General features: G+C 49.8%; 1 protein-coding gene across 1 annotated transcript; it reads right to left on the bottom strand.

Moving 5' to 3' along the window:
• Positions 1-41,656: 41,656 nt before the first annotated feature.
• On the bottom strand, positions 41,657-116,557 carry LOC134048151 (hydrocephalus-inducing protein homolog). The gene is made up of 71 exons (XM_062499750.1): positions 116,260-116,557; positions 113,096-113,194; positions 112,467-112,603; positions 110,944-111,063; positions 109,058-109,192; positions 107,453-107,655; positions 104,253-104,383; positions 102,745-102,940; positions 99,950-100,142; positions 98,763-98,862; positions 97,457-97,575; positions 96,054-96,277; positions 93,548-93,615; positions 90,553-90,785; positions 89,587-89,687; positions 88,211-88,346; positions 87,598-87,762; positions 86,571-86,723; positions 83,809-84,047; positions 82,443-82,701; positions 81,676-81,798; positions 80,182-80,325; positions 79,376-79,692; positions 77,627-77,822; positions 77,477-77,584; positions 76,123-76,332; positions 75,127-75,255; positions 71,355-71,532; positions 70,652-70,827; positions 69,972-70,163; positions 69,766-69,899; positions 68,672-68,808; positions 67,914-68,035; positions 67,599-67,826; positions 67,085-67,237; positions 65,799-66,038; positions 65,354-65,546; positions 64,710-64,877; positions 64,239-64,412; positions 62,982-63,130; positions 61,808-61,906; positions 61,330-61,513; positions 60,729-60,867; positions 59,436-59,472; positions 58,716-59,168; positions 58,060-58,218; positions 57,437-57,624; positions 57,080-57,262; positions 56,721-56,840; positions 55,280-55,439; positions 55,002-55,174; positions 54,648-54,846; positions 53,884-53,983; positions 53,194-53,293; positions 52,543-52,711; positions 52,020-52,258; positions 51,635-51,695; positions 50,805-51,009; positions 50,201-50,433; positions 49,484-49,635; positions 48,358-48,550; positions 47,698-47,806; positions 46,866-47,120; positions 46,378-46,520; positions 45,807-46,028; positions 44,348-44,517; positions 43,727-43,827; positions 43,424-43,525; positions 42,744-42,876; positions 41,801-41,936; positions 41,657-41,752 (listed from the first exon to the last, which is right to left on the bottom strand). The coding sequence occupies exons 1-71, from the start codon at positions 116,555-116,557 to the stop codon at positions 41,657-41,659; spliced, it is 11,793 nt and encodes a 3,930-aa protein (XP_062355734.1).
• Positions 116,558-141,817: the final 25,260 nt, after the last annotated feature.

Below are 141,817 nucleotides of genomic sequence, written 5' to 3'. Positions count from 1 at the left end.
TCCCCTAAGCTTTGAAGCCCCATGGGTTTGTTTGAATTGCTCCCTCTCCCTGTGTTTCCTCATTGGTTAAAGCATTGTAAACCCTGCCTTGTGCTCCTCCCCAATCTTCCCCCTATTGCTTGAGGATTTGTACCCTCCCCTAGAACCTCCCCTGTATAAAAGTTCCTGCACACTCAGTGTCTGTGTCTATTGTGCCTGGGCCTTCCTTGGAATAGGCTGACTTGGGTTCCACAGGGAAGATCCCTGTCTTCTCTTTGCCTCTGTCCTCCACGTTTCCACGTATCTGTGTGCTGTAGAGAGCAAGCCCTGCCCTCCTGCTACCCAGCCCAGCGTTGGTCGGGGAGCAGCCACTCTGGGCATGGGGTCGGGAGCTGGCTGAGCAGCTCTGGCACCGTGTCAGGCACAGAGACCATAGGATGTGGGGGTGCACAACCCCCAGACATGTCTTTGTGTGGACAGCCCAACTGGCTCGACCCACAGGAGCTGTGAAAATTGCCTCCCCGCAAGCAGTCTGAGGACAGACCTTGTAGCCTGCCCTCCTCTATTAACAGCAGTTTGGCACAAAGCAAATGGATAGATGGAACCCCTAGGGAAATGTAGGGAAACCATTACGGCGATCCATGCGCTCCGGGGAGCAAAGGACCACAGGTTTCTCTTGATCTCAGAGCTCCAAAACTGTGACACACCCAGCTAAATGCCTTCCGTAAAATTAAGGGAGAACTTGTCAACACAACCCAGACTAATTTGTGCTCCAGCATCTCTGCCCCTGATTTCACTGAGGGGTGCCCCAGCTAAAACCTCCAGAACCAGGTTTCTCTTGCCTCGCTCAGATGGAATATTGGAGTATCTTGCCTCCTCTCACACAGGGCGATCTAGCTTGCATCTACAAACCAAGTAATGGTTGCTACTGACCAGTCAATTTCCCTGGAAAACAGCCCCACAGATACTTACTATCTCTGCCCTGAAGTCTGTAGGGACAAGACGTTTGTTGAAGAGGGTAAAAGTTTGTGAATTAGGCTGTAGTGCTGGGATCATGCCAAACTCTATCAGCCTTGGACTCGGGTAGATGTCTGCCAGCTGTCCAGTGCTCTGTAATTCTTGTCTCTGTTCCAGGAAGCAAGCAAGAAAGATTTTTTGAAAAACCAAAACAAACCTCAACAGGGAAACCTAGAAAAGCTTAAGCAGCTCAACACTGCCTAAGTTACTTTCTTTAGGGACAGCTACCACTCTCCTGCTGAAATGCTGGGCTTTTGGAAAAGAAAACAAAGTTACACATTCACCTCCAAATTCAAAAGGATCAAGGTAAAGACAAACTTTCGAAGTACAAATTATTGGCCCCAAGGGAAAAGCTTTGGAAGAAATGTCAGGTTAAGACCAGGCAGACAGTTGAACAACTAGTTATTGTGGTGGGGAGAGACTCAGCTTAAAAGGTAAGCAGCCTGAGAGTTGAAACAACTGTTTTGTCCAACTTCAGGTTCACTGGCACAGCCTGCACTGCCAGTCCTTCCTGGTGACTGATTTCTGTGCAGGGCCACAGTGGCCCAGGTTCAGATGATTGGTGCCATCCAGGGAATTTGGCATCCTCATTTGCATAGGTTTTAATGGAAGTTGAAATCCTTGCAACAACTCTTCAAATGTCACATTTCCTTTCTTTCAGAGAAAGCTCAAGGTTCCCAGAAGTCTTCTGACATCTTCTTTTGTGCTCAGAGAGATGACAAGACATTTTATAACAGATGTTTCCAAAGTTACTAGCATTTTAAAGGTTAATTAACTAGAATTATCCTCGATTCCAGCTTAGATGAGCTACTTTCTGTGTCAGACACTGAGATTACCACCTATAAGGCATGAGCTGTTTATGCCACCAATCCCTCCTGTCCTCCAAAGCAGCCTGTGCCTGGTTTCCCCAGAACAATCCCCATACCCTTTGCAGCCTGCCAGGACGAGTTGCACAAAGGCACACATCTCCCCTTGCACTCACCCGTGGGTTTCTCTCATCCCCAAACACGCTGATAAGAACACTGGTGCGATGCTCGCCCAATGTTTGGACTTCGATTGTAACTGGAATCTCTGCGATGCTGTGAGGCTGGACAATCCCACAGGGTTTGGGGCTGGAGTAGAACACAGGAGTGTCCTCCTTGCGTTTCTAGAAGGGACAGAATCAAATGCAATTTAGGAGGGACCTCTGAAGAAATTTCAAACTCCTTAACATCCACCACAACGGCAACTTACACACATTTTTAAAAATCCCCAGGGCAAAGATAAAAGGCAGAAACAAGATGCAAGAATTGTAGGCTTAGCATCCTCAGGGGGACCTGCAAGGAGGCTGCCAACACAGGCATGGGTGTCTGTGTGTGCAGCAGCTTTTCACAGCCCTCTAAGGTGTCCCACAAGAAAAGACCCTGAAGACTAAAACATAAACTGTTTCCTCAGGAGATTACACTGCATCCTAAAGTTTACATTCAGGTAGGATCCTGCTCTCAGCAGATCTTTAAGACTGAATAGAAACCAGCAAGGACTTATCCAAACCCTTTTCCCCTGCAATAATCTCCTCAGTAATATTTGCAAGAAGGAGGCGCATGTGATGCCAAACCTGGGGAATAAGCCCGTAGCAGCCAGGAAGGTCGGTGTTATTCACAACGAGGAACTTCCTCTCGTAGGGCACCTTGAGGCGGCACTCATCGTACAGCAGGACGTGAGGGTACACTCGCAGCTCAGGAACGAGACATCTGGGCAATGAGATGACCCCAGGGGAATCAGAGATACTGAGAGGATGGGGAACGTTTACCCTCGAAGATTGTGAAATGGAGCATAACACGTTTGTCACTGTCAAATAGACGTTTAACAGCCCGACACTGATAAATTGCCTTCAAAGTCTTCCCACTCAAGCAGTCCTGTCAAGGAGGGGCAAATCCTGAGAGGCAGCACCCAGAGACTGCCAAGTGCCCCAAGCAGAGCACAGCTGTCCCACAGCTGCCTCAGCCCCTCCTTTACTCAAGAAGGCTTACAAGGACTCCTGTAACAGTTCCAGTGATCCATGAGCTCTGGGGGAACCTTCCCAACAAGGAGCACTGCTCACCAAGGCTCAAGGAACACACGACTCTAGTGTCTCAATAAAAATGACTCCCTTCTCTCCCTTGGCACTGTTGCCCTGCCTGAGAACTCAACAATTTGCCCTAACCTTGGAGGGCATGAGACACCACCTGTCCTGCAGAGTGGGTGATCACCCCTTCCCAGTTCCTACATCTCCCTCAGTCCTTCAGTCCACAGGTCTATGCCTGTTTCCAGTTGCACGTGCTTAAAAAAACTGCAGCCCAGGCACTGACTGGATGGCTCTGCCTGGGAGAGGGAACAGCACCAGGGAACTGCATCTCTCTTGTCATTAAACTGACGCCTGCGGCAGCATAGCAGAATGGAATGCAGCTGCAGCAAGAACAACTTTTGGTTTTAGTCTGAGAACATTAACGCTCAAAATGGGAAGCAGAGGCAAGGAGAAAAACAAGAGCTGGCCTGTCACTTCAAGGGCTGTTTCCCCCTTGTAAGATCCTGCCCTCACCACTCTTGCTGTGAGCCACTTCCCCACGGTCACGTGCCCTCATTAACAGAAGCAGGCCCTGACTCTCAGCAAGCTGCTTGGTGTGTCCCAAACCAGTGCAGGTTGGTTACAACCCAGCACAACTCCACCTCTTGCAGGAAGGACGAGAGGAGTCCCCCGGGAAATTTCTTCCACTTCAAGCACCAAAAACCAGGCCAATAAATCACATCATTCCTGGTCCCTTTAGAAAAAGGCCCAGGACCATGCTGGGCTGTGAGCAGGGGTGCTTTTCAGCACAGGCTGCTTTCCAAGCACTGCTGTTCTCTCATCCGGCTGGGCAGAACATGAGGTCATTAAACAACACGTCTCCTTGGCAGCTCCAGCCAGAAAATCCAGGTCAAGGCAGCGTGCTGGGGGAGGCCAGGGAAGTGCTGGTACCTGGCCATGATGGTCACTGATGCCACTCCATTGCCAATACCCTCCAGGTCCACCAGCATTCTCCGGCAGAAATCCATCACGGTGTTGGAACACAGGGTCACCTGGTGGGAGAGGAGAGGAGAGGAGAGGAGAGGAGAGGAGAGGAGAGGAGAGGAGAGGAGAGGAGAGGAGAGGAGAGGAGAGGAGAGGAGAGGAGAGGAGAGGAGAGGAGAGGAGAGGAGAGGAGAGGAGAGGAGAGGAGAGGAGAGGAGTAAATTCCTCCATACAAAAGCTCGTTACCCACGTGTGATATCCTCCAGTTCTTTTTTCATGCTAAAGGAGAGGGAGGATTTTGCCTTAATTCTTCTGCTGGTCCATGTGTAGAGCACAGTCTCTGAGAGTAACAAAAGACTCCTGGCGATACCAGATTTGTTAAACACACCTTGCTATCAGGGTATAGGTCAAATAAATTAAAACATTAGACGAAAGCTCTACACACCACTGTATTCAAATTAAGGGGCCAATTTTTCATCTCACTACAATGACATAAATGCAGAGGAAATCTGCTGACTTGCACAGAATCAGCTTTACAGCAGGAAGTTGAGGGCAAAGTGTGGCCCAGCAGGTGCTGGGCAGTTCATAGCTGCAGAGTTTTTTGTTTGTATGTGATCTCGGCGTACGATTTTGGAAACAAAACAGTGCTTCTTCAGGAGCGTCCCGATTAACCCAGCTAACAGAGGCCTCACGCCAGTGCAGATCTCACTCACACGATGCTCAAAGCTGGCAGCAGAGCTAAAGCCCTCCCACACTGCAGTGAAGCTTCAGCTGGATTCTTCCCATACCTTGATATCCTGGTGTCCCTGGGGAGCGATGGTCCCTTGGCTGGGATTCATTGTAAACTCCCTTGGCTCCACATAAAAATGAATTCCCTGCCTCCAGGATGGGTCACTCTGCTTTTGTATTTGATCAAAGCTACTAACAGCAGGCTGAGTGCCATCGTCAGACATGCGGAGCTTGAACCTCAGGGATGCTGGGGAGGGGTTAGTGAGGCGACAGGTCATGGTGTAGGGAAAGCCTAGGAAAAGGACATAAAATTCCATTTAGGCACCAGTTATGTCATGACTCCTGGTGTGCATATCCTGGTAGGATTAAAGTGTCATTGGAGTTCAGCTCTTTATTGTCTGAACTACAGCTCACCGAGAAGCTGCATGAGAAATTAATTGTCATTTAGTTCTCTTTGACGCTGATTCCAGACTGCAGCCTTGAAAATGCCCACTCTTAGCCCTGCTGAGTATTGCAAGCTTCTCTCTGATGGGGAGGAGCTCCCTCACCTGCCCCAAACCGGCACCAGTTATTTCCCACTGATGAGTGTGCACCCACACCAAGCATTTACTCTGAAAATCCAAGCTGTAAAATTCCCTGTTAAGTCTGCCAACACTCTCACAATTTTTAAGATACATAAACAGTGAGTCGTCATTGAGAGAAGCTACATCAAAGAAAGTGAGGATGGAATCAGGAACTAGAATATGATGCAAAGCACCCTAATGCAGTTTCTCTCTGCAGGATCCTTAAGGCATCTCTTGGTTTGGGCCAAACACACTGAGCACGTGACAGCTCAGAGCCCACTCAGCTGGAGGCAAACCCGAGTCTTGCTTTGAGATTAGCAATTAATAACATGTCCCACCTCACCCAAAAAACCCGGACATCACACCCGTGCTGCTCCCTGTGATTGCTGCCTGCAAGTGTTTACCCCGCTTTAGCTCTGAGATTTGCTTTCCCTGCTGGAAAGCCAGAGATACAGCCACACATGGTGAAGCGTGGAGACCCAGGGGCCTGCCAGGGAGATACCAATCTCCATGCCCTGGAAGGAAAGACAAGGAGACGTCTAAAGGGCATTTAACCCAGGGTGACAAAAAGGGATTCTCCCCACAATTCTTTGCTCCTCTATGTTAATGTACCCCAGTTATGTCATCCCTAATGTCCTCCCCAGTTCTGCAAAGTTCTCCTTTCCCTCTTTACCCATTGGCCCAAATTTTCCACAGTGTTCCACCCCCATTTCGTTGTTGGTTGTTGCCCTTTGCCCCACCTTTGTACCGCCCCTGTGCTCTCAGCCCCTTGGACCCTCGTGTTCTACTCTGCCCCCTCTTGCCTTGTACTTAAGCCTCGACCCTCCTTTTTTCTGGCTCTTCTGCTCCTGGACCCCTTTGGTGTGTGGCTACAATAAACCTCCATCAGAACTCCATACAGAGGATCCCTCTCGTCTTTTCTCCGTGGGCTCCTTTCTGCTCCTTGCGGCCGTGTGGACTTAGTGTGTGTTTGTGTGCCTGCCTGACCGCCTTCTACTAAAGGCACTTTTCAGGAAGGTAGCGGCACTTCACCCTCTAGTGCACGCTGCTACGGTGAGGATGTCCTGCAGAGCCCGGACACCAGCCACAACCTGCTCTGCAGTGGACATCTGGCTTGGCTGGCCAGCTCGGTGGGGAGGAGACTTCTCTCCAGGCCTGCTCACCAAGAGTCATTTGAACACAGATGGGGGGAAAAAACAACTGCGGGCACAGCCCAGGGCTTCTTTGTGCACATCAACAGTGATCAGTGCCAGCTCCAGCAGTGACTCCAGCAGGGAGGCAAGAGAGGCCACAAGAAGGACAAACACAGATTTCAAAACCTCCAATGAGACTGAGGTCACCACATGCAGACAGCAATCAACAGTTAAAAAGAAGCAAAACTACAACAGCTGCCTTCAGCTGAAGAGACCTCAGGAATGAAATCGGATTAAGCAGCAAGAATCTGCTATTACAGAACCTGTTGCCTTTCTTGCTTCATTGATTCAAAAAGCAACTTAACAAGTGCCTCAGGGGTGATGTAGAGTCGGGAATAAGCAGCTCAAGAAAGGCAATTAGTTTTCTTGAAAAGTTCATGAACTTCATTGTTATGGGTTTAGCCTTTGTAGTGAATTTCCCTCTCGGTCTGGGATGGGGATAGGGGTTTGGGGGGTTTTGGCTGTGGGGGGGTGGGTTTTTCTGTTCATGGTTTTTTGGGAGTTATGGCATGATGCCATGGGCAGTTTTGAAGTGGGACCTGAGGTTTTGCAGGGAGCGGACCTTTCCTTCCTTCCACTCGGGGATGGGGAAGCTCAGCCGTGTGGTGCTGTGGGAGGTTGAGTGCTTGTCCCCAGCACTTCACTAGGCTGCAGCTCAGCACCATCATCAAACTCGCCTGCCCTCCCTGCTTCTGCCTGCTGCTGTTTGGCACTGCCGAGATCCCCTGCTGCCCGTGAGTTTGCACAGTTCCTTCCTTCTTCCCTTCCTTCTTCCCTTCCCTTCCCTTCCCTTCCCTTCCCTTCCCTTCCCTTCCCTTCCCTTCCCTTCCCTTCCCTTCCCTTCCCTTCCCTTCCCTTCCCTTCCCTTCCCTTCCCTTCCTTCTTCCCTTCCCTTCCCTTCCCTTCCCTTCCCTTCCCTTCCCTTCCCTTCCCTTCCCTTCCCTTCCCTTCCCTTCCCTTCCCTTCCCTTCCCTTCCCTTCCCTTCCCTTCCCTTCCCTTCCCTTCCCTTCCCTTCCCTTCCCTTCCCTTCCCTTCCCTTCCCTTCCCTTCCCTTCCCTTCCCTTCCCTTCCCTTCCCTTCCCTTCCCTTCCCTTCCCTTCCCTTCCCTTCCCTTCCCTTCCCTTCCCTTCCCACACCTTCCCACACCTTCCCACACCTTCCCACACCTTCCCACACCTTCCCACACCTTCCCACACCTTCCCTTCCCTTCCCTTCCCTTCCCTTCCCTCTTCCCTTCCCTTCCCTTCCCTTCCCTTCCCTTCCCTTCCCTTCCCTTCCCTTCCCTTCCCTTCCCTTCCCTTCCCTTCCCTTCCCTTCCCTTCCCTTCCCTTCCCTTCCCTTCCCACACCTTCCCACACCTTCCCTTCCCTTCCCACACCTTCCCACACCTTCCCTTCCCTTCCCTTCCCTTCCCTTCCCTTCCCTTCCCTTCCCTTCCCTTCCCTTCCCTTCCCTTCCCTTCCCTTCCCTTCCCTTCCCTTCCCTTCCCTTCCCTTCCCTTCCCTTCCCTTCCCTTCCCTTCCCTTCCCTTCCCTTCCCTTCCCTTCCCTTCCCTTCCCTTCCCTTCCCTTCCCTTCCCTTCCCTTCCCTTCCCTTCCCTTCCCTTCCCTTCCCACACCTTCCCACACCTTCCCACACCTTCCCACACCTTCCCACACCTTCCCACACCTTCCCTTCCCACACCTTCCCTGCCAGCTGGGAGGGGATCACTGCCCTGCCAGATCCCACAGCTCCTCCTGCCTGTGATCATAACTATACCAAAGTGGAAAAACAGTACTTGGCAGGTTAGAAACTTCTGTTACTGCCTTGTTGTTTGTGCTGTTCTGCTATATTCTAGTAAAGAACTGTCATTCCTTTTCCCATAGTTTTGCCTGGAAGCCCTGGAATTCCACAGGTACAATAATTTGGAGGGAGGGAGTCATCTTCCCATTCAGCAAGATTCCCTCCTTTCTTGGCAGACATCTTGTCTTTTACACCAGGATGGAGACACCAGAAAATACTGCCTTTCTATTCCCTGGTACTATTTGATCTCACAATGGCAAAATGCTACCTGAGGCACAAGCAGCCCTGGAGTTCACACCCTGAAGAGGCTGCTGCAGTGGTAGAACATGAGTGACGGATGCCTTCACGTTCAAGTGGTCCACTTTGGAATGCACAGATCCCTCATGCTGTGTCTAAGCCCAGGGAACACTCACCAAAGGAAATGTCACCGAAGTTGAGCTCATCGACGTTCAAGTGTACAGTCGGTTCACAGACATGTCCCCTGCGATGAGGAGGAAATGGCTTGGTTAAAGGCAATTGCAAAGTGTCTGGCTGTAGTGGCTTGGGGGCAGAAAACCTAGTCGGGGGCACTGTGGGTTTCAGATCAACACACCACCATGTGCTCAGCACAGTGTCATGTGGACAGGAGGCAGCTAAAGCCCAAGTGGCTAGCAGCCACAGCCACGGATGGGGTTCGGGCACAGGGCAGGCAGGAAAAGCCCCCAAGTTGCTGGTGGTCCCATGAAGGACCCTGAACACACACCCAGACATGGCTCTGTGCCTCAGTTTCCCCATCTGTAAGATGACAGACATAAAGGTGTCCCCACAAACTTCTGTAACCAGCCTTTCCAGCCACAGGTTCCCTGCTTTGCTGCTTCTTAACTGTAACTGGTGTTCCCATGGAGGAACTTTCTCAGCAGATTTTAACCTACACAATCATTACAGAGTTTTGAGACATGGAGTCAAGGGAGCCTCAAGAATTCTCTGGAAACAGCAGCAACAATTCTACCCAGTCAACAGATGAATCCTAGAGGAAAGCACGGAGGCTCAGGAGCCAGCCACTGGGGCTGTGCCGCTTCAGCTCTGGAGGGGCAGGAGCAGGCAGGGAGAAACACCCCTCCAGGCTGGGGTGAGAAGTACCTCCCTCCCATTGGCCTTTGCAGGCACATGCTGATGTCTGAAGTTCTCTTGGCTTGTAGAGTTGTTCCACCCCTGTCCAGCCCCTGTTCACCTCATTGCTATTCCTCCTAGAATGTTCTCCCTTCTCCTGATCGCTATTGCTCCTGATATGCCCATATTGCTCCAGCCCTGTTACCCTGTTGGTTCCCCTGGTTGGCTGCCCCTCCTCTGCACTGCTTTTCCCTGTCCCTATAGGACCTTGATCCTCAGGACGTGCCTCTTTCATCCCATAGTTAACCCTTTGCCTTCAACCCAGTTTTGTCTTTGTCCCTGGACTGCCTTCAAGACCCAATAAAACTTTCCTCGGATTTCCATACAAAGACCTGCCCTTCGCCTGTTTTGTCAGCAACTTTTTGTTTTTAGCAAGTGTGCTCGGGGCTCCAAAAGCACAGCTCGTTCTCAGAGGAGCCCAGTGAAGTGCATCGCTTCAGGAAAGGATCAGCTTGTCACAAGTGCACCAGCTGGCACAGCCAACAGCTACTGCACTTCATCCGTTCAGGACGTGGATGTCCTGAATCTACCACACCACCTCAGCTGTGCTTGAACTCAGCAGACAGGCCCCAACATCCACTGAAATCAGCACTTGAAGCTGCACAACACTCACGAGTTTATTTCATGGCTGATGCCAATCAATGCCCACTTGGCCTTTGGTTAAAAATCCAGGACCAGTGAACTGTGCCTTCTGTTGTGTTCACGGGACTGCCACTGGCTCTGCTCTACACACCTCAACAGGGCACACCTGCCCTTGCTCAAGGAGAAAGCTGCTTATGCAATAACATCCTGTGACCAGTTTGGGGCAGGGACAGAGGAGAATCAGTCATTTGATGGTGGAAGGCTCTCTCTTAATTTCCAAAATAAAAAAGCAGTACTTTTCATCCAAAGACAAAGCCAGCATAATTGTTTCTCTACTATGAGAAGATCTACTCACTACTTTTCTCTTGCTAAGTGATCACTTGCTTGTCCTTTCCTATCCATCTCCCTTATCTCATTGGTATAATGGACTGCAGATTGTTTTTGTTTCTTTGCTGCCTTGATCCAGGGCCTCCCAACAGCAACAGCCCAGCTCCAAAGCTCCAGTGCAGCCAGCATCAGCTTTCCTGCTTACACTACATCATCCTTCCAGCACATGGCTCGGGCTAGCAGGGACAAGCCCTCATGCTGCTGTGGTCCTGAGGACTGAGCTCGGCCTCCCCTGTTATCACCCCTTCTCCCTTCTACTGGACCAGGATTATCTCTTGCAATGGCACCAGCCCACGGGATCAGCCCTTTCCTGGCTGTGGAAAGGAGGTACCAGAGCACTCTCTGCACAGGAGTTGGGAGCACAGATTGTCCCCCACAGCATGGCCATGAGAGGTGAGGTGAGGCTGCTGCTGCCCATTTGGGATGGATTATTCACAGAAGTTTTTAAAATCACTGCTGCTGGTGCAGAATCACCCAGGCTGGCCCATCTCCAAAGCCCTGGGAGCCTTGCTGGGAGTTCAGGTGGGACATCCCAGAGCAGCTACTGCCCAAAGCTGATCCCTCCCACTGCCTGCTATGGCCCAAGGCAGAGGGAGATCCCTGCAGGGAGGTGTCATTCCAGCTCTCAGGTAGCACACAGGGCAGCAGGCACCTCCCCCCTAAGGCAATGCCACAATCAGAGGAGAGATGAGGACCTCAGGCAGCACCTTTCTTCTCTTCTTAACCCCAAAATGAGGTCGGTGGGGGATGTCCCAGAGACAGCTACAGATGTGCCCAGCAAGCTCCCAGAGTCCTTACTTGATTGTCAGGATTGCAGGCGTAGGAGATCCAGCCACACTGAACTGGAATTCTTCCTCAAACCTCCCCAGTACGGTGGCATTGAAGGAGATCTGGATGGTCTGGATCCCACCTGGTGCAATGATGCCCTCCTCAGGTGCAAACTTGAAGCAGTAGCCCACGTTTGCAGTTGTACAGATATAGGTGAAGGGAGCATCAATAGGTGCTTGGTTAATCAGTTTCACCTGCAGCAACAAGAAAGCAAAACAGAAATGCACGTGCAGTCTTCCCTTTGTGTGAATTGTTGTCTAATGACACAATTAACACCCAGAAAAAGCAGCAGAAGATGCTTTGTGCTGCTGAATGGCAGAAGTCACAAAAATACAACAGGACAAGTTCTGCCTTTGGGTTTTCATGCAAAGCAGTGTTAACTCCACATAACCAGAGTCACTCTGGGGCTATCCCATGGACACAGAGCAGTCCACCTCTGGTCAGCATCAGCAAGCTCATTCAGATCTGGCCCTGAGAGCAACGTGGGGTGATTGCAGCTGCACAGTGAATCACCACAGAGCTGCTGCTGCTGCCCCAGTTAGCACAGCTCCAGCAGTGCCATCTACTCATTCACCTTGTCCCATATCATGAAAACAATACATTGAAAATGAGGCATCAAAATGTATAGACAGCACCATCTTTTGGTAAGAAAACTCAGCATGTCTTTCCCTTCCACAGCCAAGCTCTTGAAAGTGTCTGGCATGATGTAGTGCCTCATTTTTTACCTCTTTCAGTTGCTCTCCGTTTTCTTTTGCAAACTTGACACTACTGTGGCAGGGAAGGGGTAGGCAAATAGGTAGAAAAATCCTTTGCTTTATTCCTAGGAACACTCTTCTCTTTCTAGAGTCAGAGATGCACCAAGGCTGAAGTGTGGTGCGGGACTGGTCAGCAAGGGAAGAACTGCCAAGCCCTTTGAAAGGGCCAGCACTGAACCAGAGGGCTGGATGGCTTTCCTGTGACTTCCAGGAATAAGCAGGAGACACCTGACTGAAAATCGTTTGCAATGGACCGAAGCACAAACGTAGCCAGTTTGTTCCAGCTGCTTCTGAACAGCTCAGTACAAAGGTGCCTTGTGTCTGGAGCTGCCACAAAAGCCTCTGAACATGCAGCTTTTTGAACCCAGTGCTGGTTTCATATGCCAGGGGGCTGTTTTGCAGGAAGCCTCCCAGCTGATCCCCAAGGAAGGCCACACAAAAGCAGGGATTGGGGTTTCATGAACAACAGACACACCTTCCTGACCTCCCAGATTTGACCAGTACATCAAATATTCCCTGCTCACAACTAGCCAGGTTGGCAGGAATTCCACAGATCCACCAGGCTTGCTGCTGCCTCAGGAGCCATCAGGATCCATCCCTAGGCCTGCTGCTCACCTCATAGACGTAGGGGGTGTTGACAAAAATGTTCCCAAGGTTCAGTGTATGAGAGCTGAGTTCAACGAAGGGTCCTTGGCCTTCCCCTATGAGGTGCAGGGGCAGCCTGCTCTCTCGGCCTGGGGAGAGATGTCCATTTCAGTACAATAATTCTCTCTGTTATACTGCGTTTTCCAGGCTGCCTCAATGCTAGTCCCTGACTCTGAGCTGGATGCAACCAGCTCCTGTTGCTACAGGAGAAGATCTGGACTCTTCTCTTCCCTTGGGAGATATCCCTTGGGGCTGACTTCCAATTTCTAAGCCATTCCTTGGGCTGCTTTCCAATTTTAGCCACCAATCTGCCGAGTTTAAAACATCTCTGAGGTCTTGTAGTGACAGGCCAAGAAGTAATGAGGAAAATTGAAAGAAAGGAAGTTTAGGTTAGATAGTAGGAAGAAATTTTGTACTGTGAGGGTGGGGAGACACTGGAGCAGGTTCCCCAGGGGAGTTGTGGAGGTTCCAGCCCCAAAGTGTTCAAAGCCAGGCTGGATGGGGCTTGGAGCTACTTGGTCTTGCCACTAAGGTCCATTCCATCCTTAATATCATTAACATACTATGATTCTATGGCTTCCTTCCCATGCGCTTAGAGAAGCTTTGAAATCCATTCAATGAAGGCACAAAGCTCATGGTTTGGCAACTGCCAAACTGTCTAGCCCAGTAGCACACAACTTTGTTGCCAAAGCCCTCAACTTCTGACACTCGGCACTCTGTTCTATTTCCACAGACAGAGCTGCAAGGCGACAATTCCCACACAGGGAGAGAAGAAGCTGCTGGCTGAGGGTGGTCCTTCTACAAACACCCTGGGCTCAGCAGGGCTCAGCCACCTCTGGTCTGCTGGTGTCTGGGCAGTGGGATGTGATCCAGGGGCAGGGAGCACATTTCTAACTCAGCTCCTACTGCCTGATGATGGATCCATGTCAAATGGACCCATCCTGGAGGTCAGTGGTCTAGAGGGGCTTAGTGCTGGTTCACTAAAGCTGTTCTGCTCTGTAGCTCTTTGGCCTTTGTGGAAATGCTGGCAAAGTCATGGCATGAAAACGTCTCCCTGCACTGCCTGGCTTGTTCTGGGATCAGTAATCCAGACACAGGTGTTCTGAGCCCTGGCCTTGCACGAGAGACTCCCTGGAAGCTGCAGGGCCAGTGGGAATGTGCCAGCTCTGCCTTGCTGAGCAGGGACTCTTCCCAGCAGTTACAGGGGAGCCCAGCAGGCTCAGGCTTGCACCATGGCTTCACTGTGGGTGAGACAAGCAGGGGAAAGGAGCTGTACCTGAGATGTTGCAGTAAGCCACACTTCGATACTCCAGTGCTTCTACAGGTTTAAAGGTCACCTTGATTTTGGCGCAACAGTTCGGCCCAATTTCTCCCTCCTAAGGCACAAAGATACAGCAAAACGTTAATCTTCAAACGTCACATTTCTTGTTTTCAACCTCAGTCCGCTAAGCCTTTATTTAGAGCGTCAATGATGAATGAACAACACAAGGAGCCCAAGGAAACACTCCAAACCCAGCTCAACACAGTGCTGGAAGTGTGTATTAATGCTCAGCTGATCAGCTCCCACTCTCCACAACAATCCTACTGCTCTGACACAAGCTCTTGGTCACATCATGCTGCTGTCAGCTACAGCAGTGTGGAACTGCCATTGTGCACTGGTGGCTCTTCTCAAGAAGAGAACATGATCCCCTTCCTTGGAAATAACTAGAATAGTTTCACGTGTTCTGAAAGAAAGTGGATGTTGGCATTATTCTAGGGTTTACTCCAGGATGAGAAGGGATTTTGCACTGTGCAGGCACCAGGCATTCATCATCTCTCACCATACCAATACTCAGAATCAGGGCTCTGGTTGATGGCAGGACATGGGGGTTTGCTTGCACAAACAGGAAAGGCTTTCTGTCCCTGTGTGCAAGAGAACTCAAAAGGCCCATTTAGACCTTCCAGCCTTGAATCCAGGCTCACAGATGACACAGGAAGGGAGACTCAGAAATAGTGCAAGTCATGGATGCAGGAAGGGATTGTCATTTCTAGGATTAACTTTGGGCTGAATTTGGCCTCCTTTTCCCAGCAAACCATTGCATGCTTCAGGTCAAGATGGGAACTGGCAGAGCTCCAACACCCTCTGCTAAACCCTGCACACCACGTACCTACAAGAACTGGTCCCTGTGGACAGTGCAAGGACACGCAACGAGTGCCCTTGAGCTGGAGCCCTGGCAGCAGAGCTCAGCCTTGTCAGGCTCCCTGCCTTGAGCCTGCAGGGCAGAACTGCTTTTAGCAGCGAGCTCTGCAGCCCCACCAGAGACATGATGTCTTTCCTCCCAGCACATGGATCCACCTGAGGATCTGCTGAGTGAGTGCATCGGCATCCAGGAGGATTGGGAGGGAGGGTGGGAGGAGGAAGAGAGGGAGGAGGAAGAGGAGGAAAATGCTATCACTTACCACTGGTTCAATGGAAAAAATGTCATTGGAGAACAGCATGGGGTCTTCTTGCACCTTTGCCATCTCCTCCTGGACTGTGTGGCTCACAAGGGCAGTGTTATCTTCACAATAGCCCTTCTCCTGCTCTATATTCTTCTCCTCAATGAAGTTTTCCAGCGATACCTCTGTCAGTGGCTGCAGAAAATAGCACTGCCTGCATCCACAGGGAGAGACAAAGCCAGCAGATCATTTAATAAACCACGCATTTGCAGAGAGAAGTCTGAGTGCAGGAGAGCAAAGCACTTGGGGAGGAGCAGCAGCAGCTCCCCAGCAAGCGCTGACCCCAAGCCACGGGGGTCCCAAATCAATGAGAGGATAACTTGTTCACTGGCACAGCAGGTAGTTTTACTTCACACTTGCAAGCTCAGGAGAGTTTTGGAAAGCCAGCACCCCTCAGAAGAACCCCCTGGCTCAAAGCCTCTGCCAAAACTGAGGGAGAATCCACCAGGCACCTCAACTGTCTTTTCCTACCCCTGAGCTGCTCGGGGGAGGCAGATAAAGATCACGGAGTGTCCACTGCAGGACTTCCCTGGGAAGGGGAGACAATTCTGGGTTGCAGCTACATGTTACCAGCATCACTCTTTGTTTCTTCCATTTTGGACCTGGCCTGTTCCCTACTCTGTCTTTCACAAGAGCATCCCAGAGCACTTCCAAAGGAAATCAATTAATTGAGACACCGCACCCCTTCAGTGACATTCAAGGTTTTATATGGATGAAAAGAGAGGCTCTGAGAGAGCGAGGGACTTTGTTGTGCAGGAGGGAGACAGCAAACTCCTGGAGAGACCTTTTCATGATCCAGAGCTTTTTGGGTCCCATGCCAGTACATGGTAGTAGAATGTCCTGAGAGGGAAAGGATCTTGCACTACCTCCTCTCATAAACAAGTCCTCTCTGCTCTGAGATCTCAGAAGCTTCTGTGACAGCAGGACAGTGGTCTTGGAGATAAAACCATCCCTAAGATGGAAGGAAGGAAGGAAGGAAAGAAGGAAGGAAGGAAGGAAGGAAGGAAGGAAGGAAGGAAGGAAGGAAGGAAGGAAGGAAGGAAGGAAGGAAGGAAGGAAGGAAGGAAGGAAGGAAGGAAGGAAGGAAGGAAGGAAGGAAGGAAGGAAGGAAGAAAGGAAGGAAGGAAGGAAGGAAGGAAGGAAGGAAGGAAGGAAGGAAGGAAGGAAGGAAGGAAGGAAGGAAGGAGAAAATGTCCTGGTGACAGTTTAACTAGCATGTGGACGGATGTAACTGGGAAAAAAACCCACAAAACCAAAACCAGTTGGAAATTTACCCTGGGGAAACCTAGTTGCTTCAGAGGGAAAAGTGGATCAACTGGCATTCAGGCTGAGGCAGCCAAATGAGAAAAAATGGAAATCAACAGCCCAGGAAAGTAGCCAGAGAAGGTAAGAGGATTTTCTTTTAGCACAGGGAGCTTGTATGGAAGTGAGATGCTGTCTAAGTAGATAGAGAACAGTGGAAAACCAAGAAGTCCAGGGCACTAAAGGATCCTCTTGCCAGCCATTCAAGTGGGTGAGGGTCCATCTCCTGGTGCTTTGGAGGCAATTTTAAATTACTCTGGGGAGTGTGAGCGACCTGACCCAAAGGAAACTGGAGCTTGGCAATTTGGACATGGCAGTTCTGGCACAACAGTTCTGCCAAGGCAGTTTTGGGCATGGCAGTTTTTTGGCATGGCAGTTTTGGCACAGCAGTTTTTACATGGCAGTTTTGGCACAGCAGTTTGTGTGGTGTTTTTTCAATTTTGCACTTCAGTTCATGCAAGCAGCTGAGCAGAAAGGGTGCAGCCATCCACCCTCGTTGTGTAGTGGATTGTGTCTTTTGGCAGGTTGAGAGGTGATTGCCTCTTTCTTTCTTTCTTTCTTTCTTTCTTTCTTTCTTTCTTTCTTTCTTTCTTTCTTTCTTTCTTTCTTTCTTTCTTTCTTTCTTTCTTTCTTTCTTTCTTTCTTTCTTTCTTTCTTTCTTTCTTTCTTTCTTTCTTTCTTTCTTTCTTTCTTTCTTTCTTCCCCCCCCAGCAATGGTTTACAAATGATCAAAAGCCATTGCTGCTTCTGCCAGCAAGAGTGTACTAACTCAAACAGAACCCCCCAGGAAGGACTCAGCTGTCCAGCCCCTGGCTGCAAGGAGGGTCTGAGCCTGGTGTTAATATCAGAGGATAGTGCAAAAGACACCTGCGTGCAGTGTCAGCAGGTGAATGACCTGCTCTGTCTGGTGGCAAAGCTTTAGGAGGAAGTGCAAAGGCTGAGGAGCATCAGGGAGAGTGAAACAGAAATTAACTGGTGGAGTTACACCCTTCCAACCCTGAGAGAAGCTCAGCAGGAGTCAGAGGAGCCTTGCCCTTGTTGCAATCAGGCAGAAGGAGGAGACCTAGGAGACAGTGGGGAATGGAAAGGGCTCTATATTGGAGAGGTAACAAAATTCTATCCGACCCCTATCACCTACCCAGTGCCCTGACAGAATAGGTATGAGGCCCTGCATCCAGAGGGTCAGGCAGATGACACTAAAGAAAAAAAATTCTGTCTGGAGAATGTCCCAGTTGCACTTTGTCTGTCAGCCAGATCACAGCCTCAAGTATTAAGAAGAAAAGAAGGGTAGTGGGTGACTCCCCTGTAAGGGGAACTGAGGGCCCTGTGTATTGACCAGATCCATTCCACAGGGAAGTCTGCTGCCTCCCTGGGACCCAGGTACTGGATATCAGCAGGAGATTCCCTAAGAACTAATGAACTTCATCTGTTCACCACTGTCTGGTGTACAGTGACTGTGAAAGAGTTCTCAATATTCAGTGAAACAAGGAGAGGCATCAACAAAACTTCCACTCTGGACTTCTGGAGGGCAGACTTCAGCCTGTTCAAGAGACGGGTTTGGAGAGTACCTTGGGAAACAGCCCTTAAAAGCAAAGGGGTCCAGGAAGGATAGACATACTTCAAGAAAGAAGTCTTGGAGGCACAGGAACAGACTGTCCCTGCGTGCTGAAAGATGAGCTGACAGGGAACACAACCAGCCTGGATGGGCAAGGAACTTTTGAAGGAACTAAGGGGGAAAAAAAAAAAAATTGAAATTTTGCCCCCCTTTGGAAAGAGGGGCTGGCAACTCAGGAAATGTTTAAGGATGTTGCCAAATCATGTGGGAAGAAGATTAGAGTCAAAATCCCAATCAGAACTTCAGGAAATCCAGTCACTGCAATCAACCTTTCCTTCCCAAAATGCTATCCTTAGCTGGAGTACAAATGGAAATGGAATGCTGAGTGCTGAGCTCCTGAAGCCCAAGAAACACATCCTAATACCAAAGATGCTTTACTTGGCCTAAACCATTCAAAAGCACCCACACCCCCCTGAGGCCATACGTTAGATTTAGTCTTGGCCCATGTATCTCTCTGAAACGCATCTTTCAAACCAACCTTCTCTTCAGTTTATTCTCATCTTCCTCAGTAGGAAAAGTCTTCCACTGGAAGCGGGCTGTGATGTTACTCCTGTTTTTGATGAACACGGTTGTGTAGTTTGATGTGGTGATGAAAGTGTTCTCAACCTTCACGGAATTGGCGCTCAACCCAACGTTGACATCTACAGCTTCTCCGTGAAGGTTTGTGCGGATACCTTTTTCACCTGGAACAAAGCAAAGAGGAGTCTTTGCTCAGCTCAGTTGCTGATGGAAGCACAAGGAGCAGAACAAACCACAGGTTGCACAAGGAAGTGTCACAGTTTTTAGCTGAATGACCATTCTATGGATCAGTACATTTATCACATCCTGACAGCTCTGTGTGTACAGCGTGAGGATGTCCTGGGCACCTCCTCAAACACCTTATTTCTCACTGTGTTGGTAGAGGTTTGGCCCCAAGGTGACAGTATGTACAGTGAGATTGGGCAGATGTGCTCAGGTGACCCACTCAGATCACCAGGATTTCTGCATCAAAGCCCTCCAGGTGACGCTGAGGAGCCCTGTTCAGTCTGGCCATGCCCAGGGTCTCCCCTGGGCATCCCACGAGACTCCTGTCTCTCCTGATCCCTTGGACCCCTTGTTGCTGACAAGCAAATATGCCTGGGGGCATGTGGGCAGAAAAAGGAGGCCCAGAGGAACCAGTGAAGTGACAGCCCACAGCAGGAGGGGACACAGGTGAGGAAACACAACCAGCCCGGCTCTGCAAGACGACAAACCTCTACAAAATGAACACCATGAAAATCATCATCATCATTATCTCCCTGTCCAAACCCACAGCCACATCAGTCTTGAAATATTTTGTATTGTTCTGATCTCAAGACCCATTTAAAATTAAATTTAAAAGGGACAAAAGAAATATTAATAAGTACAGAGCAGCGTCTATATGAAGAATGAATGGGATTCCTCAGTCTACAAATCAAATGGGAGATAGATGTGAGAAATTTGCAACATCCATGAGCGGCCTAGGAAATGGGGACGTGGAAAAATTTGTCTTGATTTGTCACCAAACAGGAACTCGAGGGCCTGAAAATGTTATTGGACAGAGACTAGATATGTGTGTAGAAGCCAACACAGAAAAAGGGTCCGTGCCAATGGAGAAGCAGCAGATGGGGACAGAGGTGTGCAAGGAATACATTGCATTGGAGAGACTGTGCTGGAGACCTCACGCCTCACATACAGCACTGCCCAACAATAAAATAATTTAACTGCACCCAGGCATAGCCACACAATAGTGGAGAATCAGGATTCCTCCTTCCTCTACTCAGCAACTCCCAGCAAAACAGGATTCCAAAAATCCCAGCCCTGTTAGAGGGGATCCACTTTATCAACCCCCTAAACACCAATGAGTTCTCAAGATTTCTTTGGGGTAAAGCTGTAACAGGGGTGGTGGTACACCTAGAGGGAATCGAGGGGGATGGGACAACAGGGAGTGATGGTGGAGAACTGTCCTGTGCCCCATGCAGTGCCCAGCACTCACCTGTGTTGCAGCACACTACCAGGGACCCGGAATGGTCACCGACCGTCAGCGGGTGAAATCCCACTGTCACCTGCATGGTGTCACCAGCGGCCAGAGTTCCCCTGTCTGGAACCACGCAGAAAGGACTGCAACACAAAGACAGGGATCAGGACTCAGGGCCACATCTGGGGATGATACTCCTTCTGCAGTGCAGGTCACTTCAGCTCACTTGGGCAAGCAGGGAGCAAACAGATCACAGTCAACAGAAGACAGACAGAACAGACAGGATCAGGAACAGCTACTGACCCACTTCTGAGAAGATCCAGCCCTCAGAAGATCCTGTGGGATAAAATTACCTCATGTTCCCCATACTCTGCATCCAGCCCCCTGCAAGGAGACTCAAGGGTCTGACTGCCAGCAATCCCATCAGAGAATGGTTTGTGAAAAGCACAGAGAAGTTTAAGAGCTATTTGCATGCACAACTTGACACCGACTGCCTCAGGAATTTCCCTTTTCCTGCTGCCTATAAACCTCATTTCAAGAGATGCAAATGTTAGGGCATTACCTGTCCTGTGAGATTACAGCCTAGGAATCAGACAGGGAGAAGAAACTTTTCCTTGGAGAGCAAGGAATAATTACTGTGAATTTATAGTGTGGTTCTTTGGTTTATTTTACCTTGATAACATCCCGATTTAGCCTAGAAAGGGCAAATTTTATCAGCATTTCAATGGAAGCTGCTCTAAGAAAAGGAGCAGTCCACACTCTGAAACAGAGGGCAAATGCAGAGAATACAGTGACTTTGGAAACAAGACCCAAAAGGAGGATGCCATGTACAGTGTGAAGGATCCAATCACAGCTAAATGTAGCATCCTTATCAGGAGCACATCAAGGAAGCAGAACAGGAGGTTTCTGTGTATTTACCAGCAATGCAGTTTGGGACTCTGGGTTGTCATCCAGGCTGGTAACTGTTTGCCTGGCCCACGAGACAAACTCTGTGCAATGTGTTGGAAATAATTATGCAGATGTGTTGGTGCACTTTGGATTTAACAGGAGCAATTAGGATTGGTCACCAGGTCAACAGCTCTTGCCTGACAAACACAAGGCTCCGTACTTTGATGCTCAGGGACAGCTCAGGTGAAATGTGCTTCTGCCCAGCAGCTGCTGGGCTTTGTGCTCTTCTGCAGCACCACTGAGGAAAGAAAAGTTCCTGGCCTCGGTGATTTGTTGGTGGTCAATCTGTCACTTAAGAGTGTGTTCTGGGGAGTTTGGTGATGCATGCATCGCATGCAAAAATAAGGAGAACACCTGACAAGCTGAACTTTATTCATGTGAGCAGTGACAGCTGATGAACTTGCTTGAGGTTGTGCTCATTAAGGACCTCTTGCTGCAGTTATGGGCCTGAGCTGTTCCCATTACCACCAGTGAGAACATCACTACTGGCTGAGGGAGAAGCCTTGGGCCAGCACTGTTCATGTGCTGGATGAGAGACTTTGGAGAGAGGGGAGGGAAGACAAGACCCCACCAGCCCCAGAGCTGGATTACTGTACGTGCTCCTGCATCTGCCCCAGGAGTGATGCCAGGACTGCTGCAGGTCTCTGCTGGGGCGTGGTGTGGGCAAGGCACAGGACTTTTTCCTTATTCTTTCGCCAAAAATTTCACCAGAACAGAGATTCTACCAGTTAAGGGAATTTCTGGCCACACTTCAGCACTACTTTCTATTCCATGCCATGCCATGCCATGCCATGCCATGCCATGCCATGCCATGCCATGCCATGCCATGCCATGCCATGCCATGCCATGCCCTCTCATCCCATCTCAATCCATCCCATTCCCACTTTTGCCCCATGTTACATACTCCTGCCCTCAGATGACAGGATGGGAATAACAGTCCTGGGGGTGACTTCAGAAGTCACCTGAGAAAGAGGGGATCTTCTTATTTTCAAATGATCAAGAGAAGAGGATACAGCCAAGTTCAGGACTCAATTGTCAGGACTAAAAACTGAGCGCAAATCAGCCCCTGCATCTCCTACATCCCACCCCAGGCTGTACCCAGCAGACTCCCCTGTTAGGGCTGTAGCAGTCATCTCTCACATAGACCTGGCTCCCCAAGACCCAAGGACACAAGCTCTGCAGTTAATTCCTCTGAATTTCAGCCAACATCACGAAGCTGTTCCCTGAGCCCACAGATAGAAGAGCTGTGAAGGAGACATCGCTGACACTGCTAGAACCAAAAGAAACCACTACCAAGAGATGGGGCTGGCAGGCTAAATTTTGGCCTTTTGTCTGTTAATTGTGAGCTGTTCCTTATGATAGGTCTCATCCTGATCTAGATCTAGATCTACCCTTTCAATGAATCACTACTGCACCCAACAGGCAGAAAAGAGAAGGTAGGGAGGGAGTTTTTAATGGGTTGTTTTCTTCTGCTTTTTAACTAGGTCCATTTGTATGTTTGTTTTCTTGTATGGCATCTGAAGACAGGTCCAGATCTCCCAATGGAACCTTGCAATCCCCAGACACCGGTGTTGCTTTGAGCAGTGGGTCTGCTCAGATGATTTCCAGAGGTCCCATCCAGCAGAAGTTATTCTGTACTTCTATACTTCTATCTTCTAAATCAGCCCAATTGCTTTTCACATATTCACTTAATATCTTGTATTTCCTACACACCTGTGCATGTTCCTAAGGGCATGTGGTATGTTGACAGGCATTAGAGGAGCTCACCCTTTATGAAGGTTCCCAAGGAAGAATTCATGATCTTTTGGCAAACATTGTACACAAACTAAAATGAAAACCCAGCAGAAATACAGGAACTTCAGAATATTTAAAAAGAAATCTCAAAGAATCGGGGCAAGACCTTATTGAGAGATTTAAATCATCTGTTTGAAAATTTAAACTGGCTTGCAAAGGCTTGTCATAGAACAGAAGAGGTGACTGATGCCCTCAGCTGACAAGGGAAATCAGATCAGCTTTAAGTGACAGGAACGGCACCAGCTCCCTGTAACACAGCTCATGTTGGGCATTTGATGCAGGGACCACAGGAAAGCCACATGCCTCTGGCCTCCCAGAGAACGGGTCTGTTTGGCTGACAGTGCTGAGTAACCATTTCAGAAGCTGCTTGTGCCCAGGAGGGTTCCAGCAGCCTCCAGAAAATCTGGAACAGAGAAAACTCAAAGGCTGCATCCTGCTTAAAACATGAGAAGCACCAGCAAACCCCACACATCCTGCCCATTTCCAGCCAGGCCTGCAGGGCAGCAGCTCCCATGCTCTGGTTCTTTTGTTGCTCTTTACCAGCTCTGTTATCACCCACAGGTGTTTTTTCACAAGGACACGTGAGCTGCCTCACCTCTGGGTGCTCAGCTGGTAATGAGCTTCCACGTTACCAACATTGCGAACCAGCAGAGTCTTCTGGCTGCTGTACTTGACTGGGCACTCTGAGAAGTCCAGCTGGTCAGGGAAGTCCAGGATAGCTTGGGCAGCAATGGCCTGAATAGGCACAACTATCCTGTCCCTTGCAGTGAGACAGATGAGTTCGTGGGAATAATCCTGCAGGAAAAGAAACTGTCTCAGCACAGGGCATTTAGTGCCATCCCCATGGCAGAAGAAAAGCCATTTCCTATAACCCTTCGAGGGCATCAATTTACCTCTTCCACCCCAAAATGAATGCTTAAGTTGTACTAAACTGTCACATTTTAAAGGCAGCAGTGCACTTTGCAAAACCTGTCTCAGTGGCACTAAAATCTTGTGTCACTTGGATCATACAGAGAACTGCTCTAGGCCACCACAATTTTTACTCTAAATTTTCATGATGTTAAGTAATTCCTAAGTTCCTTCTAAGGAACATGGGGCTAGGGAACACAGGACATTCCTCTTTAGGTTTCTATCCCCGCTACTTGAGAATAGGACAAAGTGTTAAAGTGACTCTAAGCAGCAAAAGGAAGATGAGAAAATAGTTGTACCCAAAGAGCTCCTGCACCTCTGGCCTGGTGTAGAAACATCACTTGGCTCAGAACTCCACTCTAACTTTGCCTCTCCAACCAAGACGGGAAGAACAGTGCTAAGAGGTAGCAGGATGCTGTTGGAAAGAGCCTGTCTTTGTTTTCTTGCAAGGCTTCCTCCCTTCCATGCCATGTCCTAAACCCTTCTGCATGAACAAGCCTCCAGATCACAGCGCTGAGATCAGACTTGCCAGGGCCTCAGCACTGGTATTCAAATCTCCACACAAAAGCATGCTTGGCATGGAATGGGTTCCAGTTAACAGAGCAACCACAGTGACAGGCATGAAGACAGAGCCACAGCAGTGTCACCGCCACAGGCTCTGGGGTCACAGGTCTGCCCGCAGGTTGTACCTGTGCTACACGAGCTCTTTCAGGCAGGTGTCCAAGTCCCCTGCAGCTCAGCAACCTGCTGCTGACTAAGGGCCCCTAGAGCTCAGTGTGCCTGTGCCAGGCTGGGCTCACAGGAATAGCACGTGCTCTGCCCTGGCCTTGCAGCTGTGTCATGGTCATTTGTGCTCTGGGACAGCACAGCTGCAAGGCTGGAGAACAGAGGGTGTGAAAAAGCACCATCTTTGCTGCAGCCCAGGGTGAGGCAGGGAAGCTGTTGCCAGCCAGGAAGGAGGAAAGCTCTTTGTTCCGCTACTGTTTTCCATCTAATTAAACCCTTTCCAGTGTACCTAGAGATGGCTGAATATCCATCAACACCCCTCTGTTATTTTCAGACTGCTCCCTGTGCATCTTCCCTCGGGAATGCTCAGCAATGTGCAAGGAGGGCAGGCAGAGCCCGTCAGGCCTGGCTGCAGTGCCTGACAGCACATGCCAAGGTGTGACTGGCTGCAGGCTGCCTGTTCCCAGCCTGGAGCCAAGCTCACAGCATGGAGTGGGCCGTACCCAGAGTGCAAGGAAAACAATGGCATTGGAGATAATTCTGTGTTTTGGCTCCTCCAGTCTCACCTTGGTCTCGTCGGGGGTGAAGCGGATGCGCACATGGGAAGATGTGCCTGGTGGGATGATGTGGTATGCATCATTGGGGCACAACAGCTCAAAATAAGGTGATCTCTCCATGTAGACCTTCACCAGCCGAGTAAACTGCAGGAAAGACATGAAACAATGATTTTGCAACTTGTGGAAGCAGGACAAGAGGAGACCTGTCCATGCCCTGGTGACATCCTTCCCTGACCCCTTTTCCAAAGCACTTGCAGCTGTGGAGGTACAGGCACATAATTCACAAGGGTGAACTTGAACCCCTTCTGTCTGGGTGCAGCATTTTGGCCAGGGGCAGTAGGGCAATGTCTGGTGGGAAGGAAGGGCTGAGCAGGTCAGCACCAGAAGGATGGGGACAGAGCCCCTGAACCAAGTCATCTGCATCTTCAACAAGGCCAAAACACCTGCTGGCTTCTGCCTGCACACAGCCATGCTGTTGTGTTCCAGAGGGGGGATGTGCTACTGGAAAGCAAAACAGCACATTGTCCTGAGGGAAGGAAGAAATTCCCTTCTAGCAGATCAGGTTTGGGTAAGGCAGTTCTGGGGATACGGTCATGCAGGCAGAGCAGCAAGAGAGGAGACCAAACACTGTGGCCTTATTGGGAATGGAAGCAAACTGAAAAGCAAAAGAAGGAACACAGCAAGACAATCCCTAAAACAAGGAGATGGCAAAGAGCATTTAAATGGGCAGTAAAGTAGCAAGGAAGAATCACAAAATGATGAGAGCAATCAGCTTGTTAAAGGTGACAGAAACACAGCCAGGCTGTGCCCATCGACTATGGGCTACAAAGGCATTTTCTTCCTGGAGAAACATGACCGGCACTGACTCACACTCTGGTTCCAGTATTAAAAGCCAGTCTTGGCTCTCCAGGGGTTCCTGCTGCCTGTGCAGGCAAGATGGGCTCCTGGGCATTCCTGACAGGTCCTGCCCTCTGGGAACCACAGACACAGCAAACGTGCATTTTGCAGCACTTAGATAATCAACCCTGAGCACCTGTAACATGCTCTCAAAAAGTCAAAACCAGCTGATTCTGAGACCCTCCTGTCTCTTCCCACCAGCCCACCCTTGGCACAAGCTTCATTTGAGAAAATGTTTCCCTGACTGAAATTCAAATGGTCTCAGTTTTCCTCTTTACAGTAGAACACAACTGCTGACATTTTCACCTTTTTCCCATTCAGCTCTCTTGGGAAACTGCAAAACAATCTCAACTTCTTCAAGCGAAGATGAAAACCTCTAGGACCATGTGGCTTTGGATGTGCTGTGGTTTCTCCAAAGGGAAAGCAGAGCGCCATGTTGCTTTTGGAAAACCTGAGTGGAGCTGGATGAAGCTTAGCAGGAGCCTGAAGTGGCACCTAAAGGCCTCCTCCTGCTTCTGCTACATCAGTCTGATTGCAGGGATGTCTCAGAACACATTTCCTGCAGTGCCAATGCCATAGAGAAGTGATTCCAGCATAAATTGGAGAAGACTCAGCCTCTGGGCTTTGACTGTGAGCTGCACAAAGGGAGCCAAACAGGCTGAGAGAGGCAGAGAGTCCTCCCAGGAACCCAGATTAGCCAAGGAGACACAGGATGTGGCATACACTCAAGACAAAGCATGAGAGCAGGTAAGAGCTGTACTGCCCCCAGCATTCCTATCAATCCAGAGCTTTCAAGAGAAGGAAACTCCTTTGAAGTGGATACCATCAATGCATGGCCAAAGTCAGTGGAGAATTCCCAGCACACAAAGATTTCCACCTGCGACATTTTCTTCTGCATGTGCTGCAGCAGATAACTCGCTTTGCTGTACACTGTGGGAATTACACCACTCTCCTCATTCAGCACAGTCTTGAAGCTCCACGTGCCAGCACTTACCTTGTCCTTGTTTGTGAGAGACAGTACCATTTCCGAGACCTCATGAGCGACGAATTTCTGAAATACCATCTCTGGTGGGGAAACTTGGAGCAAGCTCTCTATCGGGGGAACTGGCAACAACTGGAGAGGCAAGAGAGAGCAGGGAGAGGTTCAGCTGCTGGGAGGAAGGTTCATGAAGGAGAATTTTACACTGATCCCCACTGAAGTACACACTCTGGGTGAGCACATGTGCCCCGGACACATTGGGGAAACAGTAGCTCACCCACCTCCGCTCTGAGCTGATCAAGAGCTGCTGGGCCACACAGAGCAGGTTCAAGCCAAGCTGCTCTTTTGGCATGTATTTCTCCAGGTTTCCTCTCCAGAATGCCAGGCAGCACTTACCTTACGCACAGCTCTGTGCCCATGTGATCACACAGGTCTGGGGCACTGACTGAGCACTCATGGAGTCAGTAAAACCCGCAAATTTACATCAGACCCTTGGGAAACAATTTTGGGATGTCCTTTACTCTGAGAAACCGAGGCCAACACAGCTGCAAATATCTTTTTTGATCTAGAACTTAGACATCAGTAAGAAGAGAACAGTACCAGAGGAGGTGTGAGAGATGAGGTGATATTTTGCTGAAGCCAAAAGGTTATTAAGTGAAAGAATGAAAGTTGTTGGTTCTGTGTGTTGTTTGTGGTTTGGATTGTTCTGGTTGGTTGGTTGGTTATTGCTGTGAGCTGGGAGAGGGATGGGCTTGAAGACCTGACCAAAAGGAAGTAGGATGAGAGGGGAGGGCACAGAAAAGTTGGCGGTCTGGAGAGTACGTGAGTTCCCCAGTACCCATCCACTGGCAAAGAGGACAGGGAGTGCCCTGGACAGGTATAAAGGGTATAGAAAGATTGCCATTTTACTTGAGGGTGTGTTTGTCTCAGCGGTGAGGGAGACACGCCTGCCTCAGCTGAAACATTACTAATAAACAGTTTTCTTTTGCTTCAATGATTTTGTCCCCTTGTATTTAAGCGTCAGTGCGTTCCTAACATAGGTAAAGGCAAAAGTAAAGTAATAGAGAAGTTGGGAAAAAGACAAATGAAGTGAATGCTGAATGATGATAAGGTTCAGTTCTTTCCTCAGCAACTTGGGTAAGAGTAGAGTTGGTATCCCCTTTTTCCATGAGCTTTAAATGGGTGCTTTCTTGTAAATCTATTATTGCTGTCTTATTTGATATCATTGCAGAGGCACGTCTGGAATGACACAACAGCAGCAAATGCTTCTGGAGCAGACATTGCTTTGAGAAAACTCTCCCCTGCTATGTCTGCCTTCTCCAGCTGCACTGCTGTCAGTGCAGAGACACAAGCAGGTCTCCTGTGTTCCTTCACAGGAGACACAATCTGCTGAAGGGAATGGCTGCAGCACACTTGTCCCTTAGTTGTGCCCCTCTCTGAGGTGTCCCTAAGGCCCCTCTCCAGGGCAATCCTTAACCCATGTATTACATGTCTCTTGCTGCCAATTTCCTGCTCAACAGCCCACCTCGGCCACCTACCTGTTTGGACAGTGCTTTATACTGAGCCAGTCCTGCTAGAAAGGCAGCTTTAAACACACCTCTCTGTGTAGGCACTGATCCAGATAAAGCACATCCATTGTCTCTGCCCAGGGGGAGTCCCCTGTACATCTGGCAGCCTGCAAAATCGAACACCCCATCAGGGCCCCAACACATTGTTCCAACCCAAAACATTAACACATTAAGTTTTGTTAAATCTGAAGGAATTACTGCAGGTCCTTGGCCTTCAAAGGCCAACACTGCCACTCTGGAGGGAATCCTATGACCCCAAGCATTTGATGGTGACCACACCTAAGCAAGAGGTGGCTATTTCAGCAGGAGAATGGCAAATGGCAATTTTGTGTCTTTGTGTCCCCAGCCTTTCCCCCCTTGTTTTAGCAATGGCAGCTACATTCAGTAAACACCAGCAGCTTCAGCAGAGGTTATTTGTGTTGGCTTGGTGCAGATCAGGACTCCAAGTCCACCACTACCAGCAGTTGGCAATGACAACAGGACCTGGACACTGAAGTATTTTGCTGGAGACAAGCCTGTCACAAGCACACGCCCTCTTCCAACTTTGCATCAAACAGAATAGAAAAGAGCAGGAAAAGGCTACCTTTTGACAAGTCTCACTCACGTGTCGAAATGGGCCAATTCTGGGCAGAAAACTCGCCCCAGTGCTGGCCACCTCCTTCACATTGAGAAACTTCTCCTTCAGGAACTTAGAAGGAAGCAGCTGAAAGGCAAAAAAAAAAAAAAAAAAAAAAAAAAAAAAGAAGAAAAAAAGAAAAAAAAGAAAAAAGTTAGCTAGAACCTCAGAGATGCACTTGTTCAGAAAGGCTTTCCTTGAACAAGTGGCACCGGTGAATAATTTGTGACCCCATCATCTAGGACAGTTCTGGAAGCCCTGGAAGTTACCTGCTGAAATACTTAGCACCAGTAAATTCATAATGCACATGCTCCAAACACATGGCTCTGTGCCATTAGCTTCTCCGTGATTAGATGTGACATGTTTGGGGATTTCTGCTCTTTGGGCATCTGTTTCCTCTTTTGTGTCATTGGACTGAGGCAGTGACCTTTTCAGAGAGTGGGGAGGAGCTCTCAGAACTCCCCTAACTCCATCCCTGCACAACAGTCAAAACTCACAGCGTGGAGAGAACACCGCCGGGTGCGTCCAAGAGACACAGAAAGCCAAGTTGTACCAAGAGTGAGGTGCACAGGAGTGTGTCCAAGTTTAATCCTCTCTGTTAATTAGCATTTGTGTTCTCTGTCTGGGCTCGCAGATCCCTCCACAGAAGAAACCAAAGGGATCTCCTTGACAGAACCTCAGCAGTGGGGCATCTTCAGTCAAGTGAGCTCCAGCCAGCCAGGGGACCTCTGTGGCCCTGACTCCTCCTCTGCTGTCTGCAGGGCTGGATCTGTGCCCCACACAGGAGATGAGACAGAGCAGCTGGTGTGGAAGCTCCCCCAGCTGGGACCAGCCGTGTCTCTCAAGGCTTTGGGCAGAGTTTGAGCTTCCCCCCCCTCATCCTCACATGCCCAGGAGCAGGTTGGTCAGAGCAGCACAGGTGAGTGTCCAGCCTGACAGAAGGAATCACCGTGGGAAATGGAAAGGGAAAGAAGCACATGCTCAGGGCTTCAGCTTTACATTGGCTGAACCTGGCTTAACTTGGCTGTGGTGGCACAGCCAGGCAAGACACTGGGCTGTCCCTGAAGAAACACACGATGTTCCCTACTGCACCAGGACAGCCCCCAGCCACAGGAACACGGCACAGAGAGGTGGGGAGGGGTTCTGCAGCTTCACAGTGCTGCTGCACAACAGGCAGGGCAGGGAGAGGAGGGACACGAGGGGGGTTTCCAGCCTCAACACAGCCCCAGTGGGTACTTACAGTAATAGACTTCAGTCTTTCCCTGGACAAAAGACGAGGTGTCGACGTCTTTTTCGGGGATGCAGAAGCCATTGTGGAGGCAGGATGTCACAGATGAACGACAATGCCTCAACAAAACTGGAAGGAGCAACAATGGAACTCTGAAAACCCAGAACCCAATTCATGGCAGACTCAAAGGATACTGGTGCTAAAAATTTTATATTATTTGAAAGTAGCTAAGTGCTTGTCTGAGGTAAGTAGCTAGTATTGTTAGGCCTCTAGTTGGACTTTAAATATATGGCTATGTTCTGCAATGCAAAGATGGATCATACTGAAAAGCAGAGCTAAAAATCTGAAAATTAATAATAGTTAAAAGAGACAAAGCTGTAGCTAAAATACTACTTTAAAATAGGTAGAGTGGACCTCCTCTTCTTTAGGCTAAACAACCCCTGCTCTCTCAGCTGCTCCTCACAGGACTTGTGAGAGACTGGAATGCTATGCCGAATGGCTTAAATATTGTTTTAAAGGACTTTTTGCCCATTGTGACAAAACTGTATGAAGAAGCTGTGACCACTGAGGCTCACCCCTCGCTGAAAATGCCTCCTGGCTGGAACTTTGGACTGTGAGCTAAGCTGCCTAAAGGAACTTGAGACAAGGTACAGGCAACACTATTGTCCTATTATCTCATGTCTGGGGAGATGTAAACAAGGCTGAGGGAGAAAAATGTATCTACAACAAAGCCAAACGCAGCAGCTGTCCAGAAAATCAGCTCTGTCTGGGTTCAGGGTGGGGAAGTCATAGCCACAGGCTCCTCTGCTGAGGCCAGGTTTGCACACAAACCTCCCGTCAAGAGAGGGAGAAGGAGGAAATTTTGGGTGTGGTGTAACCTCTGGCAATAGGCAGTGGACACCCATCCTCCCTCACACAAACTGGCTTAGCTCTAAAACTCCCCACTCCCACGAGACCACATCCAGAGGACGTTCCCACGGGGGCAGCTGAGGGGGTGTCATAGCCCACCAAAGTGCCCCCAGACCCACGCCTGAGGCCTTTCACCAGATGACTGCATGGGATGCAAAGTAACACAACAGATCTGAAAATCCAGAGCCCAGTTCATGGCAGACTCGAAGGATGCACTGGTGCTAAAGATTTTATATTCTTCGAAAGTACCAAGAGACAAAGAGTCAAACTTGCCCCACCCCAGGGAGGTATGGTGATATTTTCTACTTAATCGTCTCTGACACTCTTTGTCCCCCCCCTTCCCAAACCCCTTTCACCCTCCCTCCCTTTTTCTACTTGTTTTTCTCTCTCTCTTCCTCCCATTTCCATGAAATGCAGATTCTTTACTTTGGCATATGGTCTCATTTACTCCTTAATTCAGGGGCGTCTCCCTAATAATTTTAGTAACCAGATGGTAACAACTCACTGAAACTTGAACAGAACTCGTTCACCTTTAGGCAGTGTAAGTAGTCACTATAGGGAAACCAATGTATGGACTAGTATACTTCGGAAAAGTTGCATGTCTTCAGTGAAAAAAAGGCCAATCAGTAGACCATATGTTGTTCATCCACTCAGCCCCTGTTCAGTACATGCCACTGAACTGCTGCACCCGAAGACTGGCATTACCACACCCTGTATTTCTCTTTGTCATTGTCTTTCAGAATAAAGATGTGCTAAAAGAAAAACCAAAAAGTACAATATTTATCAACCTCTATCTTCGAATGAAATGCAAGACTGATTTTCAGTTTGTATTACCAGCATTGCAGTTAAAACGCGCTGGAACCATAATGGTTCCAAGTTTCCTACTTGCAGTAAACTTGGGGTTTTAATATTCTTACCAAGTTTATCTGTAATACATAGGTTTATATATTTTAAAGAACTTAGGTTTGTTAAATTACTGCACACTCCATCATGCTGCTGAGCAATAGCACAGATCATTTGTGTCTTCAGCAGAAGTGGTTTGTCTTAGTAAAAAGACCTTGAAGTGAAACACTTTCCAAGTTCCCCAGAATTTTAGAAGTACTTTTGAAAACAAAGGAGGGGGAAGAAAACCCATCAAGCCTATTAATTTAGGATGTTTCCGGGTCTACTACTCTGTGCAGCCTAAGGAAGCTGTAATGGAACAAGGGAAGAAGGATCTTACAGCCGTGTTATCCCTCAGTGTACAGAAAACCTTCACACGGAGCTCCTGCGTGGCTGCTTTAAAGACTGGTGACAGAAGAGCAACATGGGATTGAACTAAGACAGACAAACATCCAGTTAAAGTCACATTACAAGTTATTTTCTTTTCAGATGGGGCTGCAGACTGTATGCTGCTCAACAGCCTGGGCGCTCCGAATGTCCTGCAGCATAGCTGAGCCATGAGACTTGTGCAGTAGAATTAGAAAAAGGTGAAGCACAAACATTTCTTATGCACCTACATTGCATTACCAACTCGTCACTTTAAAAGTGGTTTTGCTCTTTCAGTGGAAGTTTCTAGCTGGGATTGAAGGGTTTTTAATTGTTGAAAAGCTCTGAGTAGAAGCAAATATTCTCCCTGGGTACCTGTGGTAGGTAGGTACCTGGCACCTGGCAGTGGAGGAATGTGCATGTACTTCCATCTAGATCTCTGAAGTATTCATTATAGTCAAGAGCATACCCAACCACAAATTTATCTGGAATTTCAAAGCCTGTATCTGTAAGAAAATACAGTTCTTTTTATACTTCAGTGGTGTAAGTAGCTTTTAAGTGCACAGTTTCTATTCAACACATACTCGAGCTAAGAGTAATAGGCATCATCTCTTTCAGGATGCTTCCTTAAGAATCTGAGCTGTGAACTGATGGCAGAGGTTAGAATTTGAACTATTCCCTTTACTCAGTGAGATAATTAAGGTGCTAAATGAATGATTTTTATTAACAAAGTAGTTGTTTAAAACCTAGTTATGAGTTAGAACTAGGAGAGGAGACAAGGAGCGAGATTTTACTTGAGTGACGGTAGATGAACTGTGATTGAGTAGGACTTTTCAGTTTGGGAATAAGGCAGGTTTAATAATGCAGAATCAAAACATATGCCCTCGAGGGTCAAAGCAAAGCAAAAGAGATAAGGTTTGATTCTGTTTCTGCTATCTAAATAGTTAAATTTGTATATCAAATAGCTACAGCTGCACTCAGGCCAAGCAGAGGAAAAAAAGAAGGTGGTCATGAGGTGTCTCAGGATGGCATAGCTGGTCATTAGTTCACAGGTTTTTATGTCCTTTCTCCCCATTTCTCTTGGCCTTCATTAAACTTATGTGCCAGTTGTCAGATGTGCTGCCTGAAATGAAATTGTAAGACTGTGTTTGGGAAAATACAGAAAAAAAATACCAGAAAAACACAATACTTACAGTCTTGGGTGTAACCTGGACCCTGACATATCCTTTAAACAAGCTGGCTGTAAGGCAGAGCAGAGAAGGTTGGTTATTAAAATACCTCTTGCTCTAAGCTGTAGACTTCCCTTCTGCCACGCCTCCCCATAGGCTTCTAGAATCATGCTTTTAAGTCAAAACAGGGAGATTATTGCAGAGAAGGAAGTAGTGTTCAGCCTTGGAGTGGAGGGAGAAGCAAAGGCTCTAAGTCCATTCTCTATATCCAAGTGGCTCTACGTTGTTCCCTCCAGTTCCCTCCAGTCCTGTGTCTCAGATCACTTCCATGCAGCAATGCCCCAGGACACTAGAATAGCACAGAGGGGGAAGCATGTCCAAATGGCTGGTAATGATTTCAGTGGGTAGGGAGGAAGAGAGGGAGAAAAGGACAATTTCTTCTGCAAAATAATTTCTGTTCTTGGCTTGCCTGTGCACTTCAGAAGAAACTGAGAACCTCCTGGACAGTCTCTAGAAGTACTGTCTGAATAACTGCTGCATAAAGCAATGTTTTTTTCTAAAGCATTGTAGTTACTTGACAGACTCAGGGATATTCCACAAAATTTTGTTTTAGTGATCTACTAAAAGTAGATCTAGAATGCTACTTGACGTCAACTTCCAAGTGCTGACAGACACTTAAATTCTGGAAACTTCTACAGTTAAGGATATTAGAAAATATCTGGGGTCTTGTCATTAGAAAATCTATGGAAAGGGATGAATTTCCTTGAAACATGAAGTAAGAAACAGGGAATCCATCAGACATCATGGACTACACAGAAGAGCCATAAAACCTTTTTTTATTAATTTGAGCAGTGGAGATGGTGGTGCATGGGTGAATTTCCCAGTTTAAGCAACTTAATTTTTAAGCAGCTGCATAAGGATCACATCCTGCATTTGCTTCCTCCCTCCCAAACTTGAAGTTAAACAAGCACCTGTCAGCATACACTTAGTATTCACCCAGATGATTTGAATATGTTAGTGAGTGGCTATATCCATGCACCTTACAACTTTTACCATCCTTGGTTCCTTGTGTTTTATTTTTGAAAGCAATGCTTTCATTGTTCCACTGTTGTAGCCTGGCTAGCTGTTAATATGGTGGAAGGTAAAGAGGTGGCAAGGGCCTTTGAATGGGTTCCACAGAGATGTTTATTTCAGCCACACACGTGGATACTCCAGGGTCAAAGGCAAGGCAAAAGCCTCATGGTGAGGGTCTAGGTTCAAGCATATGGGTGGTCGGGGCAGGGAGAGCATCAGAGATCAATTATCAGGGGACATAGGGGTGGCACAAAGGTGGAGTTTGGGTATGGGAGCCGATGGGGAAACAGTGTGGGAGTGACTGAAAGACTGAGGGACAGGGAGGGGGCACAGGGCTGACTGAGGGAACAAAACAGGGCTACATTGGCATAACAGAGCAGCGTCTAGAGAAGCCTCTTGGGTCTCCCTAACTAGGGAACGCCTCTCAGGGTGTCCACATTCTACCAGTCTCAATAATGTCCTGAAAGGTTAAAAAAAATAAGTTATCCTTCACATTTGAAAAGAAAACCAGATTGTCAGTGGATTAAATTAGAGGACACTAACCTGGCAGCCCAGTAACACAATTAACTATTGTTATATGTAAGATGTATTAATTTGAAATGAAGGGAGAAAAATATCTGTGGCATTTCACCCCTCCTTCAGTCATTACTTTCCTCTACTACTAACACATGCTGGAATAGGGAAGGGAAGGGAAGGGAAGGGAAGGGAAGGGAAGGGAAGGGAAGGGAAGGGAAGGGAAGGGAAGGGAAGGGAAGGGAAGGGAAGGGAAGGGAAGGGAAGGGAAGGGAAGGGAAGGGAAGGGAAGGGAAGGGAAGGGAAGGGAAGGGAAGGGAAGGGAAGGGAAGGGAAGGGAAGGGAAGGGAAGGGAAGGGAAGGGAAGGGAAGGGAAGGGAAGGGAAGGGAAGGGAAGGGAAGGGAAGGTGTGGGAAGGGAAGGGAAGGGAAGGGAAGGGAAGGGAAGGGAAGGGAAGGGAAGGGAAGGGAAGGGAAGGGAAGGGAAGGGAAGGGAAGGGAAGGGAAGGGAAGGGAAGGGAAGGGAAGGGAAGGGAAGGGAAGGGAAGGGAAGGGAAGGGAAGGGAAGGGAAGGGAAGGGAAGGGAAGGGAAGGGAAGGTGTGTGGAGGCCCAGGGGCCTGCTACTAGGGCCATATGCTGCAGTCCTGCAGAAGCAGAAGCAGGCAAGGAGAAGCACCCCTCTAAGGTTATGGTGACAGGTGCCTCCCTCCCATAGGCCTTTGCAGGCACAGCTACCAAAACCCAGTGCTGATCCCAAAGTAGGGGCGGATGGAAATGTTGCTCTTTTGAGGCAAACCGTGTTTCATGCTTAGTCAGCAAAGAAGGGCAGAGAGATAATTTAGACTAGAAGCCCAGAAAGGAAGTGAATTAAAAAAGTGCCAAGCGGTTTATCTGGGGTAAGAACAGAATAAAACATAAGCTGTGTGAAGGGAGGGAGTTTCTCCCAGGTGCCTTTTGTGGTTTTTGGGTGCACTGTTACGGACAACTGAGTGGAGAATAAAGAAGCTGCCTCACAGGAAGAAAAAGGCACAGTGGCCATAACTCTAAGGCAACAATAGGGCCTGTGGTGGGTGGTGGGTGCTGAGCCAGGGCAGGGCATTGTCTGGATGCTCTGCCACCACCCAGCAGTGACAAGAGACCCTTGCATGCAGGAGGTGCAGGATTATGTGATGTGTGAAGCTGTCACTGGGACAGCCAGCAGGACAGAGAAGATAATAGAAACAACCATTACCTGCAAGTTTATTGATCCCTCCATCGAAATATCAGCCAGACAATTCTCTTTCTGGGTGGAGAAGGTAAGTTTCTGGATTGCATCCTGACATTTAACAGCATGGCTGAGGGGGGCTGTTTGCATGTGTTAAAGCCCCTCTTTACCTTTCCTGAGGCACTTTGTGAAGTGAGTGAAGATGCTTTTAGGGATGAGAGTGGTATTTAACTTCCCCAATGTAAAATTGCAGTTACAGCTTCACTGCCAAGGGGGATTGTGGCCACTTCCAGAGAAATGCCAGTCTCTCTGCTCAGTGTAAAGGGAGGTTTTTCAGGATCCTCCAAGGCACAGGGATGTCTGTACCCCGATGCTGTAGGGAGGCTGGGAAAAATGGAGATTCCTGTGAATTCCTCAGGCTGACAAGGAAAAACCCATCATCTCCTGTGTCTCTTTGCCTTCTCTGCTGTTGGCATGGATGCTTTATGATATAGCTATATGGTATAGCTCTGTGCATTTCCCTGAGCCTCACCTGCTTCAAAGGACCCCCAGACATCCTGCAGCTGCAGCGATGATAACACTGAGGCAGAGCAGGTGTCCTTTAGTCTCTGGATCACAACTCCAGCATCATCTTCTCCTCTCCTGCCAGTTGTCTGAAAAAGAGAGGATGTTTCCTTATTTGGTGTCTGTAGTTTCAGGCCTCTCGTCTGATTCCCAGGCTTCCACTGAAGTACAGAATCCCTGGAACAGGCAGTTCAGGTGTAACTAGAAGCTTTTCAGCTCTCCCTGATTCTGCCTGGCTTCTGCTTGATGCCACACACACAAACTGATTCATTGCATGCCATGGCACAGCACCTGCCTGATATCAGTACATGCAGAACTAGTTTCCCAAACCCTCTGGTTTCTGTAAACCGTGCAGGAAGCCCATCACTATGGATAGAGAGGAAGGAGGAGCCTAGGCTGCTCATAGCTTTGAGACCAGACACTGTGTCCCTGTAGCAGGGGCTGCAGGACACATGTTGCAGATGAACTGCTTTGATGAGGCTGCTAGAGCCATTAAGGTTGTAAGAAATGTCTGTATGTGAGTGATGACCATCTACTGCTGTTCTGCCCAACAGAGAGACAAAACTGGAGACAAATGGTCTGGATTGACTTTTGTGATTTAGATCTTGCTTAAGCAGTTGCCTCCTCTCAGGGGGCTATTCCATCATCCATGTGTGGGAGTGTTTCCCTGTCCCCCAGGGAATGCTGTGGTTCTAAACATGAAAAGCATCTGCTTTAAAGACAAATCTCCTGGAAGGGTAGAAACAAATAGAAGGGGGAAATAGAGATGTATGCACTTCTAGGGCTGAAAATTGTGAGATGCAGCAGAAGCAGAAGGAGGTCTGTGGCTAGCTGAGGCTTCTTTTTCCTTGTCTCCCGTTTCCATAGAAACCCAGTGATGATGTCCTGACTCTGCAGTACAAGCCTTTGGCTTTAAAGAACACCTGCTTGCTGCCACTCGACCTTATGCTGGACTTGGAGCAGCCGTTTCTGCTCTGCGATGCGGACCAGCAGCCCCTCCCGGATGGCCAGGTGAGCAGCCCTGGACTCCTCCAGTGGGGTCTGAAGAGGAGGGATGTGGTGGTGCCTTTCTGTTGGGAGAGCCTTGAGTCAAGAAGTTTATTCTGTAGTGTCAGCAGTGGATTGGCCTGAGCTGCATCAGCAGAGCTGCTGAAGGAATCAAAATCTTATCTGAATTGAGAAGGTCCATCCTGGCTTTAAGGCACAAGGAGAAGGAGCAGGCAACTAGGTCTGGGCCAGCCATGCAGTAAAGGGGTCTCCTGGAAAGCATCCCAGCTTTCCAGCAGCCACCCCCTTGTCTTGCTGCTGAGCACAGAAACATGGGCTTGAGGGAATTCTGGACTAGACTGCTGTGGCTGCAGTCACACCCTTTCTGTAAAGAAATGCATGATGAACCAAAAAGCCCATGCTGGGATCACACTTTAAGCATTTACTATTTCAAGCTGTCAGACCTTGGGACGTCATCACACGGGTGATTAATTACTGTTCATCTCCTTGCAGCCTGTGACAGTGGATGTAGGACAGACCTGTCATCTCTACATTGCATTTGACCCATCATATAAACTGGATTTTCATAGCTGGAAGGAAGAGAAGGTTCTGAAGATAAACATGGTCAACGGCCATCCTTATGTGGAGTGTACCACCCTTCAAGGAGAAGTCCACTTCCCCAGTCTCCAAATCCAGCGCAGCATCCTGGAGTTTGGCTGCATCCCAGCTGGCACTGAAGAAGTGCGTTCTCTGGAGATAACCAACTGCAGCCCACGGCCTGTCCAGTACCACTGGTCATTCCATTCAGACGGCCAGGTGAACAGGCTGAGGTATGTGCACCTTTGCCCTCTCCTTGAAGCTCTTCTTCCTGGCGTCCCGTTTGTACTTTGCAAAGAACAAAGCTGTTTGTGCACTGTACTGTAACAGTGGATAACAACTGGACATAGCCAGTAGGACAGCTGGATATACTTTTCAAACTTATTCTTAGTATTCATTGAAGTCTCATCCTTCTGTACACTTCAGCTCTGCTGTAAATTTCAGAGACTTTTTTTTTCACAAACTTCTAACAACTTACTCTGGATCTATAATCACTGAGACCAAAGTGAGCCAAAATGCCAAGTGGGATTACTCTTTCTCAAAGCCTGCAGTCACACAGAATGAAGCAGTAGATAAATCCTCGTGTGCATCCCCATACACATAACAGTCCGGTTACTGACAATACTACTTACAAAGGGAGATTCAACATGTGCAATAACTTTTTTACTTTTGCTACAAATTGCCTGAAAGAATAAGCTGCAAATAATAACTTGAACCTGTTTAAATTCAGGGATGGCATTGCAATACCCTAAAAAATTCTAAGGGTACCTGGTGCTGGTGCAGTATTACAAGAGAACTGTAAGTGTGTATTACTAGTTGTTATTCGTCTTAGGTAAAAATGGCTCAACTCAGCTTTACAAAGCAGGAAACAAGTCATGGAGAGTTGAAATGAAGGAGTTGGGACAGTGTCACCTGTCTGTTTTCTGTGAGAGATGCTCTTAAGCAGTAGCAGTAGTAATGTACTCATCTCCTATAAGTTTGCTCCTTGTCAACTACTATCCACCTCTGCAATTTTTTCGGACCTTTTTGTTTTCTCATTTCTGCAGTTGAGTGTCAAAAGGAAACAGAGAACTTAAATGTTACTTCCAAAATATTATGAATTGTTTTCAAAGTAAAAAATACTCAGAGCGTTTAGAAAACGCAACGGAAGGGTTGGAATGCATAAACAGTAGAAGATCTTGAACAGTATTTTTACATTATACTACGTCAGCCAAACAAATGGACAGTAGGGCTTGAGCAACAAGGATATAAATGAAGTTTTGTTAAAAGGGCTTGTTTTGGTCTCTATGTGATAACTGTCATCCCCATGATGGAAATACTTCACAATCCATTTAAATTTTCCTAGGCTGTATTATTTAGCGATCAGCCGTGATTTTTTTAATTTCTGTTGTACCCATCACTGAATCATCTGAGCACAATGTCCGAACAAGACAAACGGCAAAGTAGAAAAGGGCTGCAATAACTGAGCAGCCAACAGGATAAGTCATATTGGCATATATTGGCTTTGCAAAATCCTGTGTGAGTGCTTTTGTTTCTTCTCCTCTTTGGTTTAAAATGCAACATATTCTCATTACTTCTGATGACTCACCTCTGAAAGAAAAGGGCAGTAGATGCTTTTGGCAGGGTAAGTTGCATTTACAAATTGGTTCACCTTGTTGGCAGCAGGACTGCATTTTTTCTTATAAAAGCTGCTCATCAGCTTGAGTGGGGAGAAGGTGCAAAAGGGTGAGAGGGGCTGATGGATCTCTGATGGTCTGAGGATCCAATGGAGCCAAGAGCTGGAAGGTGAAATACCATTTATTGAGTTCAGGGGTCTTTAGGGGAAAGGAGTGTGTGCCTGAAAGCTCTGTTCTGTCAGCCACATTCACCTAGTCAAAGGGTTTTTTCCTGCACCCGTGTGTGTGGCCAGTGCCACGGGATGGCAGCTCTTTCTGCTGTGGGGGCACTGCAGCCTCCAGCTGCAGAGTATGCAAACTGAGCTGCATTGAAATGTGTTCCCCAGGGCTCAGTGTTGGGGCTGGTCCTGGTTAACACTTTAATCGACGATCTGGATGTGGGGATTGAGAGCAGCCTCAGTAGATCTGCAGGCTCCCGGTTGGGTGGCAGTGTGGATCTGCTGGAGGCCAGGAAGGCTCTGCAGGGAGACTGGGACAGACTCGATCCATGGGCCAAGCACAGAGGCGTGAGGTTCCACGAGGCCAAGTGCCACATCCTGCAGGTCAGCAGTCGCCTCAGCGTGAGCCAAAGCGTGCGCAAGGGGGCAAGAGGCCAATGGCCCCTGGCCTGTATCAGCACCGGTGTGGGCAGCAGGAGCAGGGCAGCGCCTGCCCCTCTGTGCTGGGCACTGGTGAGGCCACACGTCAAGTGCTGTGTCCAGCTCTGGGCCCCTCACTTGGAAAAGGACATGGAGGGGCTGGAGTGTGTCCAGAGAAGGGCAGCAAGGCTCATGAAGGGTTGAGAAAATGTGCTGCGAGGAACAGCTGAGGGAGTTGGGTTTGTTCAGTCTGGAGCAGAGGCTCAGGAGGGGCTCCAGGGCTCTCTCCAACTCCCTGACAGGAGCGTGCAGTGAGGCGGGGCCGGTCTCTTCTGCTGGGCCTGCAGTGAGATCCAGAGGAACTGGCCTCACGCTGAGAGAGGAAATTTAGCTGTTAGGAAAAAAATATTTCAGTGTTTGTTGTAGTTTATAATCATTGTTTTATATTGCATGGAAAATGGTCTGTTCTGTTTCCCCTTGTTCTGTTTGTAGCATGGTTTATCCCTCTTACCAATCTCTCCCCTTCAGCGCCGTCCCCTTGGCTGTGATGTTATTCTTCCCTCCCCTATCCCTGGGTTCAAAAAGGCCTGCTATTTTCTATACATCTCTCTCTCTCTTCCCATAGTAACAGTGTGCTGGACAAGAGCCACTGAGTGAGAGCCTTTTCTGGGTTTTTTCTGGCTTATTTGCCTGGCTAGACATCCTAGAAAAGCACTGTTACTCCTTTTCCCGTAAATTTGCTGTAAAGCACCTTAATTTCAAAGTTAGAATGATTTGGAGGGAAGGGGGTCACATTCTCCATTCTAGAGAGATCCTGCAGACACCTGTCTTTCCAACCAAGACAAGCTGACAATTAACAATTTATTGCCAACTGTTTAATTAAAAATTAGTTAATTAATTTAGGTAATTAAAGATAGGATAAAGGTGTTCACTGGAGCTTGCAAGGGTAGCTGCAGAGGTCTCTGGTGAAGGGTGGGAGACCATCAGCAGCAGAAGACACGATGTTGCTGGCTCCTGCTGGATGCTGCAGCTAACACAAACGCTGTCACTCAGGTGTTAGTTTCCAGTGCACCTGCTTCTTGGGTCCTTGGCCTTTGTCTGTCTGCCGTAACGCAGAGCGTTTTGGTTTATCAAGACTCTCCTGCTCCTGGGCTCTGCCTTTCACAATCACCTCTACCTTCTTCAGAGCCGGCTTCAGCTTATGAGTCCTAGGAAGAAAGGGACTGGTATTAGTCAGATGAACATTTCCAGCCAGCCACTTTTCTGTCTCCTTGCACTGCACACCGTGTTGCATCCTCTGTCTGTGCAAGCAGTGAGCAGCAAATTAAACAACTGCACTCGCTGCAGGGAGGCTGCAGAGGTGCAAGGGCAGCAACATGACCAGCTAAGTGCCTGGGGACCAACCACAGCACATGGGGTTCCATGTGGAGAAGCAGGCCTTGCTTGTTCCAAAAGGAAGCAGAGCTAGGGACTGGCTGGTCCCCGTATCTCTCGTTACAGATTTTGCAACCCTCCAGGAGCTTAATGTTTCATAGAGTGTCTTTTTGCAGTGTCTCCCTAGCAAGGCCAGATGATGATCTTTCTGTGCTCCTCTGGGTGTTTTGCTGCCTCTCTGGGGCTGCCTGTCTCCAAGCCCACCTCCCCATCCCAGTCAGAGGGACTGAAGGGAGGGTCTTAAGGGATGAACCAGGCTGTGCTTGGTGATGGCCAGCAATAGGACAGGAGGCAATGGGCAGAATCTGAACAGGAAATTCCACTTGAACCTGAGGAAGAACTCCTCTCCTGTGCAGGTGACAGGTTGCCCAGAGAGGCAACAGTGAGGGAGTGTCCCTCACTGGAATTATTCCAGAGCCCTCTGGACACAACCCCATGTCATGTGCTCTGGATTGGCCCTGCTTGAGCAGGGAAGTGGGACCAGATGACCTACTGTGGTCCTTTCCATCCCATGCCACCCTGTGACTCAGTGATACCCATCCGAAGCGGGAGTTCTGGGCAAGTGCGTAGACGTTGCTCACCTGAAGAGTATGCTGGTCCTAAACTTCCCCACATGCTTTGGGGAGAACAGCACGTGAAAGATCTGCTTTTGGCCAGGAGGGATGATGCCGTGGCAGGGGTGGATGGAGAACAGTGGCAGGTCTTTTTTGTCATCTGGGCAGATTTCCAGGGAGGGACTAAAACGCTGCACAGAGAGGTGTTTTTGTTTGAAGCGCTGTAGCTTCTTGGAGCGGTCCTGCTGTTTGGGCTGCTGCTGCTGAGAATCCTGCTGCTGCTGCTCAGAATCCTGCTGCTGCTGCTTGGACTGCTGCTGCTTCTTGGCAAGCTGCCGCACTCCAGAAGGATGCATCTCAAAAGGATGCTCCTGCTGCCATCTGAAAGGATGCGGCAGCTTTCTGTGATGCCTCAGAGGAGTGGAGGAGAGGAACTGACCTGCAGAGAAGAAGAGAACACCTTTCAAAGACAAAATCCTATGTTCCCAGCAACTCTGCCTCCTGCTGCAGGTAGGTGGAGGAGATCTGGAATGCACTTGGAACATCTCTAGCCGAGTACGTTCAGCGGGAAATAGAGCATCTGGGAGCAGGGTCTGCCTGCAGAACACACTCCTGTGCCAAATGAGAAGAGTTGGTTTTAGACAGTGACTTTACATTTGCCCTGGAGTGGGGAACTGCATACAGACAAAGGCTGCAGGGCAGCTCACTCATTACACCATTGTTTTTCCCAGTCTCAGACTTGTCAAAGAGATGACCCCCTTCCAGGTCCTGACCCAGCGTGTGGCTCTTCCCAGTGGCTGGCTCAGCTCCTTTGCAGAGCAGAATGGGCAGAGCAAGAACAGAAGGGGTGGAAAGGCAGAGGGGGACAAGGAGAAAACTCTCCAGCTGCACTGGGGAAGATGCTGATCAAAGCGGACGTGTGGACAAGGATGCAAAAGCAATTCATGTTTCGGGGTCAAGTGGCAGGGTCTTCTCCCCAGGCCCTCAGCCACCAAGTGAAATGCCCTTACCCGTCCGAGTGGTTGAGTATGGCTTCTTCACTGCTTTACTATCTGCAGCTTCCATCCAGCTGTATTCCAGGGTTATATTTCCTGTGTTGTGTATCCTGAAACTAAAAAGCAAGAAGGAGGAATAAAAATAAAAAAAATAAAACAAGTCCAATAAATATAAAGCAAATAGTGCAATAACATTGTCTGATGGACTCCTGGTACCACTTTCTGCTGAGGACCATCTTCTTCTCCAGGCAACTCTACTATGCTCAGACTGCTGTCCTGGGTGGCCCAAAAAGTATTTCCAAGTCTGGAAGTTTAAGAGGAAAGGGCCAACACGGTGCCCAGGACATTGAAGCTAAGAGGCTTACTCTGCACTTTAGGTCTTGGCTTGACTGCAAACTTATTCTTGAGCAGATGAGGACAAGTGACATGCAGTAAAAACAAACCCATGGCTGGTCTCAGCAGAAAGATATGGCAGCACTGAACCTCTGTTGACCACCGTCTCCTGCTTGGCTTTGTGTGCACATAAATGGGCTTGTGCTGGTTTTGGCTGGGGTAGAGTTCGGGGAAGCGGGCACTGGCTCAGCCCTGGCAAAGGCAGCTCCCGCTCACAGGGCCTTGCTGGCCTCCAGCACTCACATGTCTTTCCTTGTCTGGTTGGGCAAGGTGTCCTTGAGCTGAACCACTATCAGGTTCCGTTTGAACTCGGTGTAGCCAACAACAGCACTGAGGTACACCTTGGCCTCCTGGATGCTCTCATCCACAGTGTAAGCCGGTGCCGGTTCTGGTTCTGGGGCTGTCTGGACGATCTGCAAACAGAGGAGGGAAGAATCACTGAGCAGAGCCCACAGAGTCAGGCTGACAAGGGAATCTCTTGGCCTCCAAGATCAGCCTCACAGAGGGACTAGAAAGGACCATTCACTTTTACTTTCCTGGAAAGATGACAAGACTGGGACTGATCCGCTACAGTAGTTGTTCCTACCTGTTGATCAAAGCAGTCACTACCACAGCTGTTAATATATCCATGGAGACTATAGCTGCATTCCAGTCCCTGTACTTCAGCCTTGTAGAGGGACTGTTTTTTTTCCTGGTCCCCTACAAATCCAGCAGGTCTCACAATTAGGATTGAGTTTGCCTGCTGGAGTTCTGTGGATAGAGAACCCCAAGACTGAAGACCTCTAGAAAGCACCTTTTTCTTCTTATCTTAGGAGCAAGTGCTCTCCAGATGTCATGTGTGGAGCAACAGCCACACTGCTGGGAGCTGGGAGTGGGCACTTTGGGAAGTGAAAGATCTCACTAGGAAAGTCTCCAACTGCAGATGTGCTGACAGAAAAGAGGATGGTTTAGAGGCCTTAAAATGGTCCAGATACTCGGACAGGACTTTCACCCAAGATGAGTATGTTTGGCAATAATGACAATAAAAGCAGGAGTCTCTGGAGATGATCCTTCTCCAGACTCCTCCATTCTGTCATACTGAGCCTGGGCTACTCCATGATGAGATATCCCACACAATACAGAGACCACAACCATACTCTGGTATCCATGCAGACAAAACTCGGAGTTCACCAGTATGTGCAGCAGAAGTGTATTTCTCTCCACTTCAAAAGAAGAGACATAGTACAAGAGACTTAACTGCTCATTGGTGAAAAGGCACCAAATGAGATGAAGAGATTTCTAACACCATTAAATGGGATAAAATCATATAACGTTGTCTCCCATTCAACATGGGCTGCAACACTTGTGCTTGTGGCACAGACTTCTAGTTTGTGTGTGGCTAAAGGTCCCTTGTCAAAAGGCTTTCCCCTCTTGTGTGTTTCTATCTGGTCACTGTGCATCCACCTCTCGCCTAGAATGCACTGCTGCTGAACCCCACAGACTGAAAGTTTGTGTGTGGCTAAAGGTCTCTTGTCAGAAGGCTTCCCCCTCTTGTGTGATTGTATGAGGTCACTGCATCTCCCCTAGAATGCACTGCTGGTGAACCCCACTGCTGCCCAATGTCCAGAGGAAGCAGGAGCTGCTCAGCCAACCAACAGTGATGGTGTTATGGTGGTTCTTTTTGTAAAAGCTGGGTTGGCTTTTTTGCCGTTGTGCTCCTTACCTTCTTTTTCACAGGCCGGTTGGCTGCCATGTCTTTCCTGGTGGTATCCTCCCTTGTGACAATGCACATTCGGTCCTCCCAGTCCTCAACCTTCCTTTGTGGTAGCTCAGAGTTGGTCTTGATCACCTTACATTTCACAGGGTGCCTCCTGAAGGTGGCTGGGACATCTGATTTCAAGGTGACTGTGATGTCCTTGGCACATCCAGGGTGGAGGTGTCCCATCTAGGGAGAATCAGGCAGTCAAGACCAAACTGGAAGGAAGCATTGCCAAGGGCAGGACTGACAGCAAAAGGGACTGATGTGGTGAGATGCTGTGCCAGGAATCTGCACCTCGGTGTGGATTTATGTGAACTCTGATAGACAAAAGTGTGAACAGAAGGTGCCACCTCCCATAACGTGAAGCCTTTTCTGCAAGGCTGGCAGCCTTGGCCCAGCCAAGCCAGGGACTGCATCTCCTACATGGATGGCACTGGAAGTGGCTATCACTGCTATGTCAGGACTCCCTGCCAGCGCCCAGGAACAGCAGGGCAGGGCTTGAGCAATGGGGAAAGGGAGAGCAGTCCACGCTCACCTTGGGGGAGAACTGGAATGCGGCGTCTGCCTCCCACTCAAAGCGCATGACCTTCATACTGGTATGGTTGGTGATGGTGAAGGTCCTGCGGTAGGGCCTCCCGACAGGACAGTCCCCAAACTGGATGTGATTCAATCTGACAGCTGTTAAGGAGGAGAGCAAGAGATCTCAGTATGCAGGGAGCTCCACCCGCCCCTTTCATGTGCACAGACAGCTGTATGTTCAATGCTTCCTTGCTCCAAGCCTTCCTCCCCCTGGGAGGGAGTTCCCCAGGCCTCTCCCCATCCCACCACTTTCAGAGAAACACTCTGACACATCCCTAAGCCAGCGACATGCAGCACGGCACACGCTGCTCTGCATGCATGGCTGCCACAGCCACGGGCCACCAAGTCCCATGGCTGACAGCCCAGGCCTGGCTAGAGAAAGGACACACTTGATCAGATATTTTCTTCTTCCTTGCTCCACCTTGGCAGCCTCTCCTCTCTTACCATCAATAATGTCTTTCTTCAGACTGCGCTTAGCTCTCCTCTCATCTGTGTCTTCCTCTAGTCCATCAAGGGTGAATTCATCCTTGTGGCCTTCACCCACCAGCTCTATTAGGGTCTTCTTAGAGTAGATGTCTTCCAGTAACACACAAATCTTCCCTTCCAGATGTTGAGTCAAGGTGGGTTTGAAAATGACATCAATATTTGTCGATTGCCCATGATGCAGAAGGAAGAAAGGCTTCTCTGGGGGCTTGCTCTCTGCACAGCAATGGAAATCAGAGTTAAGTGATACAGCTCTACAGAGGAAATACTTCCATAGGATATATGAGGAAGAAGAGGTTGAAACCAGCTGCCCTCTAAGCACAGGTTCTACCCCAGTGGTTCCAAACCCTCTTCCTATGTTCACGAGACTGCCACCTCCAGACACATCAGCACTTAGAGCAGCTGAACCTCACGTTGATGCCCAGCTGTCATTCCATCTGCTTCCAGCCAGTTCCAGCCATATGGAAAGCTGAGCCAGAGAGTGCTTTTGGCTTCTGCTGGCTGTTTGTGTGCTCAGGGGCTGCATCTGTTCCAGCTGGTACCTTCCCAATGCAGCAAATACCTCAGAGGGTCCACTGAGGTAGTGACAGTCCCCCCCAGCTCAACCCACCGTGTCTAGAAGAACTGAACAACTTCTCACAACTTTCTAGGAAGGTCTCCAAGAAAAGCTGGGGGGACAGAGAGCCCAAGGAAAGAAACTGTGTCTAACATCTGGCTGCTGCTCAGAGAAGCCAAGAGCAGGGCACATGTTTTCCCTCTGTGCATGATCACGCTTCATGGTTAATAAATTTACCATTTCCAACGCAGTCCTCTTCCACATCTTCAGTGTAGAATCTCTCAGGTGTGGAGCCCCTGCCTTTCAAAAAGAACGCTCCGTGCTCATCCTCCAGGTGTAACATAAACTGAGAAAAGGGAACAGAGAGCACAGTGATACTGGTGTGAGTACAGGATGGCACAGGGACTGACACCGCAGTGCTGCTGGTCCCGCAGGGGAACCCAGCACCTCTCCCACTACAAACAGCCCTTAGCACAACAGTTAAGTCAAACCAGCCAGGAAGAAAGGCTGTTCAGAGGCATTTGGATAGAACTAACACAGAACCAAACGGGACAGAAAGTAATGAGCAGAATGTAATTAAACTACAACTAAGTTTACTTGAAATGTAGTAAACTAGGATCAAATGCAATCTAATGGAACTGGGAAATCACACATCACCGTGAGAAGAAAAGGTGATGAGAAATAGGGGAAAATACTCCACCACCACTCCACCTGTGTTTAACTTAAAGAAGAAAGACTGGATGGAAAATTCCCAAGAACTCCCTTCTTGGATGTCAGTCACTTGCTTAAAATTAATTTCTCACACCTCTTCTTAGGTGTGCCATGTTTTCTGGGACCCTTCCCCTGTGCCAAAGGCATTTGTTCCCAAATCAGACCATTCCTTGAGCAGGTTCTCACCTTGACAGGTACGATGCCATTGTTATGGATGACCAGGGGGAGCATCTCTGTATCCCCCACCCGGAGTCTCTTGAAGCGCAGCACAGCATTTCCCCTCTTGCTGCGAGCACTTGGGCACACGACTGTCACCTGTGGCTCATGCCCCTTCCCACTGATGGTGAAGGTCAGGGTTTGGGGCTTAATTTGCACAGAGCTGCAGGAGAGGCACAGAAACAATTTCAGCTGGCACTAACCCATTTCTCTCTGGGCAAGGGAAGCAGCAAGCGCCACCCACAATGTTTTTCCCTGCCTGGTGCCCCTGTACCCCACAACACAGCCCCCCACCAGCCTCTTCCCAATCCATGCAGGGCCATTCACAAGAGGAATCTGCTCCAAAGAGCCAGAGCCTTCCACAATAACAGTTATAATTTCACTTAATTGAATCATGCAGTACAGCAGGTAAATAATGAGGCACTAGATGAGATATGGCAAATCCCCTGGCTGCAGGGAGATGAGACATCTGCAACAAGCAAAAGCACAGCAGGAAAGCAGTACAAAAGCAAGGAGGCAAAAGTAAATCATCACCATCAATAAAGATAATTTCCAAGAACAGTAAAAAAGCAATTTTGTATTAGGAATGAGACTTCTCTTGTTCCAATTCAGCCACTAAAGGCTTGAGGAAGGACCGGTCAAAGCCCCACTAGAGAGGTCCCAGGGCAGAGGAACTGGGCTCCTCTTTCAAACCAGCTCCAACCACTCATATAAAACAGCTTAATGAATGTCAGGGAATCACAGAGGATCAGTTAATTTTACTGAAACAAACAGGAAATTTTGACTGCTGACAGGCTGGCACCAAACTGCTTCATCTTAGCCTTTGTCCTTGGATACCCAGAGCTCAGCTGCAGCACATCTCAGTAACTTCCAGTTGGCTACCTAATATTTCTGTGTCTTCATAGTTCCTCCTCCAGGCTAAACCATCAGCCTCATTTTTCTGCTCTTTCTAACAGCTACTGCCTCCCAGATCAACTCATGCCAAGTACTCTGCCTAAGGCTACTGAAAGCATTAGAGCTAACAAGAGATCTGTGCCTTCCCAGTGGAGAGGCAGTTTTCAGTGAGGCCACCCCCAGTATTCCACTGGCAATTTACCTTTTTGGGATGACAAGGGAAGCCTTGAAAATACAGCTGTAGTTCTGCTCCTCCAGTGGGGTGAAGGTCACCGTAGCAATGGCATTGGATGAGCCAGGAATGGACATCGTGTCAGGATACAACTTGAAAATGTTATTGATAGGGCTTTTTTCCTTGGGGAAACCCAGAGAGAAAAGTTAGGAGAAGGCACCTTTCAACATGACATGGTTGTATTCGTACATGCATTACTGAGAACAGCCCCAGACAGTGTGTCATCCTTCCTGCTTCCCGAGGCAGGCTCCCTCTCTCCCAGGGAATGCTGACTTTGTGCTAAAGCATTGTGTGTTTTGAGTGCTGGCAGCTGCCCCAGCATATATGGAAGGTGGGTGCTGCAAGGAAAAACCCTGCAAATAACCTAGAACTGGCCTTCAAAGAGAAGGAAAAGCCAGGGAGCCCGAGGAAATGCTCTGCTTTGAGCCCTGGCATGTCAGTTCATAACAGCCCCTCTCTGAGTGTGCTTCCCACTGAAGACCCAGAGGTGTGAGCCAAAACCTTGCCTGGGACATGCAAAATTCAACAACACATTCAACTGTTCCCTGGCTCTGCTGCTCTCCCTTGCAGTTTAACCTGCACTAAGCTAGACTAGTCTGGGCCACAGGAAGCAATCCATCTGGAGAACAAAACAAACTCTCACAAGGCCTTTAGAGGGCAGCCACCACTTTGGTCTCTTGATCTTACCTTTCCAGGCAGGGGTTTGATGGAGAGGACCACGTCCCATGGCAGACCACTTGTATTGTAGATGCTGAAATGAGCTTCAGCCTCTTGCCCAACCAGAACCTTGGTGAAGACGAATTTGTTCTCTTCTCTGACAAACAGACCCGTGCCTTTGACTGACCGCAGCTTACAGCTGAGGTTGGTGCTGCTGCAGATCGGGTACTCCTCGAAGGTTAACGTGACATCCTCAACAAGTGCTGTGGACAGACAAGAGGAATGAGCGTGGAAAAGCCTCCCTGATGAATTTATCTGCACCCTGCTGGCCTCTCAGAAGGCTTGATGAGCCCCTTCTGCCGACGTGACTGCTAAACCCAGGTTTGGGTGAGGGAGCTGGCTGTGAGGATGGAGCTCAGTCATCCTCAGTCTTAGAGAGCATTGCTTTCCTTTTATCCGTCCATGCATCCCTCTCAGCCTGAGAGGGATGAGTCCACTGGTAGACTTGAAGAGGGCTGGAACCTCTTCAAGGATTTTAAGGTGGGACACCAGGGCTAGTGTGCCTAACCTAGCAGCAAGTTGAGGTACTGATCAGCAGCAGGTGTGACCAAGGGAACCTGTGGACAGGACGTACCTGGGAGGCAGGACTCGGCAATCAGGGTAAAGGGAATGCCCAGGGGATTGTCCTTGGGGTCTCTGCCTGTGATGTCAATGTAGAGCTGCCCCTCACATGTCCCCTCCTGCCCTGCGAGGCATTCCACTGTGATCTTCTGCTGGCCCCATGGAGCGACAGAGCCGGAGCAGGGGGACACCGTGAACATGCCAAGACTGAGGTAACCCTGCAGAAAAAGTTCCAAGAGAGGCTGATGGCTAATAGCTGTGCCCTGAGCACCCCAACAAAGAGTATGTCCTGCCTTGGCCTCCAGCTGGGGCCAAGTACCCAGTCCCAGGGCAGGGAAGGATGAATCCATGGCCCAAAGGCAGCTCCAGGCTGAGACCAACAAGCCAAGAGGAGCTGCAAGCCTGTCACAAGTGACAGAGAGAAAGGAGTTTGTGTGTACAGAATGAAGGTGGTAGCTGTGATCCTTCAACCTCCAGAGGTAACACAGGACAGTAGAAATGGCTGTGAGAAATGATGGGAGAGAGGTAAGGGACTGGGTAGAAGAAAAAGCAATGTGTTCTGAGCTCTGTGGACTGGGATTTTAGTGGGGGATGTTTTTGCTTCTGTGGTGTTCACACACCTATGCTGGCTAGCAGCTGTCAAACACAGGACCTGCTCCCCTCTGTTGACCCCACAGCTCCAGGTCTGAGCCAGAGTACAGGACTGTCAGTGGGACTGAGCACATCCAGGACTCCATCCTGCAGACTACATCCCACCCTGTGGTGATCAGCCCCCAGCCTGGGCACAGCAGCATGTTCTCACATCCCCTGCAGCAGCACTGCTTGGGAGCAGGAGTCACCCACCTGTGTCAAGGAGCTTGATTTCAGCTTTGTCGCTGGTGGAGCGGATTCCTCTTGCTTTGAGCTGAGGAAGGAGAAAGGAGAGGTGTCTGTCATGCTGAGCTCCCCTGCCTTTCTCTGAGGTCAAAGCTGGCTTTCCTCCCCACAGAGGAAAGCCTTCCTGCTGCTGATGGCTCCCAGAGAGCAGCCTGCAGCACCCAGTGCTGGACAGAGCAGCTCTACCACCAGCTTCATAGTACACATGGGGACACCAAGGTGATGTTTTGCTCCCTCTCCCCAAGCCAGGGATGCAGATGGATGATAGCCCAGGTCTCCTGGCTGCCTGCCACATACCAGCCATGGGGTGGTGCCTCCTCAGACAGGAAGGGTGGTGCAGGGCTTCTCATACCTTTTGCTTGCCAATGCAGATGCATCCTCGGGTGCTTGGAGGATGTGGAATTTGAAGTTGAGCATGCCTCTGTTCTCCAGCACAACAGTCTGGGTCTTCTTGGTGCCCTTGAGCATGGCCCCAAAGTTGATGGGTGAGGCAGGCTCAATACTGTACTTGCTGTACACAGCTTTCGCTGTCACCCTCACTGGGATGGTGGCAACAGTCTGGCTTCCTTCCCCTGAGCTGGCATCTGTCACCTGTGTGCACAGGAAGGGGTGGTAAACAAAGCCAAGAGGCCAGCTTGCTCTACCCCAGTCGCCAGCCTCCACCCCAGGCCTCCATCAATTTACCCTCCCTGTTTAAGCACCTCCTCCAGAGTCAGATTCTCAGCTCCACTTAGGAAGCCTCCCAATGGTTTTGAAAGACTTTGTGTATGTAGGAGAGAGGATTCTCCAGTTAAAGCCTTCCTTCCTTTAGATACCTATCCTGTTGATGCTCCCAAAACACCGTGTGATAACAGAGCCTGGCCCAGGGGGCTCACCTGGCAGTACAGGATGGGTTTGTTCTTGAGGAGCATTTCCCTTGTGGGGTGGAAGACCATCTCAACATTCACACCAGGCTGGGAGGCAATCAGCATGCCCGACTGAGGCTCAATAGTGAAGTGGGATGCCAAATCTTGCATCCTGGGACCTGCATTCTTCAGCACAAAACTGAAGGGGAGAAAGGGAAGGAATGGAGATCTCTGCAGTTAAAAGTATACATCCCACCAGCACAGCCAGGACTTTGTATAGGACCAGGGAAAAAAAAGAAAAGGGAGAGTCCAACTCTGCTCAGGGAATCCTGGATCTTGACAGAGAGTGCAGGCAATCATGAGATTACTGCAAGAACCCTTGACACCAAAATTTTTCATTCACTTCTTTACAGAGCCTCAGAAAGAGAAAGGAGGTGACCATCAAAGAAAGGCAATGAATCTCAGCATTTCAGTGGCTGACATTTCTGGGACTCTCCTTTGGGTTCCTCCTGGGCTGTGGAAAACTGCTGGATTCTCTGGTATAATAGTTGAGATTAGAGAGCCCTAGTTTGATATTTACCAAGAGGTAGCCAGCATTGAAACACATTCTAGCCATTGACAGAGGCAGAAGGCAGGCCTGGCGACCCCAGGAAAGGCTCACTACCAGGCAGCTGGACTCACCAGTACTCAATGTTGTACATCCCTTTGTTCTTTAGACTCAGGACTTTCTTCACATTATCCAGGACATTAATGGTTCCAAATTCCAAGCTTCCATCTGGACCTGCAGAAAACCCGCAGAACAAGGTCAAACACGGTATTTGTGAGCTGCTGCAGAATACACCAGGTCACAAGCTACATGGAGGTCTTGGCACAAAACCCTTTTCAGCAAGTTTCTGTTCTTGAAAGTGTTTTCAGCTACTTGTCTACCCGTTCTCTTCTTACTCAAAATATCTGCAAGCTTAGTAGCTAAGCCTTAGGAGCTTGGCTTCCATTTCCTCACTTCCAAGCACAAATCCAATTACTTTATATGCTGTGCTGAGCCTGTGGCAGTTGCCAACTGCCTGTTCACATCTCTGTGGTTTCAAAGCCCCCAAATCCAATCAGCACGTGAAGCTGTACACTTGAAAGGTCAGAGAGGAGGGACTTAAGGCTGTCAGTGCCCTGATGAGGTTTTATTACACACAGCTTGCAGGGTATGTGCTTTATGTATCCATCCCATCCCATCCCATCCCATCCCATCCCATCCCATCCCATCCCATCCCATCCCATCCCATCCCATCCCATCCCATCCCATCCCAAATGCTTTGGTCTCCCACCTCCCAAGGCAGTGCAGTGCACCTGGACTGCTTTCTTTGGGAGGCATCCACTGACCTTCAGGCATGTCGATGCTCAGAGAAACATCACAGACTTCTGCAGAGATCTCAATGTCTTCAGCCTGAACAATCCCCAGGACGTTTCCTGTATCTGAAACCTGAAGCAGCAAGAAACAAACATTGTTCAGATGATTCTTTTAGTAGACAGCCTGTAAGTCCTTGTCTCTGCTGGCTGCTTCCTCTGTGGTCTCCCTGGCTTCACAAATGTTGGTGGACTCACAAGCTTTGTTTGCCTGCCCCAGTGGGATTCTGCTGCAGAAAAAAAGCCCTATCAGCCCAAATCTGTGCTCCTATAGCAGGGAACACTGCTGCCAGAGCATCCTTGAGAGGCACAGGGATGTAAGAACAACCACAAGAACTGTGAGGTGTCTCAGAGCAGATGGCATTGACATGCCTCTCCAATCACCCTGCACCCTCTCTGAAACTCAGCCCCTAAACCACGGGGAACAAAATCCCAGCGGGAGTGTTTGTTGCACTATGCAAGAGGTTCAGACAAAGTCCAGGAGGAATGTAGAGATAACACTGCAGTCTGTACAACCAAACAACAGCCTTCAACCACTCACAGGGACAAAGTGGTTGTGGTACAGGCTCAGGATGCAGTGTCTGGTTATCTGGGGGGATGTGGATGCACTGCACGTCCTGGCAAACACTGTGTAGAGGCAGAGGTTGGGGTCACAGCACCCTTGAATCTGTCAGGTGCAGCTCTTCCTGAGTCCATCCCTAAGAGCACACAGCTGCAGGGCAGGGCCCAGTCCCTCTCACCTCTAGTCGCAGGGTCTTCTCAATGCTGCCAATCTGCTCGGCCTTGAAATTCAGGGTCACTTCAAACTCTGAGCGGGGATCAATGATGCCGTTATCTTGTGACAAGGAGAAGGCCTCAACAAGGTCATCCAGCCCAGTGAGCTTCCAGGCCATGGGCAGTAGGGTGTTGTTTTTCAGGACCAAGGTCCTGCTGTCAGTCCTGCAGAGACAGGAAGGCACTTGGCATTATCTGCTGGACGGTCACACCAGCCTCACCACTGAATGCAACTTGCAGCAGCTCCATCCATGCCCGGGAAACCAGGTCAAACATTTTCTCTTTGTCACAAGTCCTGGAGTGCTTGTGGGAGGACTGACCTGTGCAGAAGCAGCTTGTCAAAAGACAGCTCCAGGGGGCTGACCTCCAGCATCACGTGCACCCCATGGCAGCACAGGCTGAAAACCACTGGGTCTGGGTTCTTCTCAATGCAGCAGATGAGTTTGTCTTCCAGGAAGCCAGGGGAAGTGGGGTATGCCCAAATGGTCAGCTCCTGGACCCGGCCCCACAGAAAGAAATAGAAAGAGCACTGTGTGTGAGCAGGAGGAGCAGCTCCTGGGCACTTGTACAGTGCCAGCTCTACCTGCCCTCCTCCTACCTGCTTCTCCTCTGGTTTGAGTGTCATGCTGGGAGGGTCCAAAAGGAATGTCTCTGCTTTCCCATCATTCTCAAAGGAGAACTGGACCTCTGCATCCACAGGGGAGTTGTTGAGGATGGTTATATTCTCTGAGTTGCCGGGACAGTTCCGGGCCTTGTACCTGTCCACAAAAGGGGAAAAGGCTGCAGAGGAGACTGTTGCCTTTGCCACACGTCGAGGAGAGCTCCATGTGCACCCAAAGAAGCGGTGCTGGAAGACCCAGTTCTAACAAACAAGTGAGGGAAATGGATCCCAGTCAGGGGCATGGACGTGTGCTCATCCTTGCCTTACTTTGATGCCTTCCCCTGGACTTGGTGCCTCCATCCCAGAAGCCTGATGATGCTCAGGCCACTTCAAGAGTTTTTAATACAATATAAATTCAAAGGTGCCTAGAAAAACAACAGTACACCAGGCACATGGGTTCTTTCCCCTTCATGGGGTGCCTTCCCTGCAGGGTATAAAGAAAGAAAACTCCTTCTTTAAACTCCTTTCTTTTGTAAAAAAGCTTTAGTTAGTCTCTTTCATAAAAGTCATGAAATTGCTTTGGATTTCATGCGTTAGCTCAGCATCTGAGAAGGAAATTTAAAGCACCAATTCCCAAGAGGAATGCAAATAGATAACAAGCGACCCTTCTCTCAGGTGTGGAGATTACTTTGGAGTGAAAGGGTTAAAGAGGCAAAGAGAAATCCCAGATTATCCATCAACCTGGCTAACAACTGTCTTTTATTTTTTTTAACTATCGGGATTTCATTTCCTTGCATTGCCAAAATAGACCTAGCCCTCCAGAGCTCCCATGGAGACAAGAACTTGATGTTAAATATTCTTAAAATTAAAAAAAAAATGACAGTAAAAGTAGAAATACACAATAGCTTCAATGACAGCGTGTTTAGGCAGACTTTACCTAGCAGTGAGGATGCAATGTCATCACAGGAAAATGTACATGATGCTGTACATTCCCCCTGACACCCATTGGCAGGTGAACCATAAATCTTATTATTAATTACAGATTAATGAAAGGTTCACAAAACCATCTACAGAAGAATTGCTCAATCAGGCTACCTGCAGAGCTCAAAGCACCTCTAAAACCACCATACAGTTCATTCCCTACAGGGTGAAGCTGAGATGTGGAGGGGGACAGAAGTTGCCCCCCAAGTCTCCTTTGGTCTGGAAGCAGCATGCGGCTCTGGCCACCAAGGCGGCCACCAAGACACCCACCGGGTAGGCAGAGCAGCTCCTCCAAGGCCCATTTGCCTCTTATCTGCTCAAGTTCACACATCTGTGGTCCTTCAATCCCATGTGTCTCCCAGGACTCTGCTGGGGACTGCCCTGGATTGTGCCAGCAGGACAGCATGTCTCTCCAAGCATGTCCAGGAAAGAACAAGGCCCAGCAGGGAGCACATACCACTCTCTTGATTTCCCACACAGCAGAGGTCCAAAGTGGAATTGCTTTGTGCTCTCAACATATTCCTTGAAGATGATTTCATCTGCCTCCATGGTCTCCCTCCACTGTGGAAACACCAGCCTGGGCAGAGAAAGTGGGGAAGAAGGAACTATGAGATGCTCCAAGTAGGAAATGTAGTCAGAAAGCCATAACCCTTCCTGGTGGCTGAGGCACCATCTGCCTTCCCAGCTCCCAGCACAGGAAGAGATGCTGGGTGACCTCAAGCAGCACCACCTGCCCAGGCCAGAAGCACCAAGGGGCAGCCCTGGCTGTGAGTTCAGGGGGCAGCAGTGTGGGAGGCTGCCAAGGGCCAGCCTTACCACGGGTTCTGGCTGATGCTGGGGTACACGCCCGTGCCACTGCAGGGCAGCTCGTACTGGCGCTTTGTCTCCACGAGCTCAAACCTCAGCGTGTGCTCAAACTTCCCTGGCCTTTTGGTGGAGAAGTGGACCTTCAGTTCCACCTCACCGTGGCCAGGCACTATCCATCGGTACCGTTTCAGCCTGGCAATTAAAGAGGAGGCTTCAGACATTGCTAAGGAGCAAATGAAACAAGGAGGGTGCACTGGCCATCCCGTGGAGGCACTGGCACAGGGTCACTGTGGAGCTGGGGATGACGGACCTTGTTTGGCAAGAGGACCAAGAAGCAGAGGCATCACCTCTTCCCATGTGGCTCACCTGTGGAATTCTGTGGGGGTTGAGGCTCTTTTCAGCACACTTTTGGATCTGGTTGCAGAGGAATCCTGGGGACTTTCTGTTCTGTGTGTGGAGATCTGGTTCTCCTTTGGAGAGTTGTCTCTGCTGGCTGCTTTATGTGTCTTTGGTTGGCCCTCGGCAGAACTGCCCTTGGCATCTGGGGCCTTGGCCTAAGGGGAGAGAGAAAAGGGAGGGACAGGTGAGCCCTAAGACATCCCCATCCTGGAAAGCAAAGCAGGTATTTCTCAACCAATGGAAGAGAGAATAAATAAACAAATAAGTCCACCTGCCCAGGGTCTTGGTCTTCCTTACTGGTGTTTGTTTTACCTAGGACACCCCTTCTCACTTCAGGACCCTGTTCTCAAAGGAAGTTGACAGTTTTAGGTGATTTTTTTCCCTCTTGTCTTACAGAACTGCTCTGTCTCCCGCAGAGCTGTCGCTTTTGTCCCATCCCTGACAGAAAGGAGACCTGCAGACACGGGGCCCCATCACATCTTCACTACCTCTCCACAGTGATCCTTCTCCATCCAACCTGTCCCCCATGCCCCCATGTAGCCTGGTCCCTGCCCTGGCACCTTCAGTGCCAGCACCACTGGAGCACCCACCCGATTGTCTTCCATAGCAGCACCTTCCGGTGCAACAATGGTGAAGGGCTTCACACACTCTGCAGAACCCAACCACTCCTCTGGGTAGTTGACTATGGAGAAGACAGCAGCAGGGGGCAGAGGAGGCCCTTCGGGATGCAGTCCCAGATGTCTCAGCATCTAAAACAGAAGAGAAAATCCTGCTTATACTTCTGTTGCCTTCATCCTCACAGCTCCTTCTTTCAAGGCACTGATCTTTTGGCAATGGGGTTTTTGATTTATCTGAAGTATACAAGTGCTTTGTTATGCCCAGTGGGGTGAGCAGGCTCCAGAGCAGAGGCAAGAGCTACAAGCAGGACTGGGACAGAAACCTCTCCCAAGTGACTCAGCTGAAGAAAACAATGACCATGAGCTGCCCTGTCCTGGGACCATTTCTAATGATTTCCAGGCTGGGAAACTCTGAACAGATGGGATACTTGTACACAGAGCACTCCCACTCTCTGCCCACTGAGGGATGGATGGTGATAACCTCCCCATCCACACAGATGCTACAGAGTCATTGTGGAACATCATCAGGTGCCTGGACAAGGCTCTGTGCCATTGTCACCTGGGGGGACACAATACTCCAGGACCCAAGACCACAGCAAGCTCAAAATCTGAGCCTTGCAAGGTTTTACCTTATCTTTTGTTGGCAGCCTCCCATCCCTCAGCATCTCCCTAATCATGGCCTTTGGATCTGTGACCTGGATGTCCAAGCACCACACCCCGACATGCTCATCTCTGACAGTCCCTTCTGCAACTTCGCTTCGTGTCTCCAGATGAGATGACTGAAGACTCCTTTGGCCTCCACATTTTTGTTCAGGCTTCTTCTCCACCTTCTCCTGAGGCTTTATGGTCTTGTGAAGCTTGTTTTCAGCTGAAGGCTGGGATGTGTTTCCATTCTGGATCACAGGTAACTGTACAGAACCCTGAATCCTGTCACAGGAGGAGAAAACCTGTGCATTGTCCTGCTGCGATGACTCATAGATCTGAAACCTCTTCTCCATCTCAGCAGAGTACTCTGGGATTTCAGTTTCCAACTTCTCTGGGGCTTTGGGTTCCCTCTTCTTTGGGGCTTTGGCTTCGTCCTTCTTTGTGGCTTTCGGTCTCCCCTTCTCTGTGATTATGGTACCCTCCTTCTCTAGAATGTTGATTTCCTTCCTCTCTGGTGTTTTGCTTTCCTTCCTCTCTCGCTGTTTGCTTTCCTTCCTCTCTGGGGGCTTGCTTTTCTTCTTCTCTGGGGATTTCCTTAATTTCTTCCATGTTTTTGCAGGCTGCTTCCCCAAGGAGAAATCCTTCTTTTCCTTCTTCCGCTTCTCTTCCTCCTTCCGCTTCTCTTCCTCCTCTAAGGCTTTTGCCTCCTCCTCAAGCTTTTGAGCCAGCCGCTTCAGCTCCCTTCAGCAAACAAAATAGAAAACATCTCTGAGAGTCACCACCACAAACCTGCGCTCATCTCTGAGAGTCACCACCACAAACCTGGGCTCACTAGTCCTGGCTGGCCCTGCACTTTACTGCTTGACCCTGAGGCCAGGCAGAAGCACAATCTTCCTCCACCCACACAAATTGGGAACATCCCAAGTGAGGGGAATGGTGGAAGAGGCCCTCCAGCACCAGCCAAACCTAAGCTTTGCCATCGTAAGGTCTCGACTGTGCAACCTCCCTCTTAAGGCACACCCAGACAACCCCATCACACTGCAAAGGCTGATCCACCAGCTCTCTGCACTGATGACTGAAAACGCCCTTCATCTCTTGACTTCCCAGTTTAAACCAGATCACAAATTGCTAACATCTGCTTATCCCTCCTACAATTCTAACTCAATTCATTCACCCCACTTCTCCCTGGGCATAGCCTGCTCCTTAATGACAATAAGCCTATCAGTCACAAAGCAAAGGCTGCAGGAACTCTTCTCCTGCAAGACATGCTCTTGTCAGCCAGATTTCCTGCTGGAACCCAGCTGTAACCAAGGCAAACTGGTGCTATCTGCCATGGAAACAATTTGAAGCAGCCTCGTCCGTCTCCTCCCCATGAAACCAACTTCAGCCTGAGCTGAAAGAAGTCCTGATGCACAGGCTTCCTTTAAGCAGCCTCCTCTCCCAGCTCCACACTTTTCCTGTGTGATCTGAGCTGAGCTACCTTGCTGGAGCAGAGCTTCTCCTGGGTTTGCCTACTGCTGCAGCTGCAGGGGAGCCTAAAGGACATGAGCTTTTATGGATGGTGTCCCACCATAAGGAGAACCCTGGCAGATCAGCATTGCAAGGACCTCATCTGTGGCAAGACCAGCACCAAGGGTTTGTCTGGGCCCCACACCTACCCATACCACAATCCCACTGTTTTGGTGAAGAAGAGGGATGATGAAGAAGGTGTAAATCAACATCATAAAGACACTTCTACAGGTAGTGCCAAGGCAAACCCAGAGCCCAGCTCCCTGCAGGCAGCATCTAAACTGGGAGAGCTCACCACTAAAATAGAGAAGATGTTTTATCTCAGCAGAAGAAGATCCTTCCTCTCTTGGGAGCCAGGGAGCTAAGAGTGGCCGTCCTGTGTTGCTGCTGGCCTTTGCTATCAAACACCTCTGAGCTCAGAGTCCTTGGAGCAGGGAAACCCTGCAGGGACACTACCCTGAGCAGTAACCCATGGAAGGCTTACTCACCTCTCTCTCTGTATACACTTCCTTTCTGGTATTATTTTGTCCACTAGAGCTTTCTTCTCAGGAAGGGCATCATCCTCATCCTCATCCATTTGCAAGACATATTCTGTGCTCCTCTGAATAGGTTTTTTCCTCTGCCATTCTTTAGCACAAACCAGAGGAGAAACCATGAGTGACCAGAAGCAGAGCTGAGTGCTCTGGGTCAGCCGCAAGGATTCACAGCTTTTCCCAACCCAGCCTATCATACCAGGAGATGCTGGGGAGCTCATATCCCTGCTCCAAAAATCAGACAATCACCCAAATTATGGCTGGGCAGTGAGCTCCTGTGCTTTGCCTGGCTTAAGCGCACCAAGGCTGAGGACAGTCTTTTGTCACTGAGCTACAGCAGCTTGCACTCGTGCCCACGCTTTAATGTTAAGAGATTTGGGTGAGTCTTAAAACCTCAGATCTCCTGCAACTCTGAGATGAGTGCTGGTTACACTGAGGTCGAAGGTAGAAACATTAATAAAAACATTTCTTACAAGCTCTGGCTGCAAACCCAGATGCACAGAGATAAGGTTGAGGGCTTGAGAGAGAAGCTTTGAGAGGGACAGATATATCTCACCTTCCTTCTCTCTTTCAGCTTCCTCCTTGGCTTTCCAGGAAGCATAATCCTGATGCAGGTTCACCATGTAGATATGATGACGATTGTTGACAGCTTTGAATACACAGAGCAGAGAAGATTCCAGGCTGCTTGTGAAGAGGCTCTGCAAGCCATCAAAGACCACTCCCTTGGAGCAGTCTTCATGCTGAGAATAAAGGGAAGAGCAAGTCAGCCATTGCACGCAGGGGGCTCACAGCTGGACAGTTAAGAGATGTCACAGGGCACCAGCTATCCTTGTTCCAAGGGCATTAGCTAAGAACGGCTTGGATGTGTCCTTAGGCTCTGCCAACTAGGGGCATCTGCAGCTTCCCCCAAGGTTCCCTGCACACAGTCCAGGATCCTCCAGCAGCACGTACAGACCTCCTCCTCCTCTCCAAGTCATACCCCTCTGCCTGTCTCTCCAGAGCAGGAACGTCTCCTTTTCCCCCACCCCACACACCTTCAGCCTCTCACAGAGGATGTCCACCAACAGGTCCTCGGGCAGCACACAGCTCAAGCAGTTCAGATCTTCCCCATGACTGCTGATGATGTTCAGCTGCTGTGGTGCAGGAGCAGCGGAATCTGTGAACTGTAATGTGGAGCATTGTTAGGAAAATAAACCACGGTGGAAAGCCCTGAACAATTCCCACTGCTGGGCTCGGAGCTGGGGGTTCACACTAGTGGAGAGTAGAACAACCCTGCAGTGCAGGCTGGAGCTCCAGGTGAAGGGCCCATCTCTTGGCCAGCAGGGACCTGAGTCTGCAAGCCCCCAGTGCAGCCTCCCAGCACTTTGCTTACTGCCTGCAGCCAATACTTGCCAGTAAACCATTGAGAACCAGTGGAGTTTGTTGCGGTGCATATTTGTTTCATTCAGTTCATTGTTAAAGTTGTCATAATGGCTTGTTCTTACTTTTCCGTGTCGTTTTCTGTGTTTTCCCCAAGTTGGTTTATCCCTAAGTTCTACCCGCCCCTGAAACTACCTTGTTTGACATTCCCCACCCCTTGTTCCCAAACCTTCCCTGTCATTCTGAGAATACCCTGGGCCAATCCCTTGTTGCTCTGCCCCCCTGGAAATCCCCTAATACTCGATGCCCCATTGGCCCCATTGGCCCCATTGGCCCATGTCACCCTTTCTCCCTCCCCCCCGGCTTCCCTCATTGGTTTGTACTTTGTTAGACCCTGCCATTCACTCGTCCCCTAAGAATTCCTTATTGGTTGATCGTTTGTACCCACCCCCCCAGTGGGTACAAATCCCGGGCACAGCAGTGCTTGGGGCTCTATTGCTCCTGCTCCCTTCAGGCCTAATAAGCCTTTTGTTGGAACCTCAGCAGCTGAGAGCCTTCCCTTTTCTCCTTTGCCTGACCTCTGATGCTATTATACCGTTTGAGCAAGTGGCACATAAGGTTCTGCCTGCAGTAAACCCACACTGAGGCAGTTCCCCGCACCTTTTGTGGTGCCAGTGTTTCTCTTGAGCTAGCCCGGACTCCAGTAGCCGTGTCAGAGTTGTCTGCCAGAGCACATTCTCAGCCCAAGTCATGCCCAGCCTGCCAGCTGGGCTTGGCACTATGGACCCACATAAGAGCCCCCGCCCATCTCAAAGACAATGCAAAGGTCCCAGGGCAGGTCATGTTTACCTTGGTGTCCTTTTTGTTGGGTTTGCTGGCTGGCTTCCTCTTCTTTATTGCTGGAGGGTTCTTGCCTTTGGAACTCTTCTTCTTCATGTTGTTTTTTCCCCCAGAGGCTTGTTTATTCTTGGTCTGAGCAGTAAGCAGAGGCTTTTTACCTGCACAAGGGACAGATGGTTCAGGAGGGCTTTGAGAAACAATTAGGCACCTTTCCCCACAATGGGCATAACCCTGGGCCCTTGAAGGAATGTGGCACTTTTTCCCCAGTCTGTTGGGCACTGGCAGCACTGTTTCCCAGAAGCAGCTCCTTCCCTCCTTATCCTAACAGCATGATAAAATATGCCATCCCATATTTGATTTTAAAGCCAGCACTATGTCCCTCCTAACAACTGTGCGTGCAAGTGACACTGCTTGCATAGCAGTTGCCCTGCAGATGAAAGCCAAAGACTGGTCCTCCATGACTGTTTTTCCATACACGGCACCCATCCTGCATTCTCATGTGGAGACCTGCAGCCCTACCCTACTTGTATCATCTGTCTCCACTGAAATGAAATCCTCCTTGTGGGAAAACCCCAGCTGGAAGCCAGACTTTTCTTCCTTCCACCAGCCCCCAACCCAGCCAGGTTCAAAACCAAGCGATGCAAAACTTCCCCCTGTACCAAGCCAGGTCTGCCTCACCCTGCAGAGCTCAGGGTACACACTTCCCAGTCAGTTTCATTAAAGTCTTTAGTTTCACATGGAGAACAGCCCAGCATTCATGAGCTGTGTTCCCTGACAATGGGCATAGGTAAATCTCTGGAGAAAAGAGCTCATCTGTAGCATGTCTCATTGGAAATTCCTCTGGGAGGTTGTCCTTCCCTTCCTCTCCTTTGCAAGGTTAAACCCACAGTCAGTCCTCTTGTGCTTAATGAGCCACTTCAGAAGGCTTTTTCCTTGTTAGAGTGGGCAGCAGTTCTGCCTGCTGCCCATGGAGAGCAAGCTTGATTCAGCTTTGAGGGAATATAAAATATTTGGGAAAGAGACAGAAGTGCTTCACCACCCGCAGAAAAATGAACATGTGCCAAGAACGGCAGCAAAGGGGAAAGGGGGCTATGAAAGAACCCCTGACTGAGCCCTTATAAATGGTTTCTTTCTTTCTTTATTTTTTTTTTATTTTTTTTTAATTTTTTTTATTTAAGACGAGCTACAGATGCATTTCACTCACATTCCCGGACAGTCATGGTGGGTTTTTCAAGCACTGGCTCTGGGTCCAGCATTTCTCCTTACCAGCATCATCTTGGTTTTCGCCTCTCAGCTCCATGGCAGCCTTGGTGCAAAGCTCCTGGGCGCGGCGCCCTGCTTGGCTCTGATCATTGGCAATGGCCTCTTTCACCATGGTGTCAATGGACAAGTGAGCAGTGCCATAATAGTGACACAGGGCCGCCACTATCTCTGTCTTTCCTGAGAGAGAGGAGGACTGCTTGGTGACACTTGTATACGAGGAATTACAGGGACAGGCCTTGGAAGAACCTCAAACAAGATGTCGAAGTAAAAAGGACAGTGGGAAAGCAAGTGTCCCTCTGGGGAGGCCATGAGGGAGGCAGCTGGAGTGTGGGTACAAGCTCTGAATTCTAGAGCCAAGAGGATCATCTCCACCTCCTGTTCAGCTGAGGACTTTGCCTTAAGCACCATGGTCCACCAGGATGTGTTCCTCCTGCCTGCCCCTCTCCCTGCAGCCCAGGGCTGCAGCTCACATACCTGCCCGGGGTGGCCCATGGACAATAACAACAATCCCTCTGTCCTGCTGTGCTTCACAACTCTCTGAAGATGGGTCGATGCCCAGGTGGCGCATGACAGCCTGAGAGATAGGGCTCCCAGTCACTTCCACCATGGGCTCAGGAGAGGGTGTGACAGCCCCATGATATGCTGCAGTGCAAAACCAGGGGGAAAAGTCAGCCTCCCGCCCTCCTTTGATCCTCATCATCCTCCCCATCTCCTCAGATCCCACGAAAGGAGACTTGGTGAAAGCAACATGAGCTTGTTTTTTTGTTGCTCGGAAGGTGCAAATATAAAAGAGCCAGGGATATTAGACCTGGTCCTACTGGCTGAAGAACTCATCCAATCCTAGTCTTTGTGGCTAAGGGACACAAGGGAATATCCTGATTTTATCCCCAGTCTATAGCAGCAGAGAGGAGCTTCCTTTGGTGACATTCAGGGTAGAGAGAGGATGCCCCAGCCCTTCACCCAAGAGTTCCTCCACCAAGCTGGGGAACAGGCAGCTGCTAAAAGCATGGGCTTTCCCTGGAGAACAAGGTGACAGACAGTTCAGGGTGTATGGGCTGGACTCCCTGCTGTGGCCACAATCAAGACAGACATGGCCAAACCCTCACTGTTTTTCTGACCTGGTGCTGCCTTGTCTATGGCCTCGGCCTCAGCCTCAGCCTCTGCCATGGCCTTGAGCTCTGCCTGTTGAGCCTTCAGCCTCTTCTGTGCTTCACAGTCCTCCAGTGCCTCTGGGGGCAGCATCCCACCCACGGTGCATGGAGGCATTAGAAAGTTCTTTTGGTACTCAGACCCCGCTGCCATCCACAGGATCTGTGCAGGTAGGGAAGAGAAACCATACGCAACATTCATTTTCTTGCCTCTCTTCACACACACTCAACAAACCCATTTTCTGTCTCCTCCCATCCTCCCAACAACACAAACTAGTTAAGTCCTCCCACAGCACATCAGCAGACTTGGCTTTACTCTGGGGATTGCCTCCATCTCCCTGGCACAAGCCTGGGAATGCTGGAGTGCTGTGAAGCTTGGGCAGCATATACATGGGGACCACACCTGCCTTCTCACCTTCTCTTCCTCAAAGTACTGCTCATCAAAATCCAGTGAGTAAAACTCAACAGGGAAGCTGCATGGGTTCTTCACCACCACTGTGGCGTCCACCCCATCGCTGTCCACCAGCACCCATCCCATCTTGAGTGCTGGGGGGCTAAACTCCAACCGTGGCTCTAGACCCTGTCCTGAGAGGTGCAGCTTTAAGTGATTGCTGCTTCCACAAACGTTAAGCTTCAGCTCATTCTTGTAAGACCTCTGAAAAGAGAAAAGTGCAGAAAACTCATCCATGGAGTCCCGGGTGACAGGACCCCAAATACAACGCTTGCCCCAAGGTCAGGGTGTTACCAGTCCCTCCAAGGTGAATGGAAACCAGGTATTTACTTATGCTAGATACTACAGCCTCTGTGTCCTGGGTCTGAGTAACTGGGATGAATCCTGGTGTGCATTCTAACTGCGTGTTTGGGTATCAGATGGAAGTACAATGGACTGTCAGGCGTTTTCACCTAGTCATGCAGCAGTGCAGTGCTCATGAGAAGGGCCCTCGGGGTTACAGTGTCCAGACACAGTCCTGGCACTGCCAAGTCAGGCAAACACCAGCTCCAGGAGAGAAGCAAATGAGCTCTCACTGGCTAGAAATAAGGGTCATCTTCTCTGCTTAGTGTTTGGCTCTGGTCATAGCCAGACATAAGATGGTTACATCTCTCGAGCAATTAAAGACCCCTGCGACTGTTAGCAGGCACAGAAGCACTTGTGTCCATACTGGTACACACTGCCAGTTTCCAAGAGCCAGCAGCCACAGGAAAACTGCTCTTGGGAATACTCCATCCTTTAAGTTGAATCCCCAGCTGCATAGGAATGAGCAGGCAGGCCAGAGCCCTGGCTACTGCTGGCAGCACACCAGTACAGGTGATTGTCCTGCCGTGCCCAGGAAGGTGTCTGGTGACTGTTTTGTCTGTCAGTTCTGCAGCAGGACGAGCCTAGACTGGCCATTCCAGGACTGTCCTCTGCAAGTGTGGAGCTGCAAAGACAGCCAGGCAAGAGGGAAGCACAAGGGGAGTTGGGCACACCCCCCTCCTTGTGCCAGGAGGCAGCCACAGAGCCCTGATGCTCTCTCTCTGTGCAAGCTCCCTGTGGGCATTTCGAAGCACATCTCGCAGGAGTACTCTTGGGGTGAACTGAGCCATGCTGAGAATGGAGCTTGCAGAAAGCTCCCTGTGAAGGCACAGCTCATACCTCTGCACCAGGCCCTCATTTCCAGATAGCCCTGACAGGCCTCCTGGGCTGACACCTGCCAATCTCACCTCCTGCTTGGGTGTAAACTGGATTTGTAAGTTCTGCCACCTTCCTGGATTGAGGGTTCCTTTGGAGGGCGTCACTTCAAAGGGACAGGGCTCATCCTCCAGCACCTGCTGCTTCTGACACATGGCTGGTGTAATGCGTTTGCGTTGATTGTCCTGGGCACAGAAACCAATTGTGTGAGGTCTCCTCAGTGTGTGAGGACAGAGCCTCAGTTCTTGTAGTGCTCTGAGACACTGATGATACTGTGCTCAGAGTACCCACAGCCAAACCAAGTGTGGCCCCCATAGCCTGGAGCTGCAGCAAAAACCTGTGAACTGGGCAGGCAGATAGGGAACAACTGTCCTGAGAGAAGGAATGGGTGAAGATGGCAGAGAAGCAAAGCATCAGATAATGGAACAGGTCCAGGCAAAACAGTCTTGATCTAGACCCTCAGAAGCATCCTCAGACACACTGTAGATCCAAGTGGTCAGGCAGCCACAAGAGCAGAAAAGGCAAGAGACACAAAGAAAACCCAACCAAGAAGTTACATGTTCGACGTCGCCTGTGCTTTACCTTCCTGACAGGCTTGATGGCAGTAATGAACCACTTGCAGGGTACATGGAACCAGTTGTAGAGCTGGACTGTCTCAATCTGGCACTGCCCAACGAGGGTATCAGAGAACTGCAGTGTGTTCTTGGAGAGGTTGAGCCACCCTTCCAACACAGTGGCATGGAGGTGGATGTTATACGTGGGGCCTTTTGCCACCTGGAGAAGGACAGAGAAGTCAACGGAGGGTGCAGGTGACATCTGCTGCTGCACCCAGCCTGCTGCGTGCCCCAAGAGCTCTGGTACCTCTATGGGCAGCAGCACATCCACGTCACCCCGTTGCCGGTGGGTGCTTTCAAAGCACACCTCAAACATTATGGTGTGTCTGTGAGCCAGACCCTGCATCTGGTCCAGATTCACTCTGAAACCTTGAACAGATGAAAACAAAGCAGCTGAGATACACAAGAAACACAAAATGTGTCATAAGCACGTTAAGGTCTTACAGGTGTCCTGACTGAAAGGTCAGGGAAAAACCCCATGCCATGGTGTGACCTGGACAAAAAAGAGTGCACCTGAACACCCCTCAGACACAGTGAGCCCTTGTGTGATGGAAGCACAGTCCTGCCTCAAGGCCTCTTTTGGAAGCCTCTTTTGATCCACCAGAGGATGACACAGGCTGTTTCCTCAATAAAGGCTGAATACAAGTGCTGTGACAGTGTGGACTCCAACCAAAGCACTTCCAAAACACAGCAGAGTCTGCTGGTTTGCAAAACAAGCCCACTGAGTGCCCAGAGAGACTTGATGCTTGTGAGAGCCAAGGGCAGAAGATGCTGAGAGGTGATCAGGGTGATGAGCCCTTCTGGCCTCTGCACTGAAGCATTAGGGCAGTCACAGACAGCCCAGGTCCCCTGGGCATGGCTGGCCAGGGGAATTCTGCCTCTAAAGCTCCCAGCAGGGGCACTGAGAAGAAAAAGTTCAAAAACCTCACCAAGTTCAGTGGCTTAAGCTAATCTGTCTGAGACACCTCCTTCAAGCCCACAGGAAGTGTCTCCAGCACTGCTTACCTGTGTCCTGCAGGGCAGATACATCGACCTGGAAGGACACTGGGATCTGCCCAGGGTTGGTGATCACCAGAGTGCGTCTCTTAGTGTAACCCTTACGTACAGTGCCCATGTCCAGCACATATTCAGGCAGCTCAACTCTGCAAGGAGGAATAAGGACAGTCCTTAAACCACAGCCTGGCTGCATGTCCAAGTGGATGGGGGATACAAATAAAGTGGCTAGTTCTTTATTCTCTGCTGTAAAAACTCAGCTCAAGCCCATGAAATCCATGGCCTGATCACCTGGCAATGACTTTGGGAAGTCAGGAGTACAGGTCCTAGGTTTTATCAGCTACTAATGGTACGTGAAAATGAAATTAGTTTTAAATGGACACCTGCCACAGCTGCTCTGCCATGAAAAGCCAGTATAGGTGAGTACACTGGGCCTTCACTGATCTCAGTGAAACTGCTTAGCCTGTGTATAGCCTGAGCCTGAAATTGCTTTGGGGCCTAGCAATGAGTTTGGCCTGCACAGGAAATCTTCATTGTTCTGCAACCAGATTACATGATCTGCTCTGCAGAGCATCTTCTTCCTGAATTGAAGCATCCTGTACTTGTGCTGCATCATGGTGGTGTAAATGGACAGACCAAGTTACCTAGATAAGCTCTGCCTGCCCACCAAGATTCAAGCCATCTGATTTTGGGTTCTAAAAGGGTTTGCTGACATGTGCAGTTCCTTTCTCTTTTTGTTTTTGTTTAGTGTGCTCTGTTTCTTGGAACCAAGACATCAGCTGGGAGTTGTCTCTTTCAGAGCTAGTCAGCAGGGACAGAATTTGTGCTGTCTGGAAGGCCTTGAAGGTCTGCACTGGGTCCCCTCAGCTCAAGGGACAGAACCCCACACCTGTGGGGAGCTGAGCAGTCCAAAGCTCAGCACGGTGCTGGGGAAAAGAGGACACTCCACTGCTCACATGGAGAGTGTCACAGCCACCAGGACCACATCCTGTCTCAAGTCCAGGCTATTCCCAGCTCTGCAGACACAAGGAGATCTCAGGACAAGGGGACATTGCTGGGTGTTCCCCACGAGGCACCTGGAGATGGGGATGGGAGTCCCTACTCACTTGACAAGACTCTGGCGCAGCTTTTTGTCAGGGAACCTGCTGTATGGGGGATGGGATGGGAGCTTTTCCTGCAGCTCCAGAGCAGCCTCCTCTATCAGCATCATCACCGTCTCTATCTGCAGCTCAGTGTTTGGCTGAGGAAAGGGAGGACAGTGCCTGGTTAGCAAAAGTCTTTCCCACGGTTTGCATCTGAGAAAGGATCCCACCCTGCTCCTGTGGACAGGGGGTGAGAGGTCCTCCTTCAAACCCTGCTCTTGTGGACAGGGGGTGAGGGGTCCTCCTGTCTGGCTGCTCAGTGTCGGTGACACCTCCTGCTCTCTTAGCCAGGACCTCATCTCCACAGCAGTTAACTCCAGCATCTTCACCTGCCCAGCCACTGTTAGCAAAGTTTGCCTCATCTGGCCAGGCAGACAAACCAGGAACCTTCCAGAGCTCCAGAGACTTGCCTGCCCCCAGCCAGTACCAAGGCAGCTTGGACAAAAGCCGTATTGAAAGGGAACTGGGACCAAGCTCATCTTGGAGGTGAGCACCACCAGCACAGTCCCAGGGCACAGTCAAGCAGCTGCTGTTCAGGTCTGTAAATCTAGCAGGGCTTGGGTTGGGACCAACAAACTCCCCAGCAATGACCTGCATCTCCTTCAAAGCACCATCAACTCCATCCCTTGAGCATGGCCTTCAGGATCTCTCCCTGGGGTAGCCAGGAATCTGGTGCAACCCCAGAAGAGAGCATGAGCAGAGTGGAAGCCCTAGGGGCAATGCTGTGGTGACACATGCTTGTAAGTGGGCAGGGAGGTCCCAGGTGCCATCAGGGCTCTGGTGGGCTGTAAGGGGCTCGGGTGCCATGGAGAGGGTGGCATGTGCCAAACGGGGCTGCAGCTGCTCTTACTACAGTGCCAAAGCCAGGTGCGTGGGGCTTCAGGTTCTGAGTCTTCAGGGTCTGAGTCTTTGGAGTCTGAAACTTGAAGGTCTTAGTCTTCGGACTCTGAGTCTTCTGAACAACTGATTTATTCCTCTGACTGTATTGTTGCAGGGGTTTTATGAGCTTCTCATATTTTTCATTTCCTGAAGGAAGAAAACGTCCACAAAGTGAAGTGTGAGCAATGTGCCAATCCCATTTAAGCTGGGAAGTCCCCACCTCTCAACACTGGTTTCTTCCAGAAAGAAATCCCTCCAGCCATCTATGGAAGGTGGATGCTGCTGTTCCTCTCTGAATCCTCATTGTATTTGCTCCCACCCATCAAGTTTGTCCATCCCCACAGAGGAGCATCTCATTGCCTGCAATGTCACGCAAATCCAACCCTGTCAGAAGCCCTGCCATCCTCTCTTACAGCTTTCCCAAGCCTTTCAGTCTAACCATCATCCTTCAGGACCCTGCCAGATGTGCTGGCAAGCTCTGCAGGATGGCTTCTGGGACAAAGCCCACGTGGGATCCTCTGCTCAAGACTCATGAAGCAGTCAGAGGGCTTGAGTTGGTCTTGGAGTCCTGTAACCCTCAGGCTTGGTGGAGCTGTGCATGAGCTACCCTATGTGCGTATGGTAGGAAACAAAACCAGAAGGACCCTTCCTAGGGGCAGACAGGCAGTGCCCACCTTTGATGTTCCAGGGCAGGTTCACACTGATCACAGGAAAGAATGCTTCTCCTTTCAGGCAGATATTTTCCGGGTCCAGGACACCCACTTTAAGCTGGAAAGTCCTGCTGAAGGCTCCTGGTACTCCTGGCATGTAAGAGAATTTCAGCACTTGCTTCTCACCAGGTGCAACGGAACCCTGCAGGGATGGGAGAGGAGGGAGGGAATGCATCAGAGTGTTTGATGGGGGGATGGCTCAGGGTGCAGACAGGCTGAGAAGACAGGTCCTCATCTGGAAGAAACCATCAGACCACATCACCTTCGTGATAAACGTATTACAGTCTTGGCTTTGGCGATTGTTAAAATAAATACTATGTGTTTCATAATGTTGACTTTTGTAAAAGAAGTTTCGCTAAAGTTTAGAGTTCTTTCAATGTGAATGTTATCTTGCATTGCAATACCAATGTTGGGGAAGAGTTGATGCAACATTAACATTTAACCAGTGGAGGAATGGAAACCTGTTGAATGTGCTGAAGAGTGACAAATGACCAGGACTAGGACAACTGCACGTGCTCCAAAAAGGTGGGACGGAGGAGGAACTATGTTAAAATATTTCAATACATATAACCATTTGTAAATACGTATGAGGCTGATGCAATACCCCGGGTATATAAGGGGTCTTGATGTGTGGTGTAGTGTGCCTCTGGCTGCAGCTACGCACCCAAGCCAAGCACCCAGTGCTGTTACTTTTGGTTTAATGACTTTGTCCCCTGTTGTCTCTTACTTAATTTTCTTTAAATTTTAACTGAGGAGTGGGCTTCACTTCTCACACCTTCTACATCCCTTGTGCCCCGAAGATCGAGCCTCCAGTCCTGGGGTGCAGTGTGTTTTCCCAAGGGCTCATAAGGCTGCAGCCTCAGCACAGCCTGATATGAGCACAGCTCTGCTGCCAATGGGGTTTGTCCTTCGCCAGCAAGAGCCCGCCTCAACAAAAAAAAAAGGCTCTTTTGCTGCTGCTGTGGAAGAGAAATCCCTGCGCTCAGCAGGGCCAGCAGCTCCTCTCATCCCTTGTAGGAGACAGGCATGAAGAAATGGGAACGCCATCGGCTTCCTCCTCCCGCTGCAAGGAGGGACAAAGGCAGGAGTGCTGCTTCGGCTGGGAGACATCCAGGCAGGACTGAGAAGCTTGGACAGTGGTGGGATGCTGCTAATTTTTCTCCTTGCTCTTCCAGCCCTGCTGCTCCCTAGCTCCCTCACTGCCCCACAAAGCCGCTGCACAGCAGCAGAGCTGCAGGAGGCAGGGAGCAGCAAGCCTAGGAAGGGATATGGAAGTGCTGCTTAGCACTGGCAGCAGGGAGGCAGGGCCAAGGGCTATGTCCTGTGTGATCGCACAGCCTGGCTAAGGTGATCCTCAGCAATGCTCCAGTGCCAGCACAGCCTGAGATCTCAGCTGTCAGAGTCCCAGAGTGACTGTGAGGAAGCAGTTAAATTTTAATTTATGCCTCAATATGTAAAGAATAAAACCCCAAAGCCACAAACTCTTAAGGTGTCAGTTTACCTTTGAATATCAAGTGTTAATAAGCTCTTAATTAAAGTGCTAGTTTGCTGTTGAATGTTCAATGTGAAAAATCTAACACTTACCTTTAAAGTCTTTGTTTGCTATTGAATGTTAATGTTTAAATTCTAAAACTTACCTTTTGTTGTCATTGTTAAGTGTTAATATCCCTTGATAAGTTAAGAGGTGTTCTGCTGATCCTGTGTTTGTCTTCCTTCCCATCACCCACCCCATACCTGTACCCCCTTCTGTCGGGTATCACTTCCGCTGCTCCCAAGAGATTGTGTGCCCAAGCCTATATGCAAATTAGAGACATCCAGCATCTTATAGACCAAAAGACCCCCAAAGACAATGAGGAAGCGTAAAACTAAAGACTGAAAATAACAATCCTGAGCCGGCAAAACAATAAAGAACATCAAATCATCAGCCAGAGCTGGTTTCCATCTCGTCACATAACCTTAATAGCATCTGGCCAGAATAACAGCCCTAGACCACAAGCCAACAGGTGTATTCCTAGGGACTCTCCTGAGGATGGAAGCCCCAGCTCCGCCAAGAGACAAAGCTGTGCATTCTCGCCCTCAGCGTTGTCCAGAAGGAGCAGCAGCAGTGGTGTGCGTGACCCCTTGGGCTCCCCACCCAGAGCTGACCTTTAATAAAGGCCTTTAAAAAGGAGCTGGTCTCCTGGCCTTTTCAAACACAATATATGTTAAAAATCCACTTTCTGATACGGGGTGAAAAATTACTATGGGGGCTGTACATGTGCCGGGACCCTTAACACCCCCCACGTGGAAAGGAAGTTGCGAAGAGAAAATGCATGCAGGCTCCACCTCTGGGGGGCTGCGAGCAGACTCCAAAGCCCAGGAGAATTTTGCCTGTCTGACCAATAGTCTTCCTAAAAGGGCTGAATTACGGGAGGAATCTTCCCATATGAAAGCAGTCAACGCTGCCAGTTTTTCCCTGCCGTTTTTGGCTTTTTGTTGGGCTGGGAACAGCTGGAGGGTCCGGCTCCCGGCAGAGCCACTCCCCGCTCGCCGCGGCACCCTGGTGCTCGGCTGTTTGCCCGCGGGCCAGCCGCGCCTGCTGCCGGCTGCGGGTGGTGGCCAGCACTGCGGCAGGCGTGCCCGCTCGGGGCGGCTGGCCGCACACAGCTCCATCTGCCGAGCGGCACACGGACAGAGCGCCCCAGGGTTACAGCAGCACCGCTCTGTGCCTGCCAACTGTTACTTTGCGTTTCTCACTTTCTCTCTCCGCTGTTTTATCCCCTTCTGGTTGGGACAACACCCTTTCTTCATCAAGAAACAGTTTTCTGATGTAATACTTGCTTTGTTCTCACTATGTTTTCATCTGAGAAATCTAGCAAGTAGAATTGTTCTCTATTCCCCTTACAGCAGCACAAGACAATAACTGTGAAGGGCAACCAGCCTGCTACTGGCACTGTACCACTTCAGCTCTGGAGAGGCAGAAGCAGGCAAGGAGAAACGCCCCTCCAGGCTGGGGTGAGAAGTGCCTCCCTCCCAGAGGCCTTTGCAGGCACATGTTAATATCTTGAGTTCTATTGGTTTGTACAGTTGTTCCACCCCTGTTCACCTTGGATGTACCCTTTCTGGAACGTTCTTCCTTTCCTTGATGCCCCTTGGCTATAGTTTGCCCTATTGCTCCATCCCTGTTACCCTATTGGTTCCCCTGGTTGGCTGCCCCTCCTCTGCACTGCTTTTCCCTGTCCCTGTTGGACCTTGATCCTCAGACTGGCCTCTTTTGTCCCATATTTAACCGTGTGCCCTCAACCCAGTTTTGTCTTTGTCCCTGGATTCCCTTCAAGACCCAATAAACCTTCCCTCGGATTTCCATAGAAAGACCTGCCCTTTGCCTGTTTTGTCAGCAACTTTTTGTTTTTAGTAAGTGTCCTCCGGGCTCCAAAAGCACAGCTCGTTCTCAGAGGAACCCAGTGAAGTGCATCACTTCAGGAGAACAACAGACTTGTGCCTCCTCCCACTGGTGTGTGCCCTGTGACAGCAGAGCCACCCACCAGCCAAGGCCATGAGGGAGTCTGTCAGGAGAGCACTTGCTTCTCTGTCCCCAGCAGAAACAGCAGAAATTACTTACAGCCCTCTCTCTCTAACAGCTGGGTTTGGGATTTTCCTCTCTGATTTTTTTCCCCCTTCCCCCTCTTCTTTTTCCCTTTAACACTCTCCTGGGCCACCAGACACAGGGCTGGGGTCAGTCACTTGTGGTACTTACAGTGGGGGGGATGACCAGAAACACGCCAGGCAGATGTTGCTCTGCAGTGCTAGGATTTAGCACCCAGTTGAATTCAGTGTTGCCAGTGTTCGCCAGGGTGACTGTGCTGTGACGAATTTCATTAAATATCTGGAGAGAAGGCATAGGAGTGGGAAGTTACAGACCCAGGCCTGCTGCTGGGAATCTCCTTCCTCTCTCCTGGGGCTGACAGCAGACACATAATGGGAGCAGGGACCACGGAGGAGATAAAGGCACTTGGGAACCGAAGGAACCCCCAGGCACAGGGCACCTGCAGGACCAGGAAGCTCTGGTAGCACACAGAGGTGTGGTAAACAACCATGTGAGGGCCAGTAATAAAGGAACCAGGGGACCCAGGCCCTCTGCACTGTGAGGGTTCACCAACAGCCAGGAGAAACAGAAACAGCACTGAGGCATCCCAGAAGAAAAGGCACCTGTATGCAAGTATTGGCAAGCAACATACATGCAACAAGGGAGTCACACAGGGCAAAACAGACAGGGCCAGCAGCTGGAAATATCTGTGGGCTTTCAACTGAAAAACAGTGAATGTGGGAGTTATTCTGGGACAGTCTCTCCAACTAGAGCAACTGGAAGCCCAACTTGTTCCCTTGATTATTGTGTGGATTAAGCAAGACCTTTAGACAAGAGCATGTCCTTGGGAGATCAGGCTTTAGGAGTGGATCAGCAAAGGGATGTCTCAAGACATGTCCCTCCGAGCATCCCCCCTGGGGCCCTGCCTGCCCCAGGAAGCAGTGTCAGGTACCCTGAAAAAGAGGCATTCCCAGCCTTTTGGAGAGGGTTAGAGATGGCCATTTCAAACCAGCTTGGATGCCAGATGTGTCCCTCAAAGGTTGCAATTCCAAGCCCCAGAGCCAACAAAGGGGCTGGGAAGGGGGAGGAGCCCTGGACTGAGGTGGGCAGGAACCCATCGGCCGTGGTTCAAAGGCAAGGAGCTGTGCCAGGGCACACGTGTGGTACCTGAAAGCCGCAGTTGATCTCCTGGAGGCTCAGGGCGTAGCTGATGCATGAGGCCTCCCCAGTCAGCTCCACCTCGTAGGTGGGGCCTCCCTCCACGTGGCACAGCGCCGTGACACTGGCGATGGTGTTGAAGTGGCCAAAGAACTTGAAGGAAACCTTCTGTCTCTCTCCTGGCTGCAGCACACCTGACTGCGGCAGGACACTGAAAACCTGGAGGACAGGAACGATTGAGATGTTCAGTGTGGAAATGGATGCAGAAGAGCACCTTGGAGCAAACTGCAGCTGTAGCTGGAGGTGCCTATTCCTCAAGCACAGCCAGAATCATCCTGATCTCATCCTGTGTCCATGCCACTGACCAGTGGAGAGACCACAGGGAAGATCTTTTCCCATACTCACAGATCAATGCATTAATTGTACATTCAAGTGAACTGGGATGTCTCCTGGCAGTAGAAATTCTCTCTGATGCACATCTTGCCTTTAAAAAGCATTTCTTACTGCTTTTAGAAAAGGAGGAGACTCAGAGTGAGAGCTCTTGGAGCTCGGGGATCTCAGTGAAGGACTCCAGCTCAGCTCCTCTGACTCCTGAGGCTTTTCCCCTCACTCTCTGATTTATATGCTGCATTCTCAAGGTGCTACAGCAAAAGGTCCTGCAAAAATGTCCTATGGACCACCTGATGAGCTCCAGGGGGAACAATGCCCTCCATAGGTGCTGCACAGTGTCCTTGGGCAGCCCTATGACATGTCCTGCACGGCCTCTCCAACAACCAGTTGCTTCAGCAGCGCTTTGTGATGGGTCTAGAGGGATGTGAGGCCCCTCTGTGGGCAATGCTGAGGGCTGCCAACGGGACTGGGAGCTACAGCTCTGCTTGCCACACTGAAAATGTGGAAGTGAGACAGATTCCCTCCTACATTCTCCACTTTGAGGGGAGTGTGCAGTACGTCCGTGGATAACCTGAATCCCCCCCCCAAGCCTAGTGGGATGTAATACTTTTCACAAGTATATGGCAGCACCTGAAAAACAAGCCATTTTCTATGCTAGGAGGAAGAGACAGCCACTTTGCAAAGTCTCAGTTTATAAGACAGCTTCAGGGCCACCACTGCAATACCAGCTCTCGGGTAAAAGCACAGACCTGGAAACAGTTGGTTTTGGCTGGGTTGGGAAGAGGGTACATGGAGATCAGCACTCATCACAGCTTGCTCTGGGAAGGAAGCTGGAGGTCTTACCATCATAATGCAGATAAAAGCCTCATCTTACCTTTGTGAAGAAAACATGGCCACAAAGTCCCACACTCCGCACAGGTCTGTAGGATCTCAGCAGGCTTCTCCAAAGAAAACTCCTATTTCTCCCTCCCACACACCCCATGTCCAGCCACTGGCCCTGCTGCCCAGCGCACTCTCGGGGCACAGGACAGTAGGGCAGCAAAAAGGGAGGACAGCAGGAGCATGACTTGGTGGTGGTAAGCTGGGGAGGCAACACAAGCAGTAGGTGTACAAGAAAATCTACCTCTGCTCCTGAAGACTGGGCAGGATCCCACGATTCTCTGAGGGCTGTGCCTGAGTCCTCCCCATTTCTAATCTTGAAGCGTCTCCTTTGAGGTGCCGAGTAATCCAAGCAGGTTCTCTTCTCCTTTGGTGGTTGGGGTTTGAACTTAGGTGGGTAACGCTCATGCCTGGAAAATAATGTAACTATGAACAGGGACCTGCCATGGGAGGAAGGGACACCTGCACGAATAGCTCCTGGTCAGGATGCAGCTGCTGGGTGGGTGCTGGTGCGTTGAACTGAGAAAGGCTTTGATCCAGCCCTTCTCAATCCAGGCTGGAGCAGCTCTGTTCTAAAGACAGCCCAGGGATGATACTGATAGCAGTGGTGCAGGCAGCTGCAACTGCTCGCATTGAGGAACTCCAGAGGATGGGGATTAACACCTTGTGGGGATGCAAAAAGCACAGTGGGAGAGGAAAAGACAGAGAAGGCAAGCCAAGAAGGTGAGATCTGAGGCACCAAGGGGCACACCTGGCCAGTGATGAGCCAGCACAGCCCCCCCAGTGCCCAATGCCAGAAACTCTGCAGCTCTACCAGGTATTTATCAGGGATGTTTCTCTGACACTCTTGGGGGGGTTGGATGATATTTTCCAACACTCCCAGGTGACTCAGGTCACATTCCCCATTTTAAATTGAAGCAGGTGCTCAGGGTAACTCTGCTTGTGTTTCTAATGCCACGTCAGAGACACAGTTGAGCCATGCCTGCCTGTCACCCTGCTGAGCTGCAAGTGCTCCCCACACAGTCAAACACAACCTGGATGTTCCATTCCCAGACCGGCATTCAGTGCCTATAATGACCTGCTCCCCAAAGAAGCCCTGTCTTTAGCTTTGTAGCTTGTTATCTAAAGCTGGGTTTTATTTCTGGATGAGGGGCTCTCTCATCATGACCCCAAGAGATCCCTCATCATTTTTTCTACTGTCTTTAGTTTAAATAAATGGTTTGAGGCAACTTCCCAGGACGATGGTGCCCGGACAATGATATTTTTCACTCTAAAGTGGAAACTCTCTGGGAGGAAGGGATAGGAGATGATATGATGAATAAGTCCTGCTGTTAAGCAGTACAGTCCCCATAAGGGACATGTTGCAGTGGTGAAAAGTCAAAATTAGTAACAAGTGTCACAAAAAAAGGGAGTGAAGAATCCAAGGTGTCCACTGAAAGCGGAGCCCTGTGAAAGAAATCGACCTGGCACTAAAGGAGTTGTCTCAGAAAAGAAGGAAAGGGAAGGTAACAAGATGTTCAGCATCAGCCCAGGCTCTAAGTAGCTCTTTCTCTGGTGTTGGGACTTTCTGGGCATCCTCCAGCACAATGCAAGGGAGGAAGATAAGGAGCAGAGAGGAGCTCCTGCAAAGAGAACCCATCCCAAAGCAGAGGGGTCAAAAGGGCCTCCCAGAAGCACTGTGGGAGCTGGGACTAGGGGCCCTTCATCAAGGTGGACATTGCCTCAGGCCACGGAGGTCTGAGAAAGCAGCTTTCAGCCCAGCTTTAGCTTTCCTTCCCAAGGGAAACCATTAGGGGTTTGCCCTGGGAAGCACAAAATAGGTGGAAAACCAATTCCCTGAGCATCCAGATTGACCACGGCTGGTAAGTGCTACTTGCACAAGGAAAAATCAGAAGCAGTCTGTCAGATCCTAGGCAAACAGCTTTGTTCTTTGCAAGGTAGAAAGGGGACGCCAGGAAGAAGAGCTTCAAGGAGAGAGCAAAGGTGCACATACCTCAGCCTGTTCACCTGGCCGTCTGAATGGAATGACCAGTGGTACTGGACAGGCAGTGGGCTGCAGTTGGTTATCTCCAGAGAACGCACTTCTTCAGTGCCAGCCAGGATGCAGCCAAACTCCAGGATGCTGCGCTGGATTTGGAGATTGGGGAAGTGGACTTCTCCTCGAAGGGTGATGCACTCCACATAAGGATGGCCATTGACCATGTTTATCTTCAGAACCTTCTCTTCCTTCCAGCTATGAAAATCCAGTTTATAAGATGGGTCAAATGCAATGTAGAGATGACAGGTCTGTCCTACATCCACTGTCACAGGCTGCAAGGAGATGAACAGTAATTAATCACCCGTGTGATGACGTCCCAAGGTCTCACAGTTGAAACAGTAAATGCTTGAAATGTGATTCCCAGCATGGGCTTCTTGGTTCATCATGCATTTCTTTACAGCAACACTGTGACTGCAGCCACAGCAGTCTAGTCCAGGATTCCCTCAGGCCCATGTTTCTGTGCTCAGCAGCAAGACAAGGGGGTGGCTGCTGGAGAGCTGGGATGCTTTCCAGGAGACACCTTTACTGCATGGCTGGCCCAGACCTAGTTGCCTGCTCCTTCTCCTTGTGCCTTAAAGCCAGGATGGACCTTCTCAATTCAGATAAGATTTTGATTCCTTCAGCAGCTCTGCTGATGCAGCTCAGGCCAATCCACTGCTGACACTACAGAATAAACTTCTTGACTCAAGGCTCTCCCAACAGAAAGGCACCACCACATCCCTCCTCTTCAGACCCCACTGGAGGAGTCCAGGGCTGCTCACCTGGCCATCCGGGAGGGGCTGCTGGTCCGCATCGCAGAGCAGAAACGGCTGCTCCAAGTCCAGCATAAGGTCGAGTGGCAGCAAGCAGGTGTTCTTTAAAGCCAAAGGCTTGTACTGCAGAGTCAGGACATCATCACTGGGTTTCTATGGAAACGGGAGACAAGGAAAAAGAAGCCTCAGCTAGCCACAGACCTCCTTCTGCTTCTGCTGCATCTCACAATTTTCAGCCCCAGAAGTGCATACATCCCTATTTACCCTTTCTATTTGTTTCTACCCTTCCAGGACATTTGTCTTTAAAGCAGATGCTTTTCATGTTTAGAACCACAGCATTCCCTGGGGGACAGGGAAACACTCCCACACATGGATGAGGGAATAGCCCCCTGAGAGGAGGCAATTGCTTAAACAAGATCTAAATCACAAAAGTCAATCCAGACCATTTGTCTCCAGTTTTGTCTCTCTGTTGGGCAGAACAGCAGTAGATGGTCATCACTCACATACAGACATTTCTTACAACCTTAATGGCTCTAGCAGCCTCATCAAAGCAGTTCATCTGCAACATGTGTCCTGCAGCCCCTGCTACAGGGACACAGTGTCTGGTCTCAAAGCTATGAGCAGCCTAGGCTCCTCCTTCCTCTCTATCCATAGTGATGGGCTTCCTGCACGGTTTGCAGAAACCAGAGGGTTTGGGAAACTAGTTCTGCATGTACTGATATCAGGCAGGTGCTGTGCCATGGCATGCAATGAATCAGTTTGTGTGTGTGGCATCAAGCAGAAGCCAGGCAGAATCAGGGAGAGCTGAAAAGCTTCTAGTTACACCTGAACTGCCTGTTCCAGGGATTCTGTACTTCAGTGGAAGCCTAGGAATTGGAAGAGAGGCCTGAAACTACAGACACCAAAGAAAGAAACATCTTCTCTTTTTCAGACAACTGGTAGGAGAGGAAAAGATAATACTGGAGTTGGGATCCAGAGACTAAAGGACACCTGCTCTGCCTCAGTGTTATCATCACTGCAGCTGCAGGATGTCTGGGGGTCCTTTGAAGCAGGTGAGGCTCAGGGAAATGCACAGAGCTATACCATATAGCTATATCATAAAGCATCCATGCCAACAGCAGAGAAGGCAAAGAGACACAGGAGATGATGGGTTTTTCCTTGTCAGCCTGAGGAATTCACAGGAATCTCCATTTTTCCCAGCTTCCCGACAGCATCGGGGTACAGACATCCCTGTGCCTTGGAGGATCCTGAAAAACCTCCCTTTACAGTGAGCAGAGACTGGCATTTCTCTGGAAGTGCCCACGATCCCCCCCTGGCAGTGCAGCTGTAACTGCAGCTGTAACTGCAGCTTTACACTGGGGAAGTTAAATACCACTCTCATCTCCAAAAGCATCTTCACTCACTTCACAAAGTGCCTCAGGAAGGGTAAAGAGGAGCTTTAACACAAGCACACAGCCCCCTTAGCCATGCTGTTAAATGTCAGGATGCAGTCTAGAAACTTACCTTCTCCACCCAGAAAGAGAATTGTCTGGCTGATATTTCTATGGAGGGATCAATAAACTTGCAGGTAATGGTTGTTTCTATTATCTTCTCTGTCCTGCTGGCTGTCCCAGTGACAGCTTCACACATCACATAATCCTGCACCTCCTGCATGCAAGGGTCTCTTGTCACTGCTGGGTGGTGGCAGAGCATCCAGACAATGCCCTGCCCTGGCTCAGCACCCACCACCCACCACAGGCCCTATTGTTGCCTTAGAGTTATGGCCACTGTGCCTTTTTCTTCCTGTGAGGCAGCTTCTTTATTCTCCACTCAATTGTCCCTAACAGTGCACCCAAAAACCACAAAAGGCACCTGGGAGATAATCCCTCCCTTTACACGGCTTATGTTTTACTCTAATTTTACCCCAGATAAAGCGCTTGGCACTTTTTAAATTCACTTTCTTTTTGGGCTCCTAGGCTAAATGATCTCTCTGCCCTTCTTTGCTGACTAAGCAGGCAACACTGTTTGCCTCAAAAGAGCAACATTTCCATCCGCCCCTACTTTGGGATCAGCCCTGGGTTTTTGTAGCTGTGGAATCACAAGAAAGCCTTAGCTGGTCTGACGGTGGCCAGCAAGGAAAGCAACTGGTGCTGCCACAGGAACGTGTGGCCTTAAACCAGTTTCTTGAAGGCCCCTGCTCATCTCCCCAGGCGAGTGTCAAGGAATGTGGAACAAGCCCAGGGGAGGGCATCTGATGGCTCTCCAGGCTCAGCCCTTGGTGGGGACCTCACCTGCTCGATGGGGGAGAAGCCTCGCAGCACCATGTCCACAGACTCGCCCGGCTGCAGCTCCATCGACAGTGGCTCCAGCCCAAACACGGGGCTGGTGCCTTTGGGGCTCTGGCAATCATCTTCGGCCAGGGGGCTACTGAGGGCTGGGATGCTCTGGCCCTTCTTCTTAGGGGGGCTGTGACATTCCACACTCCAGAAGAGCCGATGGAAATGGTGGCCCCTGTTTGTTACTTTGAACTGACAAATACAGGGAACGAGCCTAGAATAGAGGCCAGGATGGAAAACAGTATGGGAGTAGCTATTTCCTTGGTCAACAGAGTGTTCCCAGTGAGCAGTCTGAGGTGTTAATAGCTTGGAGACTGTCTGCATTTCCAACTCTTAATGTGGATCAGAAACAGTGTCTGATAAGGTGCCCTTCAGGCCCTGGTTTTTCCTCCAAAATGCTTGTTCTGGGGTGATTCATACTGTGACTGTATCTTGTATTAATCTAGGCCCCAAACCGTTACTGAATCTTTGAGATCCTGCACTTGGGGACCTTTTGTGTGGGGGGGTACCATTGCAGGCATTTTTAAAAGCCAGCTCAGAGACACTTTCTGAATGATCCCAGCAAGCTGGTAAAAATGATCTGCCTGCTCCAGGACCGGAAACCAGGGCAGCAGGGACTCTCCTCCAGGTTCATAGCACCTTTGGGTTGCACTGGTAGCCATTTGTAGAAACTTTTGCACTGGTATCCATTTTGCAATTAGAAGCTGTTTTAAAGTGAACTTTGCAAACTCTGCTGGCAGCGAAAAACCAAGCGAGGTCCTGGGCAGAGGAGGGCAGCAGCAGAGCCCACGAACAGCACGAGGAAGCGGCAGCAGCGGTGCTGTGGACCCCACACAAACCAGCAAGTTTCCATCTGCCTCTGGAACTGCTCTGAGGGCTCCTGCCCTCCGGCTGGGCGTTATCACCCTCCTGTCTCTTTGTTCCCAGGGCCCCTGCTTGCCTGAGAGGCACCATTTTGGAAGGGAAGGCTGTGATGCCATCTTCCCTTGGTCCCTCAGCCACACGGAGGGACCGCCTCATCTGGGCACCATTTCAGAACCTTTTGTTCTGGGGAGCCTGTGAGAGCATTACTTGGTCAAGTCAGGACAATGTATGAGAACTAAAGACAATTCACTGGCCATTTAGCAACTGGTTTCCCTTTCAGTGGCTTTTGAGGGTATCTAACAACATTCAACTGGCCATCCCATGTTTCTAAAGGAGTCTCTGCCTTTGGGGAAGGTGTCAGGGCTTTGTAAATTGAAGAAGATCTTTTCTGAAGAACTACAGCAAAACTGCTCCTTGTTGAGACAGGAGGAGAGGTGGCAGTGGAGAGATCTCCTACCTGAACTGGTGTCCCAAGCTGAGCTCTGGGACGAATGGTTTGTCCATGACAATTGTGGTGCCGGTGCCCACAGCCAGCACCATGAAGGTGGTCCAAAGGCTGTTCCCAGTGAAAAGCTGAATAGTGTCAGCAAAAATCCCAGTGTCATCCAAGGTTGCTGTGATGGTCACAGGAACCTCACCCGTAGCAGGGATCACTCCTTCTTTGGGTTCGATGACATAGCAGTGGGCTTTGCAGGCCTGTAAGAAAAGCATATTACGCATTTAGGATGGAAATGACACACCCTGGTGTTTTGGGGGATATAAGAAAAGGAAAGACTAAAGAGGGGAGGATAAAAAATCATAAAGGCTTAATTTCCCTAAATTTAAGCTATAGTACCAGGAAACAGCAGAGCTTATACAACCTGTATTTCCCCCTCCTTTAACAGACTCTCCTAATGAACCCAGTTTTCCCGACCGACGGGACACTCCTCCACAGGAGAGTGTTCCTTCCCCAGTCTTTCTCTGCACTATGTGCCAAGGAAAGCTGCTTTGTCTCTTGTGGCTTCTTACAAAGGCTCGAGGCCAGAGGAAGCCAGGACTGTTCAAATCCCACTCCAGAAACCACAGAGCTGGGGGATACTGCTGAGAGCCTGAAGAATAACTCTGTAAAACCAGTTCAGCAAAACCCCAACACCAAACTGTTCTTTCCCAAAGGGCCATCAGTGCTTCTCAACATCCCCTGAAGGACTGAAGCCCTCACTTCCCACTGATCATCAGCTGTAGAGAGGTGCCCCAGTGCCCTCTGCTTTGGAAAAGTCACCTCTGAATGGTTACAGCAGGGCAGAAAAGCAGGAAGCAAAAAGGAAACTGGATAACATGCGCCGTGTGGACATGGCCCACTCTTCCCACCACTCTTCTCTTCATCTGCTTTCTCATGGACTTCATGGATTGGGCAAGAGAGTGGGAAGCTGCCCCAGGCAGGGAGGAAAGGCCTTGCAGCAGCACAGCTGCATGGACACAGCTCTGCAGGTCCGGCCCTGGTACGAGCTTGTGAAACCCATCCTTGACACGCCAGGCCCACCCAGCCAAGGTGCATTGCTCCCTGCACAGGCTGAAAGCAGAATTTCATTGTGGAGCTAGAGAAAGCTGTCCTGGAAAAATCCCTCACTTTAAGGTTACATTTATCCCCAAACAGCTGGAAAAGCAGCAAGAGGAAAGTTCACGGCCCTCCTCCTTGGCGCAGGAGGCTGAGCCTGGACTCTCCCACACAGCCTGATGCTTTATCCACAGACTCAAACAAGTCCGTAGTATCAGGTTTTAACCAGCTCCACAAGTTCAACACACCCAACGTGAAGAAGAACAAATCTCAACCCCCTCACAGATCACCCCCTCCATCAGTCATCCCCCCAGTCCCAGCCCCAGCCTACAAGCCCTCCACTGGCTGCACCAGCCCTGCTCCCCCTGCCTGGGGAGTAGCCCCAGCTCCTTCTGCCCAATGCAACCTCCACATATTGAGGAGCTGCCTTTCTCTGCAGCTGGTCCCCAAAGATGCTCTTCAGCGGCACATGTTGCGGTGTGTTTTTTCTTTAATGGTTTGCCCCTGTTCCCCCCTCTATTGCTGGTCTAGTCCAAGTTGTACCCTCCTACCCAGTTGTCAATCTTCCCTAAGACCTCCCCTTTGTTACAGAATGTTCTCTGTCCCTCCTCCTCCTGAATTGTCAATCCCACATTGTACCTGCCCCTTGCTGTGGAATGTTCTTTGCCCTTCCCCCTGCCAAGCTGTCAATCCCTCCTTGTGCCAAGCCCCTGCTTTGGAAATCCCCTTGGGCAATCCCCTAAGCTTTGAAGCTCCATGGGTTTGTTTGAATTGCTCCCTCCCCCTGTGTTTCCTCATTGGTTAAAGCATTGTAAACCCTGCCTTGTGCTCCTCCCCAATCTTCCCCCTATTGCTTGAGGATTGTACCCTCCCCTAGAACCTCCCCTGTATAAAAGTTCCTGCACACTCAGTGTCTGTGTCTATTGTGCCTGGGCCTTCCTTGGAATGGGCTGACTTGGGTTCCACAGGGAAGATCCCTGTCTTCTCTTTGCCTCTGTCCTCCACGCTTCCACGTATCTGTGTGCTGTAGAGAGCAAGCCCTGCCCTCCTGCTACCCAGCCCAGCGTTGGTCGGGGAGCAGCCACTCTGGGCATGGGGTCGGGAGCTGGCTGAGCAGCTCTGGCACCGTGTCAGGCACAGAGACCATAGGATGTGGGGGTGCACAGCCCCCAGACATGTCTTTGTGTGGACAGCCCAACTGGCTCGACCCACAGGAGCTGTGAAAATTGCCTCCCCGCAAGCAGTCTGAGGACAGACCTTGTAGCCTGCCCTCCTCTATTAACAGCAGTTTGGCACAAAGCAAATGGATAGATGGAACCCCTAGGGAAATGTAGGGAAACCATTACGGCGATCCATGCGCTCCGGGGAGCAAAGGACCACAGGTTTCTCTTGATCTCAGAGCTCCAAAACTGTGACACACCCAGCTAAAGGCCTTCCGTAAAATTAAGGGAGAACTTGTCAACACAACCCAGACTAATTTGTGCTCCAGCATCTCTGCCCCTGATTTCACTGAGGGGTGCCCCAGCTAAAACCTCCAGAACCAGGTTTCTCTTGCCTCGCTCAGATGGAATATTGGAGTATCTTGCCTCCTCTCACACAGGGCGATCTAGCTTGCATCTACAAACCAAGTAATGGCTGCTACTGACCAGTCAATTTCCCTGGAAAACAGCCCCACAGATACTTACTATCTCTGCCCTGAAGTCTGTAGGGACAAGACGTTTGTTGAAGAGGGTAAAAGTTTGTGAATTAGGCTGTAGTGCTGGGATCATGCCAAATTCTATCAGCCTTGGACTCGGGTAGATGTCTGCCAGCTGTCCAGTGCTCTGTAATTCTTGTCTCTGTTCCAGGAAGCAAGCAAGAAAGATTTTTTGAAAAACCAAAACAAACCTCAACAGGGAAACCTAGAAAAGTTTAAGCAGCTCAACACTGCCTATGTTACTTTCTTTAGGGACAGCTAGCACTGTCCAGTTGAAATGCTGGGCTTTTGGAAAAGAAAACAAAGTTACACATTCACCTCCAAATTCAAAAGGATCAAGGTAAAGACAAACTTTCGAAGTACAAATTATTGGCCCCAAGGGTAAAGCTTTGGAAGAAATGTCAGGTTAAGACCAGGCAGACAGTTGAACAACTAGTTATTGTGGTGGGGAGAGACTCAGCTTAAAAGGTAAGCAGCCTGAGAGTTGAAACAACTGTTTTGTCCAACTTCAGGTTCACTGGCACAGCCTGCACTGCCAGTCCTTCCTGGTGACTGATTTCTGTGCAGGGCCACAGTGGCCCAGGTTCAGATGATTGGTGCCATCCAGGGAATTTGGCATCCTCATTTGCATAGGTTTTAATGGAAGTTGAAATCCTTGCAACAACTCTTCAAATGTCACATTTCCTTTCTTTCAGAGAAAGCTCAAGGTTCCCAGAAGTCTTCTGACATCTTCTTTTGTGCTCAGAGAGATGACAAGACATTTTATAACAGATGTTTCCAAAGTTACTAGCATTTGAAAGGTTAATTAACTAGAATTATCCTCGATTCCAGCTTAGATGAGCCACTTTCTGTGTCAGACACTGAGATTACCACCTATAAGGCATGAGCTGTTTATGCCACCAATCTCTCCTGTCCTCCAAAGCAGCCTGTGCCTGGTTTCCCCAGAAGAATCCCCGTACGCTTTGCAGCCTGCCAGGACAAGTTGCACAAAGGCACACATCTCCCCTTGCACTCACCCGTGGGTTTCTCTCATCCCCAAACACGCTGATAAGAACACTGGTGCGATGCTTGCCCAATGTTTGGACTTCGATTGTAACTGGAATCTCTGCAATGCTGTGAGGCTGGACAATCCCACAGGGTTTGGGGCTGGAGTAGAACACAGGAGTGTCCTCCTTGCGTTTCTAGAAGGGACAGAATCAAATGCAATTTAGGAGGGACCTCTCAAGAAATGTCAAACTCCTTAACATTCACCACAATGCCAACTTACACACATTTTTAAAAATCCCCAGGGCAAAGATAAAAGGCAGAAGCAAGATGCAAGAATTGTAGGCTTAGCATCCTCAGGGTGGTCCTGCAAGGAGGCTGCCAACACAGGCATGGGTGTCTGTGGGTGCAGCAGCTTTTCACAGCCCTCTAAGGTGCCCCACAAGAAAAGACCCTGAAGACTAAAACATAAACTGTTTCCTCAGGAGATTACACTGCATCCTAAAGTTTACATTCAGGTAGGATCCTGTTCTCAGCAACTCTTTAAGACTGAATAGAAACCAGCATGGACCTACCCAAACCCTTTTCCCCTGTAGTAATCTCCTCAGTAATATTTGCAAGAAGGAGGTGGATGTGATACCAAACCTGGGGAATAAGCCCGTAGCAGCCAGGAAGGTCGGTGTTATTCACAACGAGGAACTTCCTCTCGTAGGGCACCTTGAGGCGGCACTCGTCGTACAGCAGGACGTGAGGGTACACTCGCAGCTCAGGAACGAGACATCTGGGCAATGAGATGACCCCAGGGGAATCAGAGATACTGAGAGGATGGGGAACGTTTACCCTCGAAGATTGTGAAATGGAGCATAACACGTTTGTCACTGTCAAATAGACGTTTAACAGCCCGACACTGATAAATTGCCTTCAATGTCTTCCCACTCAAACATGTCCTGTCAAGGAGGGGCAAATCCTGAGAGGCAGCACCCAGAGACTGCCAAGTGCCCCAAGCAGAGCACAGCTGTCTCACAGCTGCCTCAGCCCCTCCTTTACCCAAGAAGGCTTACAAGGACTCCTGTAACAGTTCCAGTGATCCATGAGCTCTGGGGGAGCCTTCCCAACAAGGAGCAGTGCTCACCAAGGCTCAAGGAACACACGACTCTAGTGTCTCAATAAAAATGATTCCCTTCTCTCCCTTGGCACTGTTGCCCTGCCTGAGAACTCAACAATTTGCCCTAACCTTGGAGGGCATGAGACACCACCTGTCCTGCAGAGTGGGTGATCACCCCTTCCCAGTTCCTACATCTCCCTCAGTCCTTCAGTCCACAGGTCTATGCCTGTTTCCAGTTGCACGTGCTTAAAAAAACTGCAGCCCAGGCACTGACTGGATGGCTCTACCTGGGAGAGGGAACAGCACCAGGGAACTGCATGTCTCTTGTCATTAAACTGACGCCTGTGGCAGCATAGCAGGATGGAATGCTGCTGCAGCAAGAACAACTTTTGGTTTTAGTCTGAGAACATTAACGCTCAAAATGGGAAGCAGAGGCAAGGAGAAAAACAAGAGCTGGCCTGTCACTTCAAGGGCTGTTTCCCCCTTGTAAGATCCTGCCCTCACCACTCTTGCTGTGAGCCACTTCCCCACGGTCACGTGCCCTCATTAACAGAAGCAGGCCCTGACTCTCAGCAAGCTGCTTGGTGTGTCCCAAACCAGTGCAGGTTGGTTACAACCCAGCACAACCTCTTGCAGGAAGGAGCAGAGGAGTCCCCCGGGAAATTTCTTCCACTTCAGGCACCAAAAACCAGGCCAATAAATCACATCATTCCTGGTCCCTTTAGAAAAAGGCCCAGGACCATGCTGGGCTGTGAGCAGGGGTGCTTTTCAGCACAGGCTGCTTTCCAAGCACTGCTGTTCTCTCATCCGGCTGGGCAGAACATGAGGTCATTAAACAACACGTCTCCTTGGCAGCTCCAGCCAGAAAATCCAGGTCAAGGCAGCGTGCTGGGGGAGGCCAGGGAAGTGCTGGTACCTGGCCATGATGGTCACTGATGCCACTCCATTGCCAATACCCTCCAGGTCCACCAGCATTCTCCGGCAGAAATCCATCACGGTGTTGGAACACAGGGTCACCTGGTGGGAGAGGAGAGGAGAGGAGAGGAGAGGAGAGGAGAGGAGAGGAGAGGAGAGGAGAGGAGAGGAGAGGAGAGGAGAGGAGAGGAGAGGGCAGTAAATTCCTCCTTACAAAAGCTCGTTACCCACGTGTGATATCCTCCAGTTCTTGTTTCATGCTAAGGAAAGGGTGGATTTTGCCTTAATTCTTCTGCTGCTCCATGTGTGGAGCACAGTCTCTGAAAGTCACCAAAGCCTCCTGGCAATACCAGATGTGTTAAACACACCTTGCTATCAGGGTATAGGTCAAATAAATTAAAACATTAGACAAAAGCTCTACACACCACTGTATTCAAATTAAGGGGCCAATTTTTCATCTGACTACAATGACATAAATGCAGAGGAAATCTGCTGACTTGCACAGAATCAGATTTACAGCAGGAAGTTGAGGGCAAAGTGTGGCTCAGCAGGTGCTGGGCAGTTCATAGCTGCAGAGTTTTTTGTCTTCCACTGGTGATCCCTGCCATAAACACGAATCATTTTGCTTCCCAGGAGAGGAGAAATGAGACCAAGCAGAAAAGCAAACTGCTTCATACAATGACATCTCTCTAACAGCTGCCCTCTCTCCTCATCCTTCCTCTGCCCATTTGCAATCAAAGAAATCACTCTCAAGAACACAAGAATGGTTCAGTACTTGACCATCTGGTATGTGATCTCGGTGTATGATTTTGGAAACAAAACAGTGCTCCTTCAGGAGCGTCCAGATTAACCCAGCTAACAGAGGCCTCACGCCAGTGCAGATCTCACTCACACAATGCTCAAAGTTGGCAGCAGAGCTAAAGCCCTCCCACACAGCAGTGAAGCTTCAGCTGGACTCCCCCCATACCTTGATATCCTGGTGTCCCTGGGGAGCAATGGTCCCTTGGCTGGGATTCATTGTAAACTCCCTTGGCTCCACATAAAAATGAATTCCCTGCCTCCAGGATGGGTCACTCTGCTTTTGTATTTGATCAAAGCTACTAACAGCAGGCTGAGTGCCATCGTCAGACATGCGGAGCTTAAACCTCTGGGACACTGGGAAGGCATTAGTGAGGCGACAGGTCATGGTGTAGGGAAAGCCTAGGAAAAGGACACAAAATTCCATTTAGGCACCAATTATGTCATGACTCCTGCTGTGAATATCCTGGTAGGATGAAAGTGTGATTGGAGTTCAGCTCTTTATTGTCTGAACTACAGCTCACCGAGAAGCTGCATGAGAAATTAATTGTCATTTAGTTCTCTTTGACGCTGATTCCAGACTGTAGCCTTGAAAACGCCCACTCTGAGCCCTGCTGAGTATTGCAAGCTTCTCTCCTTCTGATGGGGAGGAGCTCCCTCACCTGCCCCAAACCAGCACCAGTTATTTCCCACTGATGAGTGTGCACCCACACCAAGCATTTACTCTGAAAATCCAAGCTGTCGAATTCCCTGATAATCTGCCAAAACTCCCACCATGTTCAAGGTACATAAACAGTGAGTTGTCATTGAGAGAAGCTACATCAAAGAAAGCGAGGATGGAATCAGGAACTGGAATATGATGCAAAGCACCCTAATGCAGTTTCTCTCTGCAGGATCCTTAAGGCATCTCTTGGTTTGGGCCAAACACACTGAGCACGTGACAGCTCAGAGCCCACTCAGCTGGAGGCAAACCCGAGCCTTGCTTTGAGATTAGCAATTAATAACATGTCCCACCTCACCCAAAAAACCCGGACATCACACCCGTGCTGCTCCCTGTGATTGCTGCCTGCAAGTGTTTACCCCGCTTTAGCTCTGAGATTTGCTTTCCCTGCTGGAAAGCCAGAGATACAGCCACACATGGTGTGGCGTGGAGACCCAGGGGCCTGCCAGGGAGATACCAATCTCCATGCCCTGGAAGGAAAGACAAGGAGACGTCTAAAGGGCATTTAACCCAGGGTGACAAAAAGGGATTCTCCCCACAGTTCTTTGCTCCTCTATGTTAATGTACCCCAGTTATGTCATCCCTAATGTCCTCCCCAGTTCTGCAAAGTTCTCCTTTCCTTCTTTACCCATTGGCCCAAATTTTCCACAGCGTTCCACCCCCATTTCCTTGTTGGTTGTTGCCCTTTGCCCCACCTTTGTATCGCCCCTGTGCTCTCAGCCCCTTGGACCCTCATGTTCTACTCTGCCCCGTCTTGCCTTGTACTTAAGCCTCGACCCTCCTTTTTTCTGGCTCTTCTGCTCCTGGACCCCTTTGGTGTGTGGCTACAATAAACCTCCATCAGAACTCCATACAGAAGATCCCTCTCGTCTTTTCTCCGTGGGCTCCTTTCTGCTCCTTGCGGCCGTGTGGACTTAGTGTGTGTTTGTGTGCCTGCCTGACCGCCTTCTACTAAAGGCACTTTTCAGGAAGGTAGCGGCACTTCACCCTCTAGTGCACGCTGCTACGGTGAGGATGTCCTGCAGAGCCCGGACACCAGCCACAACCTGCTCTGCAGTGGACGTCTGGCTTGCCTGGCCAGCTCGGTGGGGAGGAGACTTCTCTCCAGGCCTGCTCACCAAGAGTCATTTGAACACAGATGGGGGGGAAAAACAACTGCGGGCACAGCCCAGGGCTTCTCTGTGCACATCAACAGTGATCAGTGCCAGCTCCAGCAGTGACTCCAGCAGGGAGACAAGAGAGGCCACAAGAAGGACAAACACAGATTTCAAAACCTCCAATGAGACTGAGGTCACCACATGCAGACAGCAATCAACAGTTAAAAAGAAGCAAAACTATAATAGCTGCCTTCAGCTGAAGAAACCTCAGGAATGAAATTGGATTAAGCAGGATGAATCTGCTATTACAGAACCATAGATCTACCTGTTGCCTTTCTTGCTTCATTGATTCAAAAGGCAACTTAACAAGTGCCTCAGAGGTGATGAAGTGTGGGGAAGCAGCAGCTCAGGAAAGGCAATTAGTTTTCTTAAAAAGTTCATGTACTTCATTGTTATGGGTTTAGGCTTTGTAGTGAATTTTCCCCTTGGTCTGGGAAGGGGGATAGGGGTTTGGGGGGTTTTGGCTGTGGGGGGGGTGGGTCTTTCTGTTCAGGGTTTTTTGTGAGTTGTGGCATGATGCCATGGGCGGTTTTGAAGTGGGACCTGAGGTTTTGCAGGGAGTGGACCTTTCCTTCCTTCCACTCGGGGATGGGGAAGCTCGGCCGTGTGGTGCTGTGGGAGGTTGAGTGCTTGTCCCCAGCACTTCACTAGGCTGCAGCTCAGCACCATCATCAAACTCGCCTGCCTTCCCTGCTTCTGCCTGCTGCTGTTTGGCACTGCCGAGATCCCCTGCTGCCCGTGAGTTTGCACAATTCCTTCCTTCTTCCCTTCCTTCCTTCCCTGCCAGCTGGGAGGGGATCACTGCCCTGCCAGATCCCACAGTTCCTCCTGCCTGTGATCGTAACTACACCAAAGGGGAAAAACAGTACTTGGCTGGTTGGAAACTTCTGCTACTGCCTTGTTGTTTGTGCTATTCTGCTATATTCTAGTAAAGAACTGTCATTCCTTTTCCCATAGTTTTGCCTGGAACCCCTGGAATTCCACAGGTACAATAATTTGGAGGGAGGGGGTCATCTTCCCATTCAGCAAGACTTCCTCCTTTCTTGGCAGACATCTGTCTTTTAAACCAGGACAGAGCCATCAGAAAATACTGCCTTTCTATTCCCTGGTACTATTTGATCTCACAATGGCAAAATGCTACCTGAGGCACCAGCAGCCCTGGAGTTCACACCCTGAAGAGGCTGCTGCAGTGGTAGAACATGAGTGACGGATGCCTTCACGTTCAAGCGTTCCACTTTGGAATGCACAGATCCCTCATGCTGTGTCTAAGCCCAGGGAACACTCACCAAAGGAAACGTCACCGAAGTTGAGCTCATCGACGTTGAAGTATACAGTCAGTTCACAGACATGTCCCCTGCGATGAGGAGGAAATGGCTTGGTTAAAGGCAATTGCAAAGTGTCTGGCTGTAGTGGCTTGGGGGCAGAAAACCTAGTCGGGTGCACTGTGGGTTTCGGATCAACACACCACCATGTGCTCAGCACAGTGTCATGTGGACAGGAGGCAGCTAAAGCCCAAGTGGCTAGCAGCCACAGCCACGGATGGGGCTTTGGGCACAGGGCAGGTAGGAAAAGCCCCCAAGTTGCTGGTGGTCCCATGAAGGACCCTGAACACACACCCAGACATGGCTCTGTGCCTCAGTTTCCCCATCTGTAAGATGACGGACATAAAGGTGTCCCCACAAACTTCTGTAACCAGCCTTTCCAGCCACAGGTTCCCTGCTTGGCTGCTTCTTAGCTGTAACTGGTGTTCCCATGCAGGAACTTTCTCAGCAGGTTTTAACCCACACAATCATTAACAGAGTTTTGAGACATGGAGTCAAGGGAGCCTCAAGAATTCTCTGGAAACAGCAGCAACAATTCTACCCAGTCAACAGATGAATCCTAGAGGAAAGCACGGAGGCTCAGGAGCCAGCCACTGGGGCTGTGCCGCTTCAGCTCTGGAGGGGCAGGAGCAGGCAGGGAGAAACACCCCTCCAGGCTGGGGTGAGAAGTACCTCCCTCCCATTGGCCTTTGCAGGCACATGCTGATGTCTGAAGTTCTCTTGGCTTGTAGAGTTGTTCCACCCCTGTCCAGCCCCTGTTCACCTCATTGCTATTCCTCCTAGAATGTTCTCCCTTCTCCTGATCGCTATTGCTCCTGATATGCCCATATTGCTCCAGCCCTGTTACCCTGTTGGTTCCCCTGGTTGGCTGCCCCTCCTCTGCACTGCTTTTCCCTGTCCCTATAGGAGCTTGATCCTCAGGACGCGCCTCTTTCGTCCCATAGTTAACCCTTTGCTCTCAACCCAGTTTTGTCTTTGTCCCTGGACTACCTTCAAGACCCAATAAAACTTTCCTCGGATTTCCATACAAAGACCTGCCCTTCGCCTGTTTTGTCAGCAACTATTTGTTTTTAGCAAGTGTGCTCGGGGCTCCAAAAAGCACAGCTCGTTCTCAGAGGAGCCCAGTGAAGTGCATCGCTTCAGGAAAGGATCAGCTTGTCACAAGTGCACCAGCTGGCACAGCCAACAGCTACTGCACTTCATCCGTTCAGGACGTGGATGTCCTGAATCTACCACACCACCTCAGCTGTGCTTGAACTCAGCAGACAGGCCCCAACATCCACTGAAATCAGCACTTGAAGCTGCACAACACTCACGAGTTTATTTCATGGCTGATGCCAATCAATGCCCACTTGGCCTTTGGTTAAAAATCCAGGACCAGTGAACTGTGCCTTCTGTTGTGTTCACGGGACTGCCACTGGCTCTGCTCTACACACCTCAACAGGGCACACCTGCCCTTGCTCAAGGAGAAAGCTGCTTATGCAATAACATCCTGTGACCAGTTTGGGGCAGGGACAGAGGAGAATCAGTCATTTGATGGTGGAAGGCTCCCTCTTAATTTCCAAAATAAAAAAGCAGTACTTTTCATCCAAAGACAAAGCCAGCATAATTGTTTCTCTACTATGAGAAGATCTACTCACTACTTTTCTCTTGCTAAGTGATCACTTGCTTGTCCTTTTTTATCCATCTCCCTTATCTCATTGGTATAATGGACTGCAGATTGTTTTTGTTTCTTTGCTGCCTTGATCCAGGGCCTCCCAACAGCAACAGCCCAGCTCCAAAGCTCCAGTGCAGCCAGCATCAGCTTTCCTGCTTACACTACATCATCCTTCCAGCACATGGCTCGGGCTAGCAGGGACAAGCCCTCATGCTGCTGTGGTCCTGAGGACTGAGCTCGGCCTCCCCTGTTATCACCCCTTCTCCCTTCTACTGGACCAGGATTATCTCTTGCAATGGCACCAGCCCACGGGATCAGCCCTTTCCTGGCTGTGGAAAGGAGGTACCAGAGCACTCTCTGCACAGGAGTTGGGAGCAGAGATTGTCCCCCACAGCATGGCCATGAGAGGTGAGGTGAGGCTGCTGCTGCCCATTTGGGATGGATTATTCACAGAAGTTTTTAAAATCACTGCTGCTGGTGCAGAATCACCCAGGCTGGCCCATCTCCAAAGCCCTGGGAGCCTTGCTGGGTGTTCAGGTGGGACATCCCAGAGCAGCTACTGCCCAAAGCTGATCCCTCCCACTGCCTGCTATGGCCCAAGGCAGAGGGAGATCCCTGCAGGGAGGTGTCATTCCAGCTCTCAGGTAGCACACAGGGCAGCAGGCACCTCCCCCCTAAGGCAATGCCACAATCAGAGCAGAGATGAGGACCTCAGGCAGCACTTTTCTTCTCTTCCTGACCCCAAAATGAGGTCGGTGGGGGATGTCCCAGAGACAGCTACAGATGTGCCCAGCAAGCTCCCAGAGTCCTTACTTGATTGTCAGGATTGCAGGCGTAGGAGATCCAGCCACACTGAACTGGAATTCTTCCTCAAACCTCCCCAGTACGGTGGCATTGAAGGAGATCTGGATGGTCTGGATCCCACCTGGTGCAATGATGCCCTCCTCAGGTGCAAACTTGAAGCAGTAGCCCACGTTTGCAGTTGTACAGATATAGGTGAAGGGAGCATCAATAGGTGCTTGGTTAATCAGTTTCACCTGCAGCAGCAAGAAAGCAAAACGGAAATGCACGTGCAGTCTTCCCTTTGTGTGAATTGTTGTCTAATGACACAATTAACACCCAGAAAAGGCAGAAGATGCTTTGTGCTGCTGAATGGCAGAAAGCAAAAAAATACAACAGGACAAGTTCTGCCTTTGGGTTTTCATGCAAAGCAGTGTTAACTCCACATAACCGGAGTCACTCTGGGGCTATCCCATGGACACAGAGCAGTCCACCTCTGGTCAGCATCAGCAAGCTCATTCAGATCTGGCCCTGAGAGCAGCATGGGGTGATTGCAGCTGCACAGTGAATCACCACAGAGCTGCTGCTGCTGCCCCAGTTAACACAGCTCCAGCAGTATCATCTACTCATTCACCTTGTCCCATATCATGAAAACAATACATTGAAAATGAGGCATCAGCATCAAAATGTATAGACAGCACCATCTTTTGGTAAGAAAACTCAGCATGTCTTTCTCTTCCACAGCCAAGCTCTTGAAAGTGTCTAGCATGATGTAGTGCCTCATTTTTTACCTCTTTTAGTTGTTCTCCGTTTTCTTTTGCAAACTTGACACTACTGTGGCGGGGAGGGGGAAGGCAAATAGGTAGAAAAATCCTTTGCTTTATTCCTAGGAACACTCTTCTCTTTCTAGAGTCAGAGATGCACCAAGGCTGAAGTGTGGTGCGGGACTGGTCAGCAAGGGAAGAACTGCCAAGCCCTTTGAAAGGGCCAGCACTGAGCCAGAGGGCTGGATGGCTTTCCTGTGACTTCCAGGAATAAGCAGGAGACACCTGACTGAAAATCGTTTGCAATGGACCGAAGCTCAAACGTAGCCAGTTTGTTCCAGCTGCTTCTGAACAGCTCAGTACAAAGGTGCCTTGTGTCTGGAGCTGCCACAAAAGCCTCTGAACATGCAGCTTTTTGAACCCAGTGCTGGTTTCATATGCCAGGGGGCTGTTTTGCAGGAAGCCTCCCAGCTGATCCCCAAGGAAGGCCACACAAAAGCAGGGATTGGGGTTTCATGAACAACAGACACACCTTCCTGACCTCCCAGATTTGACCAGTACATCAAATATTCCCTGCTCACAACTAGCCAGGTTGGCAGGAATTCCACAGATCCACCAGGCTTGCTGCTGCCTCAGGAGCCATCAGGATCCATCCCTAGGCCTGCTGCTCACCTCATAGACGTAGGGGGTGTTGACAAAAATGTTCCCAAGGTTCAGTGTATGAGAGCGGAGTTCAACGAAGGGTCCTTGGCCTTCCCCGATGAGGCGCAGGGGCAGCCTGCTCTCTCGGCCTGGGGAGAGATGTCCATTTCAGTACAATAATTCTCTCTGTTATACTGCATTTTCCAGGCTACCTCAATGCTAGTCCCTGACTCTGAGCTGGATGCAACCAGCTCCTGTTGCTACAGGAGAAGATCTGGACTCTTCTCTTCCCTTGGGAGATATCCCTTGGGGCTGACTTCCAATTTCTAAGCCATTCCTTGGGCTGCTTTCCAATTTTAGCCACCAATCTGCCGAGTTTAAAACATCTCTGATGTCTTGTAGTGACAGGCCAAGAAGTAATGAGGAAAATTGAAAGAAAGGAAGTTTAGGTTAGATAGTAGGAAGAAATTTTGTACTGTGAGGGTGGGGAGACACTGGAGCAGGTTCCCCAGGGGAGTTGTGGAGGTTCCAGCCCCAAAGTGTTCAAAGCCAGGCTGGATGGGGCTTGGAGCTACTTGGTCTTGCCACTAAGGTCCATTCCATCCTTAATATCATTAACTTACTAAGATTCTATGCTTTCCTTCTCATGCACTTAGAGGAGCTTTGAAATCCATTCAATGAAGGCACAAAGCTCATGGTTTGGCAACTGCCAAACTGTCTAGCCCAGTAGCACACAACTTTGTTGCCAAAGCCCTCAACTTCTGACACTCGGCACTCTGTTCCATTTCCACAGACAGAGCTGCAAGGTGACAATTGCCACACAGGGAGAGAAGAAGCTGCTGGCTGAGGGTGGTCCTTCTACAAACACCCTGGGCTCAGCAGGGCTCAGCCACCTCTGGTCTGCTGGTGTCTGGGCAGTGGGATGTGATCCAGGGGCAGGGAGCACATTTCTAACTCAGCTCCTACTGCCTGATGATGGATCCATGTCAAATGGACCCATCCTGGAGGTCAGTGGTCTAGAGGGGCTTAGTGCTGGTTCACTAAAGCTGTTCTGCTCTGTAGCTCTTTGCCCTTTGTGGAAATGCTGGCAAAGTCATGGCATGAAAACGTCTCCCTGCACTGCCTGGCTTGTTCTGGGATCAGTAATCAAGACACAGGTGTTCTGAGCCCTGGCCTTGCACGAGAGACTCCCTGGAAGCTGCAGGGACAGTGGGAATGTGCCAGCTCTGCCTTGCTGAGCAGGGACTCTTCCCAGCAGTTACAGGGGAGCCCAGCGGGCTCAGGCTTGCACCATGGCTTCACTGTGGGTGAGACAAGCAGGGGAAAGGAGCTGTACCTGAGATGTTGCAGTAAGCCACACTTCGATACTCCAGTGCTTCTAGAGGTTTAAAGGTCACCTTGATTTTGGCGCAACAGTTCGGCCCAATTTCTCCCTCCTAAGGCACAAAGAGACAGCAAAACGTTAATCTTCCAACTTCACATTTCTTGTTTTCAACCTCAGTCCTCTAAGCCTTTATTTAGAGCGTCAGTGATGAGTGAAGAACACAAGGAGCCCAAGGAAGCACTCCAAACCCAGCTCAGCACACTGCTGGAAGCTCTTCATGCTCAGCTGATCAGCTCCCACTCTCCACAACAATCCTACTGCTCTGACACAGCAAGCTCTTGGTCACATCATGCTGCTGTCAGCTACAGCGGTGTGGAACTGCCATTGTGCACTGGTGGCTCTTCTCAAGAAGAGACCATGATCCCCTTACTTGGAAATAAAAAGAATAGTTTCCCGTGTTCTGAAAGAAAGCGGAGGTTGGGATTATTCTAGGGTTTACTCCAGGATGAGAAGGGATTTTGCACTGTGCAGGCACCAGGCATTCATCATCTCTCACCATACCAATACTCAGAATCAGGGCTCTGGCTGATGGGAGGACATGGGGGTTTGCTTACACAAACAGGAAAGGCTTTCTGTCCCTGTGTGCAAGAGAACTCAAAAGGCCCATTTAGACCTTCCAGCCTTGAGTCCAGGCTCACAGATGACACAGGAAGGGAGACTCAGAAATAGTCATGGATGCAGGAAAGGATTGTCATTTCTAGGATTAACCTTGGGCTGAATTTGGCCTCCTTTTCCCGGCAAACCATTGCATGCTTCAGGTCAAGATGGGAACTGGCAGAGCTCCAACACCCTTTGCTAAACCCTGCACACCACGAGCCAGGGGAGCCCCTACCTACAAGAACTGGTCCCTGTGGACAGTGCAAGAACATGCACTGAGTGCCCTTGAGCTGGAGCCCTGGCAGCAGAGCTCAGCTTTGTCAGGCTCCCAGCCCTGCCTTGAGCCTGCAGGGCAGAACTGCTTTTAGCAGCGAGCTCTGCAGCCCCACCAGAGACTTGATGTCTTTCGTCCCAGCACATGGATCCACCTGAGGATCTGCTGAGTGAGTGCATCGGCATCCAGGAGGATTGGGAGGGAGGGTGGGAGGAGGAAGAGAGGGAGGAGGAAGAGGAGGAAAATGAGGTTCTCAACTATCACTTACCACGGGCTCAATGGAAAAAATGTCATCGGAAAACAGCATGGGGTCTTCTTTCACCTTTGCCATCTCCTCCTGGACTGTGTGGCTCACAAGGGCAGTGTTATCTTCACAATAGCCCTTCTCCTGCTCTATATTTTCCTCCTCAATGAATTTTTCCAGCGACACATCTTTCAGTGGCTGCAGAAAATAGCACTGCCTGCAGCCGCAGGGAGAGACAAAGCCAGCAGATCATTTAATAAACCACGCATTTGAAGAGAGAAGTCTGAGTGCAGGAGAGCAAAGCACTTGGGGAGGAGCAGCAGCAGCTCCCCAGCAAGTGCTGACCCCAAGCCACGGGGGTCCCAAATCAATGAGAGGATAACTTGTTCACTGGCACAGCAGGTAGTTTTACTTCACACTTGCAAGCTCAGGAGAGTTTTGGAAAGCCAGCACCCCTCAGAAGAAGCCCCAAAGCCTCTGTCGCAAAGCCTCTGCCAAAACTGAGGGAGAATCCACCAGGCACCTCAACTGTCTTTTCCTACCCCTGAGCTGCTCAGGGAAGGCAGATAAAGATCATGGATTGCCCACTGCAGGACTTCCCTGGGAAGGGGAGACAATGCTGGCTTGCAGCTACGTGTTACCAGCATCACTCTTTGTTTCTTCCATTTTGGACCTGGCCTGTTCCCTACTCTGTCTTTCACAAGAGCATCCCAGAGCACTTCCAAAGGAAATCAATTAATTGAGACACCGCACCCCTTCAGTGACATTCAAGGTTTTATATGGATGAAAAGAGAGGCTCTGAGAGAGCGAGGGACTTTGTTGTGCAGGAGGGAGACAGCAAACTCCTGGAGAGACCTTTTCATGATCCAGAGCTTTTTGGGTCCCATGCCAGTACATGGTAGTAGAATGTCCTGAGAGGGAAAGGATCTTGCACTACCTCCTCTCATAAACAAGTCCTCTCTACTCTGAGATCTCAGAAGCTTCTGTGACAGCAGGACAGTGGTCTTGGAGCTAAAATTATCCCTAAGAATGGAAGGCAGGAAGGAAGGCAGGAAGGCAGGAAGGAAGGCAGGAAGGAAGGCAGGAAGGAAGGAAGGAAGGAAGGAAGGAAGGAAGGAAGGAAGGAAGGAAGGAAGGAAGGAAGGAAGGAAGGAAGGAAGGAAGGAAGGAAGGAAGGAAGGAAGGAAGGAAGGAAGGAGAAAATGTCCTGGTGACAGTTTAACTAGCATGCAGACAGATATAACTGGGAAAAGGCCCACAAAACCACAACCAGTTGGAAGTTTACCCTGGGGAAACCTTGTTGCTTCAGAGGGAACAGTGGATCAACTGGCATTCAGGCTGAGGCAGCCAAATGAGAAAAAATGGAAATCAACAGCCCAGGAAAGTAGCCAGAGAAGGTAAGAGGATTTTCTTTCAGCACAGAGAGCTTGTATGGAAGTCAGATACTATGTAAGTAGATAGAGAACAGTGGAAAACCAAGAAGTCCAGGGGACTAAAGGATCCTCTTGCCATCCATTCAAGTGGGCAAGGGTGCGTCTCCTGGTGCTTTCTAGGCAATTTTAAAAGACTCTGGGGAGTGTGAGCAACCTGACCCGAAGGAAGCTGGGGCTTGCCATGGCAATTTGGGCATGGCAGTTCTGGCACAACAGTTACGGTTGGGCATTGTTGAACAAAACAGAAATTAACTGGTGGAGTTACACCCTTCCAACTCTGAGAGAAGCTCAGCGGGAGTCAGAGGAGCCCTGCCCTTGTTGCACTCAGGCAGAAGGAGGAGACCTAGGAGACAATGGGGAATGGAAATGGCTCTCTACTGGAGAGGTAATAAAATTCCATCCTGACCCCTATCACCTACCCAGTGCCCTGACAGAATAGGTATGGGGCCCTGGATCCAGAGGGTCAGACAGATGGCACTAAAGAAAAAAATTCTGTCTGGAGAGTGTCCCAGTTGCACTTTGTCTGTCAGCCAGATCACAGCCTCAAGTATTAAGAAGAAAAGAAGGGTAGTGGGTGACTCCCCTGTAAGGGGAACTGAGGGCCCTGTGTATTGACCAGATCCATTCCACAGGGAAGTCTGCTGCCTCCCTGGGACCCAGGTACTGGATATCAGCAGGAGATTCCCTAAGAACTAATGAACTTCATCTGTTCACCACTGTCTGGTGTACAGTGACTGTGAAAGAGTTCTCAATATTCAGTGAAACAAGGAGAGGCATCAACAAAACTTCCACTCTGGACTTCTGGAGGGCAGACTTCAGCCTGTTCAAGAGACGGGTTTGGAGAGTACCTTGGGAAACAGCCCTTAAAAGCAAAGGGGTCCAGGAAGGATAGACATACTTCAAGAAAGAAGTCTTGGAGGCACAGGAACAGACTGTCCCTGCGTGCTGAAAGATGAGCTGACAGGAACCACAACCAGCCTGGATGGGCAAGGAACTTTTGAAGGAACTAAGGGAAAAAAAAAAAAAAAAAAAAAAAAAAAAGGTGGGTGTATCACCTTTGGAAAGAGTGCCTGGCAACTCAGGAAATGTTTGAGGATGTTGCCAAGTCATGTAGGAAGAAGATTAGAGAGGCAAAAGCCCAATTAGAACTTCAGGAAATCCAGTCATTGCAATCAACCTTTCCTTCCCAAAATGCCATCCTTGGCTGGAGTACAAATGGAAATGGAATGCTGAGTGCTGAGCTCCTGAAGCCCAAGACACACATCCTAATACCAAAGATGCTTTACTTGGCCTAAACCATTCAAAAGCACCAACACCCCCCTGAGGCGATACGTTAGATTTAGTCTTGGGCCATGTATCTCTCTGAAACGCATCTTTCAAACCAACCTTCTCTTCAGTTTATTCTCATCTTCCTCAGTAGGAAAAGTCTTCCACTGGAAGTGGGCTGTGATGTTACTCCTGTTTTTGATGAACACGGTTGTGTAGTTTGATGTGGTGATGAAAGTGTTCTCAACCTTCACGGAATTGGTGCTCAACCGAACGTTGACATCTACAGCTTCTCCGTGAAGGTTTGTGCGGATACCTTTTTCACCTGGAACAAAGCAAAGAGGAGTCTTTGCTCAGCTCAGTTGCTGATGGAAGCACAAGGAGCAGAACAAACCACAGGTTGCACAAGGAAGTGTCACAGTTTTTAGCTGAATGACCATTCTATGGATCAGTACATTTATCACATCCTGACAGCTCTGTGTGTACAGCGTGAGGATGTCCTGGGCACCTCCTCAAACACCTTATTTCTCACTGTGTTGGTAGAGGTTTGGCCCCAAGGTGACAGTATGTACAGTGAGATTGGGCAGATGTGCTCAGGTGACCCACTCAGATCACCAGGATTTCTGCATCAAAGCCCTCCAGGTGATGCTGAGGAGCCCTGTTCAGTCTGGCCTTGCCCAGGGTCTCCCCTGGGCATCCCACGAGACTCCTGTCTCTCCTGATCCCTTGGACCCCTTGTTGCTGACAAGCAAATATGCCTGGGGGCATGTGGTCAGAAAAAGGAGGCCCAGAGGAACCAGTGAAGTGACAGCCCACAGCAGGAGGGGACACAGGTGAGGAAACACAACCAGCCCGGCTCTGCAAGATGACAAACCTCTACAAAATGAACACCATGAAAATCATCATCATCATTATCTCCCTGTCCAAACCCACAGCCACATCAGTCTTGAAATATTTTGTATTGTTCTGATCTCAAGACCCATTTAAAATTAAATTTAAAAGGGACAAAAGAAATATTAATAAGTACAGAGCAGCGTCTATATGAAGAATGAATGGGATTCCTCAGTCTACAAATCAAATGGGAGAGAGATGTGAGAAATTTGCAACATCATGAGCGGCCTAGGAAATGGGGATGTGGAAAAATTTGTCTTGATTTGTCACCAAACAGGAACTCGAGGGCCTGAAAATGTTATTGGACAGAAACTAGATATGTGTGTAGAAGCCAACACAGAAAAAGGGTCCATGCCAATGGAGAAGCAGCAGATGGGGACAGAGGTGTGCAAGGAATACATTGCATTGGAGAGACTGTGCTGGAGACCTCACGCCTCACATACAGCACTGCCCAACAATAAAATAATTTAACTGCACCCAGGCATAGCCACACAATAGTGGAGATTCAGGATTCCTCCTTCCACCACTCAGCAACTCCCAGAAAAACAGGATTCCAAAAATCCCAGCCCTGTTAGAGGGGATCCACTTTATCAACCCCCTAAACACCAATGAGTTCTCAAGATTTCTTTGGGGTAAAGCTGTAACAGGGGTGGTGGTACACCTAGAGGGAATCGAGGGGGATGGGACAACAGGGAGTGATGGTGGAGAACTGTCCTGTGCCCCATGCAGTGCCCAGCACTCACCTGTGTTGCAGCACACTACCAGGGACCCGGAATGGTCACCGACCGTCAGCGGGTGAAATCCCACTGTCACCTGCATGGTGTCACCAGCGGCCAGAGTTCCCCTGTCTGGAACCACGCAGAAAGGACTGCAACACAAAGACAGGGATCAGGACTCAGGGCCACATCTGGGGATGATACTCCTTCTGCAGTGCAGGTCACTTCAGCTCACTTGGGCAAGCAGGGAGCAAACAGATCACAGTCAACAGAAGACAGACAGAACAGACAGGATCAGGAACAGCTACTGACCCACTTCTGAGAAGATCCAGCCCTCAGAAGATCCTGTGGGATAAAATTACCTCATCTCCCCCATACTCTGCATCCAGCCCCCTGCAAGGAGACTCAAGGGTCTGACTGCCAGCAATCCCATCAGAGAATGGTTTGTGAAAAGCACAGAGAAGGCTAAGAGCTATCTGCATGCACAGCTTGACACCGACTGCCTCAGGAATTTCCCTTTTCCTGCTGCCTATAAACCTCATTTCAAGAGATGCAAATGTTAGGGCATTACCTCTCCTGTGAGATTACAGCCTAGGAGTCAGACAGGGAGAATGAACTTTTCTTTGAAGAGCAAGGAATAATTACTGTGAATTTAAAGTGTGGTTCTTTGGTTTATTTTACCTTGATAACATCCCGATTTAGCCTAAAAGAGCAAATTTTATCAGCATTTCAATGGAAGCTGCTCTAAGAAAAGGAGCAGTCCACACTCTGAAACAGAGGGCAAATGCAGAGAATACAGTGACTTTGGAAACAAGACCCAAAAGGAGGATGCCATGTACAGTGTGAAGGATCCAATCACAGCTAAATGTAGCATCCTTATCAGGAGCACATCAAGGAAGCAGAACAGGAGGTTTCTGTGTATTTACCAGCAATGCAGTCTGGGACTCTAGGTTGTCATCCAGGCTGGTAACTGTTTGCCTGGCCCACCAGACAAACTGTGCAATGTGTTGGAAATAATTATGCACATGTGTTGGTGCACTTTGGATTTAACAGGAGCAATTAGGATTGGTCACCAGGTCAAACGCTCTTGCCTGACAAACACAAGGCTCAGTACTTTGATGCTCAGGGACAGCTCAGGTGAAATGTGCTTCTGACCAGCAGCTGCTGGGCTTCGTGCTCTTCTGCAGCACCACTGAGGAAAGAAAAGTTCCTGGCCTCGGTGATTTGCTGGTGCTCAATCTGTCATTTAATTCTGGGGAGTTTGGTGATGAATGCATCACATGCAAAAATAAGGAGAACATATGGCAAGCTGAACTTTATTCATGTGGGCAATGACAGCAGATGAACTTGCTTCAGGTTGTGCTCATTAAGGCTGTTCCCATTACCACCAGTGAGAACATCACTGCTGGCTGAGGGAGAAGCCTTGGGCCAGCACTGTTCATGTGCTGGACGAGAGACTTTGGAGAGAGGGGAGGGAAGACAAGACCCCACCAGCCCCAGAGCTGGATTACTGTACATGCTCCTGCATGTGCCCCGGGAGTGATGCCAGGACTGCTGCAGGTCTCTGCTGGAGCTTGGTGTGGGCAGGGCACAGGACATATTCTTTTGCCAAAAATTTTGCCGGAAGAGAGAAGCTCCCAGTTAAGGGAATCTCTGGCCACACTTCAGCACTCCATTCCATTCCATTCCATTCCATTCCATTCCATTCCATTCCATTCCATCCCATTCCCACTCTTGCCCCATGTTACATACTCCTGCCCTCAGCTGACAGGATGGGAATAACAATCCTGGGTGTGACTTCAGAAGTCACCTGAGAAAGAGGGGATCTTCTTATTTTCAAATGATCAAGAGAAGAGGATACAGCCAAGTTCAGGACTCAATTGTCAGGACTAAAAACTGAGCGCAAATCAGCCCCTGCATCTCCTACATCCCACCCCAGGCTGTACCCAGCAGACTCCCCTGTTAGTGCAGTAGCAGTCATCTCTCACACAGACCTGGCTCCCCAAGACCCAAGGACACAAGCTCTGCAGTTAATTCCTCGGAATTTCAGTCAACATCACAAAGCTGTTCCCTGAGGCCACAGATAGAAGAGCTGTGAAGGAGACATCACTGACACTGCTAGAACCAAAAGAAACCACTACCAAGAGATGGGGCTGGCAGGCTAAATTTTGGCCTTTTATCTGTTAATTGTGAGCTGTTCCTTAAGATAGTTCTCATCCTGTTAGATCTACCCTTTCAATGAAACACCACTGCACCCAACAGGCAGAAAAGAGAAGGTAGGGAGGGAGTTTTTAATGGGTTGTTTTCTTCTGCTTTTTAACTAGGTCCATTTGTATGTTTGTTTTCTTGTATGGCATCTGAAGACAGGTCCAGATCTCCCAATGGAACCTTGCAATCCCCAGACACCGCTCTTGCTTTGAGCAGTGTGTCTGCTCACATGATTTCCAGAGGTCCCATCCAGCAAAAGTTATTCTATACTTCTGTCTTCTAAATCAACCCAATTGCTTTTCACATATTCACTAAATATCTCGTATTTCCTACACACCTGTGCATGTACCTATGGGCATGTGGTATGTTGATAGGCATTAGAGGAGCTTGCCCTTTATGAAGGTTTCCAAGGAAGAATTCATGATCTTTTGGCAAACATTTTACACAAGCCAAAATGAAAAAGCAGCAGAAATACAGGAACTTTAGAGTATTTAAAAATAAATCTCAAAGAATGGGGGCAAGACCTTATTCAGAGGTTGAAATCATCTGTTTGAAAATTTTAACTGGCTTGCAAAGGCTTGTCATAGAACAGAAGAGGTGACTGATGCCCTCAGCTGACAAGGGAAATCAGATCAGCTTTAAGTGACAGGAACAGCACCAGCTCCCTGTAACACAGCTCATGTTGGGCATTTGATGCAGGGACCACAGGAAAGCCACATGCCTCTGGCCTCCCAGAGAACGGGTCTGTTTGGCTGACAGTGCTGAGTAACCATTTCAGAAGCTGCTTGGGCCCAGGAGGGTTCCAGCAGCCTCCAGGAAATCTGGGACACAGAAAACTCAAAGGCTGCATCCTGCTTAAAACATGAGAAGCACCAGCAAACCCCACACATCCTGCCCATTTCCAGCCAGGCCTGCAGGGCAGCAGCTCCCATGCTCTGGTTCTTTTGTTGCTCTTTACCAGCTCTGTTATCACCCACAGGTGTTTTTTCACAAGGACACGTGAGCTGCCTCACCTCTGGGTGCTCAGCTGGTAATGAGCTTCCACGTTACCAACATTGCGAACCAGCAGAGTCTTCTGGCTGCTGTACTTGACTGGGCACCGTGAGAAGTCCAGCTGGTCAGGGAAGTCCAGGAGGATAGCTTGGGCAGCAATGGCCTGAATAGGCACAACTATCCTGTCCCTTGCAGTGAGGCAGACGAGCTCATGGGAGTAATTCTGCAGGAAAAGAAACTGTCTCAGCACAGGGCATTTAGTGCCATCCCCATGGCAGAAGAAAAGCCATTTCCTATAACCCTTCGAGGGCATCAACTTGCCTCTTCCGCCCCAAAATGAATGCTTAAGTTGTACTAAATTGTGACATTTTAAAGGCACCAGTGTACTTTACAAAACCTGTCTCAGTGGCACTAAAATCGTGTGTCACTTGGATCATACAGAGAACTGCTCTAGGCCATCACAATTTTTACTCTAAATTTTCATGAGGTTAATTCCTAAGTTCCTTCTAAGAAACATGGAGCTAGGGAACACAGGACATTCCTGTTTAGGTTTCTATCCCCGCTATTTGAGTGTAGGACAAAGTGTTATACTGACACTAAGAAGCAAAAGGAAGATGAGAAAATAGTTGTACCCAAAGAGCTCCTGCACCTCTGGCCTGGTGTAGGAACATCACTTGGCTCAGAACTCCACTCTAACTTTGCCTCTCCAACCAAGACGGGAAGAACAGTGCTAAGAGGTAGCAGGATGCTGTTGGAAAGAGCCTGTCTTTGTTTTCTTGCAAGGCTTCCTCCCTTCCATGCCATGTCCTAAACCCTCCTGCATGAACAAGCCTCCAGATCACAGCGCTGAGATCAGACTTGCCAGGGCCTCAGCACTGGTATTCAAACCTCCACACAAAAGCATGCTTGGCATGGAATGGGTTCCAGTTAACAGAGCAACCACAGTGACAGGCATGAAGACAGAGCCACAGCAGTGTCACTGCCACAGGCTCTGGGGTCACAGGTCTGCCCGCAGGTTGTACCTGTGCTACACGAGCTCTTTCAGGCAGGTGTCCAAGTCCCCTGCAGCTCAGCAACCTGCTGCTGACTAAGGGCCCCTAGAGCTCAGTGTGCCTGTGCCAGGCTGGGCTCACAGGCATAGTACGTGCTCTGCCCTGGCCTTGCAGCTGTGTCATGGTCATTTGTGCTCTGGGACAGCACAGCTGCAAGGCTGGAGAACAGAGGGTGTGAAAAAGCACCATCTTTGCTGCAGCCCAGGGTGAGGCAGGGAAGCTGTTGCCAGCCAGGAAGGAGGAAAGCTCTTTGTTCCGCTACTGTTTTCCATCTAATTAAACCCTTTCCAATGTACCTAGAGATGGCTGAATATCCATCAACACCCCTCTGTTATTTTCAGACTGCTCCCTGTGCATCTTCCCTCGGGAATGCTCAGCAATGTGCAAGGAGGGCAGGCAGAGCCCGTCAGGCCTGGCTGCAGTGCCTGACAGCACATGCCAAGGTGTGACTGGCTGCAGGCTGCCTGTCCCCAGCCTGGAGCCAAGCTCACAGCATGGAGTGGGCCGTACCCAGAGTGCAGGGAAAACAATGGCATTGGAGATAATTCTGTGTTTTGGCTCCTCCAGTCTCACCTCGGTCTCGTCGGGGGTGAAGCGAATGCGCACATGGGAAAAAGTGCCTGGTAGGATGATGTGGCGTACATCACTGGGGCACACGAGCTCAAAATAAGGTGATCTCTCCATGTAGACCTTCACCAGCCGAGGAGACTGCAGGAAAGGAATGAAAGAATGATTTTGCAACTTGTGGAAGCAGGACGAGAGGAGACCTGTCCATGCCCTGGTGACATCCTTCCCTGACCCCTTTTCCAAAGCACTTGCAGCTGTGGAGGTACAGGCACATAATTCACAAGGGTGAACTTGAACCCCTTCTGTCTGGGTGCAGCATTTTGGCCAGGGGCAGTAGGGCAATGTCTGGTGGGAAGGAAGGGCTGAGCAGGTCAGCACCAGAAGGATGGGGACAGAGCCCCTGAACCAAGTCATCTGCATCTTCAACAAGGCCAAAACACCTGCTGGCTTCTGCCTGCACACAGCCATGCTGTTGTGTTCCAGAGGGGGGATGTGCTACTGGAAAGCAAAACAGCACATTGTCCTGAGGGAAGGAAGAAATTCCCTTCTAGCAGATCAGGTTTGGGTAAGGCAGTTCTGGGGATACGGTCATGCAGGCAGAGCAGCAAGAGAGGAGACCAAACACTGTGGCCTTACTGGGAATAGAAGCAAACTGAAAAGCAAAAGAAGGAATACAGCAAGACTATCCCTAAAACAAGGAGCTGGCAAAGAGCATTTAAATGGGCAGTAAAGCAGCAAGGAAGAATCACAAAATGATGAGAGCAGTCAGCTTGTTAAAGGTGACAGAAACACAGCCAGGCTGTGCCCATCGACTATGGGCTACAAAGGCATTTTCTTCCTGGAGAAACATGACCAGCACTGACTCACACTCTGGTTCCAGTATTAAAAGCCAGTCTTGGCTCTCCAGGGGTTCCTGCTGCCTGTGCAGGCAAGCTGGGCTCCTGGGCATTCCTGACAGGTCCTGCCCTCTGGGAACCACAGACACAGCAAACGTGCATTTTGCAGCACTTAGATAATCAACCCTGAGCACCTGTAACATGCTCTCAAAAAGTCAAAACCAGGTGATTTTGAGACCCTCCTGTGTCTTCCCACCAGCCCACTCTTGGCACAAGCTTCATTTGAGAAAATGTTTCCCTGACTGAAATTCAAATGGTCTCAGTTTTCCTCTTTACAGTAGAACAAAACTGCTGACATTTTCACGTTTTTCCCCTCTCAGCTCTCTTGGGAAACTGCAAAACAATCTCAACTTCTTCAGGCAGATGTGTAGACCTCTAAGAGCATGTGGCTTTGGATGTGCTGTGGTTTCTCCAAAGGGAAAGCAGAGCACCATGTCACTTTTGGAAAACCTGAGTGGAGCTGGATGAAGCTTAGCAGGAGCCTGAAGTGGCACCTAAAGGCCTCCCGCTGCTTCTGCTACATCAGTCTGATTCGAGGGCTGTTTCAGAACACATATCCTGCAGTGCCAATGCCATTAATAAGAAGTGATTCCAGCATAAATTGGAGAAGACTCAGCCTCTGGGCTTTGACTGTGAGCTGCACAAAGGGAGCTAAACAGGCTGAGAGAGGCAGAGAGTCCTCCCAGGAACCCAGATTAGCCAAGGAGACACAGGATGTGGCATACACTCAAGACAAAGCATGAGAGCAGGTAAGAGCTGTACAGCCCCCAGCATTCCTATTAATCCAGAGCTTTCAAGAGAAGGAAACTCCTTTGAAGTGGATACCATCAATGCATGGCCAAAGTCAGTGGAGAATTCCCAGCACACAAAGATTTCCACCTGCGACATTTTCTTCTGCATGTGCTGCAGCAGATAACTCGCTTTGCTGTACACTGTGGGAATTACACCACTCTCCTCATTCAGCACAGTCTTGAAGCTCCACGTGCCAGCACTTACCTTGTCCTTGTTTGTGAGAGACAGTACCATTTCCGAGACCTCATGAGCGATGAATTTCTGAAATACCATCTCTGGTGGGGAAACTTGGAGCAAGCTCTCTATCGGGGGAACTGGCAACAACTGGAGAGGCAAGAGAGAGCAGGGAGAGGTTCAGCTGCTGGGAGGAAGGTTCATGAAGGAGAATTTTACACTGATCCCCACTGAAGTACACATTCTGGGTGAGCACATGTGCCCCGGACACATTGGGGAAACAGTAGCTCACCCACCTCTGCTCTGAGCTGATCAAGAGCTGCTGGGCCACACAGAGCAGGTTCAAGCCAAGCTGCTCTTTTGGCATGTATTTCTCCAGGTTTCCTCTCCAGAATGCCAGGCAGCACTTACCTTACGCACAGCTCTGTGCCCATGTGATCACACAGGTCTGGGGCACTGACTGAGCACTCATGGAGTCAGTAAAACCCGCAAATTTACATCAGACTCCTTGGGAAACAATTTTGGGATGTCCTTTACTCTGAGAAACCGAGGCCCACACAGCTGCAAATATCTTTTTTGATCTAGAACTTAGACATCAGTAAGAAGAGAACAGTACCAGAGGAGGTGTGAGAGATGAGGTGATATTTTGCTGAAGCCAAAAGGTTATTAAGTGAAAGAATGAAAGTTGTTGGTTCTGTGTGTTGTTTGTGGTTTGGATTGTTCTGGTTGGTTGGTTGGTTATTGCTGTGAGCTGGGAGAGGGATGGGCTTGAAGACCTGACCAAAAGGAAGTAGGATGAGAGGGGAGGGCACAGAAAAGTTGGCGGTCTGGAGAGTACGTGAGTTCCCCAGTACCCATCCACTGGCAAAGAGGACAGGGAGTGCCCTGGACAGGTATAAAGGGTATAGAAAGATTGCCATTTTACTTGAGGGTGTGCTTGTCTCGGGGGAGAAGGTGACACACCTGGCTCATCTGAATCGTTACTAATAAACAGTTTTCTTTTGCATCAATGATTTTGTCCCCTTGTATTTAAACATCAGTGCATTTCTAACAGAGGTAAAGGCAAAACTAAAGTAATGCAGAAGTTGGGAAAATGACAAATGAGGTGAATGCTGAATGATGATAAGGTTCAGTTCTTTTCTCAGCAACCTGGGTAAGAGTAGAGTTGGTATCTCCTTTTTCCATAAGCTTTAAATGGGTGCTTTCTTGTAATCTATTATTGCTCTCTTATTTGATATCATTGCAGAGGCACGTCTGGAATGACACAACAGCAGCAAATGCTTCTGGAGCAGACATTGCTTTGAGAAAACTCTCCCCTGCTTTGTCTGCCTTCTCCAGCTGCACTGCTGTCAGTGCAGAGACACAAGCAGGTCTCCTGTGTGCCTTCACAGCAGACACAATCTGCTGAAGGGAATGGCTGCAGCACACTTGTCCCTTAGTTGTGCCCCTCTCTGAGGTGTCCCTAAGGCCCCTCTCCAGGGCAATCCTTAACCCATGTATTACATGTCTCTTGCTGCCAATTTCCTGCTCAACAGCCCACCTCGGCCACCTACCTGTTTGGACAGTGCTTTATACTGAGCCAGTCCTGCAAGAAAGGCAGCTTTAAACACACCTCTCTGTGTAGGCACTGATCCAGATAAAGCACATCCATTGCCTCTGCCCAGGGGGAGTCCCCTGTACATCTGGCAGCCTGCAAAATCGAACACCCCATCAGGGTCCCAACACATTGTTCCAACCCAAAACATTAACACATTAAATTTTGTTAAATCTGAAGGAATTACTGCAGGTCCTTGGCCTTCAAAGGCCAACACTGCCACTCTGGAGGGAATCCTATGACCCCAAGCATTTGATGGTGACCACACCTAAGCAAGAGGTGGCTATTTCAGCAGGAGAATGGCAGATGGCAATTTTGTGTCTTTGTGCCCCCTGCCTTCCCCCTGTTGCTTTAGCAATGGCAGCTACATTCAGTAAACACCAGCAGCTTCAGCAGAGGTTATTTGTGTTGGCTTGGTGCAGATCAGGACTCCAAGTCCAGCACGACCAGCAGTTGGCAATGTCAACAGGACCTGGTCACTGAGGTATTTTGCTGGAGACAAGCCTGTCACAAGCACACGCCCTCTTCAAACTTCACATCAAACAGAAAAGAGCAGGAAAAGGCTACCTTTTGACGAGTCTCACTCACGTGTTGAAATGGGCCAATTCTGGGCAGAAAACTCGCCCCAGTGCTGGCCACCTTCTTCACATTGAGAAACTCCTCCTTCGGGAACTGAGAAGGAAGCAGCTGAAAGGCAAAAAACGCAAAAAAAAACCCAAAAAGCAAACAAACAAACAAACAAACAAAAAACCAGCTAGAACCTCAGAGACTCAGAGATGCACTTGTTCAGAAAGGCTTTCCTTGAACAAGTGGCACCGGTGAATAATTTGTGACCCCATCATCTAGGACAGTTCTGGAAGCCCTGGAAGTTACCTGCTGAAATACTTAGCACCAGTAAATTCATAATGCACATGCTCCAAACACATGGCTCTGTGCCATTAGCTTCTCCGTGATTAGATGTGACATGTTTGGGGATTTCTGCTCTTTGGGCATCTGTTTCCTCTTTTCTGTCATTGGCCTGAGGCAGTGACCTTTTCAGAGAGTGGGGAGGAGCTCTCAGAACTCCCCTAACTCCATCCCTGCACAACAGTCAAAACTCATAGCGAGGAGAGAACACCGCCGGGTGCGTCCAAGAGACACAGAAAGCCAAGTTGTACCAAGAGTGAGGTGCACAGGAGTGTGTCCAAGTTTTAGTCCTCTCTGTTAATTAGCATTTGTGTTCTCTGTCTGGGCTCACAGATCCCTCCACAGAAGAAGCCAAAGGGATCTCCTTGACAGAACCTCAGCACTGGGGCATCTTCAGTCAAGTGAGCTCCAGCCAGCCAGGGGACCTCTGTGGCCCTGACTCCTCCTCTGCTGTCTGCAGGGCTGGATCTGTGTCCCACACAGGAGATGAGACAGAGCAGCTGGTGTGGAAGCTCCCCCAGCTGGGACCAGCCGTGTCTCTCAAGGCTTTGGGCAGAGTTTGAGCTTCCCCCCCCCCATCCTCACATGCCCAGGAGCAGGTTGGTCAGAGCAGCACAGGTGAGTGTCCAGCCTGACAGAAGGAATCACCGTGGGAAATGGAAAGGGAAAGAAGCACATGCTCAGGGCTTCAGCTTTACATTGGCTGAACCTGGCTTAACTTGGCTGCGGTGGCACAGCCAGGCAAGACACTGGGCTGTCCCTGAAGAAACACACGATGTTCCCTACTGCACCAGGACAGCCCCCAGCCACAGGAACACGGCACAGAGAGGTGGGGAGGGGTTCTGCAGCTTCACAGTGCTGCTGCACAACAGGCAGGGCAGGGAGAGGAGGGACACGAGGGGGGTTTCCAGCCTCAACACAGCCCCAGTGGGTACTTACAGTAATAGACTTCAGTCTTTCCCTGGACAAAAGACGAGGTGTCGACGTCTTTTTCGGGGATGCAGAAGCCATTGTGGAGGCAGGATGTCACAGATGAACGACAATGCCTCAACAAAACTGGAAGGAGCAACAATGGAACTCTGAAAACCCAGAACCCAATTCATGGCAGACTCAAAGGATACTGGTGCTAAAAATTTTATATTATTTGAAAGTAGCTAAGTGCTTGTCTGAGGTAAGTAGCTAGTATTGTTAGGCCTCTAGTTGGACTTTAAATATATGGCTATGTTCTGCAATGCAAAGATGGATCATACTGAAAAGCAGAGCTAAAAATCTGAAAATTAATAATAGTTAAAAGAGACAAAGCTGTAGCTAAAATGCTACTTTAAAATAGGTAGAGTGGACCTCCTCTTCTTTAGGCTAAACAACCCCTGCTCTCTCAGCTGCTCCTCACAGGACTTGTGAGAGACTGGAATGTTATGCCAAATGGCTTAAATATTGTTTTAAAGGACTTTTTGCCCATTGTGACAAAACTGTATGAAGAAGCTGTGACCACTGAAGCTCACCCCTCGCTGAAAATGCCTCCTGGCTGGAACTTTGGACTGTGAGCTAAGCTGCCTAAAGGAACTTGAGACAAGGTACAGGCAACACTATTGTCCTATTATCTCATGTCTGGGGAGAAGTAAACAAGGCTGAGGGAGAAAAATGTATCCACAACAAAGCCAAACGCAGCAGCTGTCCAGAAAATCAGCTCTGTCTGGGTTCAGGGTGGGGAAGTCATAGCCACAGGCTCCTCTGCTGAGGCCAGGTTTGCACACAAACCTCCCGTCAAGAGAGGGAGGAGGAGGAGGAAATTTTGGGTGTGGTGTAACCTCTGGCAATAGGCAGTGGACACCCATCCTCCATCACACAAACTGGCTTAGCTCTAAAACTCCCCACTCCCACGAGACCACATCCAGAGGACGTTCCCACGGGGGCAGCTGAGGGGGTGTCATAGCCCACCAAAGTGCCCCCAGACCCACGCCTGAGGCCTTGCACCAGATGACTGCATGAGATGCAAAGTAACACAACAGATCTGAAAATCCAGAGCCCAGTTCATGGCAGACTCGAAGGATGTACTGGTGCTAAAGATTCTATATTATTCAAAAGTACCAAGAGACAAGAGTCAAACTTGCCCCACCCCAGGGAGGTATGGTGATATTTTCTACTTAATCGTCTCTGACACTCTTTGTCCCCCCCCTTCCCAAACGCCTTTCACCCTCCCTCCCTTTTTCTACTTGTTTTTCTCTCTCTCTTCCTCCCATTTCCATGAAATGCAGATTCTTTACTTTGGCATATGGTCTCATTTACTCCTTAATTCAGGAGTGTCTCCCTAATAATTTTAGTAACCAGATGGTAACAACTCACTGAAACTTGAACAGAACTCGTTCACCTTTAGGCAGTGTAAGTAGTCACTATAGGGAAGCCAATGTATGGACTAGTATACTTCGGAAAAGTTGCATGTCTTCAGTGAAAAAAAGCCCAATCAGTAGACCATATGTTGTTCATCCACTCAGCCCCTGTTCAGTACATGCCACTGAACTGCTGCACCCGAAGACTGGCATTATCACATCCTGTATTTCCCTTCGGCATTCTCTTTCAGAGCACAGATGTGACAAAACCAAAAAGTGCAACTTTAGTCAACCTTTACCTTCAAACCTAATTCAGCATCGGCTCGCAGGGCCCGAGCAAAGCTCTGCGAGTTCAGTTCTCGCCCTCAGAGACCAAAGCTCTGAGAACAATTCACTTGGCCACTGGCGCAGTGTGGCCGCCCGCACACGCTCAGGCTGCGACCAGCGGGCCAGGAGCGCGTTCAGCGGGTGCTGAGGCCACAAAGCCGCCGCAGACGCAGGGGCCGCGTTCGCGGTTACCGGGCAACCGCGGCACCCGACAGGCGGGGCGGGGCCGGCCCGGGGGCGGCGGAGCCGGCCGGGCCTCGCTCCCTCCTTCGGTCCCGTCTCGTTCCCCCCCTCGATCCCCGCTCGGTCCCCGCCTGTTCCAGCCTTGGTGCCCCTCGGTCCCCGGGCCGAGCGGGAGCGATCCGCTCCGGGGCCCGGAACGTGACGGGCACGGCGGCAGCGCTCGGTACCGCCAGAGCCTCGCACCCAGCTCCGCGCCGCCCGTCAGAACGGGAAAACCCAGGGTCTCAACAGTTTGTGTTCGGCGCATCGTGCAAGTGCCAGTCAGCGAGCTGCAGGTCCTGGGCACTAGCGTGCAGCTTCCCGTTCTTCTTAGGGACACACAAGCAGCAGAAGTAATTTCCTGGTGTCATGGTTCAGCACCTAATCAGCAGCCAGGAATTGGTGCTCCAGAAGACTGGCATTACCACATCCTGTATTTATTTCTCTTTGTCATTGTCTTTCAGAATAAAGATGTGCTAAAAGAAAAACCAAAAAGTACAATATTTATCAACCTCTATCTTCGAATGAAATGCAAGACTGATTTTCAGTTTGTATTACCAGCATTGCAGTTAAAACGCGCTGGAACCATAATGGTTCCAAGTTTCCTACTTGCAGTAAACTTGGGGTTTTAATATTCTTTCCAAGTTTATCTGTAATACATAGGTTTATATATTTTAAAGAACTTAGGTTTGTTAAATAACTGCATACTCCTTCATGCTGTTGAGCAATAGCACAGATCGTTTGTGTCTTCAGAAGTGGTTTGTCTTAGTAAAAAGACCTTGAAGTGAAACACTTTCCAAGTTCCCCAGAATTTTAGAAGTACTTTTGAAAACAAAGGAGGGGGAAGAAAACCCATCAAGCCTATTAATTTAGGATGTTTCCGGGTCTACTACTCTGTGCAGCCTAAGGAAGCTGTAATGGAACAAGGGAAGAAGGATCTTACAGCCGTGTTATCCCTCAGTGTACAGAAAACCTTCACACGGAGCTCCTGCGTGGCTGCTTTAAAGACTGGTGACAGAAGAGCAACATGGGATTGAACTAAGACAGACAAACATCCAGTTAAAGTCACATTACAAGTTATTTTCTTTTCAGATGGGGCTGCAGACTGTATGCTGCTCAACAGCCTGGGCGCTCCGAATGTCCTGCAGCATAGCTGAGCCATGAGACTTGTGCAGTAGAATTAGAAAAAGGTGAAGCACAAACATTTCTTATGCACCTACATTGCATTACCAACTCGTCACTTTAAAAGTGGTTTTGCTCTTTCAGTGGAAGTTTCTAGCTGGGATTGAAGGGTTTTTAATTGTTGAAAAGCTCTGAGTAGAAGCAAATATTCTCCCTGGGTACCTGTGGTAGGTAGGTACCTGGCACCTGGCAGTGGAGGAATGTGCATGTACTTCCATCTAGATCTCTGAAGTATTCATTATAGTCAAGAGCATACCCAACCACAAATTTATCTGGAATTTCAAAGCCTGTATCTGTAAGAAAATACAGTTCTTTTTATACTTCAGTGGTGTAAGTAGCTTTTAAGTGCACAGTTTCTATTCAACACATACTCGAGCTAAGAGTAATAGGCATCATCTCTTTCAGGATGCTTCCTTAAGAATCTGAGCTGTGAACTGATGGCAGAGGTTAGAATTTGAACTATTCCCTTTACTCAGTGAGATAATTAAGGTGCTAAATGAATGATTTTTATTAACAAAGTAGTTGTTTAAAACCTAGTTATGAGTTAGAACTAGGAGAGGAGACAAGGAGCGAGATTTTACTTGAGTGACGGTAGATGAACTGTGATTGAGTAGGACTTTTCAGTTTGGGAATAAGGCAGGTTTAATAATGCAGAATCAAAACATATGCCCTCGAGTGTCAAAGCAAAGCAAAAGAGATAAGGTTTGATTCTGTTTCTGCTATCTAAATAGTTAAATTTGTATATCAAATAGCTACAGCTGCGCTCAGGCCAAGCAGAGGAAAAAAAGAAGGTGGTCATGAGGTGTCTCAGGATGGAATAGCTGGTCATTAGTTCACAGGTTTTTATGTCCTTTCTCCCCATTTCTCTTGGCCTTCATTAAACTTATGTGCCAGTTGTCAGATGTGCTGCCTGAAATGAAATTGTAAGACTGTGTTTGGGAAAATACAGAAAAAAGATACTAGAAAAACACAATACTTACAGTCTTGTGTGTAACCTGGACCCTGACATATCCTTTAAACAAGCTGGCTGTAAGGCAGAGCAGAGCAGGTTGGTTATTAAAATACCTCTTGCTCTAAGCTGTAGACTTCCCTTCTGCCACGCCTCCCCATAGGCTTCTAGAATCATGCTTTTAAGTCAAAACAGGGAGATTATTGCAGAGAAGGAAGTAGTGCTCAGCCTTGGAGTGGAGGGAGAAGCAAAGGCTCTGATCTAAGTCCATTCTCTATATCCAAGTGGCTCTACGTTGTTCCCTCCAGTTCCCTCCAGTCCTGTGTCTCAGATCACTTCCCTTCCATGTAGCAATGCCCCAGGACACTAGAATAGCACAGAGGGGGAAGCATGTCCAAATGACTGGTAATGATTTCAGTGGGTAGGGAGGAAGGGAGGGAGAAAAGGACAATTTCTTCTGCAAAATAATTTCTATTCTTGGTTTGCCTGTGCACTTCAGAAGAAACTGAGAACCTCCTGGACAGTCACTAGAAGTACTGTCTGAATAACTGCTGCATAAAGCAATGTTTTTTTCTAAAGCATTGTAGTTACTTGACAGACTCAGGGATATTCCACAAAATTTTGTTTTAGTGATCTACTAAAAGTAGATCTAGAATGCTACTTGACGTCAACTTCCAAGTGCTGACAGACACTTAAATTCTGGAAACTTCTACAGTTAAGGATATTAAAAAATATCCGGGGTCTTGTCATTAGAAAATCTATGGAAGGGATGAATTTCCTTGAAACATGAAGTAAGAAACAGGGAATCCATCAGACATCATGGACTACACAGAAGAGCCATAAAACCTTTTTTTATTAATTTGAGCAGTGGAGATGGTGGTGCATGGGTGAATTTCCCAGTTTAAGCAACTTAATTTTTAAGCAGCTGCATAAGGATCACATCCTGCATTTGCTTCCTCCCCCCCAAACTTGAAGTTAAACAAGCACCTGTCAGCATACACTGAGTATTCACCCAGATGATTTGAATATGTTAGTGAGTGGCTATATCCTTGCACCTTACAACTTCTACCATCCTTGGTTCCTTGTGTTTTATTTTTGAAAGCAATGCTTTCATTGTTCCACTGTTGTAGCCTGGTTAGCTGTTAATATGGTGGAAGGTAAAGAGGTGGCAAGGGCCTTTGAATGGGTTCCACAGAGATGTTTATTTCAGCCACACACGTGGATACTCCAGGGTCAAAGGCAAGGCAAAAGCCTCATGGTGAGGGTCTAGGTTCAAGCATATGGGTGGTCGGGGCAGGGAGAGCATCAGAGATCAATTATCAGGGGACATAGGGGTGGCACAAAGGTGGAGTTTGGGTATGGGAGCCGATGGGGAAACAGTGTGGGAGTGACTGAAAGACGGAGGGACAGGGAGGGGGCACAGGGCTGACTGAGGGAACAAAACAGGGCTACATTGGCATATCAGAGCAGCGTTTAGAGAAGCCTCTTGGGTCTCCCTAACTAGGGAACGCCTCTCAGGGTGTCCACATTCTACCAGTCTCAATAATGTCCTGAAAGGTTAAAAAAATTAAGTTATCCTTCACATTTGAAAAGAAAACCAGATTGTCAGTGGATTAAATTAGAGGACACTAACCTGGCAGCCCAGTAACACAATTAATTATTGTTATACATAAGATGTATTAATTTGAAACAAAGGGAGAAAAATATCTGTGGCATTTCACCCCTCCTTCAGTCATTACTTTCCTCTACTACTAACACATGCTGGAATAGGGAAGGGAAGGGAAGGTGTGGGAAGGGAAGGTGTGGGAAGGTGTGGGAAGGGAAGGTGAAGGGAAGGTGTGGGAAGGTGTGGGAAGGTGTGGGAAGGTGTGGGAAGGTGTGGGAAGGGAAGGGAAGGGAAGGGAAGGGAAGGGAAGGGAAGGGAAGGGAAGGGAAGGGAAGGGAAGGGAAGGGAAGGGAAGGGAAGGGAAGGGAAGGGAAGGGAAGGGAAGGGAAGGGAAGGGAAGGTGTGGGAAGGTGTGGGAAGGTGTGGGAAGGTGTGGGAAGGGAAGGTGTGGGAAGGTGTGGGAAGGTGTGGGAAGGTGTGGGAAGGTGTGGGAAGGTGTGGGAAGGGAAGGGAAGGGAAGGGAAGGGAAGGGAAGGGAAGGGAAGGGAAGGGAAGGGAAGGGAAGGGAAGGGAAGGGAAGGGAAGGGAAGGGAAGGGAAGGGAAGGGAAGGGAAGGGAAGGGAAGGGAAGGGAAGGGAAGGGGAGGGGAGGGGAGGGGAGGGGAGGGGAGGGGAGGGGAGGGGAGGGGAGGGGAGGGGAGGGGAGGGGAGGGGAGGGGAGGGGAGGGGAGGGGAGGGGAGGGAAGGGAAGGGAAGGGAAGGGAAGGGAAGGGAAGGGAAGGGAAGGGAAGGGAAGGGAAGGGAAGGGAAGGGAAGGGAAGGGAAGGGAAGGGAAGGGAAGGGAAGGGAAGGGAAGGGAAGGGAAGGGAAGGGAAGGGAAGGGAAGGGAAGGGAAGGGAAGGGAAGGGAAGGGAAGGGAAGGGAAGGGAAGGGAAGGGGTGTGGAGGCCCAGGGGCCTGCCACTAGGGCCATATGCTGCAGTCCTGCAGAAGCAGAAGCAGGCAAGGAGAAGCACCCCTCTAAGGTTATGGTGACAGGTGCCTCCCTCCCATAGGCCTTTGCAGGCACAGCTACCAAAACCCAGTGCTGATCCCAAAGTAGGGGTGGATGGAAATGTTGCTCTTTTGAGGCAAACCGTGTTTCATGCTTAGTCAGCAAAGAAGAGCAGAGAGATAATTTAGACTAGAAGCCCAGAAAGGAAGTGAATTAAAAAAGTGCCAAGTGGTTTATCTGGGGTAAGAACAGAGTAAAACATAAGCTGTGTGAAGGGATGGAGTTTCTCACAGGTGCCTTTTGTGGTTTTTGGGTGCACTGTTACGGACAACTGAGTGGAGAATAAAGAAGCTGCATCACAGGAAGAAAAAGGCACAGTGGCCATAACTCTAAGGCAACAATAGGGCCTGTGGTGGGTGGTGGGTGCTGAGCCAGGGCAGGGCATTGTCTGGATGCTCTGCCACCACCCAGCAGTGACAAGAGACCCTTGCATGCAGGAGGTGCAGGATTATGTGATGTGTGAAGCTGTCACTGGGACAGCCAGCAGGACAGAGAAGATAATGGAAACCACCATTACCTGCAAGTTTATTGATCCCTCCATAGAAATATCAGCCAGACAATTCTCTTTCCGGGTGGAGAAGGTAAGTTTCTGGATTGCATCCTGACATTTAACAGCATGGCTGAGGGGGGCTGTTTGCATGTGTTAAAGCCACTCTTTACCCTTCCTGAGGCACTTTGTGAAGTGAGTGAAGATGCTTTTAGGGATGAGAGTGGTATTTAACTTCCCCAATGTAAAATTGCAGTTACAGCTTCACTGCCAAGGGGGATTGTGGCCACTTCCAGAGAAATGCCAGTCTCTCTGCTCAGTGTAAAGGGAGGTTTTTCTGGATCCTCTAAGGCACAGGGATGTCTGTACCCCGATGCTGTAGGGAGGCTGGGAAAAATGGAGATTCCTGTGAATTCCTCAGGCTGACAAGGAAAAACCCACCATCTCCTGTGTCTCTTTGCCTTCTCTGCTATTGGCATGGATGCTTTATGATATAGCTATATGGTATAGCTCTGTGCATTTCCCTGAGCCTCACCTGCTTCAAAGGACCCCCAGACATCCTGCAGCTGCAGCGATGATAACACTGAGGCAGAGCAGGTGTCCTTTAGTCTCTGGATCCCAACTCCAGCATCATCTTCTCCTCTCCTGCCAGTTGTCTGAAAAAGAGAGGATGTTTCCTTATTTGGTGTCTGTAGTTTCAGGCCTCTCTTCCAATTCCTAGGCTTCCACTGAAGTACAGAATCCCTGGAACAGGCAGTTCAGGTGTAACTAGAAGCTTTTCAGCTCTCCCTGATTCTGCCTGGCTTCTGCTTGATGCCACACACACAAACTGATTCATTGCATGCCATGGCACAGCACCTGCCTGATATCAGTACATGCAGAACTAGTTTCCCAAACCCTCTGTTTTCTGCAAACCGTGCAGGAAGCCCATCACTATGGATAGAGAGGAAGGAGGAGCCTAGGCTGCTCATAGCTTTGAGACCAGACACTGTGTCCCTGTAGCAGGGGCTGCAGGACACATGTTGCAGATGAACTGCTTTGATGAGGCTGCTAGAGCCATTAAGGTTGTAAGAAATGTCTGTATGTGAGTGATGACCATCTACTGCTGTTCTGCCCAACAGAGAGACAAAACTGGAGACAAATGGTCTGGATTGACTTTTGTGATTTAGATCTTGTTTAAGCAATTGCCTCCTCTCAGGGGGCTATTCCCTCATCCATGTGTGGGAGTGTTTCCCTGTCCCCCAGGGAATGCTGTGGTTCTAAACATGAAAAGCATCTGCTTTAAAGACAAATGTCCTGGAAGGGTAGAAACAAATAGAAAGGGTAAATAGGGATGTATGCACTTCTGGGGCTGAAAATTGTGAGATGCAGCAGAAGCAGAAGGAGGTCTGTGGCTAGCTGAGGCTTCTTTTTCCTTGTCTCCCGTTTCCATAGAAACCCAGTGATGATGTCCTGACTCTGCAGTACAAGCCTTTGGCTTTAAAGAACACCTGCTTGCTGCCACTCGACCTTATGCTGGACTTGGAGCAGCCGTTTCTGCTCTGCGATGCGGACCAGCAGCCCCTCCCGGATGGCCAGGTGAGCAGCCCTGGACTCCTCCAGTGGGGTCTGAAGAGGAGGGATGTGGTGGTGCCTTTCTGTTGGGAGAGCCTTGAGTCAAGAAGTTTATTCTGTAGTGTCAGCAGTGGATTGGCCTGAGCTGCATCAGCAGAGCTGCTGAAGGAATCAAAATCTTATCTGAATTGAGAAGGTCCATCCTGGCTTTAAGGCACAAGGAGAAGGAGCAGGCAACTAGGTCTGGGCCAGCCATGCAGTAAAGGTGTCTCCTGGAAAGCATCCCAGCTCTCCAGCAGCCACCCCCTTGTCTTGCTGCTGAGCACAGAAACATGGGCTTGAGGGAATCCTGGACTAGACTGCTGTGGCTGCAGTCACACCCTTGCTGTAAAGAAATGCACGATGAACCAAGAAGCCCATGCTGGGAATCACACTTCAAGCATTTACTGTTTCAGCTGTGAGACCTTGGGACGTCATCACACGGGTGATTACTTACTGTTCATCTCCTTGCAGCCTGTGACAGTGGATGTAGGACAGACCTGTCATCTCTACATTGCATTTGACCCATCTTATAAACTGGATTTTCATAGCTGGAAGGAAGAGAAGGTTCTGAAGATAAACATGGTCAACGGCCATCCTTATGTGGAGTGTATCACCCTTCAAGGAGAAGTCCACTTCCCCAATCTCCAAATCCAGCGCAGCACCCTGGAGTTTGGCTGCATCCTGGCTGGCACTGAAGAAGTGCGTTCTCTGGAGATAACCAACTGCAGCCCACTGCCTGTCCAGTATCACTGGTCATTCCATTCAGACGGCCAGGTGAACAGGCTGAGGTATGTGCACCTTTGCTCTCTCCTTGAAGCTCTTCTTCCTGGTGTCCTGTTTCTGCTTTGCAAAGAACAAAGCTGTTTGCCTAGGATCTGACAGACTGCTTCTGACTTTTCCTTTTGTAAGTAGCAGTGACCAGCCGTGGTCAAGCTGGATGCTCAGGGAATTGGTTTTCCACCAATTTTATACTTCCTGGGGCAAACCCGTAGTGGTTTCCTTGGGAAAGAAAGCTAAAGCTGGGCTGAAAGCTGCTTTCTCAGACCTCTGTGGCCTGAGGCAATGTCCACCTTGATGAAGGGCCCCTAGTCCCAGCTCCCACAGTGCTTCTGGTAGGCCCTTTTGACCCCTCTGCTTTGGGATGGGTTCTCTTTGCAGGAGCTCCTGTCTGCTCCTTATCTTCCTCCCTTGCATTGTGCTGGAGGATGCCCAGAAAGTCCCAACACCAGAGAAAGAGCTACTTAGAGCCTGGGCTGATGCTGAACATCTTGTTACCTTCCCTTTCCTTCTTTTCTGAGGCAACTCTTTTAGTGTCAGGATGATTTCTTTCACAGGGCTCCGCTTTCAGTGGACACCTTGGATTCTTTTTTGGTGACACTTATTACTATTTTTAACTTTTCCCCACTGCAACATGTCCCTTATGGGGACTGTACTGCTTGACAGCAGGACTTGTTCATCACATCATCTCCTATCCCTGCCTCCGAGAGAGTTTCTACTTTAGAGTGAAAAATGTCATTGTCTGGGCACCATGGTCCTGAGAAGTTGCCTCAAACCATTCATTAAAACTAAAGACAGTAGAACAGATGATTAGGGGGCTCTTGGGGGTTATGATGAGAGAGCCCCTCATCCAGAAATAAAACCCAGCTTTAGATAACAAGCTACAAAGCTAAAGACAGGGCTTCTTTGGGGAGCAGGTCATTATAGGCACTGAATGCCGGTCTGGGAATGGAACATCCAGGTTGTGTTTGACTGTGTGGGGAGCACTTGCAGCTCGGCAGGGTGACAGGCAGGCATGGCTCAACTGTGTCTCTGACGTGGCATTAGAAACACAAGCAGAGTTACCCTGAGCACCTGCTTCAATTTAAAATGGGGAATGTGACCTGAGTCACTTGGGAGTGTTGGAAAATATCATCCAACCCCCCAAGAGTGTCAGGGAAACATCCCTGATAAATACCTGGTAGAGCTGCAGAGTTTCTGGCATTGGGCACTGGGGGGGCTGTGCTGGCTCATCACTGGCCAGGTGTGCCCCTTGGTGCCTCAGATCTCACCTTCTTGGCTTGCCTTCTCTGTCTTTTCCTCTCCCACTGTGCTTTTTGCATCCCCACAAGGTGTTAATCCCCATCCTCTGGAGTTCCTCAATGCAAGCAGTTGCAGCTGCCTGCACCACTGCTACCAGTATCATCCCTGGGCTGTCTTTAGAACAGAGCTGCTCCAGCCTGGATTGAGAAGGGCTGGATCAAACCATTTCTCAGTTCAACGCACCAGCACCCACCCAGCAGCTGCATCCTGACCAGGAGCTATTCGTGCAGGTGTCCCTTCCTCCCATGGCAGGTCCCTGTTCATAGTTACATTATTTTCCAGGCATGAGCGTTACCCACCTAAGTTCAAACCCCAACCACCAAAGGAGAAGAGAACCTGCTTGGATTACTCGGCACCTCAAAGGAGACGCTTCAAGATTAGAAATGGGGAGGACCCAGACACAGCCCTCAGAGAATCGTGGGTGCCTGCCCAGTCTTTAGGAGCAGAGGTAGATTTTCTTGTACACCTACTGCTTGTGTTGCCTCCCCAGCTTACCACCACCAAGTCATGCTCCTGCTGTCCTCCCTTTTTGCTGCCCTACTGTCCTGTGCCCCGAGAGTGCGCTGGGCAGCAGGGCCAGTGGCTGGACATGGGGTGTGTGGGAGGGAGAGAGTTTTCTTTGGAGAAGCCTGCTGAGATCCTACAGACCTGTGCGGAGTGTGGGACTTTGTGGCCATGTTTTCTTCACAAAGGTAAGATGAGGCTTTTATCTGCATCATGATGATAAGACCTCCAGCTTCCTTCCCAGAGCAAGCTGTGATGAGTGCTGATCTCCATGTACCCTCTTCCCAACCCAGCCAAAACCAAGTGTTTTCAGGTCTCTGCTTTTACCCAAGAGCTGGTATTGCAGTGGTGGCCCTGAAGCTGTCTTATAAACTGAGACTTTGCAAAGTGGCTGTCTCTTCCTCCTAGCATAGAAAATGGCTTGTTTTTCAGGTGCTGCCATATATTTGTGAAAAGTATTACATCCCACTAGGCTTGGGGGGGGATTCAGGTTATCCACGGACGTACTGCACACTCCCCTCAAAGTGGAGAATGTAGGAGGGAATCTGTCTCACTTCCACATTTTCAGTGTGGCAAGCAGAGCTGTAGCTCCCAGTCCCGTTGGAAGCCCTCAACATTGCCCACAGAGGGGCCTCACATCCCTCTAGACCTATCACAAAGCGCTGCTGAAGCAACTGGTTGTTGGAGAGGCCGTGCAGGACATGTCATAGGGCTGCCCAAGGACACTGTGCAGCACCTATGGAGGGCATTGTTCCCCCTGGAGCTCATCAGGTGGTCCATAGGACATTTTTGCAGGGCCTTTTGCTGTAGCACCTTGTGAATGCAGCATATAAATCAGAGAGCAAGGGGAAAAGCCTCAGGAGTCAGAGCAGCTGGGCTGGAGTCCTTCACTGAGATCCCTGAGCTCCAAGAGCTCTCACTCTGAGTCTCCTCCTTTTCTAAAAGCAGTAGGAAACGCTTTTTAAAGGCAAGTTGTGCATCAGAGGGAATTTCTACTGCCAGGAGATATCCCAGTTCACTTGAATGTACAATTAATGCATTGATCTGTGAGTATGGGAAAAGATCTTCCCTGTGGTCTCTCCACTGGTCAGTGGCATGGACACAGGATGAGATCAGGATGATTCTGGCTGTGCTTGAGGAATAGGCACCTCCAGCTACAGCTGCAGTTTGCTCCAAGGTGCTCTTCTGCATCCATTTCCACACTGAACATCTCAATCGTTCCTGTCCTCCAGGTTTTCAGTGTCCTGCCGCAGTCGGGTGTGCTGCAGCCAGGAGAGAGACAGAAGGTTTCCTTCAAGTTCTTTGGCCACCTCAACACCATCGCCAGTGTCACGGCGCTGTGCCATGTAGAGGGAGGCCCCACCTACGAGGTGGAGCTGACTGGGGAGGCCTCATGCATCAGCTACGCCCTGAGCCTCCAGGAGATCAACTGCGGCTTTCAGGTACCACACGTGTGCCCTGGCACAGCTCCTTGCCTTTGAACCACGGCCGATGGGTTCCTGCCCACCTCAGTCCAGGGCTCCTCCCCCTTCCCAGCCCCTTTGTTGGCTCTGGGGCTTGGAATTGCAACCTTTGAGGGACACATCTGGCATCCAAGCTGGTTTGAAATGGCCATCTCTAACCCTCTCCAAAAGGCTGGGAATGCCTCTTTTTCAGGGTACCTGACACTGCTTCCTGGGGCAGGCAGGGCCCCAGGGGGGATGCTCGGAGGGGCATGTCTTGAGACATCCCTTTGCTGATCCACTCCTAAAGCCTGATCTCCCAAGGACATGCTCTTGTCTAAAGGTCTTGCTTAATCCACACAATAATCAAGGGAACAAGTTGGGCTTCCAGTTGCTCTAGTTGGAGAGTCTGTCCCAGAATAACTCCCACTTCACTCTTTTTCAGTTGAAAGCACAGAGATATTTCCAGCTGCTGGCCCTGTCTGTTTTGCCCTGTGTGACTCCCTTGTTGCATGTATGTTGCTTGCCAATACTTGCATGCAGGTGCCTTTTCTTCTGGGATGCCTCAGTGCTGTTTCTGTTTCTCCTGGCTGTTGGTGAACCCTCACAGTGCAGAGGGCCTGGGTCCCCTGGTTCCTTTATTACTGGCCCTCACATGGTTGTTTACCACACCTCTGTGTGCTGCCAGAGCTCCCTGCTCCTGTGCAGGTGCCCTGTGCCTGGGAGTTCCTTAGGTCCCCCCGTGCCTGTATCTCCTCCGTGGTCCCTGCTCCCATTATGTGTCTGGTTTCAGCCCCAGGAGAGAGGAAGGAGATTCCCAGCAGCAGGCCTGTGTCTGTAACTTCCCACTCCTATGCCTTCTCTCCAGATATTTAATGAAATTCGTCACAGCACAGTCACCCTGGCGAACACTGGCAACACTGAATTCAACTGGGTGCTAAATCCTAGCACTGCAGAGCAACATCTGCCTGGCGTGTTTCTGGTCATCCCCCCCACTGTAAGTACCACAAGTGACCGACCCCAGTCCTGTGTCAAGTGGCCCAGGAGAGTGTTAAAAGGAAAAAAGAAGGGGGGGAAGGGCGAAAAAAAAAAACAGAGGGGAAAATCCCAAACCCAGCTGTTAGAGAGAGAGGGCTGTAAGTAATTTCTGCTGTTTCTGCTGGGTGCAGAGAAGCAAGTGCTCTCCTGACAGACTCCCTCATGGCCTTGGCTGGTGGGTGGCTCTGCTGTCACAGGGCACACACCAGTGGGAGGAGGCACAAGTCTGTTGGTCACCTCAAGTGATGCGCTTCACTGGGTTCCTCTGAGAACGAGCTGTGCTTTTGGAGCCCCAAGCACACTTGCTAAAAACAAGAAGTGGCTGACAAAACAGGCGAAGGGCAGGTCTTTGTATGGAAATCTGAGTGAAGCTTTATTGGGTCTGGAAGGGAATCCAGGGACAAAGACAAAACTGGGTTTAGGGCACAGGGTTAAATATGGGACGAAAGAGGCGAGTCCTGAGGATCAAGGTCCTATAGGGACAGGGAAAAGCAGTGCAGAGGAGGGGCAGCCAACCAGGGGAACCAATAGGGTAACAGGGCTGGAGCAATAGGGCAAACTATAGCCAAGGGGCATCAAGGAAAGGAAGAACTTTCCAGAAAGGGTACATCCAAGGTGAACAGGTGTGGAACAACTGTACAAACCAATAGAACTCAAGATATTAACATGTGCCTGCAAAGGCCTCTGGGAGGGAGGCACTTCTCACCCCAGCCTGGAGGGGCGTTTCTCCTTGCCTGCTTCTGCCTCTCCAGAGCTGAAGTGGTACAGTGCCAGTAGCAGGCTGGTTGCCCTTCACAGTTATTGTCTTGTGCTGCTGTAAGGGGAACAGAGAACAATTCTACTTGCTAGATTTCTCAGATGAAAACAAAGTGTAAACAAAACAAGTATTATATCTGAAAACTGTTTTTTCATGAAGAAAGTGTGCGGTCCCAACCAGAAGGGGATAAAACAGCGGAGAGAGAAAGTGAGAAACGCAAAGTAACAGTTGGCAGGCACAGAGCGGTGCTGCTGTAACCCTGGGGCGCTCTGTCCGTGTGCCGCTCGGCAGATGGAGCTGTGTGCGGCCAGCCGCCCCGAGCGGGCACGCCTGCCGCAGTGCTGGCCACCACCCGCAGCCGGCAGCAGGCGCGGCTGGCCCGCGGGCAAACAGCCGAGCACCAGGGTGCCGCGGTGAGCGGGGAGTGGCTCTGCCGGGAGCCGGACCCTCCAGCTGTTCCCAGCCCAACAAAAAGCCAAAAACGGCAGGGAAAAACTGGCAGCGTTGACTGCTTTCATATGGAAAGATTCCTCCTGTAATTCAGCCCTTTTAGGAAGACTATTGTTCAGACAGGCAAAATTCTCCTGGGCTTTGGAGTCTGCTCGCAGCCCCCCAGAGGTGGAGCCTGCATGCATTTTCTCCTCGAAACTTCCTTTCCTCGTGGAGGGTGTTAAGGGTTAGGGTACAGCCCCCATAGTAATTTTTCACCCCGTATCAGAAAGTGTCTTCTTAACATATATTGAGGCATAAATTAAAATTTAACTGGTTCCTCACAGTCACTCTGGGACTCTGACAGCTGAGATCTCAGGCTGTGCTGGCACTGGAGCGTTGCTGAGGATCACCTTAGCCAGGCTGTGAGATCACACAGGACATAGCCCTTGGCCCTGCCTCCCTGCTGCCAGCGCTAAGCAGCACTTCCATATCCCTTCCTAGGCTTGCTGCTCCCTGCCTCCTGCAGCTCTGCTGCTGTGCAGCGGATTTGTGGGGCAGTGAGGGAGCTAGGGAGCAGCAGGGCTGGAAGAGCAAGGAGAAAAATTGGCAGCATCCCACCACTGTCCAAGCTTCTCAGTCCTGCCTGGATGTCTCCCAGCCGAAGTAGCACTCCTGCCTTTGTCCCTCCTTGCAGCGGGAGGAGGAAGCCGATGGCGTTCCCATTTCTTCATGCCTGTCTCCTACAAGGGATGAGAGGAGCTGCTGGCCCTGCTGAGCGCAGGGATTTCTCTTCCACAGCAGCAGCAAAAGAGCCTTTTTTTTTTGTTTTTTTTTTTTTTAATTTTTTTGTTGAGGCGGGCTCTTGCTGGCAGAGGGCAAACCCCATTGGCAGCAGAGCTGTGTTTATATCAGGCTGTGCTGAGGCTGCAGCCTTATGAGCCCTTGGGAAAACACACTGCACCCTGGGGCTGGAGGCTCGACCTTATGGGCACAAGAGACGTAGAAGGTGTGAGAAGCGAAGCCCACTCCTCAGTTAAAATCTAAAGGGGGACAAAATCAATAAAGCAAAAGTAACAGCACTGGGTGCTTGACTTGGGTGCTTAGCTGCAGCCAGAGGCACACCACACCACACATCAAGACCCCTTATATACCCGGGGTATTGCATCAGCCTCATACATATTTACAAATGGTTATATGTATTGAAATATTTTAACATAGTTCCTCCTCCGTCCCACCTTTTTGGAGCACGTGCAGTTGTCCTAGTCCTGGTCATTTGTCACTCTTCAGCACATTCAACAGGTTTCCATTCCTCCACTGGTTAAATGTTAATGTTGCATCAACTCTTCACCAACATTGGTATTGCAATGCAAGATAACATTCACATTGAAAGAACTCTAAACTTTAGCAAAACATCTTTTACAAAAGAAAACATTATGAAACACGTAATATTCACTTTAACAATCGCCAAAGCCAAGACTGTAATACGTCTGTCATGAAGGTGATGTGGTCTGATGGTTTCTTCTAGATGAGGACCTGTCCTCTCAGCCTGTCTGTCCCCTGAGCCATCCCCCCATCAAACACTCTGATGCATTCCCTCCCTCCTCTCCCATCCCTGCAGGGCTCCGTTGCACCTGGTGAGAAGCAAGTGCTGAAATTCTCTTACATGCCAGGAGTACCAGGAGCCTTCAGCAGGACTTTCCAGCTTAAAGTGGGTGACCTGGACCCAGAAAATATCTGCCTGAAAGGAGAAGCATTCTTTCCTGTGATCAGTGTGAACCTGCCCTGGAACATCGAAGGTGGGCACTGCCTGTCTGCCCCTAGGAAGGGTCCTTCTGGTTTTGTTTCCTACCATATGCACATAGGGTATCTCATGCTCAGCTCCACCAAGCCTGAGGGTTACAGGACTCCAAGACCAACTCAAGCCCTCTGACTGCTTCATGAGTCTTGAGCAGAGGATCCCACGTGGGCTTTGTCTCAGAAGCCATCCTGCAGAGCTTGCCTGCACATCTGGCAGGGTCCTGAAGGATGATGGCTAGACTGAAAGGCTTGGGAAAACTGTAAGAGAGGATGGCAGGGCTTCTGACAGGGTTGGATTTGCGTGACATTGCAGGCAATGAGATGCTCCTCTGTGGGGATGGACAAACTTGATGGGTGGGAGCAAATAAAATGAGGATTCAGAGAGGAACAGCAGCATCCACCTTCCATAGATGGCTGGAGGGATTTCTTTCTGGAAGAAACCAGTGTTGAGAGGTGGGGACTTCCCAGCTTAAATGGGATTGGCACATTGCTCACACTTCACTTTGTGGACGTTTTCTTCCTTCAGGAAATGAAAAATATGAGAAGCTCATAAAACCCCTGCAACAATTCAGTCAGAGGAATCAATCAGTTGTTCAGAAGACTCAGAGTCCGAAGACTAAGGCCTTGAAGTTTCAGACTCCAAAGACTCAGACCCTGAAGACTCAGAACCTGAAGCCCCACGCACCTGGCTTTGGCACTGTAGTAAGAGCAGCTGCAGCCCCGTTTGGCACATGCCACCCTCTCCATGGCACCCGAGCCCCTTACAGCCCACCGGTGCCCTGATGGCACCTGGGACCTCCCTGCCCACTTACAAGCATGTGTCACCACAGCATTGCCCCTAGGGCTTCCACTCTGCTCATGCTCTCTTCTGGGGTTGCACCAGATTCCTGGCTACCCCAGGGAGAGATCCTGAAGGCCATGCTCAAGGGATGGAGTTGATGGTGCTTTGAAGGAGATGCAGGTCATTGCTGGGGAGTTTGTTGGTCCCAACCCAAGCCCTGCTAGATTTACAGACCTGAACAGCAGCTGCTTGACTGTGCCCTGGGACTGTGCTGGTAGTGCTCACCTCCAAGATGAGCTTGGTCCCAGTTCCCTTTCAAGACAGGTTTTGTCCAAGCTGCCTTGGTACTGGCTGGGGGCAGGCAAGTCTCTGGAGCTCTGGAAGGTTCCTGGCTTGTCTGCCTGGCCAGATGAGGCAAACTTTGCTAACAGTGGCTGGGCAGGTGAAGATGCTGGAGTTAACTGCTGTGGAGATGAGGTCCTGGCTAAGAGAGCAGGAGGTGTCACCGACACTGAGCAGCCAGACAGGAGGACCCCACACCCCCTGTCCATAAGAGCAGGGTGGGATCCTTTCTCAGATGCCAACGTTGGGAAAGACCTTTGCTAACCAGGCACTGTCTTCCCTTTCCTCAGCCAAACACTGAGCTGCAGATAGAGACGGTGATGATGCTGATAGAGGAGGCTGCCCTGGAGCTGCAGGAAAAGCTCCCATCCCATCCCCCATACAGCAGGTTCCCTGACAAAAAGATGCGCCAGAGTCTTGTCAAGTGAGTAGGGACTCCCATCCCCATCACCAGGTGCCTCGTGGGGAACACCCAGCAATGTCCCCTTGTCCTGAGAGCTCCTTGTGTCTGCAGAGCTGGGAATAGCCTGGACTTGAGACAGGATGTGGTCCTGGTGGCTGTGACACTCTCCATGTGAGCAGTGGAGTGTCCTCTTTTCCCCAGCACTACGCTGAGCTTTGGACTGCTCAGCTCCCCACAGGTGTGGGGTTCTGTCCCTTGAGCTGAGGGGACCCAGTGCAGACCTTCAAGGCCTTCCAGACAGCACAAATTCTGTCCCTGCTGACTAGCTCTGAAAGAGACAACTCCCAGCTGATGTCTTGGTTCCAAGTAACAGAGCACACTAAACAAAAACAAAAACAACAACAATAACAAAACAAAACAAAAAAGAAAGAGAAGGGAAGGGAACTGCACATGTCAGCAAACCCTTTAAAACCCAAAATCAGATGGCTTGAATCCTGGTGGGCAGGCAGGGCTTATCTAGGTAACTTGGTCTGTCCCTTTACACCACCATGATGCAGCACAAGTACAGGATGCTTCAATTCAGGAAGAAGATTCTCTGCAGAGCAGATCATGTAATCTGGTTGCAGAACAATGAAGATCTGTGCAGGCCAAACTTATTGCTAGGCCCCAAAGCAATTTCAGGCTCAGGCTATACACAGGCTAAGCAGTTTCACTGAGATCAGTGAAGGCCCAGTGTACTCACCTATACTGGCTTTTCATGGCAGAGCAGCTGTGGCAGGTGTCCATTTAAAACTAATTTCATTTTCACGTACCATTAGTAGCTGATAAAACCTAGGACCTGTACTCCTGACTTCCCAAAGTCATTGTCAGGTGATCAGGCCATGGATTTCATGGGCTTGAGCTGAGTTTTTACAGCAGAGAATAAAGAACTAGCCACTTTATTTGTATCCCCCATCCACTTGGACATGCAGCCAGGCTGTGGTTTAAGGACTGTCCTTATTCCTCCTTGCAGAGTTGAGCTGCCTGAATATGTGCTGGACATGGGCACTGTACGTAAGGGTTACACTGAGAGACGCACCCTGGTGATCACCAACCCTGGGCAGATCCCAGTGTCCTTCCAGGTCGATGTATCTGCCCTGCAGGACACAGGTAAGCAGTGCTGGAGACACTTCCTGTGGGCTTGAAGGAGGTGTCTCAGACAGATTAGCTTAAGCCACTGAACTTGGTGAGGTTTTTGAGCTTTTTCTTCTCAGTGCCCCTGCTGGGAGCTTTAGAGGCAGAATTCTCCTGGCCAGCCATGCCCAGGGGACCTGGGCTGTCTGTGACTGCCCTAATGCTTCAGTGCAGAGGCCAGAAGGGCTCATCACCCTGATCACCTCTCAGCATCTTCTGCCCTTGGCTCTCACAAGCATCAAGTCTCTCTGGGCACTCAGTGGGCTTGTTTTGCAAACCAGCAGACTCTGCTGTGTTTTGGAAGTGCTTTGGTTGGAGTCCACACTGTCACAGCACTTGTATTCAGCCTTTATTGAGGAAACAGCCTGTGACATCCTCTGGTGGATCAAAAGAGTCTTCCAAAAGAGGCCTTGAGGCAGGGCTGTGTTTCCATCACACAAGGGCTCACTGTGTCTGAGGGGTGTTCAGGTGCACTCTTTTTTGTCCAGGTCACACCATGGCATGGGGTTTTTCCCAGACTTCTCAGCCAGGGCACCTGTAAGACCTTATCGTGCTTAAGACACATTTTGTGGTTCTTGAGTATCTCAGCTGCTTTGTTTTCATCTGTTCAAGGTTTCAGAGTGAATCTGGACCAGATGCAGGGTCTGCCTCACAGACACACCATAATGTTTGAGGTGTGCTTTGAAAGCACCCGCCGGCCATGGGGTGATGTGGATGTGCTGCTGCCCATAGAGGTACCAGAGCTCTTGGGGCATGCAGCAGGCTGGGTGCAGCAGCAGATGTCACCTGCACCCTCCGCTGACTTCTCTGTCCTTCTCCAGGTGGCAAAAGGCCCCACGTATAACATCCACCTCCATGCCACTGTGTTGGGACTGTCGCTCAACCTCTCCAAGAACATGCTGCAGTTCTCTGATACCCTCGTTGGGCAGTGCCAGATTGAGACAGTCCAGCTCTACAACTGGTTCCAAATACCCTGCAAGTGGTTCATTACTGCCATCAAGCCTGTCAGGAAGGTAAAGCACAGGCGACGTCGAACATGTAACTTCTTGGTTGGGTTTTCTTTGTGTCTCTTGCCCTTTCTGCTCCTGTGGCTGCCTGAGCACTTGGATCTACAGTGTGTCTGAGGAAGCTTCTGAGGGTCTAAATCAAGACTGTTTTGCCTGGACCTGTTCCATTATCTGATGCTTTGCTTCTCTGCCATCTTCACCCATTCCTTCTCTCAGGACAGTAGTTCCCTATCTGCCTGCCCAGTTCACAGGTTTTTGCTGCAGCTCCAGGCTATGGGGGCCACACTTGGTTTGGCTGTGGGTACTCTGAGCACAGTATCATCAGTGCCTCAGAGCACTACAAGAGCTGAGGCTCTGTCCTCACACACTGAGGAGACCTCACACAATTGGTTTCTGTGCCCAGGACAATCAACGCAAACGCATTACACCAGCCATGCGTCAGAAGCAGCAGGTGCTGGAGGATGAGCCCTGTCCCTTTGAAGTGACGCCCTCCAAAGGAACCCTCAATCCAGGAAGGTGGCAGAACTTACAAATCCAGTTTACACCCAAGCAGGAGGTGAGATTGGCAGGTGTCAGCCCAGGAGGCCTGTCAGGGCTATCTGGAAATGAGGGCCTGGTGCAGAGGTATGAGCTCTGCCTTCACAGGGAGCTTTCTGCAAGCCCCGTTCTCAGCATGGCTCAGTTCACCCCAAGAGTACTCCTGCGAGATGTGCTTCGAAATGCCCACAGGGAGCTTGCACAGAGAGAGAGCATCAGGGCTCTGTGGCTGCCTCCTGGCACAAGGAGGGGGATGTGCCCAACTCCCCTTGTGCCTCCCTCTTGCCTGGCTGTATTTGCCGCTGCACACTTGCAGAGGACAGTCCTGGAATGGCCAGTCTAGGCTCGTCCTGCTGCAGAACTGACAGACAAAACAGTCACCAGACACCTTCCTGGGCATGGCAGGACAATCACCTGTACTGGTGTGCTGCCAGCAGTAGCCAGGGCTCTGGCCTGCCTGCTCATTCCTATGCAGCTGGGGATTCAACTTAAAGGATGGAGTATTCCCAAGAGCAGTTTGCCTGTGGCTGCTGGCTCTTGGAAACTGACAGTGTGTACCAGTATGGACATAAGTGCTTCTGTGCCCGCTAACAGTCACAGGGGTCTTTATTTGCTCGAGAGATGTAACCATCTTGTGTCTGGCTATGACCAGAGCCAGACACTAAGCAGAGAAGATGACCCTTATTTCTAGCCAGTGAGAGCTCATTTGCTTCTCTCCTGGAGCTGGTGTTTGCCTGACTTGGCAGTGCCAGGACTGTGTCTGGACACTGTAACCCCGAGGGCCCTTCTCATGAGCACTGCACTCCTGCATGACTAGGTGGAAACGCCTGACAGTCCATTGTACTTCCATCTGATACCCAAACACGCAGTTAGAATGCACACCAGGATTCATCCCAGTTACTCAGACCCAGGACACAGAGGCTGTAGTATCTAGCATAAGTAAATACCTGGTTTCCATTCACCTTGGAGGGACTGGTAACACCCTGACCTTGGGGCAAGCGTTGTATTTGGGGTCCTGTCACCCGGGACTCTGTGGATGAGTTTTCTGCACTTTTCTCTTTTCAGAGGTCTTACAAGAATGAGCTGAAGCTTAACATTTGTGGAAGCAGCAATCACTTAAAGCTGCACCTCTCAGGACAAGGTCTAGAGCCACGGTTGGAGTTTAGCCCCCCAGCACTCAAGATGGGATGGGTGCTGGTGGACAGTGATGGGGTGGATGCCACAGTAGTGGTGAAGAACCCATGCAACTTCCCTGTTGAGTTTTACTCACTGGATTTTGATGAGCAGTACCTTGAGGAAGAGAAGGTGAGAAGGCAGTTCTGGTCCCCATGTACATGCTGCCCAAGCTTCACAGCACTCCAGCATTCCCAGGCTTGTGCCAGGGAGATGGAGGCAATCCCCAGAGTAAAGCCAAGTCTGCTGATGTGCTGTGGGAGGACTTAACTAGTTTGTGTTGTTGGGAGGATGGGAGGAGACAGAAAATGGGTTTGTTGAGTGTGTGTGAAGAGAGGCGAGAAAAGGAACGTTGTGTATGGTTTCTCTTCCCTACCTGCACAGATCCTGTGGATGGCAGCGGGGTCTGAGTACCAAAAGAACTTTCTAATGCCTCCACGCACCGTGGGTGGGATGCTGCCCCCAGAGGTGCTGGAGGACTGTGAAGCACAGAAGAGGCCGAAGGCTCAACAGGCAGAGCTCAAGGCCATGGCAGAGGCCAAGGACATGGCTGAGGCCATAGACAAGGCAGCACCAGGTCAGGAAAACAGTGAGGGTTTGGCCATGTCTGTCTTGATTGTGGCCACAGCAGGGAGTCCAGCCCATACACCCTGAACTGTCTGTCACCTTGTTCTCCAGGGAAAGCCCATGCTTTTAGCAGCTGCCTGTTCCCCAGCTTGGTGGAGGAACTCTTGGGTGAAGGGCTGGGGCATCCTCTCTCTACCCTGAATGTCACCAAAGGAAGCTCCTCTCTGCTGCTATAGACTGGGGATAAAATCAGGATATTCCCTTGTGTCCCTTAGCCACAAAGACTAGGATTGGATGAGTTCTTCAGCCAGTAGGACCAGGTCTAATATCCCTGGCTCTTTTATATTTGCACCTTCCGAGCAACAAAAAAACAAGCTCATGTTGCTTTCACCAAGTCTCCTTTCGTGGGATCTGAGGAGATGGGGAGGATGATGAGGATCAAAGGAGGGCGGGAGGCTGACTTTTCCCCCTGGTTTTGCACTGCAGCATATCATGGGGCTGTCACACCCTCTCCTGAGCCCATGGTGGAAGTGACTGGGAGCCCTATCTCTCAGGCTGTCATGCGCCACCTGGGCATCGACCCATCTTCAGAGAGTTGTGAAGCACAGCAGGACAGAGGGATTGTTGTTATTGTCCATGGGCCACCCCGGGCAGGTATGTGAGCTGCAGCCCTGGGCTGCAGGGAGAGGGGCAGGCAGGAGGAACACATCCTGGTGGACCATGGTGCTTAAGGCAAAGTCCTCAGCTGAACAGGAGGTGGAGATGATCCTCTTGGCTCTAGAATTCAGAGCTTGTACCCACACTCCAGCTGCCTCCCTCATGGCCTCCCCAGAGGGACACTTGCTTTCCCACTGTCCTTTTTACTTCGACATCTTGTTTGAGGTTCTTCCAAGGCCTGTCCCTGTAATTCCTCGTATGCAAGTGTCACCAAGCAGTCCTCCTCTCTCTCAGGAAAGACAGAGATAGTGGCGGCCCTGTGTCACTATTATGACACTGCTCACTTGTCCATTGACACCATGGTGAAAGAGGCCATTGCCAATGATCAGAGCCAAGCAGGGCGCCGCGCCCGGGAGCTTTGCACCAAGGCTGCCATGGAGCTGAAAGGCGAAGACCAAGATGATGCTGGTAAGGAGAAATGCTGGACCCAGAGCCAGTGCTTGAGAAACCTACCATAACTGTCCACTTCTGCTTACTCAGAGCAGCACCTTTTCAGTCCTTGGGTCTCCTAGGGAACATGGGTGAAGTGCATCTCTGGCTTGTCTAAAAAAAAAGAAATAAATTTTAAGAGCTCAGTCAGGGGTTCTTTTATAGCCCCTTTGCTGCCGTTCATGGCACATAATTGGTACATGTTTATTTTTCTGCGGGTGGTGAAGCACTTCTGTCCCTTTCCCAAATATTTTATATTTCCTCTAAGCTGAGTCAAGCTTGCTCCTCATGGGCAGCAGGCAGAACTGCTGCCCACTTTAACAAGGAAAAAGCCTTCTGAAGTGGCTCATTAAGCACAAGAGGACTGACTATGGGTTTAACCTTGCAAAGGAGAAGAAGGGAAGGACAACCTCCCAGAGGAATTTCCAATGAGAGACATGCTACAGATGAGCTCTTTTCTCCAGAGATTTACCTATGCCCACTGTCAGGGCACACAGCTCATGCATGCTGGGCTGTTCTACGTGTAAGACTGAAGACTTTAATGAAACTTACTGGGAAGTTGGTACCCTGAGCTCTGCAGGGTGAGGCAGACCTGGCTCAGTGCAAGGGGGAAGTTTTGCATTGCTCAGTTTTGAACCTGGCTGGGTTGGGAGCTGGTGGAAGGAAGAAGAGTCTGGGTTCCAGCTGGGATTTTCCCACAAGGAAGATTTCATTTCAGTGGAGACAGGTGATGCAAGTGGGGTAGGGCTTCAGGTCCCCACATGAGAATGCAGGATGGGTGCAGTGTATGGAAAAATGGTCCTGAAGGACAAATCTTTGGCTTGATCTGCAGGGGAGCTGCTGTGCAAGAGTGTCACCTGCATGCACAGTTGTTAGGAGGGACATAGTGCTGGCTTTAAAATCAAATACGGGATGGCATGTTTTACCATGCTGGTAGGAGAAGGAGGGAAGGAGCTGCTTCTGGGAAACCGTGCTGCCAGTGCCCGGCAGACTGGGGAAAAAGTGCCACATTTCTTCAAGGGCCCAAGGTTACGCCCATTGTGGGGAAAGGTACCTAATTGTTTTTCAAAGCCCCCCTGAACCATCTGTCCCCTATGCAGGTAAAAAGCTTACTGCTCGGACCAAGAATAAACAAGCCTCTGGAGAAAAAATCATCAAGAAAAATGCCAAAGGCAAGAACATTCCAGCACAAAAGAAAAAGGAGCCAGCCAGCAAATCCAACAAAAAGGTAAACACAGTCTGCTCTGGTTGATGTCTGGGACCTTTGCATTGTTTTTGAGATGGGCAGGGGCTGCTTACCGTGGAGGCTGTGTGCCAGCCAGGGCCTGTTATGTGGGTCCATAGTGCCAAGCCCAGCTGGCAGGCTGGGTATGACTTGAGCTGGGAATGTGCTCTGGCAGACAGCTATACTGGTTCTAAGTGGTTTGCTGGTGAAGTGCAGTCCTGGCTAGTATGGCTGCAGACAGTGAGTAAAGTGCTGGAAGGCTGCACTGGGGGCTTGCAAGCTTGGGTCTCTGCTGGCCAAGGCATGGACCCTCCAGGACCATCCCCTGGAGCCTCACATACTGCACTGCAGGGTTGTTCTACTCTCCACTAGTGAGGAACCCCAGCTGCAAGCCCAGCAGTGGGAATTGTTCAGGGCTTTCCACCATGGTTTATTTTCCTAACAATGCTCCACATTACAGTTCACAGTTTCCACTGCTCCTGCACCACAACAGCTGAACATCATCAGCAGTCATGGGGAAAAGCTGAACTGCTTGAGCTGTGTGCTGCCCGAGGACCTGCTGGTGGACATCCTATGTGAGAGGCTGAAGGTGTGTGGGGTGGGGGAAAAGGAGACACTCCTGCTCTGGAGAGACAGGCAGAGATGTATGACTTGGAGAGGAGGAGGTCTGTACATGCTGCTGGAGGATCCTGGACTGTGTGCAGGGAACCTTGGGGGAAGCTGCAGATGCCCCTAGTTGGCAGAGCCTAAGGACAGATCCAAGCTGTTCTTAGCTAATGCCCTTGGAACAAGGATAGCTGGTGCCCTGTGACATCTCTTAACTGTCCAGCTGTGAGCCCCCTGCGTGCAATGGCTGACTTGTTCTTCCCTTTATTTGCAGCATGAAGACTGCTCCAAGGGAGTGGTCTTTGATGGCTTGGAGAGCCTCTTCACAAGCAGCCTGGAATCTTCTCTGCTCTGTGTACTCAAAGCTGTTAACAATCATCATCATATCTACATAGTGAACCTGCATCAGGATTGTGCTTCTTGGATAACCAAGGAGGAAGATGAAAGAAAAAGGAGGGACGCTAAAAGAGAGAAGGAAGGTAAGATATCTCCCTCCCTCTCAAATCTTTCTCAAGCCCTCAACCTTATCTCTGCGTATCTGGGTTTGCAGCAGAGCTTGTAAGAAACATTTTTATTAATCTTTCCACCTTCTGCCTCAGCATAACCAGAACTCAGAGTTGCAGATCTGAGGTTTTACGATTCACCCTAATCTCTAACATTAAAGTTTGGGCACAAGTGCAAACTGCTGTAGCTCAGTGACAAATGACTGTCCTCAGCCTTGGTGCGCTTAAGCCAGGCAAAGCACAGGAACTCACTGCCCGGCCATAGTTTGGGTGATTGTTTGAATTTTGGAGCAGGGTTATGAGCTCCCCAACATCTCCTGGTATGATAGGCTGGGTTGGGAAAAGCTGTGAATCCTTGCGGCTGACCCAGAGCACCCAGCTCTGCTTCTGGTCACTCATGGTTTCTCTTCTGGTTTGTGCTAAAGAATTGCAGCGGACAAAAGCTTTTCAGAGGAACATGCAACGTATCTTGAAAATGGATGAGGATGAGTATTATGCCCTCCCTGAGGAGAAGCAAGCTCTAGTGGATAAAATAATACAGGGAAGAAAGCATCTACGGAGGGAGAGGTGAGTAAGCCCTCCATGGGTTACTGCTTAGAGTAGTGTCCCTGGAAGGTTTCCCTGCTCCAAGGCCTCTGAGCTCAGTTTGATAGCAAAGGCAAGAAGCAGCACAGGGATGGCCACTCTTAGCTCCCTGGCTCCCAAGAGAGGAAAGACCTTCTTCTACTGAGATAGAATATCTTCTCTATTTTAGTGGTGAGCTCTCCCAGTTTAGATGCTGCCTGCAGGGAGCTGGGCTCAGGGCTTGCCTGTAGAAGTGTATTTCAGTCTATGGTGTTGATTTGCACTTTATTCATCATCTCCCTTCTTCACCAAAACAGTGGGATTGTGGTACGGGCAGGTGTGGGGCACAGACAAACCCTTGGTTTGGGTCCTGGTCCTGCTACAGATGAAATCCTTGCAATGCTGACCTGCCAAGGTTCTCCTTATGGTGGGACACCACCCATAAAAGCCCATGTCCTTTAGGCTCCCCTGAAACTGCAGAAGTAGGCAAGCTCTGCTCCAGCAAGGCAGCCCAGCTCAGGACAAACAGGAAAAGTGTGGAGCTGGGAGGTGAGGCTGCTTAAAGCAAGCCTGTGTATCA

This window comes from Cinclus cinclus, chromosome 11 (genome assembly GCF_963662255.1).
Source record: "Cinclus cinclus chromosome 11, bCinCin1.1, whole genome shotgun sequence".
NCBI classification, from domain to species: Eukaryota; Metazoa; Chordata; class Aves; order Passeriformes; family Cinclidae; genus Cinclus; species Cinclus cinclus.
This window is presented reverse-complemented; position numbering and strand designations above follow the sequence as displayed.

Bases quoted from the DNA above. Each gene is read 5' to 3' on its own strand.
- LOC134048151 (XM_062499750.1), bottom strand. From the start codon at position 116,557: ATGCGCCGAACACAAACTGTTGAGACCCTGGGTTTTCCCGTTCTGACG. The intron at 86,724-87,597 runs GTGAGTGCAAGG...TTCCTGGAACAG, and splicing joins GGGATGAGAGAAACCCACGG to AGACAAGAATTACAGAGCAC. The intron at 84,048-86,570 runs GTAAGTATCTGT...CTTTTCTTACAG, and splicing joins CAGACTTCAGGGCAGAGATA to GCCTGCAAAGCCCACTGCTA.